The 144179-nt window shown below is 43.1% G+C and overlaps 2 protein-coding genes across 3 annotated transcripts; one reads left to right on the forward strand and one right to left on the reverse strand.

Moving 5' to 3' along the window:
* The first annotated feature begins 13891 nt into the window (after nucleotides 1-13891).
* Nucleotides 13892-74457, forward strand: LOC141749637 (amine oxidase [flavin-containing] B-like). 2 transcript variants are annotated; one of them, XR_012589432.1, is made up of 17 exons: nucleotides 13897-14025; nucleotides 34244-34338; nucleotides 35299-35436; nucleotides 52715-52819; nucleotides 53590-53681; nucleotides 56539-56680; nucleotides 57886-58035; nucleotides 58688-58847; nucleotides 60257-60353; nucleotides 61090-61143; nucleotides 65332-65389; nucleotides 66374-66471; nucleotides 67561-67672; nucleotides 69320-69382; nucleotides 69802-69962; nucleotides 72961-73111; nucleotides 73631-74457. XR_012589432.1 is itself a non-coding variant. In XM_074603459.1 (16 exons), the coding sequence occupies exons 1-15, from the start codon at nucleotides 13980-13982 to the stop codon at nucleotides 69955-69957; spliced, it is 1566 nt and encodes a 521-aa protein (XP_074459560.1). In that variant the 5' UTR covers nucleotides 13892-13979; the 3' UTR covers nucleotides 69958-69962; nucleotides 72961-74457. The 2 variants fall into 2 exon arrangements, 1 of the variants encoding a protein (XP_074459560.1); XM_074603459.1 differs by having other exon boundaries at nucleotides 13892-14025; nucleotides 72961-74457.
* An 8285-nt stretch (nucleotides 74458-82742) lies between these two features.
* LOC141749642 (amine oxidase [flavin-containing] A-like) lies at nucleotides 82743-123454 on the reverse strand. Its single transcript, XM_074603476.1, has 15 exons — nucleotides 123300-123454; nucleotides 110546-110640; nucleotides 107767-107904; nucleotides 100904-101008; nucleotides 99558-99649; nucleotides 96393-96534; nucleotides 94398-94547; nucleotides 92109-92268; nucleotides 90781-90877; nucleotides 89169-89222; nucleotides 88192-88249; nucleotides 87682-87779; nucleotides 86104-86215; nucleotides 84570-84632; nucleotides 82743-84107 (listed from the first exon to the last, which is right to left on the reverse strand). The coding sequence occupies exons 1-15, from the start codon at nucleotides 123376-123378 to the stop codon at nucleotides 83952-83954; spliced, it is 1599 nt and encodes a 532-aa protein (XP_074459577.1). The 5' UTR covers nucleotides 123379-123454; the 3' UTR covers nucleotides 82743-83951.
* Between the last annotated feature and the right edge of the window lie 20725 nt (nucleotides 123455-144179).

The following is a 144179-nucleotide window of genomic DNA, read 5'->3' on the forward strand; positions in this document are numbered from 1 at the left end:
TGTCATGATCATATTCCATATCCGGATCAACTAAATGTCACTACATTCACTCCTCTGGAGTACATGTGTGAATATTTGTGCTATCTTAACCTCCTGTCACCATAAAGGAGACGAATCTAAGCTTTACCTGCACTTCCCTGTGTACTGTTGATTGCCAAAGCCTTGTACATCTGCAACCTCTTTTCCAAGCACCGCAAAACAATGTGAAAGTAGGTATAGTGACACTGCCATACCACAACAAGATGAGAACTAGACACAAAATTTCACAACACAGTTTAGAAGGCACAAACACTGTTTACTTTACAAAGGCTTATGCAAAGGAAAACATGACATGGAAAATTCCAGGCATGCCCTTGGGAGAGATAAACTTTTATACAGAGCAGAATTCTCTGTAAGGAGTCTGTTGTGGTTTAAGGCATGACTGCCATCTTCCTTCCCATTCGGAGTGGCCGGATAGACTGTTCAAGTGAACAACAGCACTGCTTATTTTGCTGGGTTCCTCTACACCCTCTTATCCTCTACACCTTCTCAAAGTCTCACTATTTCCTCACACGGATTAGCAATGTGTTCAGTATCAGCAACACCTGAAGTCACATTTACTGTGAAGAAGAGAATGCCACCTCAGCTTCAGGAGGCCTCTCTGGCCCTCCATCAACACGGAGCTCATGTGAAACCTGCGAGTTTACCTCTGACCTGTTGATCAACCCGAGTAAATACAGACACGACTGCCCAGCCCAGCTCTGCAACACGGTTTGCAGTAGCACTGAACCTAGAAGACAGTTTTATGCATAGTGATCTCCCAGGGGCATGAAAATGGTGCTGGCTTTCCCCAGGAGACAGCTCAAGGGTGGAACAGGGGGTCTTAAGAGTTTGACTCCCAGCTATATAATTCAGTGGCTACTGGCCAGCTTCTGCAAGATCTCTCACCACTCGCCATGGGACAAAATCTACGGAGCTGTGCAGTGGAGTGTAATCCATGCTGTGCAACACCTTCTTCAGAGGAAAACCTATACCTGTTTCTCGAGGGAATGACACTTTATAATGCAGTAAAAATGCAGTGTTCATGGGGATATGGCTACTGAGTGCCAGCTTAAAAAGTAAAAGTACGTCAAAGAATCTCGCTTCAGAATACATTCCCTCATTAAGCAAGCCTCATGGTTATATAATGTTTACAATCCCAGAGTCTCCTATGCAAATGTCAGCATTTTTTTCAGAAATACCACATATATTTGCTAATTAATCATAGCGTGTTTACTTTGCTTATCTCTACTATTTTTATTGGTCATTCAATCCCAGACAAAATGCTGACTATTATAATGAACTCAGGGTATTTGAAATCACTAACCAATATTCAAAAGGCCATTTCTTTCTGGTATTGTCTATACATATTCTCCAAGTACAAAATTATGCAAATATACTTGGTTTATCAAAATCTTACATTGGTGCTAAGGCATTTATTACTGTGAATTTATAGGACCTGACTGACAGAATTGCTTCAATTGCTTCACTTGACTGACATAACTTAAAAGTCACATTTATTTGCCAGAAGAATTACCGGATGAAATACTTCTTGTACCTTTGTCTGGAGAGGTACCAGTTCCAGAAACCTGTGTGTCCAACTTCTCTGAACTCCTTGCACACGCTAATGTTCTTTTCATCTAAAATCATACATGAAAAGCGAATCAGTTTTTTCATACCTAGGAATTTTAGAATAGCAATAAAAACCATAAGACAGGCTCTCAGAAAACAGTCCCTGACATCAGTATGAATCTCTCCATCGACTCCAACAGTCACTGGAACAAGATCACAAAATACATTGGTATTTATTTGCCAAGCAAATAAATGTGGCAGAAGTTGCAGATGGCTATAAACTAACCCCTCACACCACAGTCTGCAATACTAAAAAAATCCAAACAATGAAACTTATTTTGTGACCTACCTCCAAACTGGCGGAGACACATAGCGGATGAACCAACCCACAGCTGAACTAGTCATATGCACAATATCAACCAGAGCAGTAAGCAGTGCTACTATATTCAGAAAGACGTCGTAATAGTTTCCCTGACCATTATGCTTATATTGCAGATACATGCAAGCACCAGGAATAAAGACTGAGGAAGTTCAGGCTCACTCAGCCACGGTAGAGAACGACAACAATGGGGAATCAGAAGAAAATAATGCAAATCAAGACAGACCAAAGGGATGTTAGGGAAGCAGGCAAGACTTCAAAAAGAGTACAGGCTCAAATCAGTGCATGGCCTGATCCCAGGGCATCATCTGGAGTTCTAAACAGAACATTCAAAATAAAAGGATGCCTATCTGAACAAGCAAAGCAAATGGAAATAGCGTTGCAGAATACTCTGCTGCAAGTGCCTGCCTACAATGAGTTACAAACATCTGACACATCACCATCAGGTATCAACCATCCCCCAGAAGGGTATTAGAGAAAGCAATGGCCAGTGCACACAGAAAGGAGGCAGTCAGCCAAATGCACGCGACGGCTCAGGACCAAAATTTTAATCCCAACAGAGAAAATGCAGAAGGCTCACCTTGGGGTTTTCTTCTGCCATCTGCTGTGAAATGATAAATGCCAGAATATGAAGGATCACTGCAGTGCTTCTCCCAGGCATGCAGACAGTGGAGTCAGATATTTGAAATAGCTTCTGTTTTCACACCACAACCTAGATGGGTTGATGATATTCTAGACTCTAGATGATATTCTGATTCAAGAATCTAGTTCATGAAGATAGAGCCAGGACCAGGTGAGGTATTTACGTAAAATAGTTCTCAGCCCTGACAACTCCATTCAATGCAGTCACCAGCAACAAGAAACTAGATTTCCTTGAGCTGAGGAATGGAACAAGAACCAAGGTCCCCTGGTGCTGTCTGGCTGGTTGCTCATCTCTATAAAAGTAACAGCATTTTAAAATAGCCTGTCTAGTACTGACCTCCTGTAAAATCTACCTTTTGTGAAATACAACCCACAGTAACACTAACTGCATGCTGGCTACCTCATAAAACCAAAATACTGACCACAAGAAATGTGAGAGGAGATCAAATGATATTTTTATATGAAAACTATTGTTCAGTGTCTGTATGTGACAGAAGTTAAAATTCTGATGTATCTAAACTCAATGTATTTTTATTTCATCAGAACTAGAAGATCGGCTTCCATAGATCTGTAAACATAAAGTGAATGCAGCAGGCTCATTTTGCAGAAAACAGAGAGACTTATGACTGATCCTAGCTGCACTGTAGAGGAGTGCTAATATAAATAAAATACCTCTGCCGGTTAGGCTTATTAAAATAACCAAGCGTTTCAGAAGAAGCAGGCTATAAAATGGAAGACAATAAGTGAAGACAGACCTAAATACTTAAAGAGACAAAAAATAGCATGAAGACAATATGAAAAGCCTTACTTATTGTTAGACCCAGATTGTACAGATTTTAAACTATGGTACATCTCGTAAGTGGATACATATGTATTTTTTTTTAATTCTCTGGAGGAGGTTTGTCTTTTATGGAAAAGAGTTAAAGGAAGCATACAAGGAAAAGTTGATGAGGAGCTAGGCTTGAGAATTTATAGGGAAATTAAAGATGTTAGAGAAAGTTTAGGCCTGAAAAGAATGAAAAATATGTATCCAATAGAAAGGAAAAATAACAACAGTATGGAAAATCTACCCCAAGCCTCAAAGAATAGCATCAAGTCCAGACCCCAGAGGATTTAGCACAGAAAGATTTGGATTAAACTCAGCACTTTGCAATGCCAAGATTTTGAATGTTTAGAAAACACAGAGTACAAAGGGCAATTATAAGATAAAAACTTGATTCTGGTCCAGCACACAGCTAATGCTGTTTGTGTCTGTGGGTGCTTAAAAGTCTGTGCTATGATATCAATAATTAGCAAGGCCCCACTCGTCTTATGTAAAGGGGTTCTCCATGCCCATTCAGGGAGCTTTGCTTCGGGGCACTAAAGGGCACTAAAGAAGGGCACAGAGGATGAGCAGGACAACATGGGCCTTTGCAGAGCAAGGAGCCAATTCATCTTGAAGTCACAACCTCCTGCTGCTTCTCAGAAGCAAAGACAAGATCCTATGGTCTGTACAAAATAACCCGACTGGTAAGTTTCCTCAGAAAATTTGTATTGATTTCTCCTTTTCTTCAAGGTTAGAAGTATTAGTTAGCACTTCTGCCACCTTCACCAAAGAACTCTATGAGTAGCTCTTTGCTCCCTAAGTCCATACCTGGAGTTTTAATCATCTGAAAGTTTATCTAGTCTAAGTCAATTAGTATCCTTGGAGAGAGCCAGGCACCTCAGGAGGAAACGTGTCCCACCTCTCTTCATTAACTATCCTAGTATAGTATAAGTCAGTCTCTAGACCTACTATCTCTTCAGTCTCTACACCTACTCTCTCACCAGAGAAGGGAGCTTGTTGGCCAGTGCAGATATTCAACATAAGATGAAATGAATCCCACTTAGAAAAACTATTACCTCTTAACCTTCTCCTCTTTAAAATTAGATTTTTTCACCAGCAAGTGTATCTCCCAATCTGGTAATTATTTTCAGGGCTCTTCACTGAAGCCACTTCAATTTATACAGGGCCATCTTGGACTATAGAAGTGTGCACGGAAGTGCAAACAACATCCCCCTAGTAGTCACAGCAGCATTACCACATACAGGCATAGTAATACATAATACATGCATAAAAGCCTCCTCAGTGCTAATAACCTCCATATCAGTACATGATAGCCTGTTGTTCATTATTTCAGTTCTTTCCTAAGTTTGTACTGTAGGAGCTTCCAGAGTATCTTCCTGTCTGCTTTTTCCTGCAGAAGAATATGAGGTTTGCTACCGGTGCTGATCTGTTTCACCACAGCTAACAATTAGGGGATGAGGCATTAGAAGAAACATGGGGGAAAAGTCATAATTAGAGAATAAGGAACCAGAGGAATGCAAACCTAGGAATTCCTTTTGACTCCAGTTCAGGTGAAATAGGTTAGCAGTGAATTAAGGAAGGCTGGCAGTGACCAGACTGAGAGGGAGCTATCTTTCAAGTGACAGATGGAAATGGTGTGCTGTGACTTCCGTAGATGAGAAGCAGCAGGACCAGCCTGATTAAGAAAAAGTAAAAGGTCACCTGCCATTATTCACTAAGAAAACATTTGTCATAAGTGAGAGGCATAACCTGTCTCTTCAGGAACTCTTCAGATTAGGTTACTAGCAAAGGACATGGCAGTCATTTTTGTTGAAAGGATAAAAGTGTTTAAGTTGCTCATGTGTTCTGAGGTATGCCAATGCATGTTATACAAGGCACTGTCTGTTTAGAGGTATAAGGAGGAACTTCACTGCTACCATCCGCTTTGCATCTTTAGCTTTTGCTCATCTACTTCAAGAAAAAAAAAGAAGAGCTCCAACAGACTCTAAACAAGAAAAAAACAGGCATTACATAGCGAAGTGTTGATTTTCAGTTCTGAACTTATGCCTTCTGGTCACTGCTTAGAAAACACTGATTATTTTTGGAGCAACACCCTCTGATTGCAAACTGGCTCTGTCTGAAGCAGGAAGATACTCATTCGGACTGGTCTTTGCCATTCCAGGTCCTGCCCTGCCCGGTGGTCTCTTTTGTGGCAGTTAGGCTATAGGTGAACTGGAGGGCTTAGGAGCACCTCATTCCTACATGGACAATGGGGGAACCAGTGCTCTGCCTTAGCGTGATGCACACATGGAGTTTGGTTTAGCTGCTGATGTTGAGATTTTTTTTTTCTTTTCCATTTTATTTTTACCTTCTAAGAGACTTTGATTCTTCTGACTCCTTTACATGTACTTAAAACAGTGCTTTCCATTCTGTCATTATCCTTGTCTATATGGGTCACCTGTGGATCTGTCTGCTAGGACTTCTGGATGGCGGGAACTGGCATTGCCTGTGAATGAATGCAAAGTGTCTTTTGAAATTGGTAGAAGTCCATGTCACAGATGCCAGATGATGTGCCACAGTACCAGGCACCTCTGCCAGATACCAATATTAATACCAATAGCGAACATCACGGCAAACCTGACAGTGGATTTTTTTTGGAGAAAAATTTTGCAAAAGAGAAAAGTAATAGGAAATTGGACACACCAGAACAGAACTGTAGCTAATGGTCAGGAGAAGATTAGCATAGTGCAAGGATGAGCTTGATGTTGGGAAAATAATTTATGCTAGTTTAAGTTTTTTCCCCTCATTTTTCTTTGTTGGTTATATTAGTAACTATGTATATACTTGTATTATTACCATAATTGTTACTAATCCTTGTATCAGAATGGTGGTTACATCAGTCACAGGTTTGTAAAAGCAGGCTCATTAGGACAAAGAGTGGGAAAGAAAACTAGAGACTATGGAGTAGGAGGAGCTGGAATGTTTGAGACATCACATCAACTTTCCTCCACTCCTTCTTGGGGTTTCATTACACAAGCAGTCTTGATGAATGGATTCTCCATGAGATCTAACGAGGGGACATGTGATTGACTCCTTGTTGTGTTAGAGCCTGCATGGCCTCCCTCCGCTGAATGGGAGGCTACCCCTATACCCACTGCAGATGCTTATGGCCAGGAGGATCCTTAAGTCTAAAAAGACAAAGAGCTAATAAGAAGAAAGCCAAAATTATTTGGTGTTATAATGCTGTGGTCTAGAAACTTGTGCGCTTGTATTTAATGATTATTGTATCAGTAGGGACCTAGCTTTGCTGGTCTTTCTGACTAATCTGATCGGCTTCAGGGTCCTGAGGGCACCACCAGCCCTGACTGCCCCATGTCAGTCCCCCAGAGCTCCCCCCACCTGCTTACGGCCCAGGACCCCATGTCAGCCCCCCGGGGCCATCAGCCCCTGCCCCAGCAACACCACATTAGGGCTGGTCTCCAGCTCCCCACAGCCCTGTCCTGACTGGCCATGGCCCCCCTGAGCTGGGCCCACCCGCAGGCCCATGGCCTTGCCTAGCCTCAGCCATCCCCATCCTCAGGGATGTGCCCTATGCCCAGGACTGGGGCTGACATGGTGCCCCTGGCTGCTCTGGGATGGGGGTGGGACAAGCCTGGGCTGCCAGGTCCTGCCCTGCCGCCGTCCCATGGGGGGATCCCAGAATCCTGGCCCCCAGCGCCAGGCATCTGCCGGCCTGGCTGCACCATGGCACTTGTTCTGTTCTTGCGCTATAGCTGTGTGTGCGCAGGAGTAACATGTTTACATTCACTCATCGCTTTTACTAATGGGCTTCATCTTGTAGGTTTTACATTTAATGATCAGTCCTACTTTGAATGGAATCTGACTGATAAAATATTCAATTTTTGCTTATTAGCTCTAGATTAATGTCAGACTGTTGCATGTTGGATTAAAAATCTTGGCTATTAACATTTAGCATCTGCAGTTAACATTCATTGCTAATCAAGATACGTATTGGTCATGGCTGATGCCGCCGTAGGGCGACGGGACAGACTAGCCAACCTCCTGAGACTCCTTGCAACATTTTCCTTTATTGGAAAGCCTGGCATGGAGCTTATGCACATTTAGTTGTACAGTATTTCAAAAGCACTGACATGTGCTTTCACAATTTCTGCACTGATTGCTTTAGAGAAATTTGAAATTATGTAAAATATATGTTCAAAAATGTATTTAAACCTGCCTGTCTTCTGTAACATCAGTATTCAGCAGACACAAAGGTACTAACGAGAAGAACAGCAGACCTGGTTGCAGACCAGAGAGGTAGCAAGCCATGTTCAAGGGATTCTCTACCACAAACCAGCGATGAAGTACAAGTACCAAATTCAGTAGGTGCCTGGAATCACCAAGTCTCAAATGTATATGCTCATGGCTGATGGAAAATGCAATCTTGCTCTTTACAACCAATCTCTTCGATATTTTTCTCCTCGCAGTTTCTCTGTATGTGACAGCAATGCCCTAAGGTTGTGTCTAGACTTACCTGTGCTCCTGAGCCTGAATCTCTGACCATCAAACAGCCTAAAACCTGCCAGGCCCTTGTGCCCTGACCCGAGTTACAAAAGTCTAGGACCCACTGTGGTGTGCCATGGTGTCCACCTAGCCTGTGTGTCCAGGCTTCCTACCTGTGTGGTAGGGGACGGTGGCAGTGGTGGGGCAGGGTGGGAGGCAGGATGAACACCCAGGGCTTGCTGACATGGACCTGGCGCAGTGGGAGTTTGCATCCAGACCCAGGAATTTAGAAGAATTCCTGGCTCTGATCATATCACTGTCGCTGAAGCACCCTAGCAATGCAGGTGCTAATATAGCTTGCAGGTAATGGAGGAATCCATTTTGATGCTTTGATTAAAGGTGATGTCAACGTGTATTACCTGCCGGTAGGAACTTTCAGCTGTGAAAACTGTCTTGTCCTGAAGCAGAGATTTTCCCACTGAATCTGATGAAGAGAGACTGTAACACATAACAAAGAGCAAAAAGCTGGCTTATTAAATACACTGCTATTTAAGGAGCAGAAGCTGAGAGGATGCATAATTTAAAATGCTGCACTGTGTTTTTATCAGCCTCTGATCAGACAGTCATGAATCATGTGCCTAAATTCTACCTCTTAGTCTTTGTAAATTTGGAGATCTTTCTCTTTGACCCCTACTCCATCAACTTTCCACTAATTTCTCCAAATTTAGTCCAGAGCTGTCGGTACATTTTCTACCAGACAGTATAGCTGTAGCATAGCATAGCATAGTATATTTAAGCTGTCTCATTGCGACAGTGTTTAAGTGCCTAACAAAATTTATGAAAACAATATACTTTCAGACAAGTTCTCTTCCAAGGTGAGAAAATGTGGATGCTCTCTGTTGCTGTTTTCTCAGAAAGTTTGCTTTGCTTTTAACTTTATGCATTCAAAGGATAATGCACCAAAATCAAGGCAGAAGTCTCTTTACTTGTTTCATTAGTTAGAACCACACGGGATGTGGGAAGTAATGGGACCATAAAAACCAAAACCAGAATCCTAATATGATTAGAAGAGAGGGTTCCAGACAAAAAAAAATAATCTTTATGCCATCAAAGAGGCTTTCTTAGGATTATGTATACCATTCTGGTCATACCTGTTGAAGACAGATACTTTTGGACTGAGACAGGTGTATAAAAGAGCTATTAGAATCAGCAAATGTGTATCCCAGTATGTGAGGACACCAAAGTGCTTGACAAGCATCAACACTGCAAACAGAAAAGGAGCAAGGGGAATATGATATCTGTTTAAATGCATCATGGTGCAAACATTTTTGAAGAAGAAACTACCGAGATGAAAAAAATGAACCTTTGAAACATATTTATTGTGGGAGAGAGAAGGGAAGAACTACCGGCTGAGCTTTGGGAGAGGTTTGGTCTGCAACGAATGTTAATTGGAGAGGCTAAATGTTAATAGCCAAGATTTTTAATCCAACATGCAACAGTCTGACATTAATCTAGAGCTAATAAGCAAAAACTGAATATTTTATCAGTCAGATTCCATTCAAAGTAGGACTGATCATTAAATGTAAAACCTACAAGATGAAGCCCATTAGTAAAAGTGATGAGTGAATGTAAATATGTTACTCATTAGGACTATATTATGTGTCCGTGATGACAGAAAACAAGACTTAATGACACAGATGTTTGCTCTGTTGTATCTCAATAGCAACACTTTGAGGGCTTTGTGCCCTCAAACACTCCCAGGGACCTTCATATGACTCTAGGGCATGCACCACATACCCTCAACTGCAGGCAATACAGCCCTCTGTTTCAAACACTCACATTAAAAAAAAATAAAATAAATTATTCCTTAGAGCCACAGGAGGAAGAGAGGGACCAGAGTAATCCCAGGAATAAGTGTTACCTATTGTAGACATTGGGAATCTGTGGCACTTGGCATTAAGTACATAGATGTAATCATAGCTACCCTTGCCAATAGCCCAAATAAAATTACCCACTTCTGCTATTGGAATAGCCTCCCCTACCTTTCCTGTTTTATATGGGGTTTGAAATAATATCTACAACTATTATTTCTGACAGCCATTTGATCATAGAATCATAGAATGGTTAGAGTTGGAAGGAACCTTAAAGATCATCTAGTTACAACCCCCCTGCCATGGGCAGGGACACCTCCCACTAAGGTTGCTCAAAGTCCCATCCAGCCTGGCTTGAACACTTCCAGGGATGGGGCATCCGCAGCTTCTCTGGGCAAACTGTTCCAGTGCCTCACCACCCTCACAGGAAAGAATTTCTTCCTAATATCTAATCTAAATCTACCCTCTTTCAGTTTAAAACTGTTACCCCTCGTCCTATCACTACACTCCCTGATAAAGAGTCCCTCTCCAGCTTTCCTGTAGGCCCCCTTTAAGTACTGGAAGGCTGCTATAAGGTCTCCCTGGAGCCTTCTCTTCTCCAGGCTGAACAACCCCAACTCTCTCAGCCTGTCTTCACAGGAGACATGCTCCAGCCCTCTCATCATCTTCATGACCCTCCTCTGGACTCACTCCAACAGGTCCATGTCTTTCTTATGTTGGTGGCCCCAGACCTGGACACAATACTCCAGGTGGAGTCTCACCAGAGCGGAGTAGAGGGGCAGAAACACCTCCCTTGACCTGCTGGACATACTTCTTTTGATGCAGCCCATGATGCGGTTGGCTTTCTGGGCTGCAGGTGTGCATTGCTGGCTCGTGTTGAGTTTCTCATTCACCAGCACCCCCAAGTCCTTCTCCTCAGGGCTGCTCTCAAGCCATTCTCTGCCCAGCCTGTATTTGTGCCTGGGATTGCCCTGACCCAGTTGCAGGACCTTGCACTTAGCCTTGTTGAATTTCATTAAGTTTGCAGGGGCCCACCTCTCAAGCCTCTCCAGGTCCCTCTGGATGGTATCCCTTCCCTCCAGTGTGTGACCACACCACACAGCTTGGTGTTGTCGGCAAACTTGCTGAGTGTGCACTCAATCCCACTGCCCACGTTGCTGACAAGGATGTTAAACAGCAGCGGTCCCAGTACCAGCCCCTGAGGAATGCCTCTCAGGGGCATCTCTCAGTATGAAGAGGTCTTGGAGTTTATTTAACCATCCTTGAATCAGACAGATCCTTTTAATCAGAGTAAGAATATGTATTTCTGAGCAGGAATTGAAAAATGGCATCTTCTATTAATTCAGCCCCACCAGTCTCCCAATAACTTTTTATTCAGGTTGTTTGGAGAGACCTCTTTTTCTCTTCTCCATTAACCACTTCTCTTAGAGATAAGGAATTTCTCCCTGTAAATGATCAATCATGTAGCATTGCTTCAGGCAGGGCAAGTATCAGTCAGAAAAACTGTTTTGAGAGGGAGATATTTATGACACTTTTAATAAGACAAAGGTTCTTGTCTTCCATATTTTCCAGGTAGAAATGCAATAATAAAAGTAAAAATGTAGATGGTCTCATTAGACCGCTTTCTTTTGTAAGAAGTTGATACGTGTATGGCCTTAATAAGGAAGAGATCATATCTAAAAGTACACAAAAAGGGTAAGCAAGCAGCTAGGCAAAGTTCTACTTCAAAGTTCATTCTTATCTCGGATAAGGAATGAGAGCAATAGGGAAAAATGGGGTGAGGAGCAATACATTTTTTTTCACAAATTTTCATAATTTTTTAAAGCAAAAGATGAGTTTGATCAAAGCAGACTTCACCAGCACAAAACAATCGAATGTCTAAAATCATCTGGAACTGCAGTTCCAGATACAGCACCTAACTGCAGTTACGATATTCCTTACTACAGTGATGAAATGAGACCCAAATCTCACATACAATAAAATATCCTAGACATTAAACACATTAGGTATGGCAATGCAGCTTTCTGCTGACCCCATTAAAGGGAATATATGTACCCACTAACTATTTCTTAGGACTAGCAACCTCAGAAAGAAATCCAGTTCGAGTTCTGAAGTATGCTGGTGGATTTCTCACATTCAGAAAATTAAAAGGGAATGAAAAAAAATGTGCACAGACAAGAGGCAAATAAATTATGGCCACTGCCCTCTCCTCTTCCTCTTTTACTCCTTTTTCTTCTCCTCTTATCTACCTTGATCTCTCCTCTTACCAGCAACCAGCCTGAACTCCAGAGATATAAATGTATCATTCTGCTAAGCATATAAAAAGAAATAGTACCACATGTCCCTTGTCTTTAAAGAATTTCCTTGTATATTCCAAGAGGTGACATGGCCCTCCAGATGACGGCTCAGTCCCTAGCACATCCCCTGTCCCTCCGGCATGCCTCTCCCAGCCCAAAGAGAAAATACTGGATCCTGGAGGACTCGCCTTCCCATGAAAGATAACCGCTGCATGTGTTCTCTCGGTATCACCGCTGCAATTATTAATCTAATGGTCACAAAGTAATAAAGATATCAGGTAAATCAAATGAAAATTTCCTACTTCAGATATTGAGAACTGTGATAAACTAGTTTCAGCTAGATATTGCTCTTTCTCTAGGTTTGGGTTTTTTTTTTTTTAATTTAATCTTTCCTTTAACGCAAACGTCCCCTTATGCTGAAATGGTGTTTAGTTCACTATTTCTTCAGATTTTGGGGGGCTTTCATCCTAAAGGCTGGACTTTGTCTGTCAATTGGCATGCAGCTCAGAGAAAGAGTGGGTAAGAGACAAGGAGAAGAGGCAACCAGGTGAAGCGGGATGGAAAAGGCATTAGAAAAAGGGCAGGAGAAGTATGGAGAGCACATCTTTAGGGTATGAGAGATGAAGCAGAAATGGGGAGGAAAGTGAGGTGGAAGCATATGGATTTATTTTTTTTTTATGGAAGAAATTTTTATGATGAGAGTAGTGAGACACTGGAACAGGTTGCCCAGAGAAGCTGTGGATGCCCCCATCCCTGGAAGTGTTCAAGGCCAGGCTGGATGGGGCTTTGAGCAACCTGATCTAGTGAAAGATGTCCCTGCCTACGGCAGGGGGGGTTGTACTCGATGATCTTCTTACAACCCAAACCATTCTATGATTCTGTGAAAAATATACGGGGACAGAGAATGCTTGTTAGACAGTATACTTGTAAGATGAAGGGTATTTCATCCAGGGGTGTCATGAAGACGCTAGAGCCTTAGCACTGGACATTAAACTTAGTGTCCACGAACGAAGTGTCATTCAGCGTGCATGAGACATGTTTGCATGCTTTGACCATTCACAAACCCAGTTCTCCTGGAGCCACCCTCGTGGTAAAGTAGAAACCCGAGTGATGGGAAACCCTGCTGGGTGTGTAGGGGACCAGCCTAAAGGCTCCAAGTGAATTTGATGCCACTGTTGTTTCTGGATGAGCCAGTCCTTTTCCCCGCGGGTGGGGAGTCTCTTGGGGGGTCTCCGCAGACGACTCTCAGTGTGGAGGCCGATCTGGAGGAGCACTGACCCATGCCACCATTGCACAGCACAAATTGCGGTTGGCTCATTTTGAGGTGTGCTCAAGAAAAGCACTAACTGGTCTTCCAGAGTCTGTACCACCAGCTGTGGCTGCCACGGGTCCCCTTTGGTGGCCCCAGTGACGCCGCAAAGGATGCAGAAGCAGACTCCAACATTTCCATAGCCTTCAGAGAGCGGAGGGCAGCAAGCTCGGGGGGGCTGCGCTCCTCAACCAGGGCCACGGGTGGCTCTCTCCCCAAACCCTCCGGGAGGTAGGAGAGAAAACAGCAATGGCTCTCGCCGTGGGTGAGCAGGGCCGGTGCCAGGGGTCGGCCATCATCTGGAGGGTCGGCGGCCCCTCAGCAGGAACCCTTTTCGCCCTTCCCCCGGGCGGGCCTGTCGCCCCCCGAGGGGGGGCTCCCTCACCGGCGGGCCCCGGCACAGCCCCGAGGACACGGCGGGGCCCGTCGTCGCCAGCCCTCGGCTTCGCACGGGGCGGCGGGAGGCGGCGCCCACCGGCGGGGCGGGGCGGGGCGGGGCGGGGCGGTGTCCGCCCGGGGAACGCCAGAGCCGGGCCGCAGCCGCCGTGGGGAGGGAGGGAGCGGTCGGTGCCGGGGCAGCGCTATGGCTGAGAGATACGACGTGGTGGTGGTCGGGGGCGGTATCTCAGGTGGGTCCGGCGGGCAGGGGCGGGGGGGTCCTGCCGGCCCTCCCGGGCGGCCGGAGGCAAGGAGGCGGCGGTCCCGGCGGGCGGACGGAGCATCGCGGTGGCGACAGGGGAGAGGCTGCGGTGGTGGTCGCCACCTCCTGGGCCTGAGCGGGTCTCCTCCGGCGAGCCCCAGGTGCCAGCGCATCCCGACCGGCTGGGGAAGGCTGGCTGAGCAGTGCCGCTGGCTCAGGCTGAACGCCACCGGGTGCAGGCTGTGTGTTGTTATTTTTTTATTCTACTATTTTGTTATTTTCATTTAATTGTTTTATTATTTGTGTTATGTTATATTTTTCATTCTATTCTTTTTTATTTTATTATTCTTTTTATTCTTTATTTTATTCTTTATTTTTTCATTATTTTATTCTTTATTTTTTATTTTATTATTCTTTATTTTATTATTCTTGTTATTCTTTATTTCATTCTTTATTTTTTTCATTTCATTATTTATTTTTTATTTTACTTTTCTGGTTCTTCCACTGTCCAGCCCCGCCGTCCCCCAAACCTGTGTAATTCTCGCCACAACCCCTGGAAGTTTCGGGCAGGCGAGGCCATAGGCGCTCGGCATCCTCTGCACCGAGTCTGGGGATGTTATGCAGAGGCGCTCGGTCGTGCATGATTAATTTAAATCTTGGGGTGCCTTCTGTTTAGAGCAGGTAGAAAGGGAGATAAGGGAGAAATCAGCTGGATCGCTCAGTAAGTTTGTAGTTCCTCATTCAGCACAGGTGCGGATTTGAGAGCACGGGTGGTCTGGCAGATATGGAACAGCAGGCATGGAAGCCTTCCTGCGCTGAGTAGCAATCTGCTGTTTTTAACCTAAGCCTGGCGAGAAGACCTCTGTGCTTGCCCAGAACGAATCTCTCTCGTGCATTTTGTTCTGAGATACACGTGCCAAATAAATTGTGTATGTGCAGTAGGTTATATTTTTTTTCTCTGCCTTTGATATATCAAACAGTTGCTTTTTGGCCTGTTAACGTTGGGAGGTAAGCGGTGTGGTAGCTCCTGTGCTGCATGTTAGTCTCCTCGGTGCATAATGAGTATGCAGACATCCACAGATCCAAGTAGTATCTCTTGCCAAATTGCAAACAAATTACTCAAGATGTGTTACAAAACATGATTTTATTCATCCTTTTTTTACATAGCTTTTAAATTCCACTATTTATTTATATGTAATTCTAGATGTCTGTTTAACTATTATATTAAGGTGTGCAGCGTGCAATTTGAATGATATAAAAAATGCAGTGAGCAAAAGCGTTGGCATTATTTCCTAAGGGTGATTCTCTGATAACAAACTGCCGAATAATTATCGAAAGTTTCAAGTATGATTTTGCAATTAGCAAAAACTAACCATCGCTTTTCTGTAAAGCACGATTGATTCCGAACACAGTGTTGTGGCTAATTTTTAACTTACACCGTGTTTCACAAAGTCAATTACAGGAAATTAACCAGCGGTAACTATCTCTTTATGCATTCTAAACAAAAATGTTTCCCGTGGCGTGTTTTTCTGCAGCGGTAGTGCTACAGGTTCCCAGTGTTGAATGAGTCGGAGTGAAAGAGTTAGTGTAACAGCTTTTAATATACCCTTGTTTTTCATGGTTGCCATGGGAATATTCTCATGGCAGGCCTGCACAGCCCACATACGTTTTTCTGAAAGTGCAGATGGAACAGAGCAGCAGTGCTATGCCATATTAAATCGTGTGCTTCGCTCTTGGCTATCTGCAGCCAGCATCAAGTGGCGGGGGGTTTGTGTAAGGAACCAGTTTTCTATTTACTCCCTTTTACACCAAATCTTCTCCAAAGCACTCTAGTTTCATGCTGTAGCAACTTTTCTCCTCACACAGAGGCTGGAAAAATACACATGCACAAAAATTACTAATGACTCAGTCACTTTCCTTTAGCTGCGATGTACAGCTCCTGATTCACCTCTGTCTTCTGCCCACTCGCTTCTCTGTAAATCATTGACCTTGTAGCTAGGTGATGAAACTATGGTTTTATGTCTCCTTGCTCTGATAGAAAACCCATGCTGACAGGGGTCAGCAAAAACGACACTGAGGCGCTGGAGCATGTCCGGAGAAGGGCAATGAAGCTGGTGAGGGCTCTGGAGCACAAGCCCTATGAGGAGTGGCTGAGGGAACTGGGGTTGTTTAGCCTGGAGAAAAGGAGGCTGAGGGGAGACCTTATCGCTCTCTACAGCTACCTGAAAGGAGGTTGTAGAGAGGTGGGGGTTGGTCTCTTCGCCCAAGCAACAAGTGATAGGACAAGAGGAAACGGCCTCAAGTTGCACCAGGGAAGGTTTAAATTGGATATTAGGAAAAAATTTCTACACCGAAAGGGTTATCAAAGCAGTGGAACAGGCTGCCCAGGGAAGTGGTTGAGGCACCATCCCTGGAGGCATTTAAAAGACGGGTAGACATAGTGCTTAGCAATGTGGTTTAGTGGTGGTTTTTGTCAGTGTTAGGTTGATGATTGCACTAGATGATCTGAAAGGTCCCTTCAAGCCTAGGAGATTCTGTGAATCTATGTGCCAAACCTCTGCAGAGATATCTTCTCCTGTCCACTGGAGAATGAAGTATATGATTTTTAAAATGGGTCGCTCCTTGGAGATCCGGTTTGTTTTTGCTCCGGATTTGATATGCGTTCCTTCAGAAAGTCACTGGTTTTGAGGTGCAGCCGATGGGGACTGTACTGTTCCTGCCTTTAGGTGAGGAACGCATGTGTCAGGGTACAGCTGTAAAACAGCAGAAAGCTCTTGTAACCTTCAGGTGTGCTTGAGTTAGCCGGTACAGCCGCAAGCAAAGCAGGTAATCACAGAAGAAACAGAGTTGCCGTGCCGATCTGAGGAGGATGTGAACAAACATGTTGCAGAGAGCTCTGACCCTCTTTGGCAGCAGTCCTTTTTATCCAGATTTAATCAGTAGGGTCTAAAATTTAAAGAGTAAAAAACCTGATGATGGAATAGCAGTGCAGAGACCTCCACAACACTTGACCATCACTGTTCTCCTTTGAAGGGGATGTTTTATCTGAAGATACCAGTTCTTTTGCTGAATGGTTTTCAGTGTCCTTTGCTACAGGCTTGTTGAAAAGCAGAGACTAAAACTAAAGAGATGGCTAATTTAAGTGTTATGTAATGAAAATCTACTCCAAATTACTCTTCATTAATTTCTTTCAAGTCTAAAAAAAATGGTTTGTTGCTTCTCTGAAGATTTCAGATCATCTCAATACAGTTGATGACAGCAAAGACCTTTAAGGAACAGGAGGGTTTACTAAGGAGTAGATTCTGTTTTATGGGTAAAACTTCTGCTGAAGTCCTTGAAATTTTTATGAAAGGTGTAGATTTTAAAGGAATATTTTAAAAGAAAAATTCCCAACTTAAAAATGCATATATGAAAACGCTTAGCCACACGCTGTATATAGTATGCCTGGTACTAAAGAATATTTAGATCAGAAAACTAAAGGGTCCTCATAAAGCTGGAAATTGCATCGTGACAGGTTCTTCTGTCTGCTCAGAGCCGTGCCTTTTCTGTTGAAGGGCTCCTCAAGCATGAGGATGGAAACGACTATGAGAAAACTATGAGGTTGTGTCATCAAACTTGCTTATCTTCTTAGTAGAGGCACCGATGACAGAAATTTTCTTAAATCAAATCTTGGAATCTGTTCAGAGGTTTCGTTTAAAAACTTCCTTCACATGTTTTCAAAAGTGCCTTCCTGTCCCTGGTTTTGCCATGGGAACCTCTTTCCTTTTTTTGTTTTCAAAGAAGTTATCAGATTTTATCCTAATGTTATGCCAGTCCTACTTAAGAAAATGCTTCTTTTAAATTTCTGGTGCACACATTTTACAATCAAAGTGAGGTTAACTGATTTTTATTTTTTTTTCCTGAAAGGTGAAGCCTTTTTTAAATTATGGTGAATGTTATTTGAAGTATGCTTAGTGTTTTCCCGTTCACAAGAAATCTGTCATGTTCCTGTAAGTTTAGAACCAAAACCTACTGTAAGATAAAATATTTCCATTGAAACATCAGGTTTTTAAAATATTTGGATACCTATTATTGTGTTATTGAGCTATGACTTTGCTCTATACTCATCTTCTTAGGTGTTGCTTTGTATGATGATCTAATAAGCTGTATAATTACAGTAGCTCTCACTACCATCTGTTGAGTCAGTTTCAAATTACTTAAAAGACCAAACCAAAACGCCCAAAACCATATCAGGTGTTTTGGGGGCTATTATCTGAAGATGTGCAGTCTGTTTCAAAATAGACCAAAGCAGAGGACAAAATTTTTTTTCAAAACAAAACTGGGTCATGTTGTAAGAAAAGTATACATGAGATGCATAACCTCCACTAGTTATTGCTTCTTTTTGTTCTCTGGTAGTAATTTACAGTGTCATAATACTCCTCCTCTGAAAAGATCGTTTGCCAAAGGAGATGCTATTTTTGGAGAACATCACTAGTCTAGCAGTCCTATACTAGATGCCCATTTGGAGAGGGGAAAAAAAAAAACAAACCAGACCAAACAAAAATGCAGGCAAACCAAAATGAAATAACTGTGCATGATCGAATTGAATGGGTCCATCCGTGGAAGGACTGTGACCCTCTCCAAGGAATACCACCCTCTCCGAGATGCACTCGGAAAAAGGGAATCCAGGACATTTTTCTGTCAGTTGACGTGATGAAACTCTTCGTTCACATTTTCAGTCGTCCGTCTCTGCATCTGCCATCAGGGGGTTCTTCCTTTTGTATTCAACTACTCTCATGGCTACTGCAAAGGAGTATGAGGCAGTTGGGTGGAGCCTGCCATTTAACTTCTAGATTCTTCGCAATAAAAACTTGGCAGTACACAGTAAACAGGACAGAAAGCAGCTGCGTAGTGTTGTGAAATAGTTTGGTAGCCTAGGCAGCAGGGACAACACTTGTAATTCACTGACCGATACCTCCTAATCAGTCTGAAAGTTGATTTGATAAGAAGCTTTCCAGCCTACCTGCAGGAGCCATCTCATCTCCCAAGGCTCAGAGCAATGCATCATTAAGGAAAGCTTTTCCATTAGCTTATTTAAGTGTTATGAAAGGGTGATATTAGGGAAAGTTCATTTGGTCTGTTCAGTAAAATGTGAAAACCATTCTGGAAGGGGCAAAAAAGGTAAGTTAGGCTGGCAAAGCTTTGGGCAAGGAATTCCTGGGTAGCTACTACGGAAATAACTGGTGGAGAACTCAATTTTGTGTGTAGCAGTTGATGTTAGAGTTACAAACTGTAGACCCCACAGGATGTTCTTATCTATACTGCTGAATTGCATGTTTTTTTTGGCAAACAAGATCAAACACAGGTGAGGCTGAAAGTTCTTTGTGAGAAGGTTCAGTGCATTGTTTACTTGGACGACCACCTGCACTGGTGCTTTTAGTTCGTTACATTTGTCGTAGTCTAGCCTAGTGCTCGACTGGAACTTAATCACACTGAAGGTGGTGGTAGTATTCATCTGCATTAGTGTATTGCTTCAGATCAAGTGTGTGCCTTGAACAAATCTCCTGATTGACCCTACTTATTGCTCTACAGTGTGCAGGCTCAGAACATATGCATTGGATTCCTTTTTGCATGAGACCAAATGGGAAGATGTGCTCTAGGAGCTCACCTTTTGAGCTGCAACCCCTAATGTTCAGCCTGTAGGACCACACAAGAGCCAGTCTGAAATAAAGCCCCTTTCACACATGTAGTATGAATACTGGGTATTCAGGATACAACTGTTTTACTCTGCAGATCTTCTGCGGTTCTGCACTATTTGCTAACATAGACACTGCAAACTTGCTGTCTTGGGATACTTCTAGTTTTGCAGATCAAAGATAGTAACATGGGAAGAGTAAGCACAAAATTTCCATTTTGTGCTGCTCTTACATGAAGACACAGTTAAAAATTTACTTGGTCATCCTGACCACAGATGTGCACCTGCATCCTCTGTCTCCATCCTCTATGTCTTCTCCTTGTCTATTTTTTTTCTTTCTTTAATTTTCTTAACATCTTTAATTTAATTAGCATCAAGAGACTGCCAAAAGATCACATTCTGTCCACTTGTGAATTTTGATTTGCTCATTTTACTCCTTGGCACCATCAAAGACAGGAGTAATTTTAAAGACATGTGATTCAGCATGCTTCCCCCCCTCTAGCAAGTGACCCTAGTGTCAATCTGCAGTGAATAGCAAGACATAAGTCACCACAGTGATATGAGTCTTGGTCAAAGGCTGGTGTCCACAGTACCTGAGGCTGTGAGGAGCAGCCCACTGCTCTGGCTCCATCCTGGGGGTGTTCAGGCTGTCTGACATGATCTCAGGAGTATGCGAGGACTTAAGGACAGCTAGTGAGTGGAGGTAGTCTTATCAAAAGGTGCAGAACTGTGGCAAAAAGCTAAGTAGGCATGTTTGTACTGCCTAAGTAGGCAGCCTGAGCAACGTGGGCTTACACAGCCCTGATAGTCCTAGAGGTGAACTTCCAGCGCTGCTTGTAGTATCATAAACCAGCAGAGAATTTGCTTTATATTTACGTATCTTACACAGCAGCTAATGACAATGAATTAGGTCTTATGCATAATTTAGTCAATTGAGAAGGCTTTTCTTCTTCAGAAGTTACTATTCTGTATGTAAACAATCTGGGTGATTTTGGCATATTTCCCACTGGCACAATTTCTTTCTCTATAGCACAACTGACAGCTGTAGTTAAGTAGTTCTGTTACTTAAAGATAAGAAGCCATATTGTCTCACTGCCCCTTCCCAGAAGAGGAGTCGCTTGCCTTTGTGTTTTTTCTTAGTTCTATAGCAGCTACTTCACAGAGTGCACTGATACAGTGGAGAAGTTTACCGTGGTTATAAAAGTTTGATGAACATTGGTATAGTGGATCGAAGACCTTCCTTTGGTTTTCCTTTACAGAGAATGTGTCTTGATGCACTTGCAAAGCTCTCAGTTACCTTTCTGAAATTAGGCATCGTTCATAGAATAGTTTGGGTTGGAAGGGACCTATAAAGGTCATTTAGTCCAACCCCCCTGCAGTGAGTAGGGGCATCTTCAACTAGATCAGGTGGCTCAGAGCCCCAGCCAGCCTGACCTTGAATGCGTCCCGGCATGGGGCCTCCACCACCTCTCTGGGCAACCTGTGCCAGTGTTTCACCACTCTCATTGTAAAAAGTTTCTTCCTTATAAGTAATCTAAATCTACTCTCTTTTAGTTTAAAGCCATTACCCCTTGTCCTATCTCAACAGGCCCTGCTAAAAAAGCAGTTCCCATCTCTCCTGTAGGCCCCCTTTAAGTACTGAAAGGCCATAATAAGGTCTCCCCCGGAGCCTTCTCTTCTCCAGGCTGAACAACCTCAACTCTCTCAGCCTGTCTTCATAGGAGAGGTGCTCCATCCCTTTGATCGTTTTTGTGGACCTCCTCTGGACTTGCTCCAACAGGTCCATGTCTTTCCTGTACTGAGAACTCCGGAGCTTCAGCTGTGCTTCAATTTCTTGAGCAATTCCATTCATCTCACTACAGTTTCAATCATTTAATTTTTATATAGCTATTTTTGAACTTAACATGATTGTCCTTCTGGGCTGATAACCTATTTTGTCCTTGTAAACTTACGTCAGATATTAAGGTTCTTGCTGCCTTCTGAGGTGGTTTGTCAAAATGTGATCGTACATCTAACTGACTAGCTTTATTTCCTTCTGGACTGATTTGTGTCTAAGGTTTATAATTTTGTAACGTTGTGTGATCCTTGTTTAAAGTTTTTTCTGCTGATTTCAGTGGTCAATGAGAGTGCACTACAGCACGTTGGTATTTAAACCATGCATGTCTAGTATTCTTTTTAATAACCCACCCATGCACCTGTATTTTGCATAGCCTTTTCTGTCCTGTCAGTTTTCTGTTCAAACAGTTTGCTTAAAAGTAATGTCAGTGTGAAGTCCCTTAGAAACTTTATTTGCTCCATAAACCATTATTATGACCAGTACTGGGGGCTGGAGTGGTGTAAGGGAACAGAAAGAGGAATGGGCATCAATAAGTCAGTTGTGGAGACCCTGAGTTCTGGATAAGTTAGAAAAAAAGGAGGTGCTGGAAAGTGCCTGTCAAGCCATAGAAGAGTTGCATTGACTTACTCAAGAAACAGTGATAATATTATTTATGGGAAGAAGAGGCTTCCAAGGAGAAAGAAAGTAAAATATTTTCAGGGACAAAGGTGTTCAAGGGAATTCAACCCATCTTTTTCTTCTCCCCCATCTCTTATTCTGTCCCCTCTCCTTCTTTCTGCTGCCCCCACTATCAGACAGGTGTTGCCACCACCCTAGCAAATATGTGGGTCTGATGTACCCATGTCACCCACAGCCCTACAAGGACTCTGCTGCCTGGACTTAGTGTTAGGACGAGTGGGCTTTTGATGGCATCAGGAGCATTAGCAGCTATGGATGGAGAGCAGGGAACTGCTTAGGAAATGATGGGCATTCAGGTTTTTTTGTAGGTGGTCTGTGTGTGTGTGTAGAAGAAGGAAGGGCAGGGGACAGGATGGGGGCACACAAAGTGCAGACCATCCCTGGAAGAAAAAGTAGTCCAGTCTAGGAAGTCTGCGACCTGGTGAGCTACTTCTGATAACTGGTGTATATGGCAAAATACATCATAGATGTGCTAGTAGTTTTTAAAACTAGCTTAACACTGAAGAGTCTGGCTGTGGTTCATTAGAGCCTCTGTCAGCTTGTAGCTACAAGGATTAGGTTACGGTGGTGACTGCTGTTTGGCACTTCATGTTTCAGGTGGTTAAAAGAGTTCCATGAAGTTTTAATTGATTCAAAACCTGTTCATCTTACAAACATTACTTTGTACTATACAACTTTTTCACTATTTTTCAGTTTCTACCATATAACTCAGCTGGCAGTGAGGGAGGTGGGGAGGAAAGATGCCTTTGTAGCCTCCTGCCCCCCAGCCGGCTGGTCTTTATGTAGATGGTATAATTCATATGTAAAACATTGAATGCAGTCTCTTTGGTTGACTACACACAGCAACAGCTGCTCAAACAGCCAGTTCATACTATGCATCATGATTACCTGGATAGCTTGCATATAAACTCACATCCTGTTTGCTGGAGTTGATAAATCTGTCTTTGAATGCATTAAATATTGGAGCGAGACACCTCTTTTGTTCCAATATGAGTCATTTTTTTATGAGGCTAACTTGGCCAGAGGCTGAATCAGTGAGTTATGCTAGATAGTGAGCACAAATGAGGAAAGGAAAGAGTGTAAATTCTTTTATTTTACACCTTAGACGCTTTTCTTTTCCTCTATGCTTCTTTCACCTTTTTCCCCCCTGGCATGCATTATTATCAGAATGGGACAAAACTAATGGTAGCATTTTTTTCTTTCATAATAGTGATGTTTTTCTGACCTGTTTGGCTCAAACTTTTTCCTGCCTGCCCTTAGAGATGGAGGGAAGAGAGTCACTTGAAAATCTTATTTGATGGTTCCTTTTTGGGTTTCTCTGGATAACATCCATGTTCTCAGCCTTTGGTATCTCAGCCTGGTTCATCCTGAGCTGGCCGTTAAGAAATGGAGTGGTCTTTTTGGCATATCAGCAAAGAGGTGGCTGGCATGTAAAGTGATTATACACGATGCTGGGAAGTGGTGGGGTTCGTCTGCATTTTTCAGTTATTCAAATAGATAAAATGTTCACAAATCCTTGTAAGCTTTACAGGTGAGTAGTATCTAGCCTGAGTGTTAATGTGTGTGCACACATTAACATATTATATGTGTGCTATAATGATGATAGGAATTTCCAGGGAGTCACTGGAGCATGACTTGGTGGATATTTAAAAATGACATTGAGATATGCTCAATATAAATCCATAATTATTAGGGGCAACTGGGTGAAAATAGTTGTGTGAAGACCAGGGAAAACATGAAACAAAAGGGATCACTGTGGAATGAGGGCATGGTGGCCCTGCTGGGGGCTTTGCTAACTGCCATGAGAAGTGACTTTTCTAGGTGGATGCCTGTGAGTCTAGATGGATGCCTATGATATTGAGAAATCTGGGAAATTACATGTTACTCTTTAATGTCAAGATATGAGAATGACAGTGTGTTTATTTTTTTAAGTTCAAATCTTCAAATCTTCTATTTGATCATGTATTTTAAGCACTTTTCTCGGGGAATTAAAAAAAATGAATTCTTTCTTTGAGAACATGCAAGATTTAGCAAAATGGATAAGCATTTCTCTTCAGAGGCAACTGCGGCATAATTTTGCAAAATTTTCCAGACGTAGCTTAGTCTTTTCTTCCCATGTTGCTGTGTACGGAAGGCAAAACTCTTCTTCAGAGTAAATCTGGCTGTCATTTTGTTTGCTTGTATGTCTCCCTCTAATAGTAATGCCTAAAAGGATGCTTTTAGAAAACTACCTGTGTAGCGCCTGAGCCGGTTCATTGTGCTAAGCTTTGTTTGTTCCAATGCTACGGTATGTTTGTTGTAGTGCTACCTTGTCTTTCAGTTCTCTGTATCTCCTCTACTTATTCCCTCTGTCTGTTGTGTTTTGAGGCAGCCTAGACTGTAAACTATCAGAAAGGGATGACCTAAGCCAAAGGAGGCCCTGAGATTGAAGGTGTGAGATAATATTGCAGTAAAGATGATAATAATAGTAATGCCGTTAACTTTAACTCTTCAGTATACCCTGGGGCCATAACAAAGGGCATGCAGAATGTGATTGGTTTTTTTTTTTTAACCTGACTGGAGCTTAGAAACAGAATTCTCACTCTTCCTTTTGAAGTGTGAGGTGGGCATTGAACGAGTGTACTGCTCCATGTGTAAGACGTGACAATGAAATGAACAGAATACTGAATAAATGATTGATACTAGAAATACTCATCCTTTGAAATGCTGGAGTGCCCAGTTTCATCAGTCTAAAGTTTCACTGGAGGCTTCAAATGTAAAAATTCAATGGAAACTAAAGGGAAGCCCTGGGCAAGGGCAGAACAGCTGTGGCTTCAGCACTTGAGCCTGGGCACCACAGGACTGAAGGCACTGGGTTTCCACCTGAACGCAACAAGTTTTCTTTGTGCTGTGCTGGCAGGGCTTGAGCTTAAGGTATCACCACTTTGCTCATCTCACTGGTAACCAGCCAGGCTCTATATCACTTAGCTGGGTGTGATGCCTGGGACAAATGGCAGTCCCAGGCACAAATACAGGTTGGGTGGAGAATGGCTTGAGAGCAGCACTGAGGAGAAGGACTTGGGGGTGCTGGTGAGTGAGAAACTCAACACGAGCCAGCAATGAATGTGTGCTTGCAGCCCAGAAAGCCAACCGCATCCTGAGCTGCATCAAAAGAAGTATGGCCGGCAGGTCGAGGGAGGTGATTGTCCCCCTCTACTTTGCTCTGGTGAGACCCCACCTGGACTATTGTGTCCGGGTCTGGGGCCACCAACATAAGAAGGACATGGACCTGTTGGAACGGGTCCAGCGGAGGGCCATGAAGATGATGAGAGGGCTGGAGCACCTCTGCTATGAGGACAGGCTGAGAGAGTTGGGGTTGTTCAGCCTGGAGAAGAGAAGACTCCAGGGAGACCTAGTAGTAGCCTTCCAGTACTTAAAGGGGGCCTACAGGAGAGATGGGGAGGGACTCTTTATCAGGGAGTGTTATGATAGGACGAGGGGTAACAGTTTTAAACTGAAAGAGGGTAGATTTAGATTAGATATTAGGAAGAAATTCTTTACTGTGAGGATGGTGAGACACTGGAACAGTTTGCCCAGGGAGGTTGTGGATGCCCCGTCCCTGGGAGTGTTCAAGGCCAGGCTGGATGGGGCTTTGAGCAGCCTGGTCTGGTGGGAGGTGTCCCTGCCCATGGCAAGGGGGTTGGAACTAGGTGACCTTTAAGGTCCCTTCTAACCTGAACCATTCTATGAAATGTGGACTGAATGTTTTTAATGTTGATTTTAAGAACTCTGCTTAATAAATGCTGTTCCCTGCGCACTGGATTAATCATCTAGGAGCACTTCCAGGGAGAAGAGATCACAGAAAGCTGGGACTAGAGTTTATGCTCACGTAAAGTCGCATTAACTCACAGGGATGCTCATACTGACCTCAGTGACAAGGTTACAGAACCAGCGCTCAGACAGAACAAAACTCATTGCCTCGGCTAGACAATGAAATGCTAACAGAAATAAATTTTATTTGTTCAGAGTGCCGTATCCTAGGCAGAAATGTTATGTCCTTTGTACAAATATTTTAAGTAAATGTACATTTTAAGCAGATACGCAGATTGATAATGTCTTTTTTTGCTCTTTGGGGTTTCTGAAACTGTAATTTTATTATTTTTTAAGTTCTTTGGTGTTGTGATATTCATTTTAATGGCATTCATTGCTGCACAGTGATACAGCTTAGGAAGAAAGTTTATCTCCCCCCCGGTGAAAATACTTGCATCAAAAAAGAGTTGCTTTGGTACCTTTCACTGTACTGTTCAGCATGTGAAGGTAAGGCATTGAGAATAACCAAGAGGAACAATTTACAGAGACCGAGCTCTACCATGTTTTTTCAGCTCTGAGCTACAATTTTTGTATCTTTCTTCCATGAGATTGAGTCAGATATCTAAAGTGCCTTTGTAATTAGAGAACTTAAAATGTTACCTTCACCCTGAAAGCATATGGGTGTAGGTGAGTGGCTAAGTTAATAAAAGGTATTGTCAGGGTGCAGTATCTTGTTGTCCTTGTAGCCCTTTGCTTTTCAGAAGTATTGTCACCTAGACAACTCTTGGAGCAATCTGGGTGCTGTGTACCTTGTCTTGAAGAGGACTAAGAAAGCAATGAAGTGGGAAAACTGACCATTGTTCACGCTCACCGTTTTTGATAGAGATGTGCCAGTCTGATGTGAACTGAGTTTCAGGCAGTGTGCTCTTAGCTGTCTCTGTTGTAGTGCTCCCATTATAAATTCAAGGGACATGCTCAAAATCATAAGAGGATGGTATTCTTCACAAGAGCAAAATCCCTTGACCTTTCCATAATGTGAGAAAAGTTACAAAAAATGCCTGTATCGCGTAAACTCACCCAGACCCTGGGCCAATATTGGCTTTGCTTTTTTTGCTGTTGTTGTTTTGGTTTTCATTTTGCTTACAATCCTTATCTATAATGCCTTTACAGGCATTATTGTCTCAAGCCATTATTTCAATTAAAACATTTTAGCTGGCTAATGATGAGTGACAGAGGTAAAGATGACCAGCGCCAGGTTCAATCTTTCAGTGGCAGAGCAGTAATCGGATTGTGTTCATTAAAGCAGTCAGCACAAACAAAACCAATGCTATTAAATTGCAGTTTCTAACACTGTAATGCAATAAAGAAACTGTGGAAGACTCAAAGGAGAAAACCCACTGGTGGAAAATGGCTGCTTAGCTGTGGATGAGAACATGCCTTTTCTCTGCTTCTGCCCTCCATCCCTTCAGTATGGCAGCGGTGTGCAAACTGTATTACGCTAACGGCACTGAACTAACAGCGTGTTTTTGAGTCATCTCTTAAAAGGAGGTCAGAGAACCCTGAGTATAAACAAGAAGGGGTTTTGTTTGAATTTTAGAGTAATTAGGCCTAAGCAACAGCAAACAGGATTCTTCCATTAACTGATCTAATTTTTCGATGCTAGGAACTTACCCAGCGGGGATTCCTGGTCAAAGGAGTGTTTTTTTGCTTCCTCCACAATTTACCTCAACTGCTTGGGGCATAGTCCTCTTTATTTCTTCCCATTGCCCTAGGTCAAACACTGCAACTGTGTTGACCACGGAGAAAGGGGTTCTGCTCAAAAGTTCTTCTGCAGTGTTAATACAGATGGATTTTGTTTCACTGAGTTCCGTGCAAGAGTTTCGGCCAAACTCATTTATTTGCTGTATGCGTTTTGTATGTTTTTCTGAGCATCAGAGATGTTAGGTAAGGGTTCCTGCGTGAAGACATCTAATAGTGAGGGAAGTTGTGTTTCCCATGTGATCCCACAGCAATACCAGCTTCTGTAACTTTTTGTAGGTTTTGACAGATTTGCTGATTTTACTTAACATTTCAGCTTCTTAAGGCTTCGTGATTTTTGTGAGACTCCTCACTTCCATTAAGAAAAGACATTAAATTCCTGGCCCCTCTGGTCAACATGAGACTTAGACTCAAAATCAAGAAGAAGCATACAAGTCTTGAGATTTCTAAAATAAGAGCTTCAAGATGTTAAATGTCCATGGTCAAAGGTGGTCTGACTAATATTTTTGAATACTTAAGAAATATTTGAATTCATTTACCTTAGTGACTATGAACTCCTTATTTGTTTATACATAATCAGTTATGGTATGTTTCCTTTTTTTGCTATCAGTCTTGTGAAACACTTTTACATCCTACAATTTCTCCATTATCCCCAGGGCAGAGGACTGTGCTCGTTATGCCATTTCCAAGGTGCGTTTTGAGACAGATCCTCACGTTGAGCCTCGTGCTATGTTTGTGTAATGCCCTGGACCCCATCAAAGTGCTCAGGCTCCGGTGCTGCTGGCTGCTCTGCCCACTGGCTCTGGCTAAAGGAGCAGCTGGCATCTGACGTCTTTGCAGACGGTGATTTAGATGTGGCAGAACAGGTTGAGGGCAGGGAAAAAGTCCTCAAGAAATTCGTCAGTTTTGCCTTTATGTACAAGGTACGTTACAGCAGCAGCTTCTCATGCAGATGTGCTTGAGCTTTCAGCTGGCTGCTCAGTGGATGACTTGCAGTGCAGCTGCTGCACCTCCAAATATACTGTGAAAACTGGTTGTTAGCCCCTGCTCGAACACATGATGTCAAGGCGGACGCTGCCAGCAGTTAACCGAGCTGCTTGTAGGCCTCCTTCAGACGTGTATGTCCAAGTTGTGGAGGCACAACAAAGGTAAAAATCAGCTCCTTGCCTCTTCGAAGTGTTGGATGTTTCTATTCTACTTATAGAGCCTGTGTTTGGATGCAGAGCCCCAGTGTCTAGCATCTGTTACAAAAGTTAAAACTCCCTTGGGCAGTACTTTGTAAACATATTGTTGATGTCAAAATAAATAAATAAAGAGGAGGAGAGGGAGAAATATCAGCCAATTTCATGAATCTGAGGAAATCCAGGTGTGAGACATGCAAGTTCTGCGGAAAGACCTGCAAGTAAGTGCAGTCCAAGTATGATGGCAGCCTTTCTTCCTGCTCAACCTACAATTTTAGTTGGAGAGGCACGTTTTTAAGATTATAAAGTAAACAGGTTTTTTTGACAGCCATCTTGGAAGCTATTAAACGAATGCCAGTGGCTTAGAGGCTCTTTCCTTGCTCCCTACATGAATTAAAATTTAGAATTTGTAGATGATATTTATAATTACATATATGAAAGAAGAGGTGGTTTTTTTCCTTCTTAGAAGGGAGATAATAAATACGGGACAACATGATAAATTGGTGAATAATAGAGAGAAAGTACATCAGGAACTGCAGGAATGCCTTCAGAAATAAACTTAGTCCATATAAGTAAAATATTATTTAATATAAATATATAAATAAAATATAAATATTAGTCCATAATACGTGGGAGTCAGATGAAAAACGTGACTCTTGTAGCATTTGTCAGTCCAAACGTGAGTTTGGATTCTGCCCTAGCACAGGAATTTAAATTTTTATCTTTAAAAAAAAAAAAAACAAACAAACAAAAAACCAACCAAACAAAAAACCCCAAGCAAAAACTGAATTAGATGTTATCTTAATATAAGAAAGGTGTTAATATTAGGAAGTGAGGTTATAATGAAGCTTGAAGCTGTGTAATCAAGTGGTGCAATTTAAGATGTTTAGCAGGTACACAGATATCAAACAGGAAAGAAATAAGTGTGAACTGAAGATGAAATAATTATTGTGATTATTACATTTGAGTAAGATCTGTGTGAATGCAGAGTGCTGCGTGATGGAGAAATGATTTTCGTGGCTTGAACTTGCATTATAAAATTCTGGGGGAGGCAATCTCTCACCAGTATCTCTGAGTGGCTGCGGTTGGGTACCAGGTTGCTATGGTAACGGATGAAGGCTTGGCTGGTTAAACATCCTCTAAGCACAGTGGTATTTTTCAGTCTAGGGCTTCAAATAAGACCTATCATCTTTGCTTCTTTGTTGTTTGCATTAATTATCTGCCTATCAGTTCTCTGAGCAGAACTGCAGGTGAGGCTGCTTAACTGTATGTTTTTCTGCCATATATATATGGCTCTTTGCCCTTTGAAGAAAGCTGACTTGCAGTGGAACCTGAACCCAATTACTGCCCTCTGCGAAGCGGGGGCAAAAGTGGTTGAGGCCTTATATTGCAATTCAGGTCTGATTCTTTTGAAATGCTCCTGGGGAGGAGGGAAAGGTGCCACTGGGTGATGAAACATTGCGCATGAAATAGGAATAATAGCAACATCAGTCAGGTTTTTGGATGAACTTTACATTTGGATATGGCTGTTTCACTTGCGAGGAGTGGGGGAAACATTAAAGATCTGCCTTTGGTTAGTGATGTGCAAAAGTGAGAGGTAAGCCAGAGGCAGTGCTGAAATGTGAAACTTGTGAAGGGTTAAACACTTCAAGAGGAGATCTTACATCATGTGTGATGGATTTTTCCAGGCTTTGCTTCACAGGCTCTGTGCATGCTTTTTTTGTGGCAATTGGAATATTAAGCACAAGAGAGGCCACTCTGACTCTTGCCCAGAGAAAAGATTGTGGTTTGTAGGAGTTTCCTGCAGCAATTTTTAGTTTCTGAAAAGCAAACCTCAACCTCGTGCCCCAATATTCCTGTGCTAGTATTCATTTCCATTTTAATATGTTTTTGTTGCTGTTCCTGGTGCCTTATCTGTCCTTGTATCACTTTGGCTCGGAGCTCTCCCTCTGCAGCATCCAGTCCTCTCGCTGTTATTGTAGTAGCAGCCCAAGAGCCCTTTTGGGGTCTTGTGTCCAGCTCCAGGGAACAGGTACAGGGTGGTGTGGCAGTACTGTGATTCCAAATGTGTGAGATACCAAAACCAGCAGCATTCCCAGCTGTCAATATTGCACTGTAATGTGGTATCTGCGACAGCAGTCTTGCCTTATCCTGTGCTGTGCTTGCTCTGAGACCTAATATGGTCCTTTGCTCTGGGCCTCTGCCTTCACGTCTTCCAACTCTTTCCCCAGTTACACATTTGTGATGAGGAAGAGGAAGAGCTAGAGGTTGGTTTTGTTCTCTGCCTTTGTCAGCAATTATCTGCATAATTTCTCTGGCAAACTTTGGGCCTGAATAGAGCTGTCACATAGGTCAGAGAAAAGTGCTTAGTTTGGGAACCCTGTAGACTGCAACTTCCATTATGGAGTCAAGCTCCAAGGACACATCCCTCCCTGTACAGAGATCTGATCTGCTGGAGGATGGTCATGGGGCAGTGAATACTAATGAGCCCAATCCTCTCTTCCACACTGGTTTGTTTATTTTTTGTATTTGCATCAGGAAAGAGTAAATCGCTATCCATTTCTAACAGATACATCTGTGGATGTATGGAGAAAAAGAAGGTGGCATTTGCCCCAAAATAAACAGTGGGGAGTAAATAGTAGGTAGGTGCAATAGGCTGGATGAAAGGTGCGTAAGGACCTTCTGGTGGCATCTGGGCTGACCACTGCAAATCGGATGCATTTCATCTGAATCTAGAGAGCTATCCTTTCACAAGCTTGTCTGTCTATTCATCTCTTGGAAATAAACTGCCTTTGTTCCTGGCTGTACTGAAATGTTTATGCATTAGATATTAATACAGAAAGTCAAATCTCATATTCCTTAATCAGTGTTGGTTACTGAATATTATTAATTGATTAGTCAACGCCTGTTACCATGATAAGCCAACAGAAACCTGCAGTGACAACAGCCTTCAGATTATGTATTATTTCTACAAATTATTAATAACTACTATTGATCCTCTCCCAACTGATGAAACATTTGTCTTTTTTGAAGAGCAATTTTTTTTTTCTTTAACTGGTAAGCTATATTTATTTAGGAGTTTTGTTGCCTATTTTTCCTTCAGGAGCCAATCTCTTTTTGCAAATTATTTGAAGGGGTGGTCTGTGTTTCCATACCATGACTGTTTTCTGTATTTTGTTCTTCCTTGGTATCGTTAAATATTTGTGAGTGTAGTCAAGGCCACTGATCCAGCCAGATGTTTTTGCAATATAATTTCCTCAATAAGGAAGTATGGAAAGACCTTTACCAGCGTCATTACTGGTTTTCTCACAAACACTTATGTGAAAACACAAGATAAATAAGCCCATGAAGCTAGAAATAAAAGCAGGACAGTATGATCTTTTAATGGAAACATCTGCTGCTTCTCTTCAGAAAATGTCAAATCCTTTAGATAGATAGGTCTGTACCATTGTCTTTTTTTTTTTTTTTTTTTTTTTTTTTCTTACAGATGGGGAAACAAAGGGCTTCAGTGATTTAACCAGCACAGTGCAGCAGGTTCACTGCAGTGCTGGGAACAGGACATGGTTCTCCTACTTGTAAGCCACTACTTGACAACGAGGATGTTCTGTCACACCTTTAGTAGCTCTTAGTAATATTCTTTCTCTATCCAGGGCTGCTATATTTTCTTAATTATAATTTCATTCAGTCCTTCCTTGCTAGCTTTGGCCATCTGTTCTTTCTGCCAGCTCTTTTGCCATTTCTTTCATGGCTGTCTTATGCCTAGAACAATCTGCCTGGACGACTCCTCCTCAAAAACTACATGTACTAGGATACAGAGAGGAAAGTGATTGCCTTCTGATGGTGACAAGACAGAGAGCCAGAAAGGTTAGCTAAATTGCAGTGTATGAGTGTGGCTTGTAGCCTGGCCTGTGCTGAACTTTATTCAACACATGCTATCAATTCAAGAGGATGGCGAACCCTCTAGAATATAACTCTTGTCATCCCACTAGAAGCTTGCTCACATGCGGCCAAAGTAAGAACATCAGTTTATACAAATCTCAGTTTGTGTGCTGAAGTAAAAGGCAGAGATGATCTTAAGCAGTTGAGAGGTTGCAGGCTGTATCTGCTCCATGTTGTGCACCCTTTCTAGTTCCCATCATGGCTTGACATGCTGCAGGGCCCGATGCTAATATTTTCCTCTGTAATTATGAGGATTTATGGCATCAGAGCTAAAATGAGATGTTCTCTCTTGTATTCCTGTCCAACCTGCCCTAGGTGACCCTGCTTTGGCAGGGGGATTGGACTAGATGATCTCCAAAGGTCCCTTCCAATCCCTACCATTCTGTGATTCCCATTGTTCCCTCTCTTGGTGTCTCAGCTTCAAGAATTGCAAGATGGAAGTAAAAATGTATGAAGAAAATGGATAAGGAATGAAGCAATTTTTTTGTGTACACTTACCCATATTTTTTCTTCTTGTCGCCACACAAAAGTGCACATTCTGTCTCTTCTGATTCAGAACATGTGTTCTTCAGGAGAAGAAACCTGTGACCTGATGGCGGGAACTTTGTAATGTACTTTAAAATTTTCAGAGCTGGAAAGCAGACACTTACACAAATAAGCTTCAGGAAAACTTTTGAAATTTAGGACAGTCCTAATAAAACTTCACTTCCTTTTTTTGTTGGGATTATAAAAAATGACATGCTGATGTTAGAAAACAGAAAGCTGTCCTCCCCTGTGGGTGTCTCTGCATGGCTGGATCACTGTCGTAACAAGTGCTGGCTTATGCAGCAGAAGAGCTGAGCATGTGATGCAAAAGGTGCTCAGCACATGAAATTTTGACCACAGTTTTAATATGTAGCTTCAGTTCCATTTCACGGTTATTGGTTTGGGGTTTTTTTTTTTCATAGAATCATAGAATCTTCATGGTTGGAAAGGACCTTTGAGATCATCGAGTCCAACCATACACACACAAAAAAACCCCCTACAATCTCTGTTACTAGAGCATGCAAATATTTAAAATTATCTAAAGGGTGTGGCTTCCAATGCCCCCCCGCCCGTGCGGCATCCCGCCGGCCCAACGAAGAGCATCTTTCCTTGACGTGGTGTATCAGGTGCTCAACTTCATTCACTTTATACGTCTCTATTCCTAATTTAGATAACCGCAGGACACGATTTTGTGTCCCTGGCGAAGTGTTTGAATGAAAAATTCAGGATTTGGATGGATAGCGATGTAAGTGTTTACATGTCAATTCACAAAAACCACGGGGTGCATATACAGAAATATTTTTTAATTGTTCTTTTTATCTTTTAGGTCTCTCGGCAGCCAAACTGCTGACTGAGTCAGGCTTGAATGTGGTGTTGCTGGAAGCCAATGACAGAGTTGGTGGAAGAACTTTCACCGTAAGGGTAATTATCTGCAAACCAGTTTATACTACATATACATACATACATACATACATGCAGTATATACTATACATCCATATAATTATACATGTGCAGGTGTTTGTATATGCATATTATATGAATACTGTACATAACTGTATTTATTTATCTTTCCTGCTAGAGGACCTACTTAAGGGAAAATTTCTAGAGCACTAGCAGGTGGGGAATTTCCTGATATCATACCAGCAAGAGTAGGGAAAGACTGGCACGATGGTGGGGACAGAATATTTCCATGTGATCTGCAGACTCTTGAGTCATCAGTCTATTCCTCTGGGAAGGAAAACATGATTAGCTAAGTTTCAAAATCATTTTGCAGGGAGAGACCCTGGAGAAGGCTCTGTGAAAAAACAACCATAACAAGCCCCATGAGGAGTCACATAGGCTAGAGGAATGGCAGGTGTGGCTGGGAACTAGAGCATGTCTAGAATTAGAACATGACTAGAACAGCATGTCTCCCTTCACTCCTTTACCTTCTGCCCTATCTTGACCTGGGAGACCCCATCCCACACTACTCATTAGAAAATCTTGCCTGTGCTACTTCCTAGTACGGTCTGTTTTGATCTAGTCATTGGCGAGATGCCTGACTGAGCAAGAACTGCACAGATGTCTCTGACTCTGTCGTCTTCTCTCTGCCTGTCAGGCTCTTTCCTCTCATGTTTGCTAAGGCTGTAATGTAGCAACGGGCCAGATCAGCTGATTATGAACTCCTTATCTGAGTTCCTCTGTAATCACCAAACCAGAACTCTACCAAAGAATGAAAGCTTTCCATGGGGAGAGGAATCTTAGCCAAAATGCGCTGGGAGCATTTCATTTAAAGAATTCCTCTGTATTGCTCTTTTAACTTGTATGCTATTTACAAAGGGCTTATCTTTTTTAAATGCTTTTTTTTTTCCCCCCTTTTGTGTGTTGTGTGTGATAAACTAGAATAAACAAGTTAAATATGTGGACCTTGGAGGAGCTTACGTGGGGCCAACACAAAATCGTGTCCTGCGGTTATCTAAAGAATTAGGAATAGAGACATATAAAGTGAATGAAGTTGAGCACCTGATACACCATGTCAAGGTAAGATGCTCTCACATGCTGCTGTAGACACGCAAGTTGTAGTGATCTCCTTCCTTACTGTTTTCCATCCGTGCTACAGTGGAGTATACCTGTTTAAGCATGCATCATCTGAGTTTCTTGGAGAAAAATAAGTATTTTGATAATGAGAAACTCATACAAATTGCTATATGCGTGCACATCTACATGTGCACCCTGTAGACGCATCCTGTTAGCTGTTGCCTTGGTTCGGGTCTGACTTCAGGTCAGCTCTTATATACGCTGCCCAAGGTGTCTGAAAGTTCCTTTGAGAAGCCCTAGAAGTATCTTCAATCAGGCTGAAAGTTTCTCAGGGTTCTCCTAAACCAGTGACAGTTATTATCCTGACTGAAAGAAATGTGAGAGGTTAAGTCTGGTTTTGCTGATGGGGAAACTAACATGTGGAGTAGTAAAAGGCATTGTAATAGTAATTGGAAAAGGCTCTGGGAGTCAAACGTTCTTGTGGAGGCAGATCTAAATGATCTGTTCATGATCTTAAACAAGACAGCTATGGCAAAGCTGTTAAAAAGCCCACGTATTCATACTATACTTTCTCCAAAAGAGCATCCTTTCTCCTTTCCTGATATAGAGCAGTGTTGCACTCCCACAGAAGGGAAACTTTCTATGTTAGTCCTGAGGAAATTAACATTGAGTTTCATTATGTGCTTATGAAAAGCCATTGTGCAATGACTGGTAAAATATTTGTCAGATAGTTGTTGATGTTTGATCAAAGGTTAAAGAAAACATTGACAGATTTAAAAACAGCAATAGAAAAAAGGTGTTCTGCCATATGTTTTCCAATGTTTTCCCCACTCAATTGTTATAAAAAAGGAGCGTGTTCTTAAAGTGATTTGCTATGGTGACTGTCAACAATTACTTCTGCTGTGGTATAACTCATGGGTACTTCCACACTGTTATGTTTCATCTGCCTCTGGAATCATCTTCAAAGCCAAATTTTCTGCTTGTTCACACTATTTAGCCTTCAGAGTCTCCTCAATAGTAATAGGAGATCATCCCATGAGGGGAAACCTTAATGGTAGAAGAAAATTGACGTGGCCACTCAGGATGACCAGCTCTTAAGACAGCTTTGCTGTCCTAGCACAGAGGCATTCCAAAATGCTGCCAGAAGTCACTGAAGCCAAAGCTGAAGATGACATGTGGGCCTGATTTATTGTCAGCAGCCAGTCAAGCATGGCTGCTTCTTTGGTAAGCCAGACCCTATTTTCTTTTAGGATCTCTAGGAACCAGCTTGTGGAGGAATATTGGTATTACTAAGCTGATTGAAATAGCCTTTTGTTTTCCAACAGGCTTTTAGAGTGAGGAAGACAGAATCACACAAAAGTAGATGTTTGGGCTCTTGCCAAGGACAATCTGTCCTTCCCTTGAAGACAAGTGTGTTATTGCATGAGTTACCAGAGGTTGTGCGTAGCCTTTTACCATCATCTGTAAATGCCTTTTAGCTCAGGGTGGTGAGTGCTGGTGTGAGTCAAGGCTCTCAGCTTTTCTCTTTACTCAGCACTGATAGAACTTGCTGGCATTCAGGGATGTATTCCAGGCTGGCAAAGAGGTGCATGCCTTGGCTTTGTCTGGATGTTGGGCATAGAAATGGCCTTGAATTGGGACACTAAAGCATTAGGACACAAGTCCAGGGAATGTATACAGTAGTATGGCTTGTATCCAGAAATCCAGAGGTGGGGGAAGCCACTCTGCTCCTGGAGCATTCAAGCCATCCACGCCTGGAGATATGGGGTCCTTGCTACTTTGGCTAATGCCTGCATCCATGCAAACAGATCCTGGGGAGCTGTGAGGAAGGCTGAAGGCCTGGCATTGCTCCAGCACTCGTGTGTCTGTGCTAAGACCTACTGAGATGCTCATAGATGACAGTTTACGCCCTTACATATGGCAGGACGATGGAACGTCCGTGGCAATTTGATGCAGGCAAGTGGCTCGGTCTGAACGCTGGCTGGCAAATGTGAGATTGGCACTATGCCTTACACAGAACCATGGAAAAAGCTGCCCTGGAAGGGAACCTTGGAGATTCCTACTCCACCCTGGGCTTGGAGCAGCACCTGCCTCATAATTAGGCCAGGTTGCTTGGGGCCATTCCCAGTCAAGTGTTGAAAGTCTCCAGGGAGAAAGATCCCACCTGCTGTCTGAGGTGCTCCCAAGGCATGCTAAGAGCCTGCAGGTTGGATTCAGACAGAGTTTGTAGGCTCAGGCTCACAATGTGCTGCCCGTAGAGGAGCTCCTGAAGAGAGGAGGGAGAGAAGTGTGTGCCAGGACTCCCTGTTAGCCAAGCAGGAAGTAAAGAGAAGGAGATATTCCACAGTCAGTAGCATCCGCTTTGAATCTCCTAATTTTGTTCATTTAAAATATTTTATTTCCCTTTTGCTTCTGTGTTTACACAACTGTGGAAAAGTGTTAACATAGTTCAAGAATTACTCTGAGTTAAATAATTGGAATGTGAGCACTATATAGTAGACATATGCATTGTTGCGTGGCCAAATCAGTGTAATAATCTTCAGCCTTATGCATTTCGTGTATCTGTAATATATTCCTTACAGGTGTCACACTTTCAGCCATGTGGCTTGCCCATGCTTTCCCTGCAAATGGTCAATGCTCTCGTGTGCTCCCTGAAATCTAAGCAGGACTTTCAAGTCATAGCTTGCAAACCAGATTCCGAAATATACAAAGGTCTGTTGCCGCTGTGTGAATTTGGATTCACATGCTCACCCAAGCTTGGTGACTGTGGCCAAAAACAATTAAATTCTGGACCACAAAATTCTCTGAACCCAGAGAGGCAATGAAACCTAAAGGTTTTAATTCTTCTCTCGCTACGCAATCAGGTATCACAGTGCATCTTGTAAAATCAGATGCTTTTTTTACATATACCCAAAGGCAAAATCAAGCCTTTCATAGTTAATTAAATTCATTTTAGGGGCTTTTTAATATAAGTAATATATGCAGCTTCTTTGTACTACAAAATGAAAAGAATGCATTTTGTTGATCTCTGGGTGGGTCTCCGCTAATTAGGCTTTACCGACTTGATTGAGTTGTGTGGTTTTTTTCCCCTTTAATCTTTTTTAATGTCAGGTTCTGTTGTGAGATTATTTTTTGGTCTTTCTTATATTGTGTGTGATATCTTCAGCGAAAGTAAAAATGATATTTCTTGCCCTACATTTTTTTTTCATTCCCTCTGCTTGTTAAGCAGCCTTTTTCACGGTCTTTGAAAAGAGATTAGTATGTTCTTTTCATTTGTGTAAATACTGGTTCATCAGCCTTAGTGAGAAAATTAGTATAGCTCTGCAAGTAGTATTCGGTAGGCAAATTGCTGCCTGAACACCACTGCTTTTCAATAGCCTAGCTGAAGTTAGGTTCATAAATCCAGATTTAAAAAGCTTAGCAGAACTATCTGAGAAGTCGTCATCTCCTAACAGTCCTCCCATTGGACTGGTAGGCAGATGTAAAACTTCTTAAAACAAGATAACTTTTCCTTAGCTGCCCAAGGGAGGATTCAGGGGCCTAACTTAGATAGGGAGATTTGCAGCTTTTGACTGGTGGCAGTCTTAGAAAAACAAACCAAACTACATATAGTCCAGGCAATTTTTACCTTTGCCATGTAACAGTCCCTGTAAAGAAGTATTGAAATATGAAAACATGTCAATTATTGTGAGGGTTTAATTTTCAACATATTTTTTTGTTAATTCAAATTGCACTTCACTTTTGTGCATTCCCAATAGCCATGCAAACTTCCTGCATTTTAAAACACAGATTTACCATTGTTATCAAATGTAACACAGGTTCCTTGGCTAAGTAAGATAGCTGTGGAACTGGTTTACTCTGCTACTGTAAATCTGTCTAAAGAAACATTTCTTTGTACGACTGGTTTGCCAAATTAATCATTCTAGATCTTGATTCCTTCATATTCATCTTGCTTGATTCCTCCAGCAGTGTGCCCAGGTAGCCAAGAAGGCCAACAGCATTCTGGCTTGTATCAGGAATAGTGTGGCCAGCAGGAGCAGGGAAGTGATCGTGCTTCTGTACTCGGCACTGGTGAAGCCTCACCTCGAGTACTGTGTTCAGTTCTGGGCCCCTCTGTACAAGAGGGACATTGAAGTGCTGGAGCGTGTCCAGAGCAGAGCTACCAGGCTGGTGAGGGGTCTGGAGACCACGTCATATGAGGAGAGGCTGAGGGAACTGGGCATGTTTAGTCTGGAGAAGAGGAGGCTGAGGGGAGACCTCATTGCCCTCTACAACTACCTGAAAGGAGGTTGTAGAGAGGTGGGTGTTGGCCTCTTCTCCCAGGTGAATAATGACAGGACCAGAGGAAATGGTCTGAAGTTGCGGCAGGGGAGGTTTAGATTAGATATTAGGGAGAATTACTTTACTGAAAGAGTGGTCAGGCGCTGGAACAGCCTGCCCAGGGAGGTGGTTGAGTCACCATCCCTAGAGGTATTTAAGAAATGTGTAGAGTTGGCACTTCAGGGCATGCTCTAGTGGCAGAGATTGTAGGGGTGGTTTTTTCTGTGTGTATGGCTGGACTCGATGATCTCAAAGGTCCTTTCCAACCATGAAGATTCTATGATTCTATATACAGAAAGGATGATCTACTCTTTGTCCTGCTGTGGTGCCAGCTGAACATCCTCTCATTTTCGCTGATGGAGAGCTGGCAACATAGACTAGCAACAAGATTCCTCTTATTGGCTACATTAGACCATCAAAGCTTGATGTTTCAAAATCTAGTTGTTAGCCTGTGGTAGATACTGCCACTGATGCTCATTGACATTTTTTTTCCAGCTATTTTTTCCACCAGAACTTTCTATGGGATAATGCCATGATCCTTCCTGGAATTTCACCAAATTACAGCATTTTCGCTAGAAAGGGTTAGTAACATTTATTCCTTTTAATCTCTGTGTTGTCTCTGACAGAGACAACAGACTGTGGATAGTGTTAACAGCTGGCTTAGTAGTTTTGACAGCCAGTTTCCTCCTGTGGTGTTAATTAAGTTCTGCTTGTTGTTTCCTTAGTGCCAAAAGGCAGACTTGGCATTGTGCACATCCAAGGGGGTCTTTCAGGTTAAAATGCTGGGTGAAACATGAAGCATCCCCTCCCTACTCACTGGACAGGTTCGTGACAGTGAGTTGCAGATTAACTCATTACCTCAGTTAAGTTCCCTGTAAAAGAATGGAGTTTCCTCATACCCATTCATCTGCCAGCAGCACTGGCTAGAGGTGTCCAAATGCATATCATGCCCTCTTCAAGTTTAGCACAACTTTGATACAAATAGAATCATAGAATGATTGAGGTTGGAAAGGACCTTTAAGATCATTGAGTCCAACCTTTATCCTAGCACTGCCAAGTCCACCACTAAACCACGTCCCTGAACCCCACATCTACACGGCTTTTAAATACCTCCAGGGATGGTCTGTCAACCACTTCCCTGGGCAGCCTGTTCCAGTGCTTAACAACCCTTTTGGTGGAGAATTTTTTCTTTTTTTTTCCTAATACCCAATCTAAACCTCACCTGGCACAATTTGAGGCCTTTTCCTCTCGTCTTATCACTTGCTACTTGGGAGAAGAGACTGTCACCCACCTCACTACAACCTCCGTTCACGTAGTTGTGGAGAGCGATCGGGTCTCCCCTCAGCCTTCTTTTCTCCAGGCTAAACAACCCCAGTTCCCTCAGCCGCTCCTCATAACATTTGTGCGCTAAACCCTTCACCAGCTTTGTTGCTCTTCTTTGGACTTGCTCCAGCACCTCAATGTCTTTCTTGTAGTGAGGGGCCCAAAACTGAACACAGTATTTGAGATGTGGTCTCACCAGTGCTGAGTACAGGGGGATGATCACTTCCCTGGTCCTGCTGGCCACGCTATTTCTGATACAAGCCAGGACGCTATTGGCCTTCTTGGCCACGTGAGCACACTGCTGGCTCGTATTTAGCCAGCTGTCGACCGACACCCCCAGGTCCTTTTCCACCAGGCAGCTTTCCAGCCACTCTTACCCAAGCCTGTAGCGTTGTTTGGGGTTGTTGTGACCCAAGTGCAGGACCCACCACTTGGCCTTGTTGAACTTCACCGAATTGGCCTCGGCCCATCGATCCAGCCTGTCCAGATCCCTCTGCAGAGCCTTCCTACCTTCAGGCAGATGCCCAGCTTGGTGCTATCTGCAAACTTACTGAGGGTGCGCTCGATCCCCTTGTCCATATCATTGATAAAGATATTAAAGAGAACTGGTCCCTATACTGAGCCCTGGGGAACACCACTGTGACAAGCTGCCAACTGGATTTAGCTCCATTCAGCACCACTCTTTGGGCTTGGCCATCCAGAAAGTTTTTTACCCAGTGAAGTGTGTGTCCATCCAAGCCGTGAGCAGCCAGTTTCTCCAGGAGAATGATGTGGGAAATGGTGTCAAAAGCTTTACTAAATCTAGGTAGATGACATCACAGCCTTTCCCTCGTCTGCTAAGCGGATCACCTTCTCATAGAAGATCAGATTTGTCAAGCAGGACCTGTCTTTCATAAACCTGTATTGACTGGGACTAATCACTTGGTTGTTCTGTATGTGCCACTTGATGACACTCAAGATGTTCTGCTTCATAACATTCCCCAGCACTGACGTGAGACTGACAGGCCTGTGGTTCCCCAGATCCTCCTTCTGGCCCTTCTTATAGATGGGCATCACATTCGCTAACCTCCAGTCAACTGGGACCACCTCAGTTAGCCAGGACTGCTGATAAATGATGGAAAGTGGCTTTGCGAGCACTTCCGCCAGCTCCCTCAGTACCCTTTGGTGGATCCCATCTGGCCCCATAGACTTGTGAGTGTCTAAGTGGTGTAGCAGGTCGCTAACCATTTCCCCTTAGATTATGGGGGCTTCACTTTGCTCCCCATCCCTATCTTCCAGCTTAGGGTGCTGGGTACCTCGAGAACAACTGGTCTTACTGTTAAAGACTGAGGCAAAGAACTTCTGTGTTTTCCTCATCCTTTGTCAGTATGTTTCCCCCCACATCCAATAAAGGATGAATATTCTCTTTAGCCCTCCTTTTCTTGCTACTGTATTTATAGAAACATTTTTTATTGTCTTTTACAGCAGTAGCCAGATTAAATTCTAGTTGGGCTTTGGCCTTTCTAATTTTCTCCCTGCATAACCTCACAACATCCTTGTAGTCCTCCTGAGTTGCCTGCCGCTTCTTTCAAAGGTCATAAAGTCTCTTTTTTTTCCCCCTGAGTTCCAGCCAAAGTTCTCTGTTTAGCCAGGTGTCTTCTCCCCTGCCAGCTTGTTTTTCAATGCATGGGAATGGCCTGCTCCTGCACCTTTAAGATATCCTTCTTGAAGAATGTCCAGTCTTCCTGGACTCTTTTGCCCTTCAGGAATGCCTCCCAAGGGATTCTGTCAGCCAGGCTCCTAAACAGGCCAAAGTCTGCCCTCTGAAAAACCAAGGTAGTAGTTTTGCTAACCCACCTCATTATTTCTCCAACGATCAAAAAATCGATTATTTTGTGATCATTATGCCCAAGACAGCCTCCAACCATTGCATCACCTACCAGTCCTTCTCTGTTCACAAACAACAGGTCTAGCAGGGCACCTTCCCTAGTCGGCTCCCTCACCAGCTGTGTCAGGAAGCTATCCTCGACACACTCCAGGAACCTCATAGAATGTTTTCTCTACACTGTATTGTATTTCTAGCAGGTGTCTGGTAAGTTAAAGTCTCCCATGTAAACAAGGTCTAGCGATTGTAAGTCTTCTCCCAACTGCTTATAGAGTGTTTCATCTGCCTCTTCATCCTGGCTGGGTGGTCTATAACAGACTCCCTGCTATGATATCTGCCTTGGTGGCCTTCTCCCTGATTCTTACCCATAAACACTGAACTCTGTTGTCACCATCAAGCTCTGGGCAGTCAAAACACTCTCTAACATACAGGGCTACCCCACCGCCTCTCCCTCCTTGCCTATTCCTTCTGAAGAGTTTACAGCCTGCCATTGCAGCACTCCAGTTGTGTGAGTCATCCCGTCATGTTTCCGTGATGGCAACTATGTCATAGTTTTCCTGCTGCCCAATGGCTTCCAGCTCCTCCTGTTGCCCATGCTGCTTGCATTGGCATAGATGGACTTCAGCTGGGTTATTGATCCTGCCACCTTTCTGGGGGGAGAAGCCCTAATTCCTACGTGACCCATTCTCAGACACTTCTGTGGTTTCTAACACATCAATAACCCTTGTGTCTTTGCTGTTGCCTGGCTCTCCATCCCCTACCTCCACTGAGACGGCAGACTGAAGGACCTCTCTAGGACACCATTCCTCAAACATTGGTGTGCTGACCCTAGGCTTATCTCTAGCGAGCCTGGTTTTATCCCTTCCCCCCTTCAACTCTAGTTTAAAGCTCTTTCAATGAGCCAGGCTCGTTGAAATATTGTATATACAATCAACATCTCTGGGGAGAATGATAAGGTGAACCCAGTCTGCAGCTCATCACAGAAGGTGAATATTTAGTCTTATATGTGCAATATTTTTAACTAGGACCACAAATCTGCACTAATGCTAGTGGGTTACATACTGATCTACAATAGATCTGCAGAAAAAAAATTTTATAGCCCTCTTGGGTGTCATTCATTTTCAGTACTATTGTGCTTATTAAAATGCAGTTTGCTGTGGTCTTGTTCATGAATAAAAAATGCAATGGTCCTGTTGTATTGGGATTTAATTAGCAGCTGGGTAAGTGACTGCTGTATCTAAAATTATAGAGTTTAGTGGTGTTTCTTCTGTGATATCAGTGACATATGCACTGAAGCTAAGCAATATGATTTATTTAAGCTTTTGACCTGCTTCTCTACAAATCTAAGGGCAGTATCTCCTGGCATAGTCTGTAGTATAGAGCGTAACAGCTTAAATGGATTTTTGAATGACTAGATAAAAGTGCTTTCATTTTTCTTTGTATATCTTAATTAGAGTGCAGTCAGAGAATGAAAAGTCTGTGAGACTCTCAGTTGCCATCAATTTAAGCGTGACAGAATGGCATAGCATCTTTTGGGTTTTTTTCCCCTTTTTGCCGACAATTTGTAAGCAAGAACTCAGGGAACTGAGAAGAATACATCTGCATCTTTAAGGAGCTGGGCATCTGGTGTCTTGAAAAGGAAGCCGAGTAAATTCAAAGATGCTTGAATTACTACTCGGCCTTGGTAGTTTCACATGTCATTATTGGAATGCAGATCTAGGTTATTTTAACTCTTCACTAGATAGGAGGATGCGGGCTTTCCTGTCACAAGATGCTGTCATTAATCACACTCACTGGTAACGTCAAAAACGAGGTTAACCTCAAAATCATCAGCCTCTGAGAACTGAATAGGCTGAGGTTGGTGAAACCATCTCCCGGACTCCCACAAGGGATATCCTCCACGCTGTGAAAGAAGATCAGTATTTGGCAGGAGTATAGGAAAGGCTGGTCGTGTTTCAATCTCATTGGACCTGTAAAGGAAGTGGCCTTTTTTGGTGCCAGCCACCTGGGCAGTAATTGCAAGCAGGAAGTTCATAATTAGGCCTTTTAAATTAAAAAATAGATAATATTTTTGTATTACGGCAGCCTAAAAGAAGGAAGAGTGTGTACGGCAAATCTGCAAAGTGATCTCTGTCAGAGGGGACTGTAGAGCAAGGTCTCGCAAGGGATGTTTATTGATCAGGAAGATTGACTGGAAGACTGGCAGCTGTGACCTAATCGTAGCATGAGGATGAAAGTAGTAAGAAAAATGAACTGGAAATCAAGCATGCATTTCTTAATTAAATCCGAATGGAAAGAAACTTCCTCGGTCTTAGCTCTCACAGACCCCAGGGTCTGTTCCCTAGGAGATAAGGAAAAGGAGCTGTGCTCCCACCTAGCTTATTTAATTCAGGCTGCTGGGAGAAAGGCTTCAGTTGCATCTGATTGTAAGAACCGATTTTTTTTTTTTTTTTTTTTTTTTTCCCTTGAGGAGCTGACTGAGGTCTGCAGAAAAACAGAGAACTGTGTATTTCATAGAGGAACAGCTGGCTGAGCATACCGAGTTTGACACATTTGTAAAATTTTATGTAAGGTTTCTTTTTTTTTTTTGGTATGAAATTTAGTAACTTGGAGTGTCTCAGAAACAAAACTAGTGAGCTTAACATTAGCTTCTACTTTAAAGACAGTTTCAGTTGTGAGAGAGCGTGTGTGCCCTGCATGCTTGGTTATGTTATCTGTGGGCAGAGTTCATTTGATGGCTTTCTTCAAAATGAAACTCTTCTTTTCTCCTGTTTTCGTTTGGTTTTGCCCATTTATCTGCTTTTGGGAGGGGAGGGAGGGTTTTTTAAAGACTGATTCTAGCAATATGGAGAAGGTTTCTATCGATTTTTATCCACTTTGTTGGCGGGTTTAATTCAGGTGTTGAAAGTCACACGTAGGCCCTGTTTCAAAGACTATTAGGACCACACTCCCTGTAGATCTGTGCTTCATAAGACACCTGAATGCTTTCTGTAAAGGTTTTTTTAGTGTCTGAAAACAAAAAATTCCATTCTAGTAGGAAGGAGGCTTAGTTAACTCTCCTCTTAGCTGATTAGAACAGTAAGTTGTATTTGCTTTTAAATTCAGAGCAGAACCTCAATTTCCCTTTCTAAATCACTTCAGTGTTGTTTTTCTTATTCTGCCTTTTTGCAGATAAGACAAGTATTCCAGCAATTGTATGACGGATGTGGTGGCAGAATGAAGATGGACTTTATTTCTATGATATGGCAGAAACAAATTGTTCCCAATTAGCTTGTTTCTTTTTCAGGATGCATGTTTCAAGCCAATGTGTCTGGCTATGCCACACTCAAAATAGAATTACTTTTGCTGACCAAGTTTCACAAAACACTGGCATCCACAGCTGATGATCTCAAATTAGATATTGAAAGATATTTGGAGGATATTTTGGTGTGCCTTAGCCAATGGTACAAAGCTACAATAGTATCCAGATTTTCTTGTGCTGCATTTCTATTTTCTAACCTTTATATCTCTTTAGCTTTAGGAGATCTGTCAGTATAGTAACCAGCTGAGTGTATGAGCTCCTGAACAGTTTTTCAAAGAAGGGAACTTCAGTGAAGGTCAACACTGTAGCAGGCTTCTAAGTAGGCCTGTATACTTCTCTCGACTTGGTCCACCTAGTTGACATGTTCTGTTGTGAATTATAATCACACAAGAGTCTTAGTCACAAAGACACACATTGTTAGATGTTATGGATTAAAAAAAACACCAAAGAACACCCCCCACAAACCAAACCCAAAGGACAGTTTTCCACAGGGCGGTAGATGAGAAACTGAGTATCTGAGACAGGTAGAGAGTTACAGCCTGAAGTGACGCTGTGCTTTTTCTCGTTTTCCTTCTCACAACTTTGCATGTTTCTGTGCTTTATATGAATGACGTTAACTAGGATTTTAAGTTGAGAGAACAAGGTGTGTGTGATGTACCAGTGCTGTGAATCAGCAGAGGGCACTACGTGCCTATAAACCTGTGCAACTGCGAATTAACATGCAGAGTGACATCTTGGTGAAGTTAGCAACAGTTACTCCAAGGTTTAGACAATTTAGCTGAGGGAATATCTGTGCTCAGTCAGTGATCCAGAGAATGCACCGCACCATCTCGTTTCTTCCAATGAAAGCTGACTATATTTATAAGATGTTTATACTGTGCTGTAAAAAACACATGGATCATTGGCACCAGGGGCTTTAATTCACGATACTGCATCCTACTCGGGCGCCACGTGGGTACATAACATTTAGGAGAGCATGAAGTTGTCTTGTGACTGCAAAAGCAGACTTCCTCCTGAGATCCCACTCTGCGTTGAGATGCTGATGTTTCCTGGCAGAGCGCATTCCTTCTCAGCCAACCATTCACTCAGTCTCACCCTCCCAGGAGAAAGTGTGTGGGATCCTGTCCCTGTGCCCTCCCAGCTGCTGGGGCTGATATTAAAGGGGTTGCTGATACTCAGTTGCCATGCTGTGGTTTTCTCCCCCTGTAATAACCCACTTCTTGTGTCAGCTATTTGACCTGAAACAGAGTTGATGTATGCAGAAAGTTTATTTCTGTGCTAATTATATTACATGGGTCCAGTATAACTAAGCCAAATGTTGGTTGACGTGAAACAGATGGATGAGAAAATCTGTTGGGAATTGTAATATTTGTGACAAACACTGGATTTCTCGTTTCCCTGTTTGTTTATTCCTGAGACAGATGCGTTGCATGAATTTCCTCCCTATAGTTTCAGCTTCTTCAGTATGCTTTAGCCCATCCTGCAGGAAAAGTTTTTGTAAGCGGCAAGTGACCCATGCAATAGCAGGTAGACCTCCAACTGCTGATGCTGGTGTTCTGCTTTTGAAAGCATTGCAAGCGGCATCATGAAATAGTTTCTAAAAATATATATATGCCTGTATTAAATGCTACTAAGCTCTAAAAAAAAAAAAAGGTAAGAAATACTTCTGAGCATTATAGTACTGGTGTTGAAATATGTCAAATGATCAGAAGGGGTGGTTATTATTGCTGGTTTTATACTGCTCTGATTTAGGTATAAAAATATTTGAAAAGGAAATGTTCTGTGCATCTTGGGGCATATTTTTCATCTTGCCTTGTTTTTCTTTAAAGATTATGCAGCACCAGGAGGTATGGTGAATGCTATTCCCAGCAATATGCTAGACATAATTTCCCTAAATATCAATAAGGTTGTTTTCGCAAAAGTGCAAATTCATTAGAAATAGAGATGAAATATTTCAGTTTTTCGGAAACTACTCAGAGCTATGTGTAGTCTTTCTTTGGTGCTGCTATTTTTGTTTTTGTGTAGAGCCTAGTCTTGCAGTTTCTTCTCAAACAAAATTCTGATTGACAGCTCCTGGAGTTTTGCCTTTGTAGGAAATAAGGATCAGGCCTTAGGTAACGTCTTACAAGCTCTTGAAAGTAACTTTCGCAGGAGACTCCATCGCTTTTATGATTGTTTTTATTTTTCCAGGTTGAAGTTTGGTCTTGTGCTTTATGAGACTCGTCACACCAAATTTCTGCACAAGAGACATACCCAAGATTGCCCTTTAAGCAGTTCAAATGCAGTGAAATAGAATACTAAAACAAAGATACCTTTTGTGTGTCTCTTAGCTGTGCGCTCATGAGGAAGCCCCACAGGGAATTCGTAAGACTCGAGTTAACTCAGAGGGGATAATTCAGTTAGGATTGCCTCTGGCAGAGAAGAAAGCTCAGAACAAAACCAATAATTGGAATAGTCCATTCTGATGCTACCCTGGTTTTCTTTAGCACAGCAGTATACGTGTTTCATAAATGTAAATCTGGGAAATGCTAGGTACTTAAAACTAAAGTGATATGCTCTGTCTTTGAAATACCTACAGGATGTTTACACTAGTGAAGGGTGGCTTCAGTGTTTGGAAGAAGGCATGGTAAAACTGACTTCTTGCCGTCATAGCAGTTAGTTATGGAATTTTAATATGCCCAAAATGGCTAAAAGGTAATTACCAACATGGTTCAGATGTTACTAGCTGGGACAGGAAGGTACTCCATCTGAGAGCTTTTGCTGCTCTTTCACAGCCCGTTGGCAGCAGAATATGAAGGTGTGCCCCAATTCAAATTAATTTCATGTTAAGAGATTCCATAATAGTACACAGATGCCCATGTCAGTACCAAATGCTTCTGATGAAACAAACTCAGGATATGTTTTCCTGATTCCAATTAAACGTATTTTCATATGATTGAGAACAAGAGCTGTAGAAGTGCGCTTTTTGTTCCATGTTGAATGAAAAAAAAACCAAACAAAACAACTCAGTTTTCTGCAGTACTTGTAAATGTGCTGTAACATCCATTCTCAAATTGGAAACACTGAGTTTTCAACCTTGGTACCTCTGGCTCATGAAGTGACTGGAGATCTACTCTGGCTATGACAAAACTTCTGATTGAAAACTTTTTAGAATTTGATGGTTTGGCATTTTATAAACCATAATCTTTCCTCAAAAGCACTGCAAAATGAAATTGTTGTTTTGCACCTACTTCTTTGTGTGTCCATGTACCAAAGAATTAATTCCTTTCCTCCCACACTTTGCTTTCTTCCTAACTTTTGTTACCTTCGTGTTTCTGACAAGGATTCCGTTAGTCCTGCATCTGTATAAAGACTAGGTGAAAAAAGTTTCTTCTTTTACTTTCTCTAACCTGTTGGGGTTTTTTTTTTGTAAACTAATTTTCTCTTATTCTTACCCTTAGGTTTGATTTTTGGCCTTACTGCTTTCTAACTGTCTCTTGCTTTGAATTAGAAGTCCTCAAAGTTGTTAGCCAGCATTTTTCAAGGTTACATCTCATTTTTTATTTCTGGACCAAGTTTTGAGTCTTAGTGACCAAGGATGAGGAAAAGGCTGAGGTACTTAATGAAGTCTTTGCCTCAGTCTTCAGCAGTAGGACCAGTTGTTCCCTGAGCACCCAGACCCCTGAACTAGAAGACAGGGATGGGGAGCAGAATGAAGCCCCTCTAATCCAAAGGGAAATGGTGAGGGACCTGCTTCAGCACCTGGAGGTGCACAAATCTATGGGGCCGGATGGGATCCACCCAAGGGTATTGAAAGAGCTGGCGGAGGTTCTCGCCAGGCCACTTGGTATCATTTATGAGCAGTCCTGGACAACCGGGGAGGTCCCAGCTGACTGGAGGTTAGCAAATGTGACACCCATCCACAAGAAGGGCCGGAAGGAGGATCCGGGGAACTACAGGTCAGTCAGTCTGACCTCAGTGCCTGGGAAGGTCATGGAACAGATCCTCCTCAGTGCCATTACACGGCACATGCAGGAGAACAGGGTGATCAGGCCCAGTCAGCATGGGTTTGTGAAGGGCAGGTCATGCCTATCAAACCTAATATCCTTCTATGATAAGGTGACCCACCTAGTGGATGAGGGAAAAGCTGTGGATGTTATCTACTTGGATTTTTGCAAAGCTTTTGACACTGTTTCCCACAGCATTCTCCTGGAGAAACTGGCTGCTCATGGCCTAGACAGGTGTACTCTTCGCTGGGTAAAAAACTGGCTGGATGGCCGTGCCCAGAGAGTGGTGGTAAATGGAGTTAAATCCAGTTGGTGTCCAGTCACAAGTGGTGTCCCCCAGGGTTCGGTGCTGGGGCCGGTTCTCTTTAATATCTTTATCAATGATCTGGATGAAGGGATTGAATGCACCCTCAGTAAGTTCGCAGATGACACTAAGCTGGGCGGGCGTGTTGATCTGCTTGAGGGTAGGTTGGCTCTGCAGAGGGATCTGGACAGGCTGGACCGATGGGCTGAGACCAATGGAATGAGGTTCAACAAGGCCAAGTGCCGGGTCCTGCACTTGGGTCACAACAACCCCATGCAGCGCTACAGGATTGGGGCAGAATGGCTTGAAAGCAGCTCGACAGAAAAGGACTTGGGAGTGTTGGTTGACAGCCGGCTGAATATGAGCCAGCAGTGTGCCCAGGTGGCCAAGAAGGCCAACAGCATCCTAGCCTGTATCAGGAATAGTGTGGTGAGCCGGACTAGGGAAGTGATCATCCCCCTGTACTCGGCACTGGTGAGGCCCCACCTCGAGTACTGCGTTCAGTTTTGGGCCCCTCGCTACAAGAGGGACATGGAGGTGTTGGAGCGTGTCCAGAGAAGGGCTACAAAGCTGGTGAGGGGCCTGGAGGACAAACCTTATGAAGAACGACTGAGGGAGCTGGGGTTGTTTAGCCTGGAAAAGAGGAGGCTGAGGGGAGACCTTATCACCCTCTACAACTACCTGAAAGGAGGTTGTAGAGAGATGGGGGCTGACCTCTTCTCCCTGGTGACAAGTGATAGGACGAGGGGAAACGGGTTCAAGTTACGTCAGGGGAGGTTTAGATTAGATATTAGGAGACATTTTTTCACTGAAAGGGTTATTAAACATTGGAATAGGCTGCCCAGGGAGGTGGTGGATTCACCATCCCTGGAGGTGTTTAAAAAAAGGGTAGATGGGGCACTTAGGGACATGGTTTAGAAGTGGCTCTTGTCAGGGTAGGCTAAAGGTTGGACTCGATGATCTTAAAGGTCCCTTCCAACCTCAACAATTCTATGATTCTATGATTCTTTTGGGGTCCCTTTGTGCCCTTTTACTGTCTCCTCTGGTGCTTGCAAACACCTGCAGGTTTGAATAATGTGCCCCCTGTCCCTTCTTTCACATTATTAATAAAGAGGCTAAATCACATCAAGCTTGACACTTCTTCGAGTAAGTGGTCTTTGGATACTTCTCATCAACAAGACCCAGTGGTGGTGGTGTTACTTGGTTCTAAATATTAAATCTTGATGCAGTATTTCTTTTGAAGCCAGTGGAAAAGTTTGGTTTTTTTTTTTTAGTGATGGGTTGGTGTGGCGCTGCATCAAATCACTATTAAAAGTTAGCACTTCTACCAGTTGACATTCAAGCTAATGCAGTGCCCACTTAAATACGTAATTTAATATAAGGTTTGAAAAATCAGCTGTGTCACACAATATGGCCTTTATTGTTTATCTATATTATGGAGTCCAGAATGCATTGTGAAAAAATGAGTAACCACATAATGCTAATGAGCATTTCTTTGTGAATTTTTAAAGCCATTATGCTACCATCCATATAGTTAGTCAGGGAAATCTCATGTAAATAAAATAGCTGTACAAATTACCTGTCTTCTTCCACTCTCAGTTCAGATAAACTTTCTGACTATCTGGTAGTGGAGAGGTAGATATATAAAATCTACCTATTAAATAGATAATGAAGTAATTAGAACATTCTTATTGGCCACACTGTCACTCTCTGGAATTTATGGCCAGAGGTGTTGGATTGGAAGAATGAATCATTATTAGTAAATGCTACATTTTTTGTAGGGCTTGGGATTTTTAGGTTAGCTGAAACTGGTTTTTTTCAAGGAAGGTATCTGAGCTCTGATTTTAGTGTATAATAAAGCTCTTCACAGCTGCTTTTTTCTGATTTTGAAAGAAAAAAACCTCCACTAAATACAATTAACAGTTCGGTCTTTGCATGAGCATTTAGGAGAAAAAAATGTATTTTTCTCTTTTCCAGTAGCAAATAGCCAATTTTTCACCTCACTTGAGCAATGCTGATCCATCTCGGTTTTTTTGGTCTGGTCTTAGTGACTCTGCTGCAAGGTATTAAATTTGTGCTTTATTCCGGTGAACACTTAACCATTTGGTGCAGCTTCCCACACCTAGAAGCCATGATTATGTGTTTAGTTTTTATGGTGTTTTTGTTTGCTTTTCATCTTGTAGGGTAAGTCTTACCCCTTTAAAGGTCCATTCCCTCCTATGTGGAATCCATTGGCCTACCTGGACTACAACAACCTATGGAGGACCATGGATGAAATGGGAAAGGAGGTATGGCATGAGGAATTGCAGCTGAACGTCTCAGCTCAGCTTTGTCTCCAGGAGGGGCAGAGTGAAGGTGGGACTAGGATGCAGATAGGCCAAGCTGCTCGAGCTTCAACAAACCTGGTGCTGGCAAGAGCAGCATCGTGCCATGCATTTTGGTACACATTGATGGTCAGAGCACATGTTATAAGTGGCATCCTAGCAAGCTTTTCTGAAGGCCATGCTGCTGAGGCTGTCTGCAGGCATACCTTCATTTCTCTGTGTTTATGAACATTAGGGCTTATGCATGTGAGTTTTAGCACTTTGCCTGACGATTGGGTAAGTAATATTTTAAGAGGCTTGTAGACCTCAAATGTCCTTCTCCACCCTCAAATTCAACGCAACCATTTTAGTTTGTTACCAGTAACGTATGTTTTCCATTGACTGATCTATAAGGCTTTGAGAAGAATCACAGAGAACATCTATGTTTTTACTTGCACAGATGAATGAGAGAGATATGGAATAACTCAGAGACATTCCCCAGCACTGAACTTTGCCTTTCTAGGCAAAGTTTTTAACGTTATTCACTATTCTTAAATCTGAAAAATAAAATCTTAAAACAAACAAACAACAAAAACCTAAAGGTATCCTCTGTTAAGTTCACTGTATTACCTGGCAGGAATTTGCTGGCTGAATTACCATGTAAAGATGAGATTGTTTGTGATTTTATGTGTTTGTTGTCTCTTTCTTATGCCACTCGTTCATTTGCTGATGAATGCTCTTCTATGTCTCCTTAGATTCCCAGTGAAGCCCCATGGAAGGCTCCACATGCAGAAGAATGGGATAAAATGACTATGCAAGATTTCATAGATAAAATATGCTGGACAAAGTAAGAAACTCTTTAATACGAAATATAATAGCTTATATTTATATACCTTAAGGCCTCCAAACAGGTGTTACTGCTTTGCAGACAGATACAGCTACCACTAGAATAGAGCCTTTTTAAAGAAATGCGGTGAGAAAATCTTGTAACAATGGACCAACGCACCTGTTAGCACACACAGTAGATCATGTTATATTTCTATAAGTTTTTAGCCTAAAATAAAGATAAAAGGAAAATGTATTTGGGGAGAGTTACTTCTGAAGACATAGGTAGTGCCTCCATCTGTTATATGCCCATGCCCTCTCTTTACTGTGTTTTTAACTTTTAAGAGAAAAATGGTCTGGCTACAGCAGGTTTTTGAATCAAACTTTTGATGGAACAACAACATTCAGCTGATTTTACCAAAGTGCTATAAAAATAACATTTGTCTTGAAATAGCACTAAATCACTTTAACACCCGTCATTCTGTTGTTTAACTGCTGCACTATATACCACCCAGGAAAACTGAAAATGCTTCCTGTTTTTATGTATACATCAAAGCAATTTCTCTTTACTTGCAACAATAGTTTGATTGATTTTTCTTCACACTGAAGCAAAAAAAAAAAAAAAGTTAATTCCGCCTTGCTGTAAAGCAGATTGATTTCTACGGCAACCTCTTCAGAATTGCTAAGCACCCAACGCGCGGCTGCAGTGAGCCTGCAGGAGCGTGGTGCAGAAGCCTTCTAGCACCCACTCAAGCTGACACTGTCGTCGAACGGGGGCATTTCTACAGCTTTGGCCAACCTCTGGAGAGCAATGTGATCATTCTTAGCGGGCAGGAGGCTCTTATCCAAAAACTTTTAATCTTCTGGTTGGTTTGCTTTAACAAGAGTGACAATTGCTCAAAAGCATATAGAAAGCCTTTCTAGTTTGTGTCACCATCTATATTTAGTAGAACGAAGTAGAGACGTACACTGGCAGTTCTGCTGGCCATCTGAACCTCTGATTTGGTAAGGAACTATACAAGTAAGCAAAACGCCATGCACCGGTAGTCAGTCGCTCAATGTCCAATATCTCAGGTGATTACAGTCATATTTTTTCAAACTGTGATGGAATGAGACTTGACATTTTACCTGAATATTGGCGTAACTGTCAGGCTCCTTTAATTCCAAGATGCTTTTCAGATTTTATATGTGCATCTCAGTTTGATTTGCCCAGTTTGTTCAAGATTTAGGTAACATGCTGTAGAAACTTCCTGCCCTGGAAGCTAATGATCCAGAATGGTAATCTTCTACTATTTTCTCTCATCTGTCAGCCTGTACAGATTTGCTTTTGGCTAGAGTTGCATGCTGGAAATACCCTGAGTGCTCTTGATTGAAATCATACTGCCATTTCTAGGTAAAACACTAGAAGAAACTGGGGAGCTGAAATGATGAAAAGCAATGGAAGAAGGCAGCAGAAACTAGGAGACTTTAACCACCATGAAATAGCTTCTGCTTAACAAATATTAATAAATACATATACTAATTCTTCCATATATTTCAGAGTTGATCATAGTTTACAGTATATGTTGATACAGACAAAAATGGATAAATTTTTTCTTTATCATTTTTGGCTGTCAAGAATGAAGCCAGAATGCACCCGTATTTCAGAAAATGCATCAGCTTTTTACCTTACTGGCACTCTGCATATTTAGAAAGGGCAGAAGATGCCTTTTTTTCCTCTGTAGATCTACAGCTCTTTGTAATAGTATGGTTGAGTTACGCTTATCACTTTTTTTTTTTTTGAAAGTTCGAACACTGAAAAAAGAAAGAGGCAAATAAAAGTGGATTCTATACTGGCTTTGGAAGTTATTGATTGCCTGATGCCTGGCATATGAAATACCTGAATCTCAGTCCCTGTCAATCACAATGCAGTTAAGTTGAGCATCTCCCGGTCCTCTCCATGTCCCTTTAAACTCCTCCTGAGAGCGAGGGCAGAGGAAGTATTTTCTTCTAACAGGAGGAATGTTTCCCTGAGCCTTAATTAACTCTGTCTTAGTGCACCCCAAAATCTTATATGGGTTTATACAGTAGTTTTCAGTAGAGCTGTTATGAAAGCACCAGCTGGAGGACATAAAGTAGTGATCCTTTTTCAGACACAAGTCGCTTTTCCACTTCTGTGTTCATCAGCACTGACTACCAGACCACTGTTTAAAATACTTGAGTTGAGCAACCAAAAGTATCCTTTCCCTTTTCTTGCCAGACTTTTGCATGAATACTCTGTCTTTTCACTTACGGCTTCCTACTTACACTTCTTTCCTTGTTGTGTTCCAGCTGCAGCACCCTTCCTGAGCACAGCAGAGGAGTGGGCAGTGAGGGGTTGCTGGCTAATCCAGAGAGCTGAGATAATTAGCTTAGACGAGATCCTTAACTTTTTTTGTGACGAGTGTTGAATAATCTCTATGCTGTATGCGCGAGTGACTGCATTCAGCAGGTGCAAACAGAGCTGCAGGTCTTCTGTGTAACCCAGGAACCACGGGAGGACATGGTGTGTTTTTAGAATCCAGTGAAGACAGGAGGGCTTCCCTTAATCCTTAGTCTAGGTTGACAAGCTAACTTTGCCTTAGTGGCATAAAGTGACATAAGCTTTCATGGGCTCCTGTGTTTCCTGGTGCCCTGATTTGGCTGGAATACAGCAGTGTTTGATTAACATGTTTTTGCAGGGTTGCTTGAAAAATGTCGCATAAAAGGAATTGGTAGTTTCTTACTTCAACTGAAATTAAGGAATCCTTTATCCGCAGTGAAAGAAGAGGTTGCCAAAGTCAGTCTCTCCCCTACTAAAGAACGATCTTGTCACCCTTCTCCAGTTTTTGAATTAATTCACTTTCTTGTCTTTGTTGCAGAGCTGCCAAGAGTTTCGCAACTCTGTTTGTGAATGTTGATGTCACTTCTGAACCCCACGAGGTCTCTGCCCTTTGGTTTTTGTGGTACGTGAAGCAGTGTGGGGGGACAACAAGGATATTCTCAACGAGCAATGGAGGACAGGTATTGTCAGCCATCACCTTCTGTTGCTTGTTACGGGCTCTATTTTAAGTTCATTCTTTTGCTTGTTTATTTTAGTTGAGAGGGCCAAGTGGGCTGTCCATGATTTTGAGACAGTAGCACGTTGATAACTGTTGCTCTTCATTTACACATTAATCCGGATCTTGCAAAACTAGTGTTGAAGGCTGTTCCTGTGCTGAAGGCATTGGCCCAGGGATCAGTAGATTTCTATCTGTTCCTGGCTCTGGTTCTTACGTGTACTTTGCTTATCCATATTGAAAAAAAGAAGTTTCACTTACGTGTATTTCTATCATGAGGCTGAAGCAAACCTTACCACTTCAGAAGCACTTAATGGAAGTGGCAATGCTACCTGCGTGAGCGTGTAGAGCGCTCCAAATTAATACTGAAAGTGTTGCCCGGAGCTGGGTTCCTAAAGATGCAAGCTTCCAAGGATTAAAACTATTAACATTTTAAAATCAGTCTGAAGAAAATGAACACTCCTCCTTAAATATGCTATTGTTCTGAAATACTTGAAATATGGTACATTATTGGTGCTTCTGCATTTCAAGAAAGGACTCTGTTAATGATCTTCTACTTGAGAAAAGCAAATTTTACGAATAGTATTAGAAATAATTATATTTTTAGAAATGCAAATTATTTAATCATAAATAAATAACTAAAAATACAGATACATTAAAACATATTAAAATGCATAAATATGCATAGATATACAATAACTATAGATAATTTAAATGTCAATGCATTGAGTAAAATACTTGAATTCTGTATGATGTTAGAAGTGATTTGAGTTTAAGTTAGGTTAGATTATATACTGCAGGAGATATTTTTGGTGTGAGCTATGTCACTTCTTATAATTTGTTATTTATTATGAGTATCAGGGTTCCTACTTCTGATACACAGACCTCTGCAGGGATAAGAATGAACTCGAAGAAAGGTTTAAAAGTTACTTATACTTCTGGCTTTGGCTGGTGGTCAAATATGGGAAGTATTTGAGGAGTTCACTGAAAGAGAAAGTAACATGGATGCATTTTCCGGGTGAGACTGACAAACTTCCCAAAAATGTTTTGATAACAACAGAAGAAAGGGGTGTGTTTTGAATGCCAAGCAAAATGTTTGCCGTGATACATACTTCACAAGCACCGCTCTGCTGAGTCCTCTTTGCCGAGTTGTTGTTTTCTGTGTTTCAGGAGAGGAAGTTTGTTGGAGGCTCTGGCCAGATCAGTGAGAAAATAATGGAGCGCCTGGGAGGCCGGGTGAAGCTGAGGAAGCCGGTTGTCCGCATCGACCAGTCGGGTGAAAATGTCATAGTGGAAACCTTAGATCATGAATTATATGAGGTAATGAAACCTCTAACAGTTAAGCAACCATTTGTGCTGGGATGGCTAGAAAACCTTCTGCTTTTCCTTTTTGACTTCTCCAAGATCCTCTACAAAAATGTAGCAGAGATTTAAGTGACTACGACAGAATGTCACACTCTCTGATTATCCCGAAGTAATAGCAATGATAGAGCTTTAAAGTGATGCCTGAAAAGCAAAGTGTATATTCGAACTCTTCCTTTGCTAGCATCTCTTCTTTGTGTTCAGTTACCTTCCGAATTAAAGGATAATTGTAAGGTGAACACAAAACCGTAGCTTAGTAATAAACTTTCTGTAGAAAACATTGCAGGCTTTGCTTCCAAGTTGCAACAGAGGAGTCCAGGTGGAAGGGAGACCAACGGACTCTTATAACACAGCGCGTTTTTTTTTAAGCACTGGAGAAAGAGCAGCTGCCCATCATTCAAACAGATGGCTGTTTATATAATGCTTGTTTGTTGTTTAACAAGCAGGATTTTGCAAGGGTTCAGTTTTGCAATTCTTATGCTAAATGCCAAAATTGCTTCAGAAGAAACACCCTGCAGCCTCCCCAGATGCCTGCCAAGATCATTAGAGCAATATACTTAGGATGGAGTAGTGGAGAATGTATTTGGCTTATGTATAATTTCTTTTCCAGTGCAAATATGTGATCAGTGCCATTCCCCCAGCTCTCGGCTTGAAGATTCATTTCAACCCGCCTTTGCCCCCAATGAGAAACCAGCTCATCAACCGAATCCCCATGGGCTCAGTCATCAAGTGCATCGTGTACTATAAGGAAACCTTCTGGAGGAAGAAGGGTATTGTGTTTTAATTGAATAGTAGTGACAGAGAGAGGTACATGGTAATGGAGTAGACTTTGTGTTTAGAGGATGCAGGACCTTAGAAGGAGACTCATACACTTCTATGCCATTTTTACCTTCCCCTGTTTGAAAAACTTGAGAGATCTGTTGGGAAGAGAGGGTGGACGGGGAATAAAAAGGAGGTAGGCATGAAAGGAGAACTCATGCCTGTTGTTTATTGCCTTGGTTGTTCTTTGTTGTCCTCTCCTTCAGTGGCTCCTAAGTATGAGATGAGTCTCTCCCACTTGTACAGTAATGTAAAGGTACAAGTAATGTGTGATGGAAAGAGGTTTTATCCTATCAATTATCAGCCTGCAAAAATTCTGCCTTCTGGATGTACTGGGCGTGATTTATTTAAAGTGTCCTCACATAGACATCCCCAGCTGGGCTAGTCATCCTGGACTCCCTTTACATGTTGAATACTTCCATCATGATTCTTCAGCTCTCATTTAGAACTTACTGAATCTAAGACAAACTGCAATGGAATAGCACCCGTTTCTCATGACTGATTATAATGAGTCCACATTTGTGTTTGTCTACAATTGTCATTTGCCCTTCATCTTTGTGAATGATTTTAAGAGTTATGGATCCTGGCATATTCTGGCTATTAGGTTTGGAATGGATTGGCAAGAGGTGACTCCCATTTCCTGATAGAACCCATAGTTTGCATACTGTATTTTGCTAGCACCATTGTTCTTCTAAGAACAACTTATTTTTCTTCAAACCTTCCTTTTAAGAACAATTGTATTTTCAAAACAATGTAGGAATATCTCCTACGTCTGACATAAATGTGATATATGGAACAACTGTGGCAGAGGCACTTGACTATCTTCAGTATCTGAGAGCAATCTGTTTCTCTGCAATTAATAATTACGTTGCTAACCAGGTTGCAGAATAATTTATTTTTCTATCATAAATTCAACACTAGGAGATTCCTGTATTGACTTTCTGTTTTTAAGATGCTTGAAAAGGATTGTTAATTGTCAGCACATCTAAGATCTAAACTTTTCTAGAGAGGATCTAGCACTTCTGACTGAAGGCAACACTACACTGCTTTGCAGATCATCAAGGGAGCTGTGTGCTAATCTTTGTCACTTAATGGGGGTCTCTTTACTTTTTTTTTTATTCTCTTTTCCTTTGTTTTCATATCTCCCTGTATCAGAATCATAGAATCAGAGGATGATAGAGATTGGGAGGGACATCTGGATGTCATCTAGTCCCATGCCTTGCTCAAAACAGGATGAATTTAGATCTGGTTGTTTAGGGCTTTTTCCAGTCAAGTTCTGAGTATTTCACAACTTCTTGGAAGCTTGTTCGTGCATTTGGGTACATAGATCCTAACTTCTTTTCCACCTTGTGCTTAACAGGGTATTGTGGTACCATGATCATTGAAGATGAGGATGCTGCAATTGGTTTAACACTTGACGATACTAAGCCTGATGGCAGCTTTCCTGCCATAATCGGGTAAGAGACAAAGAAAGTGTCTAGTTAATGCATTTTTGTTTTGTCTTGGCAATAACTGAAGCAGAAAACCTGCTACTCTTGAAGGGAAGTACTTTAAAATAGTAAAAGGATTGAGTTTCTCAGTGTGTGGTGAATATGTTCTATGATTTTTTTATTTCATAAGAAATTCTCTAAGACTTAATAGCTAATTTAAAAAAAATGAAGTTCTGTTTTTCCTTTTTTTTCCTCACCGTCATCTTTTGCCTTTTTGTGTGGCAAAGTACAAAACTGGGGAAGAGGAAAGGAAGGAGAAGAAAAAAGGTTCCAGATATTTAAATGAAAATTTGTTTTCTAGAATTATACTTTGGTTTGTTCTATTTGTTTGTTGTTTTTTTTTAACAGACAGAGTATGATCAATCTTAGCAAGTTTATTAAACAATAATTTCCAGTTCAGTCCTAGGCTTCACCTCTTGTTGCTATATGCCTGCACCCACTGCCATATAAAGTTAAGGTCATTGGGAAACACCTCTTACAAATATTCTAGCCCAAACTTCAGAGTGGTTCCTTCCACAGTGAATCCTGGAAGCGGCAGGCAGGGCATGTAACACTATGCAGAGAGGTGAAATGGATATTTTGGATAGAGACCCAAAAGCTATTACTCTGAATCACAGCATCCCATCATAAAGTATTGACATTTTAAATAATGCAGGAAATGAAGTAACATAATGGAAGTAAATTGTTTGTGGTCTTTTTGCAGTTTCATTCTTGCTCGGAAGTGTAGAAGACTGACAGGTCTCACTAAAGAAGAAAGGTAAGTACAAACACTGGAGATCTGCGTGGAATCTGAGTCAATTTTTTTTTATAAATGACCAGAGCAGGAAAAAAATGCCCCCAGTTTGAAGGAAGTTGTCTGTAACCTTGTGACAGTAGGCGGACGTCACTTGAAGGAAGAAGATATTTTACTTGGTTTTGGGTGAAGGCCCCACAGAATTCCTACAAACTGGCAGCAAATGAGGTAGCTAGCTCCTGCCCTTTGGAAACTCTCTGGTCCTGGTTCTCATTTTCCATCAGGGCTGCTCTGCTTATGTGACTCTAACAAAAGAACTGCTTTAAGCTGCTGAATATGAAAGTAGTGTAGATATTCTGCTGCTCTCACTGGAAAGGGTTGAGGGCCAGCTTCATTGCCCCACACTGCTACCTCTCTGGATCCCTGCAAGTGTGCTGAGCTTTTTGAAAGCTTGTCAGAAGGGGCAGGTTGGGCCACTGTGCTTGATTTTTTTTTTTTTTTTTTTTTTTCTAATCACCCTGGAGGGTGCTTTCAGTGTCTGTAACTTGGTGCAACCTTGAGGCTGCCGTAGCTGCCATGAACAATACCTCAGCATCATGAAAGGGTCAGAAAGCTGCCTCCAGCTCTCCACCCTCAGTTATGGGGGGAAAAAATGCCCTTTAGGCACAGATGAAGGTGTGTGTTTGGTTTGTTTTTTTTTTTTACTGTCGTCTTGAAACAAATCTCTGCATTCGGTAGTGCTCTTTCGTTTATTACTGAAATAGAATTTACAAAGTAATGAGGTTTTTCCATCACACTGATTCTCGGTATCTGATCAAATTAAAGCTACAAGTAGAGAGTTTGGATATGAGGGAAGCCTTATTTTGGCATGGAGAAAATACATTTGTTTTTCAAGCATGCCACAAGGAATACCGTGTCCAAGTAAACATTTTTACAGTAATAGTTAGTCTAACTAGAGAAGATGTAGTAATCTCAGATTAGCTTCGGAGGTAGTCTAGCCGTCTGTAGATAAAGGGTCTAAATGGGGCTGTTAAGGTCCCAGTCTTTTCAAATGGCAGCCTGGTACCACAGAGCACTTTTAATTTTGGCAGGATTGGACAAGGCAGCCTTTTCCTCAGCACTCAGGCTTTGAGATAGACCCCCAGCAGGTGTGTGATGATAAAAGTAGTGTAGGTATTCTGAAATACAGCATGCCCAGCATTTAAGCCATCATAAACACCAAATGGTGTCTTACGCTGCGTGTCAATAAACTAGATACAGCTGAGCATTTGCAGTATTTGAGAACAGCTTCTCTTTCTGTGAAGTGAAGGGTTGTCCTGGCTGTTTGCAAGGCACCATTAAGGAAAGGTTGCTTTCCCCTGGGCGTTGAAAGCATTAGCAAATTATCTCACTCTGCTGCTGCCTACCGCCAAGTTTTAAACAAAAGGATTTTGAATTCTTGTCTTTTGGGGAATAAACCTCGAGACGGGGAAGGACTTTGCTTTGGTAAAGAATGGTTGTGAAATATGCTTGGGTTGGTACCGGATAGATGTACCCTGGTGCAGGGGTACCCTTCTGGCTCCTGCAGTCCTGGCCACAGCCAGCCGAGGCAGGAACCCGCTGGGCTGCACTGCACTGCAGCTCCTCTCCTGCACAGGAGCACGAGTCTCCTTCCAGTGGAAATCAGGGTCCAGGAGAAGGCAGAGTGTGAACCTGGACCTTCTTGCAGTGTACAGTCAGGGTACAACCAGTTTGTGATGTTTAGATGGGACTATGGGGTGTCTACGGTGTCTGTCTCTTCTGAGGACAGGCTTCTTGTGGCACCCTACAGAGGATGCATCTTGCTGAGATGCTGTGCTCGCCTGTCAACACAAGCTGGGCTCTCCATTTATCATGTTGATGACAGGGTAAGGTTTTTGGTAATCCTTGGATATGAAGAGTAGGATGTAGAGTCCGTGGCAGCCATCCTAAAGCATGGCTGGGAACAGCAGTTGTGGGAGGAGATGGAAACCATTTTACAGCCTAAGCCAGACTGTAGGGAGTAAAACTCACCGCTGCCTTCCAGCTGGTCTTCCCAGGCCTGGTGCCAATGAGTAATTACAGTGGTTAGATTGTGCCCTACCTCTCACTGCTGCGTCACCGGGCTCGGTGTAACTCTCAACAGGACGCTACCTGGCTAGCTCCAGGCATAAGAGTCCTCTTATTTAGTGCTGGTGGCAATTTCACAGCTGAGTCCAAAGCCAAGAAATAAGGATTTTACTCACTGCACATCCTATATGTTCCATGTTAGCATTAACCATAAATCCCTAAATAAGTATTTATTTAAACTGTTCTAGGACAAAAAGTGCAGATGTTGCAGAGAGACCAGCGCATCTGCAAAGATTGCTCTTATTAAGGGGAATGTCCTCAGTGATAGATTACTGCTGGTACAATTCACTCCTTTAGAAACTGCTTTTCTATGTGGTTTTTTTTTCCCTGTAAAATAATACCTTATTATTGATGAATAATTCCTTCCAAGGTCGAAATTTCTTAAGAATCTCAAGATGCCCTTGATCTGAAGCTCAATATTTTATTTTGCATGTCTATCTTAAACTAATTTTTATCTGTATTTGCAATGCAGTTAGCAAACAACAGTGAGCTTGGGCCTTCTTGGAGCCCTGCGGTTGGCTGTACATGAGAATCCCTGCCAGCTTCTGATGGGCCATTTCCAGGCTCCCTGGAGGGTCTGCAAGTCACATGGGGAAAAAGGGCAAGGCACAGACAGATCGAGAGGTGTCCTTCTCATCCCAGTCACGGTGCTGGGAGGAACAGAAGCAGATGGGTCACAAGGTGATAACTTGCTTTCCTGTGGAGCCTCGTGGTGTTACTGACCTGCCCTGAAAGCAGGAGCTGGCAGGCATTTGTGAGAAGTGGCAGGCAGACCTCAGCAGAGGCTTCACTGGATCGTGCTGTTAAAATGGCTTTATTCTGTTCAGACACCGGGTGGGTGCCGGTGGTCTGCAGGGCACGATGGTCACCTCACTTAGGGAAAGATGAAGAGAGATGGAGGAAATGATCCCTTTTGTTATGGCTCTTGCTGGATTCATGTCACCCCCTGACTGCAGAGGGATGTTCATATATCGATGCTGCAGCTCTTCGGAGCCCTCCTGGCCAGTCACTGTGTCACCATGCATTTCTGCTACTGGAGCAGGATGACCCTTGTCCTCTGCCCCGGGACACAAGGAAGAGGCTGCTTCCTTCCCCTCTGCCAGCAGCAAAACCACCCCAGGGCCACCGCTCTTCCTGAACTGTAGTAGCCCTCACTTTCCTGCTCCAAGCCCCATCCGGCACAGGAGGACACCTTCTTCAAAGGCTTTCTGGGTTGTTTTTTTTTTTTTTTCCTCCTCATCTGCTTTCTGTAGCGTTCTTTGAGTTCAGCTGCTCCTGGGTATAGTTGGTCTCCTGTATAACTGGGTTGCTTCGTACAACACTATATAGTTTCCTCATATGCTTATATAGCTGCAAGTGTAGCCCATACTGTTACAGAGCTGGGACTGCTGTATTTCTGTGCCTGGCACGTCTGTCTATGAAGCACAGGATTTGCTTCCAGAAGTAAATGTCTTTCCTGTATTGTGTTTGTGTGTTCGTTTTTCATAATTGCTAACTATTATTTCATCTTGATCTTCTTGTGTTTGGGAGTTGGTGCAGTGCAGCTAGCAGTAAAGATTAAGACCCAAAAGCTTATAGGAACAAACTTAATTGCACCTGGGGTTTGCTACAGAACGAAGCATATTCATGGATTTATAGACTCATAAACTAAAACAGGAGGAGATTTTATAGACAGAGAAATAAAGTACTGATTCCCTGAGAGCCTCAGGCTATCAATACCTGCATCTTTGTAGGAACAAACCATAAGTTAGACTACATGCCAAGACAAAAAAGTGCAATGCCTTACTACTTTCTTTTCCTGACAGCCTTGAGAACCTTTGGATAATGTATGGATTTGGGCTGCTAGAGGTATCTTAAGGGAACAGCTTGCATAACTGCTGGTGAAACCGGCCCTTATGCAGCACAGGAGTTTGAGTGAGTTATTTCTAGTGATCCAGAGGCTGAGCGGCTAAGGTAAATCCCCAAAAGCTGGAACCTCAAGTTCAAGCAAATATTAATTCTTGTTCTCTTGAAACTAGGACATAGTAGAGGTGCTTTGTTTCCACTTTCCTTACACAGAAATCTTCTGTTGCTTCTCTCTTGCAGGAAGACGAGGCTGTGTGAGCTCTATGCAAAGGTTCTGGGATCAGAGGAGGCTTTACACGTAAGCGCACAATCTCAACCACGGCATCTCTTGTCAGACTTGTTGAGCTGGGGAAGGGCAGAATGAAACCGGCAGGCAGCAGTACTCTGGCACAGCCTTGCGTAGCGTTGAGGAAAAGGTACCTCCTATGGGAGCACTTGCTGCCCTCTGTAGAGGAGTGGAGAGAAGGTTATGGCAAGTCTTGGGTTGTGCATGACACTGAGGATAAGAATGAGCTTATGAAACAGTTAAAAGGTAGGTAAGTTCTTGTCCAGCTTCATGGGTGGCATTCACAGTGCTTACCACAGTACTGTTTTCAGATGTGGCAGATTTGCCCTTACCTCCCAGCCTATGCCGGGCATAATGTTTCTTCGCTCTTACTAGGTGCTAATATCTGTTGCTGCATATGGGTTTTTTTTGCCTTTCTCTTGTCTTCTCTTCCCTGTAATGGTAAATAACTGATAGGATATGTGTGATCTCACACTTCGTTTATGTGATCAACGCCGTTTATCCTTTAAGGGCAGTTTTACATGAGTAAAGTGTTATAGACACCAATCTCGAGATGGCATCATTTTAAACACATTGATATTGTCCGCAGAACGATGCAAGTGCCATACTTTGCATTTTTAATGGTATATATTTGTATCCAATGTACAAATTATAAGTAGTATATCTGTGTACACCAGAGGTTAATTTTGCTTTACATGGCTCAAAGCATAAATTTGTGCTCAAAGCATAAATTTACATTGACAGGTTGAGAGGATTACGTTCTACAGTGGCCAGATCAGCTAGTTTTAAAAAAAAAAAATAGCTAGCAGTGTCTAAAATTAAGGCTTATTGTGTCGGATCCACATTGCATTAAGAGACTTGTTAAATGTGCTTGTCTTGTCAGACATTGACATGCAACAAATCATAAGCTATTCTTCTCTGCTGTCTCCTCAGTTCTTTTATTAGCTTCCTCGGGATTTTGTCCTTTCCTTGAGTGAATTAATCTCTGTTTTACAGCCAGTGCATTATGAAGAGAAGAACTGGTGTGAAGAGCAGTATTCTGGGGGCTGCTACACAGCCTACTTCCCACCAGGCATAATGACTCAGTATGGAAGGTACAGTGTCTATTTATAGTGGGCTTCGGAGTAGAAGATAAGACCAAGTTAATAAATATCCTCAGAAAGGGTCATAAATCCTCTGTCACTGTTCACTTCATACCTTTGAGATCACTGGTGAATATTTTAAACAGATATTATAACCTTCCGCTTGTCTCAGTTGGGCTTTATGATGGATGAGTACAGTATCATTAGGGGTTTTATTCACTTCTGTTATTTGGTGAATACAGCTGACTACATTGTTGGAAGGGAGTTGGGAAGTTTTCACAATCTTTTTAGAAAACTGGCACTGTGTATTTGAGATCGGTGTTACCATTTCCAGCACATCTTTAGCTGGTTTTTCATAAATACTGGCAGACAGTTAATCGCTACTAACACTGACAGCAATGAGTGATTTCTTTGGACTGTTCATTTCGTTTTAGCAGTCAAGACTTAATATAGTCATCAGTGTGTCATTGTATACAGTCTTCTCCAACATAAGTTTTTGCATGAAAATAAGATTTACCAAAACCAAAAAGGCTTACTGGTCAGACTTGTGATTGGATTCAGATACATAGTCTTCAATGTGGTGGCATAGCCTTACTTTTGAAGTATAAGTTTTCACAATTTAAAAAGAACTTAGAGCAATAAAGCAGTTGTAATGAATAGCAGATGGAGGCCTTAGTATTTAAAGTATTTTAATGATAATTATTGCAAATTCTGTGAAAAATAGAGTAAAAAAAAAATCCTTTTTGCTTGTTACTTTAGATATCATGGTGATGTATTTCAGGATGCTACAGTGTGCCAGTAATGCCTAGCATTTGTAGTTATGACACTGGCTAAAATCGTGAGATAGAATAAATCTCATGTCAGACTAATTGTCCTTTACTCCTAGGACCAGTGTAAACATTTAGAAAATACGAACACTGGGGTGTTTACTGTAAGAAATTAAATGTGGTGCAGATCCACCCCCTCCAGCTCAACGCACCCAAAGTTACTACCTTTAAGTGCTCGCTGTTATTTAAAACACTTTTATTTGGATATTAACCTGAGGATTTCAATTATCTTTCCTCATATGGCTGATGTGACGTACTGCTTGTCCCCCTCCAGGATTATTCGGCAGCCCGTTGGCAGGATCTATTTTGCTGGCACAGAGACAGCCACAGAGTGGAGCGGATACATGGAGGGGGCTGTACAGGCTGGGGAAAGAGCAGCCAGAGAGGTACAGACGCAAGACTGTCAAATATCCTATGGAAAATGTGGAAGATCTTTTGGTTGGAGTCAAAATGGGAACTGAGTGTTGACAGCTTTCAAGCATTTTGAAATCTTGATGCAAATCCCTGAGAAGGGGATAGACTTCAAAAAGGATGAAGGTTTTGCACTTAGATTTGGAATGCTTAGGACAGACTCTGGCTATTTCATCAAACCCTTCTCTGTTTCCAGGGTTGAAATCCTTTCTTCTTTAACAGAAGCCACACGTTCTCACCCAGTCATTTTTCCCCCACAAATGCACACTTTGTTTAGTCATTGTACTGCGAGATGATGGCTGTTTGGCCTCCCTAGGAACAGCTCAGTTCTGCAGCTCTGCAGACCAAGCCAGTCCCTTCCTCAAGTGTTTCCAACAATACCATTGACACACTGTTGTAACATTGAGACAGCCTTACATAACGTCATTAAACAACGACTTAAATATTTTGTTTCTGAGAAAATGCCAATTTCTCAAATCTTTTCATGAGTATTACGGTTCATGGAGCAGCAAAAGAAATTTCGTCTTTGTTTTATGAGGTGAAACGAACCTTGCGGCTGAAAACTGCAGTCGTAGAACAGAAATTGGCCTGGAAGGGATCTGGAGAGTTCATCTAGCCCTTACCCCTGCCCCAAAAGACAGGGATCAACTGTCACTAAACTGTCCCGTTTGTGAAGGTTATACCTAATCTCTTCCTGAAAGCCTCCAGAAGTAGTGCTTCATGACCCCTCTAATGTAAGAACGTTACAGCAGAACCTCCACAGGCCTCAACAGAGAAGTTGGCAAGTGAGCATGACTGGTAAAAATTTTGTTGTTTTCCTTTCATCATGTACTTGTGAAAGGAAAATACGTTTAAAATCCAATGCAAGGTTGTTTCTTACTCTCCTGTATCAAAAAGTTGATGGGGTCCATGAATCTTCTCTAGAGTAGAAGCTGGCAAATCTTGTTAAATCTACAAGTGCTTGGAATAGGAAAAGCATTAATATCACCACCTCCATTTTATTTTACTGTGGAAGAAGTTCATCTTGCTGTCTTACGTGACTGTCATTTCTGATGATCTTTGCTATCCTGCACATTTCTAGTATCTTTGACACTTTGAATGGTTACTTTTCCTTTGTGAAGGTTTTCTTTTTAGTCTTGCTTTTCTCTGGCTGAACGTGGTGGTCTGTCACCACTCACATGATTCTGTTTCTCTTCCTACGTCACGGCAAAATTTGCAAATCATGCTACTCCTGGGTATATAGCTTGCCCATGCAGTAGCTGGTTTATGCACACCTCACTTTGCCATGAGTGTACGCTTAACTCTTAGTCATATTCACATTACCCTGTTCCCACAGGACTAGTCAAGTTCTGATTTCTCGCATAGATTAACTAAGCATAGAGTGTTGGGTTTTTTTCTATTACTGTTTCTGTTTTCCACTAGGAGGAGTATCTTATTAAATATCAGGGACCCCAGAAATGAGTTGTACAAAGGTTGAGTTTTCTTTTAAAATTTGAATGCACAGAGATTTATGTGGTGAATTGTTAGCTTCATCATGGCATTTTAAAACAAAAATTGAAGGCAGCTCTTTTTCCCTTTCAAAGAATGAATGGTACTTACTGGAGAATGTTTTTTATTTTCAGATACTGTTTGCTATGAGGAAAATCCCAGACAGTGAAATTTGGAAGCCAGAGCCTGAATCAATTGTAAGTCTTTCTATAGTTTAAAAGGATTTATTTTTTTTTTTTTGCTGTTTGGCTGATGAGATATAATTTGTTGGCTGTTTTTATTTAAGTTCATTAAACCAAAGCCACAATAAACTTTCTCTTAGTCACCAAAACTGCCCTTCCCTAAACCGGAATATGATAGAAATTCGCAAAAGGCACCCATCTGACAACGCAGTAACATAGGATTGGAAAGAACTGCACTTTTTAACTCGGCTATGAATCCTTTCTGTGTGTCTCTCCCTCTTCCCTTTAACTGAGCAGAAAATTTTAATACACTGTACTTCTTCACAACGTGAACTGCTTCAACCCAGATTTATTTCTGCTGCAAGAATCTCTTGATGTACATCCTGCCTCTCACAGTGGAGGTGTCATGTTGATAATGGATGCTCTCCCCACAGGATGTTCCAGCTTTGCCCATCACTACAACCTTCTGGGAGAGGAATTTGCCGTCTGTGCCGGGACTGCTAAAGCTGATTGGATTTTCCACTTTCTTCACTTCTGTGGCTGCAGCAGGATTATTTGCCTACAGAAAGGGACTTCTGGTTCGAAACTGAAAAAGGTGCCAAAGCAAAGCCTCACACTTGAGCGTTTTTCCTTTTTTTCAGAGTTTTTTTTTTTTTGGCATGTACTTCCCTATCTCCAAAATCAGACAGGACTGGGGAAGAGGAGAAAACAGTAGAGAGACGAGGCTGGAGGGGAGGGATAAAGGAAGGAGATCCATGTTGAAAAAGAACACCTTGAATCTGGGCCTGCTTCTAGCAGTAATCTTTTTGTTGTTGAATTTCTAGGATACCTTGCCAAGCTTTATCACCTCGAGGTTTTTATCCAGATCTCAGAACAGAAATGACAAAATACCTCTATGAAGCCTGTTCTGATGAGATTTCAAGTTGTTTTTACACTTACATCTGAACCAGACCCTGAACTCCAAGTCTTCACAAGCACTTCCATCTCTAGTTGTAAACAAAAGATTTCTGCCTTCCTGGGTGGTAGACTGACAAAAGAAATCCAAGAATAATTAACTAGCTCATGCAAATTGCTGGTGAGGGTCTTTTTAGTGTTTTTATTTTTCACCCAGATGTCCAGAGCCCAGGCAGCACCTAAGGGACAAGTCAGCCAGCCTTTTGAAGTGGGGCGTCTAAATTTATCCATCTGAACTATGCAAGTGTGGCCAATAGGTTGTTAGCATTTCCAGCAGCATATTTGTCCTACAGTGAGTTAAAGGACAATGCTTTTACTGCCTTTGGTAATGTGGTTGAATTCAGGCTCCCCAGCTGCGTTCACACTGCCTGGACCAGCAGAGCCCGTGTGCCCCAGTCGAGTCTGTCCCTGCGCGGGATCAGATCTCCTCTGCCTAGGAAACTGGCGGGCTGCAGACTATAGCCGATGTGTGCAGCAGTATGGCTGATCAAGCTGTTGGACCTGAGGGTGGATGGAGAACCTTGAGCTAATGTACAGACACAGCCTTTCAAACCTTTTTCACCCTGTCTGACATCTCTTTGACTCCAGGGTCCTCTTTTAGCTCCCTAAGTTGCTGCAAGATAGCAAGAGAACAAATTAACCTCTGTCTATGCCAGGAAGTTGTGAAGCCATCCATAAAAAACTCTTTTGCATATTTTTTTTTCTTATCTCCTTGCTTTTTTTCATTTACTCAAATTTATACTTTGAATACCTTGAGGCTGTCTCTTGCCTGGTAGGGCACAATGGGCTTGAAGATGTAGCATTAGCATTAAAAAAAAAAAACAACATCAAAAAACCCAACCAAAAACAAACAAACAAACAAAAAAAACCCCCCAACTTAACTGCCACCCAACACTTGCTTCATGCTGAACACAGCTTAACTGGTTCAGAGCTTCAGTTTTTCCTAACCATATTGATGGGATTAGCCCTTCCACTTCTGCCTGCTGTGCTGTGTTGGACTGACTGTGCACCTTTGGTAACTAATCAAGGATCTAAAGGATAGAGAAATCCAAGGGAATCGTGAATAGAATCGTCACATGGAAGTGCTTCTGCCCTCCCTAGCTTGGTACCTTTCAAACAATGTAAAAAAAAACAAAACAAAACAACCCCAATGCAGCTACCAAAACCTTAGGTGCCTACCTGTCATTATCACGGTACCTTTTTCTAGGTATATCTGCTGCTTTACATCTGCCTGACAGAAAACAGGAACTCACAGGTATAACTGAGAACATGATTTGGTGCCCATGAAGCTTGAGAAAAGTTGTACGTCTGGAATTTTCCTAAGCCCCTTTGCTGCACTTCTCCCTTCAACCTGTGATGGTTTGCATGTAAAAAAATTACATTGCAGTAAAAAGCCATGGAGGGAAGTGTAATAAGGATATATTCAGCAACTGGTGTGAGCAGACGGTGGAAGAACTGTATCACCAGTCTCAGGCAGACTTTTTGGGATAGCATCTGATCTTGCTTGTGCAGAGTAGTGCTTCATTCTCCAAATAGTCCCATGGAACTACTTATAAAGCTGTAATATTTGTTAGCAGTGCATAAGTTTCTGGCCCGTAGGTTTCATTCTTTTTAACTTGATGTGCCAGTTAAAGATCTTCTTGTAGCGGCAGCTTGGATTTTATCACAAATGAATATCCTCATAACAGCCTCTTAAAATGCATACGGGAACTTTTCAGCCATAAAGATCTTTAAGTCGGAAGAACAGTGCAGCAGTGTACATATGGCCTTTCTCATTGTATCCCATAGAGCACTAATTGGCTGGGACATTTGCCTGCCACAGAGTGCTTCTACGTGGCTTTGTCTCTGTGTGATTTATTTACTAAATGAATTAGGAACAGAAAGCTGAATGGGAACTGTGCAAGTTCAGAGCTTTTGCAACTCAGACAATTCTCAGGCCAGAAATAAACACAGGGACCTAAATTTGGGAGGACATTTTTAAAGTCTTGGCCCAATATTTGTAAGTGCTAGATGGTGAATACATACTTAATATATTAAGAACTGCTGCATTTGCAGATGATTTCTCTGCCAAAACTGTTTGGAATTCAAGTCCTGCTTCTGCCCTCGAGGTGTTCTGCAGGTCTCCAAAGGGGAGCAGATCCATGAGACTAATGAGGATAAATTTGTTTCATTCATTTCCAAAATGCATCTCTCTCTTCTTTGCTCCTGAATCTGGCAGAGGTTTTTCCCAAAGTAATAAGAAAATGTTGTCTGCCACAGGGGCAGAAAATCAGGAAGGAAAACAGAAGTTCGGTATAGTTAGAACCGAACTGAACCATAACTGAAGCTTTTCATGGGATCGGTAAATTTAAAACAAAAGTGTATATAGTTATAAATCTTTCTTATTCTTAGTTTCAAAGTGAAACAAAAATGGAAAAAAAACCAAACCAACCACAAAGCATTCCTCGTTTTATTCTGCCACAACTAAAAGGTAGGTGCGACTTGAAATTTCAAACTAAATTTGGATCCCCTGGGATTTCTGGCTGAGTCTGGTAGAACTGGGATGTCTGAATTGCAACATCTGTATTAGCACTTGAAAATCTCTGTCGTCTTCCTTCCAGACTGCCAAAGCATTAGGAATGCGCTCTTTGTCTTTACAGCTGTGTCTTGCTGCGATTATGCTGTGGAGTTTATCACCACCATGGGATTAAAAAGAAGGATTTGCTGCTGGTTTCTCAACATCTTCCACATAAAAGGAATATGTGGCACTTTGTGTATGTGGATGCCAGTGGGATGAGAAAACTGACAAATGTAGGTAGAGAATCAAGTTGTTTCCCCACGGGTAGAGGGAGCTGTTAGCACCGGTTTACGTTTTTAAATTTCCTTCATGCCAACCCTTCAAAGAGAGGAATGAAGTCTGGTTTAGCGGGTAACCAGTTGTGCTATATTCTTAATTTATTAACATGTTTGATGAGAAATCTGATACCATGGAAGTTCCAGCAGTTTACCAGCTTCGTAAAATGTATTATAGGAACAACCATGGAAATAATTGTATTTGTCTCTTATGAACTGATTTGTGTTATCATGCGTATTTTGTAAGGCTCTTAAGAGTTTTCAAAAAAAAAAAAAAAAAGAGGTTTATTTGCTTGTACACTGTTCTGATAGCAACTGTATATTGCAGAGGATGTTGGGTCATGGCATGAAAATCCATGTTAACCAAAGTACTTGAAAGCTAATTGTATACACTACTCAACAATAACAATGAAGTGAGCAATCTGAGACAGCCCCTTGTCTTTCCTTTAACTAGTGCATTTTTTTTTCTCAATGCAGATCTTGATTCCAAATAGTACATCTGCTGTCAATACAACAAAGACATTAATGACAATTAAGACTATGTCTGAGCATGTCCATCACTGAAACCCAAGGGCTGGAGGAGAAGCTAGGGACTTGTACTAAAATAATCTTCTTGTGACCTTAGTGGGACTATTGTTTCACTGAGGTAGACTTTACAGAAGTGCAGAAAATGTAAATTTTTTTTTTTTTTTTTGAGACATAAAAGAAAAATATTTTTGAGGAGGAAGGAATTGTATTCCCTCCGAAACTATTTGGATGCAAAAGGGAGCCAGTATTAAATGGCAACAGATCTGCCACTGCTCTCAGACAAGAAGCAAAACCACTTAAATCACAGATTACAAATGCTCCCAAATAAACCTGACCTGTGTTTAAATGGACTAGCATTCCCTCTCCCATCTCCACCACCTTAATCTTGCAATCTGTTCTTCGATAGAGATAAAAACGAGATGGCCAAAGCACTCTTGCTTTCAAAATATCTCTACAGTCAAGTCGTTTAGGCGTTGTCATAGACTGCTGCTTATAGCGTGTCCTCTCTGGTCATGTACAGGTCAGTGTTCAGTGGTGCCTGCCTCTGTGTTTTGGAAAAAAAAGAGTGACTTCACTTTGCAGGAATATATATGCTGTGTGTGTGATGAATTTGTGCCTTTTATAACTGTAGCATTTTCTCAAGTGCCTCTGTGGTGACTGTCTCCCTTGGTTTCCTTCTTAAGTTCCATTTTCAATAGGCTCTGCAGATATTTTTATCTGACAGCTGTGAACTTTTTTTAACCTTAATTAGAATCAATAAATATTGTCATGTCACATTTACTGTTTGAGGCTTTTCTTTTGTGGAAGCCCCTTTTGACTTGGTTGTGATGGTGCATATCACTTAGTAACACAACATTTTGCATTTCATACTGAAGCCAGTGAGGTATATTCAGCTTTTCTCAGTAAAGAAAGCTCTGTAAAGAGGGAGAGGATAAAAAGAAAAACCAAACCAACAAACTCTGAAAAAGCCAAAAAGAACCCACACCCAAAAAACAAACACCAAAAAAATCAAACTACATTTGGTAATAATTCATCCTAACATATAGGCGGCCTACTGTCTTACACTTAAGAAGTAATTTTTATTGCTGTAGGTGGATTTGGAGTGTCGCCGTCATGAACCTACCTCTCTCACCTTTTTTACCAGAACACATATGGGCAGGGACACTCCTTATAGCTGCTCATAAGAGTCAAGGGTGGCTGAACATGGGAAGAAACAGACCTTGTACCAAGTACTGTATGGTGTAAACATAAAAAACCTAGAAGGAGAGACAGAAATCACTGGTTTAATTTAATCCAGCAGCTCAGTGTCAGTGCTAGAGAGATAATGTATCTGAAGAACAAATTCAGCCTTGGGTAGGGATCTGTGTTTCACAAAAACGTAGTCTGTCAATACTGGAAAAAGCGTAACCATCCATGTGAAAAACACGTCAAAAGCATACGGTGCTATTTGTACAGGCTTAACTTTCAGGATTACTTACAAGTTATAAAGAGGCATAAATACCATGAAAGCAAATATCCTCAACTAATCCTTTGCATGCTCTATAAAGCATCCGTCCCCCAAGAAACATATCAGAACCAGCAATGCATTTCACAGGCCCTCAAAGCAGCTCTCAAATGGTTATGACTCTTAAATGTTGCTGCCTTGAGTCAGATGTGAACTACCTCTTTAACCCTGTGTTCAGACATATCCTGTGGCATCCCAGAAGAGGTACTGAGATGGTAGTAGTAGTATTTATTAATTTATTTTAAAAGCTTTCCGTGTGCCTGTCAAAGACACTAAGTCAGCCAGGGGGCACTTCGGTATTTCCAGCAGTCCAGTGTACGGAAAATTAATTTAGACAGATTAACACAGGAAGAATATGTTTTGTGTAACATCTATAGAAGATGTTAACATGATTTCCTGAGAAACCAATTAGAAATCCCACTCATTGTTTAGGAGAGGATAGGACGTATTTGCAAATGATTTGGCTAAATCATACCAAACTCACTTCTAGCAGGAGAACTGAAGATCATTTTCCCCTCTCCCCTGGATAATTATACCAGTCTACTTATCTGAAGCAAATCCCAAAATGTTTGAGGGACTGACGAGTTTTGCCTGCTGGCTCATGGCAGCATAAATTCCCCTTGGGCCTGTAGAGTAGCCTCAGAAAAAAAACATCCAAGAACGAAAGGCAAAACAGGCCTTGGGTTGTACAGAACCAAGACACAGTTTGGTATCTACTGTAAATGGGTGGAGGCTTTCTGTTTAATTTAGACCAATGCATTAATGTCCAAGTTTTTGCCACCTTGTTGGACGTGCTTCCATCAACAGGGCTCCCAAGACACAGTTGTTGTCTGGCTGGTCCTCCTCCGTGCGGGGAGAGAGGGGCTCTTCGCCTGGTGGTTCAGCCCATGCAGGACTGGAGGAGTCCTACGGACATCTCCTTCTCTCTCACTCTCCATGTAGGAGGATACCTAAATAGATGGGGTTTCTAACTTTGGTATCTCAGTTATGTGCTTCAAATCCATGGGATGAACTCAGGTTAGGAGAAGAGATTTTGTATGTAATGCATGTGTTTCGCTTGCTCTGCAAAGATATTAATTACAAGGTTAGATGTTTTTGAAGAACACAGGATATTTACCGACCAAGAGAGCAATTCATGAACCAAAACACAGTTGCCTTGTGCCTTTCGAACATCTGAGGGCACCTTGTCCAGCCTCCAGCTGCTGCTCTGAAAGGCAGCATGTTCTTCCAGAGGCCATGAGTCCTAAACAAGCCCTGTGCAGGTGGCACAGGTGTTCTTTGGATACCAAACTACGCAGCTTCTACCTCCCACCAACTGCTGATGGCAATTAGGTACTTAAATGCTTCCTTGGGATATTTAGCTTTGGAGAAATGCAAACAGGGATAATGCAGGCCCTGTGAATCTAATGTGACGCAAATTAATAAATTGAATGTTAATAGGCAGCTGCACATGTGGTGTGCTAGTACATAGCTGTCCTTTACACAGGCAGGCTACACAATGATTTTGTTGGTCATTGGAAATAAAAACAAAGGCATGATACTCTAGTCAGTTAGAATATTAGTGTTATTTAGTGGTGGTTACTAGAAAACCCTTCGGTTAGCAGCTGAGTGCCAAGTTAAGCTGTAAAAAAATACACCTGAGTAAGAGGGTTTGTAAGTTGATTTTAGTTTGCATGATTAGGACAGTCAGTAGCAATAAGCTATTCTGAAGCTAGGCTAGAAAAAGCTCAAAAATTAATTTTAAATAGCTGTGATAAGCTGTGAAACACACATTAAGAGTCTTGTCTGCTGGGTCTTTACCTAGGGCCGTGCTGGCTCATCCCAGTTTTCCATTCTTCCTGGCCTTGCTGAAAGAGGCAAACCAAGTTGTTCTGAGGTTTCATGTCCATTGTAGGTCAAAGACAGTCTCCCTTTGTGTTTTGACAGAGCGTGAGGGATACCTTTTCTAGTTTAGAAGTAAAGGGTTATTAGCTTTCACCCAGGGCTGGTTTTTGCTATGTGCACAGGGCGTTTTCTGTTAGCAATTTTTACAATCCCTCCTTAGCGGAACAGCCCTAACAAAATAATCAGTATCTATCCAGCTCCATTTACTCTGGCTTCTACAGGCTCTGTAGACTCCCTCCCTGCATTCCCACAACTTTGAGGGGGGGAGAAAAGCCCAGCAATCCGTTCGTCTGACCTGCAGCAGAAAGGCTCTGAGCACATACAGACCAGCCTCATCTACCCTAGGGCATAAAGTCGTTGAACGCCAGTAGTAACTTTGAGGGGCGTCTCATCGAGTGCCGTTTCCCTGCAGCAGCAGAGACTTGTTGAAGAAGCGCTCGAGGAAGCGGTACCCAGCAGAAACACCAGCCTTTGGCTGATTGGGTTTGTCAAATGGCTGGGTTCCCGCCTGCACCGCTGTCTAATGGGAGTCAACGCTGCACTCGAATACGCTGTAACGCTTGCATGGGAAGGAGGGGACAAAAGGAAGTGTATTAATAATGCACCGAGGCATCCTTGTCAGCTCTCAGGCTGTTCGCTCCCAATTTGCATATGCTCCAAGTTGTAAGAAAACACTTTGCACAGCAGTGTTGCATTTAGCAGAAATTACATTATAATTTCAGATGTGGAAACTTCTATTCCAGGTCTGAGGCAGTGAGATGTCCCATTGGGCTGTGCAGTCATTATCTTAAACAATTGAAATGCATGCTTTCACTTAATCAAAATCAAGGGGAGATGTTATTCCAGCCCCCACTTGCCAATTCAGGCCAAAGTGGAATGAGAATATTAAACTAAATTAGAAACTATGTTATTTCCCAATCATTTTTTTTATGAGCCGGAGCTTGGCCGGAGTGCTTTTTCAGAGGCTGCGTATTTGAGTCAACACCTCTGTCTATACCCTTAAAGCAAACTGTCCCCAAAGAAAACCCCTTGCCAGAGGAGGGGAGCGTTCAGGTGCGTTTAGGGTCTGTGCTCACACTTTTCTCCCAGCTCCTTCATGCTGCCAAGCAGCAGAAAAGACTTCAGCCGCCCTTCAGAGGAAGTCTTGCCGTGGCGGCAGAGTGGTGGTGCCGCAGCCATGTCGTTGCCCTGATTTTTGCCAGGGACCGGCTAATGCCAGGAAGGAGAGGCTGCAGGGATGGCACCTGCCTTTCTTTGCTTCCTCCAATGTGGCGTATCGGAGCTTGGAGACGGTGAGAACTGGGGCTTGATGCCAGGGACTTGCATCCCTTCCCTTCAGTGTGTTTCCACTCCAGAGTTTGATATTTTGGGTACCCGACAGGAAGAGTAAGCACCGGTGCAGAAATACCCACGGAGACCTTTCTGTGAATCAAAGTGTTGAGCTTTTGTCACATTTTTGTTTGCGAGGTGATAAAATACTGCTATTGTGTAGCCAGAAGATGGCAGCCTTTATTTCAGCCGTGAGCCCCGCTGTGCCATGCTGCTCTGCAGCAGCTGGGCGGCTGGCCACGCTTCAGCACAGCTGTCTGCAGCTGGGGTCTACTCACAGTAGAGTGTGTGGGTTCCCATGTCCCTGTCCCACCCCCCCCCAGTGCTAGGCTCTGCCTTTTGGAATTCAGCCGGACATCCTGGATTTAACCATCGTCTTAATGAAAATGATGGTGCTCAGGCTATAATCCAAGGAGTTTTCAAGCGGACGGTCTGGCCGTGAAAGTCCAAATGCCAACACAAGCAGTAATTACATCCTTTGCTTCATTTTCTACACCATCTCGAGTGGAAGCTGTCTTCTTGTACTGTAAGTGGCAGCAGAGCTCACGGTTATATTTCATAGAGAAAGAGTAACTGTGGGCAGGTAGAGATGGCAAAGGACCTCTGCCTTACACCGTCATGTGCTTGGCAAGGTCACAGGCACTGCAAACTCCCACCCCTGTCTGAGCGGTTCATGGGTGTAGGCTGGGGTACATCACGTCTCCTGGGATCCCTGGAAGAGGAGAGGGGCAGCTCGGAGGCGCTGCTGACTCCTCTGGCACCCAGCAAGTGACCAGCACCGCTCTGCTAAAGCTTCCCTCTCATAAGGAATGCACGCTCACTTGCGAAACTTTTTCTCCCTGCTCCTCCTTTGTGTCCTGGGTTATTCTCTCTGCTACGTAAGATGAGTCAAAAAAACCCCAAAAAACAAACAAACAAAAAAGCAACACCAAAGAGAGCAAGAAATAGAGAACAGAAACTGGTAAGCCAAGCACTACAAATAAAGAGCAGAACAGGAATTGCAACCAGAGCCTGAAACACTGATTGCCAAGCACAGGAGCTGAGTGAGAAAAGTTACAGTTCACTAACAAAGAGCACATTTAATTTCCCCTTCTGGATTTTCACCAAGATGAAATTTGCTTTCTCGCTGTGTGTGTGGAAAGCAACTGTTGCAGGGACCATTTACATAACAAAATTGTTTGTTTCCAACTGCTCCCTGGAAGAGAAACAACCCAAAAGGAAAAGAACCAACTAAAATAATGTTTCCAGAGAAGACTACTCTCTGGATTTGTCCATTTTTCTGTGTCCTGATGCTGCTGTCAGGAACTGGGAGCTGAGCTCTGTGCAGAGAACATCAGACCAGGCCCCAGCTTGTTCCCGGCGTGGTTTCTGGCCAGGGAAAGCTCCTGCTGTCAGGCAGCAGAACTTGGTCAATGGGATGTGGGAACCGACTGGTGGGAAACCTGCACGTTCTGGCCCATCAGACTGTGCTACCTTGGCACATCCCCCTGGGTGGTATTTTCATTCAAATATATAATGGTAATTTGTGCCAGTGGCTGGCGGTATGTTTGATCCTGGGCAAAAAGATCAAGCATGAAGCTGGGGGCTGGATCAAACATGGACTGGAAAGTATTGCTGGTGAATGACTATTGAAGAGACCAAGCACAGGCTGGAACCACTTCCTTGCCCAGGGTGGATTTGAGTCTGGATGGACCTTTGTCACCCAGGTGAGTCTGGCCATACCTCCCCTTTGCCCCAGCTGAGGGGCATGGCTGGAGGGACGCTGCCTGACCTGGGGGAGGTTCACGTTCACTGCTCCAAAGCATGCAGCCCCTGCCACCGGGCGCTTCATCCTCGTGATGGTGGCCCCTTCCCAGACCTCTCATACAGTAGGTCTGCAGCCAGAGGGGTTCAGGTTGTCAGTTCCCACACTGGGCATTTTGGAGGTTGCATGATGGGTGGATGATGAAGGAAGGAAAGCCTTGCTGGACCAATGACGCAAAAAAAGCCAGACAGCGGCTCCCCTCCTGCACCTCCTGCCCACCCAGCTCCTGGTGGCCCAGCAGCCTGCCCTGTTTCAAGGTCTCCTTCCCCACGGGGCTGGTTGATGGCAGCGGGGAGGGGGCAGCCGTGCCGCCCTGCACAGGCAGGAGCGGCAGCCAAGGGGAGCAGGGCAGGAGGGAGGTGGGAAGCACAAGAGTCTCCCAGGAGTATTTTTCTGTGCCAATTTCTGGTGGCTCTCAGAGGTGTTGAAAGGCTAATTATGTGACACGCTGTCAGGGGCTGGGGCACATCTGCTGTGGTATCTGTAAGCAAAACCTGCAATTTAATTAAAAAACAGGCAGGTTCTCTCACATGTACCGTCTCCACTTGCTTATTTCGCACCGCCTGAACTATCTGCTCTGTGGCACTTCTTATTTCACTGCTAGTACAGAGGATTAGTGTACTTTTTAAATTATTTTTCTCTCTTTCCCCTCTGCTGCTCCTTCTGCCAGTGCTCGCTCTGGTCTTGGCTTTATTCCCAAGCACCAAACAGCAGCCTTTTCACCTGAGGCTTTCCCGTTTTCCCAGGCCATTCAGTTCCCACCCTGGTGCTCATGGACTTGGCGCGGACCTTGGCCTCTCCCGTTTCACCCCTTACTTTAGGAGGACAGAGCATCTCCCTCCTTCCGCCAAGGAGGTTCTTCCTCCAAAAACTGGGACGCTGAGCGCCCCTGGTTAGGGAAGGTCACCAAAGGCTTTCCCACCCCACGGCCTGCGTGAGGACTCCGCTCGGTCCCCAGAAGAAAGAGGCGTTTCCACAGTGCTTCAGCCTCATGGTTTTAATAACAGCAGCAGCTCGCTTGGAGAGTTGTCAGTGGTGATAAACTCAGTCCCATTCCGTTTCAAAATTGGTTTAAGAAAGATGCCTGGCTGTTTAATATTTAAGCTAAATGTTTAATGTTTAAACAGGGAAATTGTTCTGATTGTCAGAAAGGGCATTAAAGCAGGATGGAAACTGGTCTATAATCTCTGACAAATGCTGCCCTTTCGCTGCAGCAGCGTGGTGCCTGGGAGCTGCAGGAGTTTCACAAATGCCAATTTTAATCAACCTCTCTCATTTCATTTTGCCGCTTACCACTCCCACAGCAGCGAGACGTGCTTTTTCCCTGCGAAGCGGGGAACGTTGTAGTACCTGGCCCTGCTTAACAGTTTGAAACTCGCTCAGCCAAATCGAGTGATCCACCTTATCGTGGATAAGGTGAAAAGCCAAGCTGGATGGTGTCGGCTCATGGGTGTATTCCAGATGATTTGGGGTCCCTTTTGCACGCACAAACAAAAGCTGTGAAATTCAGATGTCAAGCTTAAAGTCGGGAAAGTAATGAATGGCTCTAATTGCCGCAAATACGCGTATGGATGAATATTTTTGAACAGATACAGATAGTGCTTTTCAGGTGGTGGAAATATCCCCCTGGGGGGAAGCGTGTAACGGTGCAGAACCTTTGCACACCACAAAAGGCTTGTCAGGAGCGAGCCTGCGCTCCCTCCCCGAGCCCTGGGGCGGGCACTGGGGCTGTGCCAGGCTGCATGCAGGGGTAGTCCTGGAGCACAGGAATCCTTGTCAGTAACGGCTGGAGCCGGGGAGAACAGTAATTCACGTTAGTCATTTTTCCGCCCTTTAAAATGTTCCTACAGTGGATGCAAAACCAACCTGTCAAACGACCTGTCAAAAATCCTTTAAACAAGCATTTAATATTACAGTTTAGTGTGTTCAAAATTCAACATTGCTGCTTCCTACTGAGACTATTCTCTCTAGCATGTGTAGCCCGAAGTGCATGTGTAAGTTCAAGCTAGACGGGAAAGCCGAAGCTGGAAATGTAGATAGTCTTATAAATAATCTGTTCATGCTTTTTTTACCCCCAGAGAAACCGGTAGCGGCTGGCTGATCCTCGCACAGAATGCCTGCAAACAATGAACAAAGTAGCTCAGGGGACATGTACTGTCTGCACAACCTTTTCTGTGCGGTGCTTAACACCGGCACCGTGGGCACCTGCTCGCATCCGATGACAAGGGGCCACCTGAAGCATCCCTTCCCTCTGGAAACAGCTTCTGGGTTGGAACCCACCAGCACCTCAGCTGAGATTGGTCTGCACTCACGGTGTCTACAAGGCTTTTGTAGAAAAAAACAAGAGGACACATGAATGTGGTTGAAGCAGAGGCCAGGAGCGAAGTCATCTTAGGTAGGCAGATATTTCTGTTGGCATATAGACCTGGATCATATTGAGCAGGGGAAGGATTTGGTGGCTGCTGCATGTGATGTGCCGAGTGATTTAATGCACTAGAGGAACACCACCTTCCAAAAACTCAGAAAAAAACAACACGAGAAAGAATCTGAAGAAAAGTTTATAGAAGAGCTCCTCTTACCAAGGTTGCAGGGCTACTGCAAGGCACATTTTACCCATGTTGAATGACAGTTGAGTTCATGGACACATACAACGCTCACATTTCATGGCAAAAAGACCGCATAATGATGGTACGTTGTGAAACATATATTCCAGACTTCAGTTAAACACTAAAGTGATTATTTTAAGTGTATCATGTACATAATAACAGCGGAACAGGCAGATGCATCCAATTACTGTAATTTACAAGGCAGTAATTCAAGCCCCAAATATATTTCTCCTTATTGGAGGAAGGCGGTACAGATTACGAGCAAAACGAGGAATTGACAGGGAGCCAGGAAGCTGCTGCCATTCGGAAAATAACAGCCAGCACCTGCTGCAAGTTGGAGGGGCTTTAACTTTGCTAATTCCTTTCACTCCGCTTTAACAGCGAACGGCTCGGTTGGATTGGATGCTCTCGGGCCAGGAAGGAACCGAGAGCCGCGCCGTGGCTGTGGCCGTGCCGCAGCGATGTGGGTACCCTGCAGAACAGATAAGCGCAGATGTTTGCTGGGTAGCGGGCAGAATAAAGTCCACTCGGGCTTCCTCTCTCACCGTTTAGCGAGCTGCTTCATGCTAATTACCGCTTTTCAACCAGCTCGCGGTTCAGTTTCATGTTGCGATGATTAATAATTAATCAAATGCATTTGAAAATTAATTTGGCAATTCTATGTCTGATTGGCATGCTAATCTCTTCTGTGCAGCGGGGATGTTACGGGAATAGTCTCAGATATTCTGAGCCGCTAACCGAGGTGAATACATAAGGGTATTTATTATCTCATCTGGTAAAAAATAAAGCAGCAAGTGGAAATGAATGCATTCTTCAAGGTCTCTCTGCCTTTCAGGAAAGGTGTGACTGCATTTTGCCTTGCCTGTGTTAGGAATATAACATCGATATTATCATGTCCCATCAAAACAAATGGACAGGAAAAGGCAAATTTGAAAAACACCCCCACAATTGATTTATTTCTCTTTAGCTGGTAGCAACTGCAGTAGATTTGATGCATTAATTATGGTACTAAAAAGAAAAATCACAAGGAGAACAACTTTTGCCCTTTCCAGCTGTCCATGCCACTTCTCTCCAAAAATAACACTCATCTGGTAAAAGGGAAGAGGAGGGAGTACACGGCTTCCACAAGACGTGTGGTCCCCACTAGTTTCTAATTAGTAGTCCCTTTTTATAGGCAAACAGCCCCACAGCAGCCACAGAGGTGAAACACACGGTGGAGCTAAGCAGGCAGAGCAGTCCCGGCACGGACGGCAGGTTCCTCTCCCAGAAGCTGGTGGTGAACGGTCGGGCTGGGACATCCTGCGGGAGAGAGGAGATGGTACCACAGCAGGGTCTCCCTCACCGCGGGAGCAGGGACGTGGCAAACGTCCCCTGCTAGGCTGGGCAGATCACAGGTTTTTCCCAAGGACCAGGTCGCGGGGCGGGGAAGGAGGGTCAGGGCTGCCAAATGCATATTTTCTGTCATCCGTGGGACAGCAAAGCTGGAGTGACTTGTGACTGGAAGGAGGTTATATTTGGCTTAAAACCATGGCCTAGGACTGAGCAGAACTAGGCTGATTTCCCGCATTTTGCGGTCCCCCGGGCTCTGAGATCCTTGTCCCTGGGTCTTGGCCATCCACCCCTCAGACAGGGGTAACAACAGTCCTTGGATGAGTCAAAAAAAGGATGATGCATGTGAGGTAACCGAAACCTCGATGAAGCAGGGACCGCAGCCTGAGGGGTGCACACCTGACTGGGTGACAACGAGAAAGTCTGGCTTACCTTTGACTCTGGCTCTGGCATCCAAATTTCATTCTCTGAGATCCTCCCCATACTATGCAATATCTAGAAGAAAAAAAATATTTGTACCACGCGAGAAGAAATGAAAACCCACACTACTTTCAGTTTTGGAAAAGCAGAGCAAATCAGAGCAAAGTGACGTTGATAAAAGGCATAACTATGACTAGCTGAAAGTGCTTTGAACCAGAAATTGTATAGTGGTTTCTCTGTTTATATCAGCAAAGAGAGAAGAAGGAAGCAGTTTTGGTTGTTTGTGTAACTATATGATAGCTGGTCATCAAACCATTGTGGGCCTAATCAGTGTTTTAAGGATAAAAGGACAGTTTCACAGTGTCATTTGTAAAAAGCAGGACTTCACTCAGAAATCCACACGAACTACAGCTTCTCCAGATGTTTACTTAAAATTTTTTCCTGAGTACAAGTAAAAATGCTTTTTCACGACTGTTTGAGAAATAGCAAGGTGAGGTTACTGCCACACGCTTGGGACTCAAAGCCTGTTAGAAGTGATGCTGCTTGGATCACCAACTAGAAAGAGGAGAGATACAACTCTGGGGCTTTCCAAGTACACAATTATGAAGTTATCTCTTGGCTATGCAGGCAGTACAAAGCTCTTAGAGGATTTTTCTTGAGAATAAACTGATGTTAATAATCATGGACGTTCTCAGTGGCAAATGAATGTCTCCAGAAGAGACAGCGAACCGTCTCTGTAACTACTGCTCACGGTCATGGAGAAAAGAGAAATTAGGTGACTTGAAACAGCAAGTGATGAGGATTATAAGGTGAATATGACTTTCTATCAAATGGAAGCAAAGGGCTGATTTTCCCTTAAATAACAGCTCCATGGCTCTGTCATACAGCAGTTGTAACTGTAACGTACGCCCTTTAATGTTTTTTTTCCCTCCCTCCAGACTGTTGTAAAGGGATCTCACTGTGACTGGGAACCCAGCCCAATGCGTGTCATTCTGAGGAGATTTAGACATTATCAGAGCTGCCCATTGTGAATTCATAAAGCTGAGCTAATGGTACTCTCTCATAAAAGGAGAAGCAGAAGGGATAGATGAAAAATGAGAACAATGCTCAGATTTCCAGATTGCTACACAGGAAATGGCTGTGAGCATTTGTAATGACTTAAATTACTTTTAAAACATACAGTGATTAATTTGTTAGAAATTGAGGTAGTATATCTAAGGGCAGCATCAGGTTGGAGGGTTTTTTCCTCTAGACATGAGGCATCTAGACATGAGCTTCGTTTTAAGTCTCCAGTGCAGCAACACACTGTGTAATGTTCTGATTTGGGTAAGATTCTCGGCTTCATGTTATTCAATAACAAACTTAGTAAAGTTAAAAAAAAAAAAAAAGGCTTTGGTTCACATCCTTTTCTGGGATTCTTTCCCATCAATTCTAGGAGGCTCTGCACAACTACAGAGTGTGATGCACAAAATCAGAGCCTCCAAGCTGTACTTAATCCTTTTTAACCTTCCGCTAGAGATGCTGAAAGCAAACCAACAGTCTGTACCTCTCTGGCTGCTCTCTCTCCTGCCTGTACGGCCCCCTCCATGTATCCACTCCATTGGGTAGCTGTCTCTGTGCCAGCAAAGTAGATTCTGTCAACAGGCTGGCGAATGATCCTTCAAAACAAATGGAGAATGTCAGATGACAAGTAGCAGCAAGGTGATGATCCTTCTAAAAGCAATTTATGGGCTTTGATGGAGTGCTCAACTTCAGTTCTTCAGAATTCCTGCAGACCTGGGCTGGAGAGCGTGGTGCACTAAGCTGTCTCTGCATGACCACCTACTTGCTTCTGTACACAAAACTCGAGATCTGGGAAAGAAAAAAATCTAAGGCATAAATCAGTGTGCCCAGTTTCTGTGCAAAGTAATAGGAGCCTTATTTTAGCGCTGGGATAAGGGATAATCCTAACAGCCTCCAGAAATGCGTGGCAGCTGACAGATTTATGTCTTCTGCATGGCAGCTTTGTTGTTATCCTGCCGTTACAATGGGACGTGAATGATGTTTTTGCAGTGATGGGTCACTAATACCAGCTTCTGTTTGGAGGCTGGACTTGCCTGGCTGCAAGTCCTGCCAAAAGAGGACAGCAGCTGAAGGCCTCAGCATTCAGAGAGTTGTATTCGCCCCGTAAGGTCATATAAGCCAGCCCTTCAGCCGTGCCAAGCTGCACAAACATCCCGGTCAACCCATCCATAGGTAATAAGCTCCCTTTCCCATAGAGAGATTTGCTTCCTCTAAGGGCTCCCATCTAACCCCAATTAGGTTTTCCCTGTCTGCCTGACACGAGCTTCCCCAGGTCAGAGGCCTCACCCATCACTACCAAGTGTTCAGATAAATTACAACTGCTGAGGCTGGGCACAGGATGGCTTCTTCCCACTCGCATCTTGGCACAGAGGCAGGGTGTAACTCCGTGATGGACACGCTAAGGAGCTCACGCTGCAATGTGCCACACGGTTTGTCTGGTCTTTGGCTATGGATACAAGATTTGTCTGGTTGTTCCTATTATGTGCTGAACCGTGCCTTCCACACGCTTTTCAGTGATATACCAAGTATTAATCAGTATTATCTAATACTTGCCTTTAGGAATGTAGCAATTCTGCGTGGGGAGGATATGGGAGGTTTTGCTGAGTGGGAGGAGCGAATGAGGTTTCATGTAAGGGTTTTGTGTCTTCCCCTTGTGATGTGACTCAATGGGCTTCACCAGAACCCGGCGCTCCTCCTAAGCAGTCAGTGGAGACTCTTCATCTGTTCAAGATATGCGCCCTCAAGGTCTTAGAAAGCCTTAAAGGGATCTACTGCAAATACTGCGTAGCAACGAATACTGTAAGTAACCTCGTGGGGAAAGGTTTCCTGGCTCTAGCAGGTCCCTTTGTGACTATGCATTTATTTTGTTGAAAGTCACAAAAGAAACTCCGCTCTTACTAAAGTCAATAGCAAGATCCTTGTTAGCTGGGGAGCAAGGGAACAGAAAGAGGGTTGGAGTTCCCCCAGTATGCTACATATGCCGTAAGTTTGTTGCATAAGGTATATCACTGTACACGAGCTAAGAAATGTAAATTAGAAAGTAAAGCATTCTCTGTTTTACCTTCCGTAAGAATACATTATGCCTGGTGGGAAGTAGGCTGTGTAACAACCCCCTGAATATTGCTCCATGCTCCAGTTCTTTTCTTCATAATGCACAGGCTGCAAGAATTAGCAAATATTAGAGAGTGAAACAGTGGCAGAGAAACTGGAAATAAAAAACCGATTTCCTTTGAAGAAGGGGAAAAACAGGCTAAGGATATGTGTCAAAGGAATGCCGTGTCACCTGGCTAATGTCATTCATCCGCACAAAACACATCTTTGCAGTTTTACAGAAGCACTAGCCTCCCATGGGGAAATGACAGGACAAATAAAAGCACACACTGCCTTCTCTTTTCTTGTAAAGAGTGAGACTGGCAGCTCTTTTCTTCCTATACTAGATGCTGCTGTCCTTCCCTTGAGAGTACAGATTGTATGGCACAACATGCAATTTTAGGTAGCAGGAATTTTGGCTTCCTCCTCCAGATGTACAACATCTGTACAACAGAGGTGAAAACAGGCACTAATTTCTTACATGTAAAGCCTCTTCCATCCCCATTGCCTTGGCATATGCCTCACAGATCTTCTTCTTCCTAGATGAAAATAAAATCAGAGTCAGAAAAAAAAAAATGTTAGAAAAAATCCTCTTGGTTATTGCTCTTAAAAAAAATAATCACATTTATTGGAATACATTGGAAAGAAAGTTGTGTTTGGCTTTGTTTTTGCATCTGATTTCAAGTTCTTATCCTAACATACATATTTCAAATGCTGATGCCTAAATGTGACATCCAAAATGGACCCAGGGAATGGGAAATGTAGGTTGATTTTGGCAATGATCCCTAAAAAAATAAATCTTTGTACAGTTATTTTAGGATGCAGAACCAATTCATTCTCACATTCACTGGTGTAAGACCAGAAGAGAAGCAATATAAATCAATGAAATCCCTACAGATTTACTATAGCTAAGAACAAAATATCAGCTGGAGAATACTACTCACGTTCCTAAGTAGAACTCCTCGCATGTGTACCAAAAATCGCATTTAGAAAGTACCGTTTGTTCATTTCACAGACTAATGAAGGAACCATACTGTTGTAAACACGGAGGTTTAAAAATTTTATCACTCAGTCTGAACGTGAAGGACACCCAAAACTACGTATGTCAGCTCCCTGTATCCCTGGGGTGGAGCATCATTCAGTGAGGATGCAGTCAGGAAACGTCTTTGGAAAAAATCTTCTCAGTTCACACAGAGATACAGAGCTGATAAGTCATAACATGGAAGAGTGGGCAGGACTTGGAAACTGAGAAATATCCATAACTGGATGGATATTATTATTAGTGTCTTGGCTTGTTTGTGCCAAAAGCTCAATTTTTGCCCCAGTTTCTAGTACTGGTAGTTGCACTGAGCATGTGTATACGTGCAGATGCACACACGTTTTCACACACATTTCTGTGGGGAAGCATCCCAGAGAACTGACTGACTTCTGAAACATTTACGGTTTCTGAACTCTTACCTCTCTTCCTTACTGAGATGGGCCAGTTTAACAGCCTTTCTGGTAAGGATGAAACTGAAAAGAAAAATATGGCATATAAATATCATGCAGTGTCAGCACCCCGGCTGATTCGCAAGCTCTTGCTTGAAATTACTCTAAAAAAAAGACAAGCAAAGCACTTTACCGGTACGTAATGGGCTTGACATTTTATCATCATACCTCATCACTTAATAATTACAAGTCACACGGGTGAGAAGGCCTGTGCAGGGCACCCTGTGGAGTTAATTGAAAGGGAGAGCAGGCATTCCCAGGGGCAGGCGCAGAGGACTGCCTGGCAGCTACCAGATGAGAAAGTTGCAGATTGCAAGTGTGTTTTCAAAGCTGCCAGCACAGGCCTCATTTTGCTCTGTGGGAATGAACTCTCCATCCCCACTGACAAGGGAAAGCAAAGTAATACCCAAAGTGGGCAGAGAGACAACAGTGTCCAGCAAATTAGCCTGCACTGCCAACCCTTTTATACCTAAGTCTTATCCAAAAGGACTGAGACCCTAAGTTTTCTTGAGCCTTTGAAGTCTCGAAGACAGCTGGCCGTACCACTGCCTGTGTCATTAGGTGGTAATAAGCGACGGGAGCCTGCTGCCCCGACAAGCACCACACAGTGTCACGGACCAGTCCTGTAAGAACTGGCATTAATATTTATTTAGCTTGAAGGAAACAGATTTGGTGATTAGGTCATCTGACCTTAGTGGAGATACCTGGGGGATGAAGTATGTTCCTGTGCTGTTTTAGAAAGTTGCATAAATCCACAAGGAGAAAGCAGGAAACTGTTTGCCATATGGCGTTTGGAGGCAGCTTATTGCTCTCAGGTCACGGAAGTTTTTAAGCCTTGGACATGCCCATAAACATGTGTAGCTCAGTAGAAGTGGCAAGCTTTCCTTGCCAGATACTTAAGGAGTAGTTGCTTGACATTTATATTGGCCTTTTTTTGTCAGTCTCACCTCAGATTACAGTGGAAACATTTGTAGATATTGTTTTTTCATATTGGCTTAACCCATTTTAAAAGCCAGTCAATGCTTTTACATATTTTCCCATCTGTTTGTCCAACTATAACTTTTTTACTTGGCAGTTTCTTCAGAATCCTGATTTCTTCACTGCACAGCTGCTGCCCTGCTCAACCACCAGCTGATGCTTGTTGTCCCGCCTCAGATCAATGGGAAGAGGAGGCAAACGAGGATTTCTTGGACAACTGGATTTTCATTTTGGCCCAGGAGCTAAATGCAAGGCCCAACATAAGCCGAACACGGGTTCACAAAGCTAGGTAAGAAAGGGATTTATTTCTAAATCTACTCCACAGCAAAAAAACATTAACTGAATGCTTAAAATAAACTACAGCTGAATTCAGCAACTCCTTCCCAGCCATCTCCTTTGTATCAGGCTATTTGTAGCAGAAGCTTCTCCTAAAAGCTTATACGAACTAGAGAAGCACAAGAGACTTGTCAGAAGTGCTCTCCTCCATCTACGAGGACTGTGGGAGCGGGCACCCCTGATGTAACCTGGCCATTTCCCCTCTCCCTCCTACTCCTTCATACAAAAAGAAATACACATCTGTAAGTATGGGCTAGAAGCTCCTAACCCCATAATGGCAGGGAAAGATCCATCAGGTTTCGTGTCATCTATGGTTATTCCAATTGGAGACTCTTCATCCTCAATGACGAGGGAACCACAATAACCTAAGAGGGGAAAAGAAACCGAAATGTTTGTCAGAGAAACTTGTTGATGGTCATTGTTTCTGATAGTAACGAGCAAGGGAAATTATCCATAAAAGGAATTGTACAATAATACCTACTTGTCTGAAGTGTTTTTGTAACTCACTCTCTTTGCTTCCCTATGACTCTAGGAAATTTTGTACACAGACTTATAAAAGTCACATTTAAATTCCATTATTACTTAGCAAGGAATTTCTGTGGATTGTTGCAAGTCCCTTTGCCTTTCTATATTGGGGGGCAATAAACATTAAAAATAATCTAGCAAGAGCTATGATGATTCATTCTATGAATAACTTTGGCCAAAACAACAACAGCAGCAAGAAAACCCAGTGGAATTACATCTGGTCACTGATTTTGCTGACGATAAGGCTGTCAGAAATGGTGTCCCATAACCGTAATGCAGCAGAAACATGGGCCATCTAATCTAGTATCACATCAGTACATGTTTCAGACGAACACACAAAACTCCCCATATAGACAAGGATGTATAAATCTGCCTACATTTCTTTCTAATCCCAGTTTTTGCCCTGAAACGTGAAAATTATATTCTTACGGTGAAAAAATAGTCTCACCCAGTGCAACTCTCAGTATCATTACATAGGAGGTGGAAACTAATCTGGTCCTACAAGTAGCTCTGGAAACAGTATCAATTAAAGCTGCAGAACACATGATGTTGCAGTAATGGAAAAAATATCCTGATTTAAACAAAAAGCTAACCTACTTTTTCCAGTTTTTCAAGTCTGTAGAACAGAAGATTAAGAACAGGGAAAAGTCTTGCTTACACCTTAAGCTTTCCTTGTCATCTCCTGTAAATTCTCTTTGGCTACCCTTACTCTGCCCCTGGCAGGGAGAAGCATGGACTTACTGCGGTAGGGTCACCCCTTCCGTGCATTGCGGATTTCAGCAACGCTTCCTGTGGAAACCTTGCTTGTTCTTTCAGTCGTTCCTCCTCACTAGCAACAGTGAGATTCGGGATCATATTCAGGTCTGAACTCATTGCGGGAAAAGGTGTGCACTCAGGCTTGGAGGAAGAGCTCTCCTTTCTTTCTAAGGAGCTTTACCTTTCTCTTATCTGTGTGTTTGGTTTGGGGGTTTTGCACATGTAACCCCGCCTCGGGTTTATTCCCTGAGAGACAGCAGAGCTTCAAAACTAGTGTAGCATGGGGCTCCCCAGCCCTTCGCTTTCCCCACATACCCTTCCTCTCCCAGAAGGCTTCCCTGTAGTACATCATGCATTTTATGACACACCCCATAGGCAAACGATGAATTAACTGGTTTCTCTTCGACGGCAGTTCTGGTTTGTAATGAATCTTCGTTGTCAGGATGGGAGGGATAGCACTGATCACATACTTGCCCTGAAACGTAAAACACAGTCAGTACAGACAAGGCACTGCCTGCCTGTCGTTGAGCTCAGCCCACAGGACACCTTTCGAAGATGCTCTTATCAGTTGTTAACAACTTTCCCACACCTGACTTTGCTGCTTAGCTGTCCCACACCGATATTTCTAGGTGACCCAAATAATTCTGCCATTTCAGATTAAAAAGCTGGGAAAAAAAAATGTTGTTTTGTGGTTAGATGATTCTTGACAGCTTTCCAGACACTACAGGACTAGAGATGAAACTTGTCTGGAGACAGGTGGGGAATGGGACAAGATAGATAGATCTCATGGCACAGGTAAGAGTGCCTTTCACCACCCCCAGGAAAAGGTGAAACACATTTGTCGAAATTATAAGCTGTCAAAAAAACCCCCCAAAAAACTTTTGTGCATGTTCACAGAATACTAATTCAGAAAAAGCGACACTGATGGTGATTTCAGCTTTCCTGAACGCACTCCATCCCTCTTGCAGGTCCTGTGTCTGACTGGAACAATGGACGCTCTGCTTCGGGACTCAGGGTGACACTATATCACAACAGACACTGCTGCTCTCAGGCACTCTGACACTGGTGGGGCCACTGAGTGCATGAAGCCTGTCTCCTCTGACTTGGCTGCTGCTCAGCCAGCACAGAGGGAGAAGCATGGGCTTTAACTCCAGGGTTTAGACACGCCTGGAGGAGGGAGGGAGTCCCTCCTCCAGAACATCCTTAGACCGGCTTCTCTGCCAAACAGCCCTTTCCCTTTCTCCTCCAAACACTGCCGCTGGTGAGACTGGTGAGACCATCACTGGGTCTGCCACTCGCAAACACTGTGCAAACCCCCGTGGCAGGCTGGGCCCTGTGTGCAGAAGGGAGCTGCCGCCCCGTGGGTGCCACTGTGGGTAATCACATACTGACGGAGCATTTCACATCTTACTAAAGGTGTTTGAAATGTCTTTTTTTTTTTTTTTTCTTCTCCAAACCACAAACTTAGATATGAACAGGAACGTTATTTTTCCTTTCTTTGAAATGGTCTCAATGCAGAACTAAAATGGCTCTGCAGAGGGATCTGGACAGGCTGGACCGATGGGCTGAGACCAATGGAATGAGGTTCAACAAGGCCAAGTGCCGGGTCCTGCACTTGGGTCACAACAACCCCATGCAGCGCTACAGGATTGGGGCAGAGTGGCTTGAAAGCAGCCCATCAGAAAAGGACCTGAGGGTGTTGGTTGACAGCCGGCTGAATATGAGCCAGCAGTGTGCCCAGGTGGCCAAGAAGGCCAACAGCATCCTAGCCTGTATCAGGAATAGTGTGGTGAGCCGGACTAGGGAAGTGATCATCCCCCTGTACTCGGCACTGGTGAGGCCCCACCTCGAGTACTGCGTTCAGTTTTGGGCCCCTCGCTACAAGAGGGACATTGAGGTGTTGGAGCGTGTCCAGAGAAGGGCTACAAAGCTGGTGAGGGGTCTGGAGGACAAACCTTGTGAAGAACGACTGAGGGAGCTGGGGTTGTTTAGCTTGGAGAAGAGGAGGCTGAGGGGAGACCTTATCACCCTCTACAACTACCTGAAAGGAGGTTGTAGAGAGATGGGGGCTGACCTCTTCTCCCTGGTGACAAGTGATAGGACGAGAGGAAACAGGTTCAAGTTATGTCAGGGGAGGTTTAGATTGGATATTAGGAAACATTTTTTCACTGAAAGGGTTATTAAACATTGGAATAGGCTGCCCAGGGAGGTGGTGGATTCACCATCCCTGGAGGTGTTTAAAAAAAGGGTAGATGGGGCACTTAGGGACACGGTTTAGAAGTGGCTTTTGTCAGGGTAGGCTAAAGGTTGGACTCGATGATCTTAAAGGTCCCTTCCAGCCTCAACAATTCTATGATTCTATGTAAAAATATATAATCACAGAAAAAGGCAGAAAAGGCACAGTAATGACAGAAACTAACTAGCAGAACACCAAGAAGAGACCCAGTCATAAATAAATCTGCAAAGCAGGTTTCACAGAGTGTCAGTGTAGTCTGGGAAATAGACGAACACAAATGGATACTTCCTGATTACATCTGGCTAAGAGCTACAGCAGATGTATTCCTCCACTAAATGCATACTCTACTTTTATTCTGATCAAATTACCTCATATATCTCATGGTTTAGAGTCTCCACAATGACATTATCACCTGTCTGATCAATACGGACCACAGGTCTCTCCAGTTTAACTCTGCCTTTGAGGCGTTCCATTATTTTCTCTGATATCTGACCAGAACCCCCTTTAAACTTCCTCTCCTAAAAAAACAAACAGAAAAGAAACACAAACAAAAGATCACCAGCATTAATCACAATGACATTGAATATGACATGCTCATAATAAAGAAACTCCAGGCCAAATCTGCAAGTCTTAAGGGTGCATAAAGAGGCCCAGACTTTCAGAAGAGCAAAGGCATAAACCCGAGCCTCAATGGAGATTGCTGCCTAAACCACTTTTGCAATGGCTTCTTCAATTTAGCTGGCTTAAAGACTCTTGAAGCTTAGAGAACAAACACATATAATGCAGGTATTCTAGCTAGGCTAAGCATATCACTTCATTAAAAAGAGGTTTTGAGTATTTTACCCATCACCGTGCTACAAAAACCGTGATGTGTGACACAGGCAGCAACTTGCATCTGTACAGCGAAAGCCTGCACCAGAAGCAAGACAGATCTCTAACTGGGTTTGGCCTCGACTGCAGCAGGCAATGAGCTTTATCTGTCCCTGGGAAGACACAAAGACATTGCTGTCTGGAAAAAAGCACAGTCTGTGACATATATTTCCTTGTGATGTCTGTGCAGAGGCTCAGGGGAAGCATTAACCCTCTTTTATCTACCAGCCACCAGCGTTATATCAAGCAGCTCACTTTTACATATAAGATGCTGGTACTGGCAGGGAGGAAAGGATCCACAAAGCCTTGTGCTGCAAGACTGAAATGGCTGTCTGAAGAAGTTTTATAAGACTCATCGTGGCCGCTACGTCAGAAACGCTTAGCGTTTTTGCTCAACTGATACTGATTGGGGTGAGGGGAGAGGGAAGGATGGTAGAAACCAAGACAGCTTGCCCTACCCAAGCACAAAGAAAAAGAAGTGCTCTTCCCAGTCTAGCTTTCCCCTCTCCATGTGTCTTGTTTAGCTATGAGCATCTTGGGATTAATTTTACTTTTAATTCTAGCTGCGATGTCTAGCAGCTGCTGATGTGGGACAGCAAATGCAGCTGAGGGGCTCCTGAGGTGGAAGGCTCTTAGGTCTTGCTCCTACCTCAGAGCAGCATTAGCTCTACTTACATCTTTCTTGACACATCGTTGTCTAGTCTTACCCCAGCAGACATCTCTCCAGGCAACTTCTTGTAATGTCTCCCTTCCCGGCACACTTGGAAGGGTGTGGTGCTATTTCCACTTTTGCTGTTGGTAGCTTAAGTCTGAAATACTGTGTGTGCTTTCTGAGGCCGCGTTAACTGAGATAAGAGGCTAGTAAAGGGTGCTGACATACCACATCCAAATTACTTTGACAGCTCCCTCTCCCCATTTCTGAAGCTTCATCCAGAATGATCACATGAAAACCATGATGTTCTGCAGGCAACCAGGCACCTGCCATGGCCAAGGCGAGAAACAGTCTGAAGTAGCTCATAAAACATGCTGCCACGTGAGCTCTCCCAGGAAGGAAGGGCCTTTTACTATCTACTTCCAACTCTTGCCATAAGAGGCTTCAATGCCAAAAAACCACATTTCACCCTGAAGTACCCTTGCTTTGAACTCCTGAAAACATTCAGATGTGCTAAGTAACCCATAGAAAACAAATTGGCAAAAAAGCAACAAAACAAAAGGACTGTGCTGAAGTGAATGCAGGAAAAAACAATTGACTAAATTGTCCCCATTTATCCCAAAGCCTAGCTAATAAAAGTCCCCAGGTACAACAAGAAAGTCCTCAGTACAAAGTTAGCCGAGAGGGCTGTTCCATCCCGTGAGAACACAGTTGTCTCCCATGCCACATGAACTTGGTGTTTCAACCTCTTTTCATTAATTGCAGGGCCTTTGATGGGTACGACACTCCACTTGCTCTTTCTGGTTTCAAGAGAGGAGGAAGAATATGAGATGTTTTGTACCTGGCCCCCATTGGTGATAGAGAAAATCCTGGCTGTGCCCCCACACTGCCTCACGTACCACAGGAACCAGAGAGCGGAGACCTCATGAGGCTCAGACGTGACGTTGACATTCACAAAGAAGGTGGCAAATTCTTTAGCAGCTCTGCATGAGACAGGAGCAGAAACAGGCAGTGAGTAAATGCGACTCCCTGACTGCGGTCAGGATTGTCTTTTTTATTCTCAATAAGGGCTGCCTTCCCAATGTCAGAAAAGCCAAGATGATTTATATCCGTCTCATTTTTTAGCCTGTAGCAAGACTGTTTCTATCCATACGTCCCTCCCTCCAACAGCATTTACCCATTCAGTTTGAAATCCCACTGATTTCACCTTAGTTATTGCTTTAAATGGTTTCCCAGCTTCTATTCCTTTCGTCACAGCTAATATTTTTCTCAACAGGAGAATGCATTTGGTAACCAGTTAGTGAAACTCTTCTGCGTTTCTCCTCCATGGGGAGTTCATCGGGCACATCATTTCCAAGGTCTGATGGGTCCCGCGGGACTCAACTAGCCATGCGGACAAGACATTCCCCATCGCCCATGTAACACTGCTGCACAGACCTTTTGTGAAACCAAGAATCAGACACAGCAAATAACCCAGAGGAGCCAAATTGGCAATCGTTGCCATAAATATCAGGAAAGGGTCAGCTGTCTACTACAATAAGTCCTCTGAACATAAACAGAGTTATAGCAGCAGGAAACGAGGACCTGGCTATTCACATTTCTTTTATTTGTGGCTACAGATTGCTAAGAGAATTGAGATCATTTTGCAAAGAAGGTGAAAGGTCTTTGACTTGGATGAACTTTCATAAAACAACATGAATTTATAATCATCTGCTAAAGGAAGGAACTTTGCAAGTTATCTGGGCTAAAATATGTAACACATAAACTTTCATAACCTCATTTCCCTGAGTATGAAGTCCAGCCACCTCTATTTCATTAGCCAGGATATGAAAACATCCTGCAAGCAAGAACCCTCTGCCACAATTCTGAACGCACCAAGACGCTAAACAGTTGTAGTAGGTTCAGACCTGAGAAATGTGAAGAGAGTCTCCAGAATCATTAGATGCTGATCTATGACACATGACAAACAAATCTTCTTTTATAATCTTGACCCAAGTCACATAGAAAATGCTGCAGAAGAGCTTTTCTGTTTAGGGCACTACAGTTTTTAACTATGTGTAGAAAAATTGGGCTCGCCTTGAAGATCTGAAAGGGCTTTTTACTGAGTTTTTGAATGTATTTCAGCTGAGCAGATCCATTAAAACTGGAATGCCACAAAGCCATCGGCAGTAGAAGCAGTCTTGCAGAGAAGCATGTTACAGGAGAGATCACTATAAACCCAGTTCTGCTTATACTCCACCAGCTCCCTGACTAAGAGGAACAGTAAAAACTGGAAGAGGAAGAGACAGTGCACTTGCAGCAGAAAGAGTAGTTCAAAATAACTGAGTTTGCAGGCAAATGGCTCATGAAACTAATTGTAAAGAAAACTACAATGCCACAGAGAGCAAGAGAAAGTCCAAATGGCCGTACCTCGTATCACATGGAGCTGGAACAAAGTTTAAGCCAGCAAAATAAATTTCAAATGGAAAGTTGTGGTCAGGAAGCTGCAGGCACAGTGCTAAACCACAGTCAAAATGAAAGGGCAAGCAGAGCGCAGCCGCACAAATAAAAGATGGTGAATACAAGTGAGGAGAGCGTTAGAGAATAGCACAGGGGCTGGCACAGCAAGCGGGGACACAAGTGCTCATATGAGCACACTTCTCTTTGCCTCATAAAGAGAATTAATTGAAAAAGGAAAGGCAGAGAAGAGTATTTCCAGTTGTCGTCACCTCACATTGAGCATCGTTCCTTTTTTTCATTCATACAGTGTGGTCCCTCATAGACATATAAAACACAATGGCCATTTGCTAGGCGATACATCACCTTGGGCCCTCTTCCTACCAACTAAGGTTGATGCTCTGTTGGGCCTGCTACTCACAAACAAGGAAGACCTGTCAGATGATGCAAAGGTAAAGGGCAGCCTTTGGCTGCAGTGGCCATAACACTGTGGAGTTTAAAATCCCGACAGGAGTAAGAAAACCAGCAGAATTGCAACCCTGGATTTTGGAAAAGCAGATTTTATCCTCCTCAAGGATCTGCTTGGCAGCATCTCATGAGAAACTACCCTGCTGGGCAAAGAGGCCCAGGAGAGCTGGCTGGCTTTCAAGGGCTTTCAAGGCTTCCCCGGAGCAGAGGGAGGGTGCACTGCAATGGGCAGAGCTGAGCAAACACAGCACCAGGCTTGCTGGGACGAACACGGACCTCCCGAGCGGGCACAAACCAGCCAGGGAGGTGAAAGGCAACAAGAAAGGCTGCCTCCGCTGCCTTGTTTCTCTCCAAGGGTTTTGGAGGCCCAGCAGGCACTACTGCTGAAACAAGGAGCAGCATTTGAACTTTCTCCAGAGTTTCCAGAGTCGACAGCTGCTCACTTCCCCCTTCCTCAGGTCTCACGCTGCCCCATCCATCAAGTGACCACTGGAAAGCAGCTGCCCTCTGTCACGGCGTGCTGCCCTCCGATGTGCCAGCTGCACTTGCCTGCTCCGTGGTACATGCCACACAGCTCACTCCGTAAAAGCAGACACGTATGATAACTGCACAGAAGAGGACATCACTCCACAGCTCCTAGCCTGCCATGGGGCTGGGGAAGCCCCCTCACCCCCTTCTGCCTCCATTTCTGTGCCTGTGCCTGCAACTGACCTTTATTCATGCCTGCCAAGCGGAGCTTTATTTGCATGTTGCTTTTCCTAAAGACAAAGGTACATGTTCTCCAACTGAGTGAAGTGAAAGCGTGGTGGGAAGAGCGCATGTTGTCACTCCTGTGTGCATGGGCCTGCTGAAGCTTACCCAAGGTTTCCCCAGCACCTTTAATCCCACCTGCCAGCCAGCCCAAGCTCTGCGTACTGCCTTATCCTCCACAGGCCCTCATCCATCGCCTGACAACAGCCCATCACAAAGACCAGCCTCATTTCAAACACCTCCTGTGTTCTCACCGCCTGTACCCCAGCTGTCCTCAGCTGTACCCCAGAATTTGCCAGGGAGCCACTATCATTCTGTGGCTGGATTTCAAAATGAATAGAGTGTCACGTACTTGGTCCAGCAAATCTTATTTATCAGCTCTTTCATGGTCATTTTGTCCCATTCTTCAGCATGCGGAGCGTCCCATGGTGCTTCAAGAGGAATCTGGAGACAGAGGGAAAATATTCAAGAAATTATTCAGTACTATGTCATTGCCTGGTCATAGCTAGTTAGTAGCACAGAGTTGATTGATATGTTGGCCAGGAGTTGCTCTTGTCCCCTGCAAATAGCTTTAAATTTGGAATAAATTCACTAAACGGAATACTTTTCACTCACACCTTTGGGCAAGAATTGTACCATGACCACCAAATCTGGCTTTGTCTGACCGGTGAGTCCCAGCGTATGGGTATAGTTCACCTCGCCTTTAGTCGTCCAGAATTGAGGTGTCTATTCTAATTAAGTTGTCTTGGTGTCCTCTAACAACTGAGGGAAAAAATTCTTTCTCCAGTCAGGGATTCAGTCAATTACCAGATGGGTATCTAAAGGCTTATATGTCTCTCTGTTAACTACAGAGGGAGGAAAAATGTCTCAATACCATTAAATTATTTTAAACAGTTAAATACTCAATTATAATCCATTGCATGTAAGTACCGTGACATGTGAGGACACTATCATATATTTGAACCTTAAAAAAAAATATTATTTGACAAAAAAAATGTGTAGTATCATATACAAATTGGATTCTGCAAAACCACACAAACGCCATGAACTTTGCAGGAATACAGTTAGTTATGCTTGAAATTTATTGTAAGGTAGGACTTCTTCCTACTTACAGCCAGATTATAAGGCAACTGATAAATATTTGAAAGACAGCATGATGCTTCAGGAGCTACTTTTTGCTCACAGGAAGATCTGCCGTTGTGCTCCTTGAATTTTGAAGGCATTTATGGTTTCAGAATTTTAGAAATAAAATTTTAGAAACAAAATTACTATGAAGCCAAATTGGAGCCCAGCTTAGGCAGCTACAGAAAAGAATCATCCTTACTCAAAAACGCTGCCACTGGCGAAGGGGTAAAACCCTTCTTGTGGAATGGTTTTCCCTGGCATGAGAAAGTACATACACTGAGGTTCGACCTCATTTATTCAGATATCTCAGACACCTCCAGATCTTTTTGTATCCTGCCATAGAATCATAGAACGGTTTGGGTTGGAAGGGACCTTCAAAGGTCATCTAGTCCAACCCCCTCTCAGTGAGGAAGTCCTGTTATTCCTGGGCAACAGAGATATCTTTCCTGATCAAAGTTTCTTTTTTCTTACGTTAAAGAAGCCATAAAAAAGACTGCCAAAACCAAACCAAACCCAAATTTACTCACGGTGACATGAGCACTGTATGAAACAGATGCAATTTACACAGCCTACCTCTTTTCCCAGCTTGTCCATGGTCCTCCAGAAGTTATTGTAATCCAGATAAACCAAGGGATTCCATGTTGAAGGGGAAATACCCGTGAAATAGCGTGACTTTCCCTAAAATACGCATAAGAATATAAGTAACTGAAACACCACAAAGCATATCTTCATTACTCAAGAACACAAAATTCTCAAAGTCGTCACATGGTTGATCTTTTGCCACAAAAGACCTATTATTTTTCCCTTCCACCCCACCCCACCATCCCGGCATATGCATGTAAGCAATGGAATGCATGAAGCTAAGTATGAGGGGAAAAGGCAGTTAGGCTGACATTAAAAAGGACAATAACACTTTTTTTTCAGTCGACAGGGATGGTGAGGGGTACATAGGTTCTAAGCAGCTTGTCAAATTCTGGGCTAAGGAGACTCAGGCAATGGCAAAGCGGATAATATTCCTTGTTTCTAAGCATTCTTTGTTACTACATATGAATGAATCTAATATTTGCCTGCTTGCTAAAATGTGCATCCCAAAATTTGCATGGGTCTAAAATTGCATGCATTTTAAAGTGTCTGAACACCTTTATGGTACACCTCACCTATAAAAACCAAACGTACCTCTTTATTATGTCAGGTACCTTGGGACAAAGCTAGGCTAAAAAACAAAAAAAAATTGCCAAAAAGAAAGCTTTTGGCTGCAGGAAAAAAAAAAATTGTACACTTGCAAAAACGGTATCAGTACTTACAATGTGCACGACACATAGCTGCAACAGGAATAAAGACCGTTTCAGATAATCCTGTGATATAACGATAAGCGAACAATCTAACAGCAGCTGGTTCTTTGTGATAACTTTAATCTGAAAGAGGACTGTATGAGCAGGCAATATTTTCTCTTATTAAATCGCTTTGAACCTTCCCCCGTGTAAGTCAATGGCAAAGTTCTCATCAGGCCTCTTAAATGTTTGCCCTTCCAGGTGTGTTAAAAGTTTGCATCCCCACTTCATTCTGCTTTAGAGAGCTACATTGGAGGAGGGTGGGTAAGGGATGCTGCTCCAGCCTTCTCCAGGTGCATGCGTGTATGCAAAACACACTGCTGCCATGGCAAGAGCAGAGAAAATGCTTCTGTGAACTACCAGCAAAGGACTGCTCTGCAGGACGCTGCCTCTTCCTTTTCCTTGAGCATGATTTCTCGCTGCCAGTTTGGAGCACTGTGTGTTCAACCACAGAAAAGAGGACCAAAAACCACATGCAAAGCGATACACTGCATGGCTAGAGCTTTTACTGCCATAAACTGATGCTGTATCACACAAGGAAATCCTGATACAAAGCACTAATAAATTGCTAATAATTTTCTTCTTATTGCATAACATTTTGTTTTTCAAAAAGATCATAAAATACTGCTCCTTCAACGTTCATTTATTGCTAGACTTTTTATTCCGGTGAGGAATGCAGGTGCCATCAATGTGTGTTCCTTGACAAGCTTTAACACCAATAATCCTGCCCTTATAGGCAGAGATGAGGTGCAGTACTGTCAGGCCACCCAACAACAGGTGAAGATAAGTTATTACTGAAGTTCTGTCATGTCAATATTCCAAGGGGACAAAGGGAAAACATAAGCCTGCTATTCAGGAGTAGCAGGGAAAACTTCCCAGAGTTTTTCCCCCTGTTCCAGTAACATCTCTTTTCACGCAGCTTTTTGACAAGTGACCGTGCTTGTACTGAGTGGTGTAACTTGCAAATACCTATCCTTGGCTAACTTCACTCAAAAAAAAAAGAAGGACTTTCTTTTTAAATAAAAAAGAAAGCCAAAAAAGCAGCTTCTTCTAAGGGTCTTCTCCTCCTCTTGTTTTCAGCCAAATCTAATACTTATATTGCTGGAAAAAACAGCCCCAGAAAAATCTCCCCCAGTAACTCCATGCCGAGCTTTGCATCAAAACAGCTTTTCCAGCTCCCAGTATTAACTCTACCGTGTTCAACAGCTACAGGTACAGGAGCTCCCAAACTATCCTGTTTGCTGTAGACAGGGCAATTTATGAGAGAACTTGCCCACTGCCTGGCTACCTAATATTTTCCTCCAAATTTTCCACCTCTATACTAGCTTTAGACCACCATAATCACAATCTGCTGAGAACGGATCAAGAAATCTTACGACCTCAGCCACCGGAATGACACGTATCACATTAGTATTCATTTATCTGCTATTTGAAAAAAAGAACTATCCTTTCATTACTGATCTGAAAATATTATCCCCACATCTTTGGTCAATGGCATAGCCCAGGAAGATCAATGGGAAAACATTTTATCCTCTGAGAACTATGAAATGCCAACTGCTAACTAACAGCCTAAAGTTGCATTACCTGTTGCACTCTTCTGCGTTCAAAACCCCATGATTTCAGTAAGACTGAAGACCAAGGTGAGGAAAAGCTGGAAAAATACAACAGTGCTAGCAGACCTGGAAGAGGCCGAGACTGAATTCAGAGAGCCTGAAATAGTTTACAGACGGACTAACTCCTTGTGCAGGGGGGCCGGACCTATAAGAGGTGGGAGCTGACCGGAGTGAAGCCCAATTCTAACAAATTCCAGGAGACAAATTCCCATTGCCCACCAGAGAGCATGACCCAAACAGCCTTAGCCACATCCGTTTTTCAACTCCATCTTCTGCACAAATATCTCCACAGCAGGGAATAAATCTAGCCCAAATGACCTGGGGCTGGTGAGTTATTCATTTGTTTTTAATATTGTCTCCCTACTAGGCAGAGGAGCTCTGGCAGCATGTTTCACAGAGGAGCTCACTGCAAGCAGGCAAGGTCTTGAAATATTCCATTTTTAAACAAGTTTATAGAGTTCTGGGTGTATTATTGTGAGAACTACTGTTTCCTTAACTGAAAGGAAAATAACCTACTGGCTTTGTTCCCATGCTAACACAAGGCTGCTTGACTGACCCACAGAGTTTATCTAACTTTTTTTTCATTTCCTGGTGGGTCGAATGCTTTCTCGCAGACCTCAGATTTGAGTCCTGCTGCCTGCCTGGATTAGTTACCCCACACCAGTCCAAAGGAAACAATGTCCCCAAGCACCGTAATTCGGTGGTTAGAAAGAAGGCAGCAGAGAGATGTGCTCTGCGAGGTCTGTCTTTACCCAGGGCTACGCTGTGGCTTATAGCCATAACTACAGGAACTAAGCCCAAGCTGCCCCAGCTGTGACACCGCTCCAAGTTTCAGTTTGTGCCAGAGGAGCAGACAATCTTGCCAGTGTTGAGAAAGGCAAGTGTGGCTCTTGCTCGCTGTGCTGAGGACGAGCTGCGCATCAGGACTGACAGGAGGCACATTCCTTGCTCCCCAGGGCAGGCGTTGCTCCTGCCCTCGGACCATGCACAGCACACATAGCCAGAGCAGTAGCTCCCGACGGTGTGAGCATCTCTGTGGTGTGAACATCCTTCCCTGCTCAGCCTCTGCAGCAGGTCTAGCCTCGCGAGCATTGCAGTGCCTTGGACTGCCTGCGATTCCCGTGTCCAAACTGCAGATACACAGCGCTTTGCACAGATTTAGTCACAGACTTACTTGCTGCACCCTAATCTCTTAATCTTAAAGCTAGATGAAGGAAACGAAAGACTCAATGACCAGTGTGAAGCATGGCATACGAATGTTCATCTTTTGTCAAGTGTTACCTTGTTCTGAAATTCATAAGCAAACAAATAAGCAAAACCAGTCCTTATTTACTAATGTTACGTATACCCGAGCTGGGTGTTGCAGCCAGATATTGGAGGACTACAGTTATATGAGAAGGTTAATAACACACCAAGGCCCCAACGCCTTTACTTTCTGAGGTCTTCTACTAAAGAGAAGGTGAAAAAGGAGCAGAGCGTGACCTTAAAGGACCTGTGTAAGAATAAAGAGCTATCTGCCCCTTCTGGGAAGGGAGAACTCCAGCACATCTGCCTTTTCTCAGTCCTAAAGCATTCTTGATAAATTACGGGATAGTAGCCACAGACAAATTTGGCTGTAAAGAAAGTCTGGGGCTTGTAACAAAATCTACAGCTTGAAGTTACAGATTTACGATGACAGGATACAAATAAATTCCTGGCTGATATCAAAGCAGTCCATGTTACCATGCTAACTGATGGGAAAGAATGAACAAATAAAACAAAAGGTAAACAATAGTTACACATTTGGATTTTTCAAATAAACTGTAACTACAAAGGAAACCTGCCCACAAGACGCAACATGGTTTTTAAAGCTTGCGGTACATGGAATTTTTCCACACACATATGGGAAAAATTCCTTTCAGAGCAAAGAAGCTAATAAATCCCTCTGGGGTTTTCCACTTTCCCTTGGCTGCTTCCGCTTTCCCCTAACTCAATCCAAGCAGTATCCTGGAAACCTTCAGAATGAGCCAAACTTAACTGATAAGTATGGCAAACAAAAGTCAAAAAATCTCTTAATCTGAAGATGCTGGGGATTATATACAGTTGAATGACTGTCACAAGAAAATCTAAAACCACGTTTAGTCATTCCTCCAACAACTCTCCCTCTCGCCTCTGACAAAAACCGCACGGCATTGCAGGCTTTGGAGAAATGCCCTTGGGAAGAGACCTTCCTGTCTGGCCCCAGCTACACGCTCCCCGGCAGCCATCAGCTGATAGAAATAGCAGATGAGATGCAAGGAGAAAAGTTTTAGTCATACTTTTCAAACCTGAAAGGCAGCAGCTGGCCCAAGGCTGACAGCGTATTAACCCAAGAAGCCGAACACATCCATCTTTCAGATTAATATTCAATTTCTGGGGCAATGATCCTTTAATATCAAATCATCCCTTTGCGAACACATTTTCTATCATCTAGGAAATCCCACAGATGCTCGGGCTCCTGCAGCATCTTTAATGAATATGAGGAACGCGTCTATAGCCAGGAGAGCACAAATCCCTACCCAGCCAACTCACCATCCCAGCACGGTAACGGTGTGTAGCAGGTAGGTAAAACGTACAAGCCCTAAGGTCTCTGAGTGCTCACCAACCCACCCAATAGCCAGGACTGCACAGCTTGTTTTCAAGAGAGTTCTTGTAGAAGTGGGGTGTAAGAGAGGGTTCAACAACAGATCCCTAAATCACAGGACACGGTGACAACACAGTGTCTCAAGGAAAGAGTAAGGAGAAAAAGCAGTGGAAAACCTCAGGGAAAGAAAACAAAAGGCCTGCAGTTCATGGGAAGAGGACGTGGGAGGGATGATACCTACTGGAAGAAAAGCATCGTTGTCATTAATTCAGTGCCTAAGTCTATCCACACTGGGAGACCTTAAAGCCCCTTTGCTCTCACCCTGTTCCAACAACTACAATTTCCTGGGGACCCTGTTAGCTCAGCAAATCTAGAATTGAACCACAGCCTGTGATCCAGCTGAATAGCTGGTAATGCTGCCTCTTGCTTAGGAACATGCTTCCACTTCAAAGAAAACTTACAAAATTACGTGGTCATTAGGAAGGACATGCATAATGTAACGTGGGACAAAAAAAAAGCTGCAGCTTCAGTGTCAAAATGGATTAAAGGCTCAAATTCATGTAACCCATTAGAGCCTTTTATTTAACACAAGGAAGAAAAGTGCCTTTTAGGATGCTAAGAGATACATGTCTGAGCTTAAATTAAATAGAGTGGGACAAACATTCAGCTGGTACAAATCAGTGCAGCCCAGCTGCTGTAGAATTACACCAGTTTTACATCAGGTGGTATAAAATAATTTTTTTGAGTATCATGGAGTGACTATTTTATGAGCATGACATGAATCTGCCCAATCAGGAGAGGTTACAGAACCAGATGGTAAAACTTTGCAGTATGAACGCATTGCTCTAATCCTAGGAAGAAAAAGTGAGAAGATAATAAAAATGAAACCAGTTAAGGATCCATCACACTGTGTTCCTTTTATCAAATATGTCAACTCTGATGCACATAGGTTTCAAGCCTTGTTCTGTGGATGTCTGGGAAGTACCAAAACTAAAAGATATTAAAAAAAATACAAAACTGATGGTCTTGTCTTGGGAAAGTAAAGCAGTTTGTGAGTTAGGGAGATAGACGCTTGTACCTCATACCTATGGATCTTAGGCCTCTCTTCATCCCTCTCCCAACAGTTCTCCCTCTGCATTGGTTTGGGCAGTAGGTCCTGACTAGGACCTCTGCAAAAATTCAGTGAGCTAAAGGACTAAGACCAGGGCTCCTCTGAAGACAAGTTTCATTCCAGATCACTTTAGTGACACCAGCATCTGCTCAAGAGGAATCCCCGCTGCCTCATGTCTCAGACATGAAATTTATGGCAAGCCTTGGGAAGGGCCTGTTTCCTACTGTTAGCTAGAGAGGAAACCTCAATGAGTCTCAGATTAGACGCCCAACTTCCAGACGCCCATTTGTAAGTAAGGTGAATCCCACACTACCAGACTGGGAGAGATATCATGTGAATCTAGTGACATAGGTGGGGCAAATAAGTTATACTGCTCCCAGACTAGTCCCTTAGTACTGTTGTCTAGTATTGTCATTCAACAGTATCCAACAGTTTTATTATTATTTTTTCTTATTTAAATTTGGCTTTCATTTCAGAACAAGTATTTCCTGAATTTCAGGCAAAAACTCTTTAGAGGATATGTTAAAAAATAATCAGGTGTCAAATGTATCCCAAATTTTTTAACTGCTGTCAGTCTCATTTTCTGAACACTTTTCAAAAGAAAACAAGAACGATTGATCCCATTCCCAGTAAGTTAAAATAGAATAACAACACTTCAAACACGTGCTTACTGGATTATTAAAAGCAAGCTTTAAATGAAACCTCCTTAATGACTGTCAGTAATTTCCAAAGCTCAATGGTACCTTTAGGTATCTCAACATGAAAGATACGATACTTACCCCCTTATAATGGATCATATGGCCCTCAACATTCACTTTATAGGTCTCAACACCCAGCTCTTTTGCCAATCGGAGAATCCGGTTTTGAGTAGGTCCCACATACGATCCACCAACATCTACGTAATTAACTTTATTGTTCTGTCAAAATAAAGAATACAGGAATCAGAAGCCAAGCAGGAAGCTCCTCAACACAAACCTCTAGAAGTAGAAATAATTATTCCATACTATCACTGCAACAATACGCACAGGAGAAAACTTGTACTGACTGAGTTAAAAGTAGGCAGTGCTGAGCTGTGTAATGACAGACACACATAGCACAGTGCCTTTACTCTGTAGCACCCATGTGTGCCATTGGGTTTAACTCTTGTTTAAATTTCACCATAGCTTTCAATATTGGTTTTTCAGTCTCACAAAAGATAATGAAGAAACATCCAACCAAATCAATGCTTTGGTTAAGTCTAACCCCACTTTTTCAGAATTCATGTAACTTTTCTTGTCATTGCAAAACATTTCTCAAGTTGAAACCATCTCCAGCACCAAAGGCTTGTTTTCTCACCGTAGATATCTGCTTAGACTTAATGCTGTAGATGCTGACCCCTGCACTGCATTATTCAGAGAGTAATCTTTCCAGCATGGCACACCTTGGCTCTAACCCAGCGCATCCTGACACTGAAGGCCAGGCTGGATGGGGCTTCGAGCAATCTGGTCTAGTGAGAGGTGTCCCTGCCCATGGCAGGGGGTTGGAACTAGATGATCTCGAAGGTCTCTTCCAACCCAAACCATTCTATCATTCTACGAGTCTATGAAGGTGCTCCACACACCTCTCAGACCAGCATCAAGAGCACTTGGGAGGAAGGAAGAAAGCAAAAAAGTTTCAGGGACGCATACTATTACAAGAAGGCTGATTTCCCAAGATAGTAACTCTTTTTAACACTGTTTATAGTGAGTATTTTAAGCTAGGCATTCTCAGTGTCACAGAAGGATGGTGTTTATGCTTCATGTACAATGTTTTCTGGTGAAACACCACTGTTTATCTCTGGTTCCCCAGCAATGGCATCTGAGATAATTTAAACCTCCTTTACTTCCAGGGTGGGAAGCAGAGGTAGTATCTGTATTATATTACCCCTTGACACAGGTGACTCGTCATTTCTTTCATTTTCTCTTTAATGGCAATCAAGACATGGTCCATTTTTAGAAGCAGGAGTGCTATTTCAGATAATTTTAAGCCGTGTTAAAATGCACATCTGAGCTGTAATGACGTCTGGCCCTGCTCAAGCTACTTCTTATAGGACTTTCAGTTACCATGCCCGTTACAGTATGCAAAGTGAGATGGGAACGAGAGGAGAAATGCTTTGGCACTCACAGTCTCAGATGATAGTTTCCCTCTGTAATGTTAAAGGCAGAGCAGATCCTGCCGTGGACAAAGGGTGCGAACTATGTGGGTGGAATTTAATTACCTTAATACAGATGTTTAACACCAATTTAGACAGCCCAGGGTATCCAAGACTTCTGTGCAAGGCTGACAAATTTGACTCATGAAATATGGAAGAACTGCAGCTGGAGGCCAGGCAAGGTGTCCTAGGGCAGCTAAAATGGCACTGCACGCTTCTGGTTAGGCACCCAAATCCCATTTGGTGTTCTCAGAGTTGCTTCCAGACCAATTTTAAAGAACCTCCTGTCAAGAGGTGCCCACTGGCATGCATTGCAATGCAACCTGTCCAAACAGAACTCTATTACTTGACAAAAGTGATGGCAATTTGAAACACCTGTCTTCTTTGGGAACTCTACTCCCTGTCTTCCCCCTAGCTAATGATGTCAAACCCAACAGAATCACAGAATGGTTGAGGTTGGAAGGGACCTCTGGAGGTCATCTGGTCCAACCCCTCCTGCTCTAGGAAGGTCACCTAGAGCCAGTTGCCCAGGACCACGTCCAGACAGCTTTTGAATATCTCCAAGAAGGGAGATGCCTGGGCAGCCTGTGCCAGTGCTCAATCACCCTCACACTAAAAAAGTGTTTCCTAATGTTCAGATGCTTCAAACCTCCTGTGTTTCAGGTTTTGCCCACTGCCTCTTTTCCTGCCACTGGGCACCACTGAAAAGATCCTGCCTCCATCCTCTTTGCACCCTTCCTTACCTCCATTCTATACACTGATGAGATTCCCCCGAGCCTTCTCTTCTCCAGGCTAAACAGTCCCAGCTCTCTCAGCCTTTCCTCACAGGAGAGATGCTCCAGTCCCTCCATCATCCAGATCATTTATGAAGATGTTGAACAGGATTTGACCCAGTATTGACCCCTGGGGCACACCACAAGTTACTGGCCTCCAACTAGACTTTGTACCACTGATCACCATTCTCTGGACCAGGCTGTTCAGCCAGTTTTTAGTCCATCTCCCTGTCTGTTCAACCAGCCCACACTACACCAGCTTGTTTATGAGGATCTTATGGGAGACAGTGTTGAATTATTGAAGTCTAGGTAGACAATATCCACTGTTCTTCCATCATCTACCAAGTCTCATTTCATCATAGAAGGTTATCAAGTTGGTCAAGCACGACTTCACCTCTTGGTGAATTCATGCTGACTGATGACTTTCTTGTCCTTCATGTGCCCGGAAATGGTGTCCAGGATTAGTTCTTCTACCACCTTCCCAGGGACTGAGTTGAGGCTGACCTGCCTGTAGCTCCCTGGGTCCTTCTTCTTGTCCTTCTTGAAGATAGGGGTGACATTTGCCATGTTGTAGAGCAGCACAAGTGAGAGTCCAGCATCTCACAAAGCACTTACCCTGATAGTGAACGTCCGTCCTCCAACTCTGTTCCGGGCCTCAAGAACTACCACGCTGACCCCAGACTCAGACAGCAATTTGGCAGCCGACAAACCTATCAGAATAAGAGAAAGTGTTTTAAAGCAAATGGCAGCAACCAGCCACATTAATGGTCAACAACTGAACCAAAGCTTCAAGGTCAGAGATTTGTTTTCAAATCCCTTTCAGACGTTGTTTTCAAAAATTCCTGATACTTTTCATGGTATCTTACCACAGAAATTATGTGGCTGCAGCTTAGCTGCATGTTATAACCATCTCCATAAGCAGCATTCACAGACTGAAGTTTCCTCCTTCAGATTAGCATTTTGGCATTTTAAAATCAGTAAAATCTCAATAATTAAGGGACACTAATCTTACTCTTCCTTTGTGCAGTGCATAGAAAGGCAGAACCCAGCTTGTGGGTCTTGCAATGCTAAACTGATAGAAATAATAATATATTAAGTAGGCATGTTCCAGAGAGGTAGGCTTCCAACTTCTTATCTCACTCATGACCTCTCCAATCTATTGCTATCTGCTATCCCCATTGACATGCAGAAAGTCTGCTTCACTGTCAAGATTCATTTTAAGCAATGGAGTTTGACCATGGCAATCAAACAGGCTGTATGTAGATACTTTATAAAAGGAATTATGGTCTCAGCAAAAATCATCTAATTATCGGACTTTGTGATGGAGGCACTAGAGACAACTGGAAATTCAATAGGACACAAGTCCTCTTTGCTTTTGACAAATGCAAGCTGAAATTGTAAAAAGCAATTATGAGTTTGTGAAATCAGATTATCCTATTGCCCTGCGGGCCAATTTGGCACTGAAGCATTGTTTCTTTGGAGTTGTTTCCCCTCCTTAAGTATAAGAAAGCCAGCCTTATTGATCAGAACTTCCAAGATACCCTGCAGTAAGGCATAATAATATTATGCCCATGTTTATTACACTACCCTGAAATGTGATTAAAAGCTACTGTTCGTGATCCCACAAAGAATGCACATCTGAAAAGACCAGAGGAGAGGAATCATTCTGGGCAGCATTAAGTGTACTCATTTATTGTGAGGACAATACAGAATAGCCCATAAGCTTCTGCCACATAATCTTTTAATGGGGAAGCGGAACACCATTCACTGGAAACCAGAACTGAGGAAGTTCAAATGTCTTACATTGACAAAAATTATATGTAAGATTTCCATACTCATCTAAGAATAACTTCACAGCCTTGTGCCACACAATATTCTTTAGATCGGTGCTGGAACAGGAATATACTTAATTCTTCCACCTATTTAATATTCTAATTTTTAAAAATGCTAGCCATTTGACAGTAAACATCTTATAAATTGATCTGATTTCTTTCGATAGTTTTTGATTACTTTTTCCTGTGTGAAAGACTACAGGGAACATCTTACTTTTTTTATATATATAGTTAATTCTTTAACGCTTTTGGTGGTGATGTTCTCTTCTTCCTCAACACAAAGAGAAGATACAAGTCTATAATGTTGGAAACACAAAATGCAGCATTTTCTTATAAATACTTTTATTTTTTATGAAGAAAAATGATTTTTCAAAATATACAGTGTTTTTTGTCACAAAAAAAGTGGATTTCCTACATATATAAAAATAAAAAGTTGAATTTCTCTATTCTGCACAAATACCACTGGACATTCAGGCATGAGCGCGTAATTCTTTTATAAGAAAGTTTACTGTAGATATACAAGTCTTGAAAATACACATAGTGTGTTCACGTGTTGCACTATGGAACATGCAGCAGTGAAAAATCTTGTCCAGGTATAAAAAAAAATTGTATGCAAATCCCCTGCGCCTAAGACCATAATGTCCTGCTGTATTCCATAGCTATATTCACGTCATAGCTATTTAGGAAGAATAATGTTTGCACTGTACTGGGTTGGGCATTAAGCTTAAAGCTTAATTATATGATATATCCAAATAAAGAAGGACTGCTAAAGGGTGAAGAACATGCAGTAATATGACTGAGGTTCTCTAATCTGTTTTCTTGTTAAACTGTACTTCTCGCACTCCAGCCTTACAGATTTTTAATTTTATTATTGTTAACCCAAGTGTTACTGTAGACACTAATAAAAAAAAAAAAAAAGGCTTCAGAGCTACACAGCTTGGGAAAAGGCAAGAGATATATCAGGACAGCAGTGGCTTACTGGCTTCTGGGAGAGGGCCTGACGCAGAAATAAAACCAATGCAAAATATGTTGATTAAAGATTGTTACTACACGTTTATTTGTTTAAAGCATGGAAATATTTTCCTTTTCAAATGGAGGACTAGCAACAACACCGACGCACGGGATCTCTCTATGTAGCTGTCTACTGTACCAAATTCTTTAGCTCCATTCTGGTGTGACTGAAGTGCACCAGATACAGGGGCTTCCACAGGTATGTCTTAAGCATCCCACAGGACATGAAGCCTACATGCCTTTGATACACAATTAATCTCAAAACAGATTGCACATTTTCCCTTTATCTTCTCCATAACTTGAATTTTCAATGCTTTTGTTGCTGTTCCAGTACCCTCCGCAGGACTGGACACCAGAGAGTGACCATTTATTTCTGTTTCATCAATGGGGTGAGAATGAGAGAGAGGAAGGAATGAGACCTTCTCCTTTCCAGTTCCTTACCCTCTCTCTGCCTGCTCAGCTCCCCTCAGGCCACATGGAGCTGGCCTCCCGCCTCCTCTCCAACATCTCCACTCCTTCCCCAGAGGACTACCCATCCCTGGAAGTGTTCAAGGCCAGGCTGGATGGGGCTTTGAGCAGCCTGGTCTAGTGGGAGGTGTCCCTACCCGTGGCAGGGGGGTTGGAGCTAGATGATCTTGAAGGTCCCTTCCAACTCAAACCATTCTACGATTCTGTGACAGCTGTCACGGGGGAGGGCAGGACCTTCATACCACAAGGGCCTCCCGCAACGTGAGCACTACTCTAGAGCCATAGCCCTCCGCCATGCCTGGGTTTTGGCACCAGCCACAATGTCCTGGGATATTGTGGATATCCACAGTGCCCTGCGAGCACGCCACACCGGAACAAACCGGGCACTGGGCTGTGACCCCCTAGGCCGCAGCCAAGATGCAGGCGAGGTATTTTAAAAGACACCTGTGGATGCCGGCATGGCTGTGTCACAGACATGCCTGTCGCAGCTGAGGCCGCTGCTGTGCCCCATTGCCACCTCCACCTCCTGCAAGAGTGGCCTAGAGATAAAGCTGCAAACCATCCCAAATCACCGGCCGCACTCCTTACAGACACCACTCTAATTCTAGGAATGAGAAATATACCACTTGCGTCAGGAAGATGAAAGGAGCCTGCCAAAACCATGCCCCATTTGAAGTATCTGGCTGTAGAAATTCACTTGTTATTAGATGAGAATAAACAAGGCAAGATGACTTATACATCCTCCACAAGGGTTTCTATGGCAATCTCACACCAAGCTCCCCCCGTCTGAAGACACCATGCAGGAAAGCTCTGTTCCTATCGATTCTGCAGCGCTATTAAGGACTCAGAATTGCTGCTGTTACAGATCATACTGCCTCTGCTTTCATTTCAGAAAACTGCCACAATCCTATCAAGCAAAGCAGTTTCAAGTGCATCACAACACTGGATACACTGTTTAAAAAAAAAAAAAAAAAAAGAAGAAAGTAAGATGAATTTATGTCAATCTGCAGGCTACCAGACTTACACTATGGCTGAAGCACAGAGATGCTGAACAATACTGAATTTTGTATGTAGCATGATGGAAAATACAGAGAAAGCATGTCTCTACTTGACAGGAGAGAAAGGTTCAACTCTACTGGTAGTGCACAAGACTGGGATTTAAGAGACCCGAGCTTACTCCCAACAAAGCCCTGTCACGTGGGAAATGTTTCCCTGTTTCACAGGGAAGCATTTATAAGGGTGGCATTTATATGAAGAATTCCAAGTTGCCTCAGTACTGGGCTTGATACAGGGTGTATGAGCAAACACGAGTTCTGCAGCACAAATGGTGGCAGTTTTTAAAAAGTTACTTTATCAGAAACGTGACAGTAACTCTACTTTTCAAAATCCAGGCTCTGTAAATCCACAGCATCAAGCAGATTCACTGATACACCATGATCGGAAGCAAAAATCACCAGCATCTTTCCCAGAGACAGAACTTTTCACATGAGGTATGCTGAACACCTCCAGAACATATAAGGGCAGTGCCCATACAGGGTAACAAAGGGCAGTGGAGTGATGACAGTCTGATACCATTAACTCTTTAACCCTTCAAACCAAGGCCACTATGTATGTGCCATATTGAGCACACCAAAACAAAGGCAGAGAAAGTTACCTGTTACTATTGAAAAGCTAACTGTCTGATGGTTACCTAGATGCATTATTTGCCCACTTGCTAGCTTCTTTGACAAAGTGCATTTGCCTTTTATGCATCCGCCACCAGGCTGAAAAGTTATCAAAACCAACCTAATAAAACATTCCTTCCCAAAATCCTTCCTAATCCACCTTTCTCTACATGGAGTGGGATGATTACATTGTGTGAAAGACGACTACCCCATTACTGTAGTGTTCTAGCAGGCTTTAATTGAATAACACACAGAAAAAAATCTTTCCGGAAAATCTCTACATTTATCTGATCTTAAGAAGGGGAATAGTTTTAAAACTTTTTTGCTCATTATTCTAATATCCATCAGTAAAGACAATTGGCAATATATCCTCATTAAAGTTCCACTGTAATGGCATGCTAATGCTGTGTTTATTTTTACTGTTTCACCGATGGAAAACCTAACTTTTTCCGAACACAATTGAGTAATTAAATCTGGCAATGGCCATCTTAGAATCAACTCTCATTATTCAGCTAGAAGTCTCTTTGCCAAGTAAACACGAACCTGTCAATAAGAGGCACAAAACATTTCCACCATGACTGTAGGGTAAAATCTCCCATCCTCACCTTTTTTCTCCTTCTACTCCCCCAGGAGTTTCTTTTCATTTGAATTTTTGTGCATACCATGGTATTTAAAGAAGTTTTAAAATACAGTTAAAATGTACTCGGTTACATTAGACTAACTCCAGAGAATTCACTAAAGGACAACAACATATATAAGGTCAAGAATGAAAGAACTGTTCTCCTTCACAGAGCAAGGTTTTCAAGATTTAAAATTGCCACTGTAAACGAAAAAAGAACTTACTAATTCAATTACAACCCCTTAAATTTGCGCAAAACAGCATGAATATGCAGTGCTGATTGCAAGTCTACATTCATTTCTTCTTTCAATGTTGCCTAATAACATAACATCACTAACTTTCTGTTTGTCAGAAACTGTATTTTATCTTCCCTTACTTTCTTTCACAACACTTGTTGTAGTATACTTGATACTGGGGATGAGGTTGTGTTTATTTATTTTGTCATTTTCGGGTAAATGTTTTTCATCTACATCAATTCTTTTTTTTCCCCTCTAGCAAAAATAATCCAGTTGATTCAGCAAAGATTTCAACCATCAGAGAATAAATATTTTCTATTACAGAGTACATTGTCCAACTGAGACCAAGCCACTCTAACTGGTTTCAATGGTGCTACTGTCTAAATGCTTTCAACAGATGCAAGCCTTGTTCTGAAGGGGACAAAGACGGTTTCTCATGGACAGTGTTAACAGAAACGCAGTGGGCAGGAAGAAGGAATTGTATCACGAGGATGAATCCACTCCTCTGTACACACCCACTGGGAATTTCAAGTCCAAAGCCCATTGCAGTAAACATCTCTTCCCCAGAATAATGCCCACCCCCCAAAACAAAGGCGGAAAGAAGTTAACTAGTATAATCATGGAGTTAGAAATGTAGCATCCTCCTTCCCTTTACATATTAAAATGAGTAGCCCCAGCTAAGATGACGATGGTTTGATACCATCTAGTTAATGGAAACATCTAAGGTAATTATGCACATTTTCTAACTATTGATAATTGTTTTGGTCAGTATGCAGAATAAATTCCTGTTAGCTAAATGGTGATCTTCAATGAAATAAGTATGTGAAAAAATGTTGCTGCTAAACTACGGTCAATGTCATTGTGTCGTGGTTTAGCCTCAGATGGCAACAAAGAACCACGTGCCGCTCGCACGTCCCTTCCTAATACAGGAAGGATCGTAAGAAAAGGCAAGACTCTTGGGTTGGGACAAAGGCAGTTTAACAGGACAGTAAAGGGAACAGGCAAACAACAACAACAACACGGATGGGGGAATATACAAACGCGATTACGGAACCGCCGCTCCCCGCCGCTCACCGACCGGCCGGACCCGGGACGCCCCAGCCCGCTTTTAAGCAGCAACCTCCTGCCCCCTCCCCCGGCAGCTCAGGGTGGGCGTGGCTCACATGGCATGGAATACCAGGAAAAGTTAACCCTATCCCCACCGGAACCAGGACACATTGCCACAAATATCAAGAACGTCAGCATTGGTATTCCCAGGAAGGACATAATGCCTGCCCCATGCCCGTTTTTGTTATGCTAGCATAGAGATCTGTCCTAACTACTTAGCGATTTCTTTTGCTCCCTGGAGTAAATAACACTCTTAAGACTTCAGACCTACCTACTACCAGGAATACTCTTTCCTACCTTTCAACACCTTTCACCTCAGCATGGTGCAAAATCTATTCCTCAAGGACAAACCATAGGTTTACAGCACTCTCCTAGAAGTTTTGAATTTGCTAACTTATGAATCACGCTGGTGTACATTTTGGTTTTTGCCAGAAACAAGCATGACACATTCTTCATTCCAGAGCAGAATGAGCTGTGATTACTGAGGTCACCCTCTGGGTTAGACAATGTTTATAAATGATGCATTTATCATAGAAAACCACATGAAGAATACAATGGAAGATGAAGAAAATAATACTATTTCTACATCTGGTTACATAATGATCACATCACAACCATATTTTGTCCAAAACTAAATATCTGGCACTGAGCATAACACAAAGGAGCCTGTTAACCAAAACCCATGCCCCACATCATAAGGTTTTGCATCTTTAGTAGCAAAACTTTAGAACACATTATGAAGGAGATAAATGGAAACTGGTATTTCTGCTTATTTGCAAGTATTGTATAAAACATCTATTACACTTTATATGGGGGTCTGATAGTTTTGTTCCAGCTGTAAATTTTTGTCATAATGACAATCAGCTTGCTAGCAATACATGGGGAACTGACAGTCCTATGAAACATTGCTATTTAATTCTGCATCGCAAAAAATGGCCTTTAGGAAATTCTGGTACCAAGGGACAATATTATCACCTTTTATCAGAAGGCTGCCCAGGGAAGTGATTGAGTCACCATCCCTGGAGGTATTTAAAAGACGGGTAGACAGAGTGCTTAGAGATATGGTTTAGTGATGATTTTTGAAAGAGTTAGGTTGATGGTTCGGCTCGATGATCTCAAAGGTCTCCTCCCACCTAGGCGATTCTACGACTCTATGATAAAGCGTGAAGGAAACAGGTAGCCAGAGCCCAGAGCAGGGCAGATGTAAAGAGATAAACGCAGGGTACATTTTATGAACCAGCTATTGCATTCCTACAGGTCAAATTCTGGGTAAATTTAGAAGTAACACTCGAAAAAAAATCTACTGAAAACTGCTCCAGATTTACACAGGTGGGACTGATAATATCTTCCACCAGTAACTGTGTATTTGACAGTTTATCTGACACTACCACCCACCAGCAGCTTGGCACGCTGTCAAAACAAACAGAGCAGTATACAACATAAGTTGTGCTGCCGTTAATACCAAGTAAGGAAAATCTGCATTTCCTCGTTATTCAGTCTTTCACTCGGAGAGCACAGCCAATGCGTAGGTAGCTCAAGTGGTAAGGTTGTCGATCACGCACCGCGGAGCAGGAGATGCCAACGCATAGCGCTCTTCCATGAAGAGGGGAAAAAAAAAAGCGTTAATAGTGTATCATATGTTTTATTTCAATATAAAGACTAATTACTACTATTTTTACATGCCAGCTTCTCCTACAATTTGTGGCCCTTGGCCTCCTCCGTAAGTGCAATAGAAAACACTGCTGTTTCCTGCACACTGCTGGCAAACCTAAGCATCTGTTTTACTGAGCCATGAGATCTCCTTGTTTCGAGCTAAGAACAAATGTGGGTTTATTTGGAAATAAGAACTATCCATGTCAAGGAATGCTAATCTTCAGTGCAAGTTTCAATTATAGCTGTGTTTCCCTTGTGCTTTGTCCTTGTAACATGATGTGCTGAAATTTCTTCCAAAAGATGTTTGCGTACAAGTTCTCTTGGACTTGCCTGCTTCTGGACATAGTTCTCCGTATCTGTTATGTCTCTGGCTTGCATTATGTAGACAAACAGTCTTAATCCTCCATGCCTTCTTCTGATAAACTGGGCCTTCTGGTGTCCAAAATTCATGTCTAAGGCCAGGCCGGCATACAAACGTACCCCAAACTTCCCACTGGAAAAGTTGAGGTGTTTTGTTTACACTCTTTTTTGCCAAATTTTGAACTATTTAAGCTTGAATTTTCAGAGCGTGTTTTTCAGGCTGATTATTTTTTGCTGGAAAATCTTGGTCAAAATTGGCTGGCTGTTTCCAAACCTTCAGGAAACATTCTTCTTCGATTTCGAAAACTGATGGCTTTTTTTTTTTTTTCCTTTCCTATTTTGGAAGTTTTAGCAGCCACTTGAAATTTGGCAAGGAAGTAGCCTTTGAGTCAACATAGTGCATTTTGTTATCCATGTGAAAATATGCCCCAATAAGGTCAGTTAGAAAGTTCTGAGGAATTACAGGTCACATGTAGGCAGCAGCCATTTTCTAGATCTGAAAAGCTGAAATAGCTGAGGTTTCTGTCAAAACTCTCTGAGGACTTCATGCTGTCCAGTCATTAACAAGCAGTCCCTAAGGAGTGACAGGAGACACCCTGGACCTCCTTACAACCCATTTCGTATCTCAGAGCACCAGTGCACATTGCATCCTAGGGCTATGGAACCAGAACTGTGTCCAGTTCTGGGCTCCCCGGTTCAACAAGGACAGGGAAGTGCTGGAGATGGTGAGGGCTACCAAGATGATGAGGGGACTGGAACACCTCTCTTATGAAGAAAGGCTGAGGGATTTGGGTCTCTTCAGCCTGGAAAAAAGATGGCTGAGGGGGGATCATATCAACACTTATAAATGCTTAGAGGGTGGGTGTCAGGAGGATGGGGCCAGGCTCTTTTCAGTGGTGCCCAGTGACAGGACAAGAGGTAATGGACACAAACTTGAACATAGGAAGTTCCATCTAAATATGGGGAGGAACTTCTTTACTTTGAGGGTAGCAGAGCACTGGCACAGGCTGCCCAGAGAGGTGGCAGAGTCTCCATCTCTGGAGACATTCCAAACCCGCCTGGATGCGTTCCTGTGCAACCTGCTGTAGGTGACCCTGCTGTGGCAGGGGGGTTGGACTAGATGATCCCCAGAGGTCCCTTCCAACCCCTGTCAGTCTGTGAAAACCTGAATTTCCCTGTAATTGTGGGCTTAGCTTGCAGAGCAGCTAATGGAGCTGAGATGGGGACAACGTGTCAAAAGAAGTATGGCAGCAACTTGGTGCATAAAAGAGACAACTTCTGGAAGCCATCAATACAGTAGTTTGTCCACGGAGAGGATAACAATCTCCTAGTCCTCAACTAGTGTAGCCGCTTAACTCAAGTGTCAGAAGACCCTCTGACAGGATGTCAGGGTTACGATCCTGCCGATTAATCAGACATGCATCCATGGCACGTCACGTGCTGTCAGCTTGCTGTGTTTAACAAATGAGGAGATTACATAGCCTAAACCAAAACGCACAGGCAAAAGATCAATATCAATCCAAACCAGAACACCCGCTTCAGTCCAGTAGAAAAACCCTATAAATAGAAAATGGGAGCAATATTCAAGGCATAAAAACAAGGACTTCCTGTGGGTATGGGGAAAGTCTTTAACTTCAGGCATCCATTTGTTTAATATGCTTGAGTATAAAATATTATAATTAATATTAACTGTATTACGAGGGACACTATTTATTAAGAATGATACAAACATGTGCCTGGGGCCTTTCCTGGCCACCATCCACATTTTTAACATGTATGCCCATGTGAAAAGAGGAATCTAGCTCAAGATCTGCAGCTCCCTCTCCGTAGGGTGTCCAATCACACTTGCGGATGCAATCTGAACAGTTCGAACACGATTCCACAGGGTACAGCAGGAAAGTCTCAGCGGTGGAGGCCACCAGGGCTGAGTTCGTCTTCCAAGAGCTTCCCCACCGTGAAGCACCCTTTGCAGAAGCTCCCTGGATTCCAGCTTCCTACCAGGCAGAGTCGATTCTGTGTCCCTGTGAATGACCACGTACAGACGTGTGTGTGCACACAGAGGCCAGGAGCACGGACGAGAAGAGTCTGTCAGGTTGTACAGAAGCTGGCTCTCAAGACCATGCTTCACTTTGAGGAACAGATAGCTCCAGAGGTGCCAGACAGGATTTGAGCTTCATTTTGCAAATATTGTACAAATAATTGAAAAAGCCACAATCTCACTGCTGGGAAGCTCAAACCTAATATAATAAGCAGCTTGCTTACACCTGATATACATTTAATATATTTCTAGTAAAGAACGAGTTCACCCGAGAGTTTCCCATCCTTTCTTGCAAGCATCAGATAACTAGTATCTAAAATACAGCAGAAGGAGAGAAGACAGTAATCTCACCAGATGAGGCAACTGCAAATACATCTTCAGAGAAATAAGCAGCAGCAAGTCAAAACTGGAGTCAGAAAGACGTGGAGGGGAAACCCTGTCTGAATGGAGCGTGTTTTACTGTTTTTCTCACCAGAATCAAAATTCCAGATACAGATTACTTATTTTAAGACCAGAACGCAGCCCCGTCTAAACTCTTACAGAACTGAGGTGTAGGTCTATTGGTACAGGAACAGCAGCGACAGAGAAGCTGTGTGAAAAGCAAAACAAACCAGGAGCTGATAGGAATTATAGTGCCCAGGTATGAAAGGTATTGTATATTCAAGATGGATTGATTATGAAATAAGGCATTTATTGTCCATTTTTCTAAGGCTGCTTTCTTAAAATGATGCCTGCTCTAATTCATAACAGGCTAACACCCATTTCTATGCCACTGGCATGACATAAGCGTTGCCACTGGCAAGAACAATATTCCTGCACCCCAAGAGTGCTGTGACATGTTTATTTGTCTTCCTAATGCCACTGACAAATTTTCAGGGGCTGTAACACCTTGAAATTTCCTGCTTGGCTCCATTTCAGACTCCACAACAGGCTTTAATCCAAGGCATAAGCGTTCTGAAGTAACTTACTGATTCTTGCACTAGTGAGGCAAGATACCACTTGGAAATGCTCGATGTGTTTTCCAAAACACTGCTACAGTTTGGAAAGCCGGAGAAGCAAGGGACCCGCAATAAGAGGAGCTTCTCAGAATCCTAAAAGCCACGTTAAGATCACATCGCCATCACCTGCACATGGTACGGGTGGTTAATTCCCTAAGGGCACTCTGTGCATTGCAGGAACTTTAAGGATGAAGACCAAATGACCTGTGCTAGCGGGAAAATACACAGGTATCTGGTAAAATTTAAAATCCAAACAAAACTAAGTCCAAACTCTTTCCTTCTGTTCAGTGATACTATGGATTATTTATATAATTACGTTGTCACAAAAAATACTTAAACAATTACTGTTATTTTAGGAAATGAAACAATGTAATGAAGTAAATGATTTGTTGTTTTGTGCATTAATTCATTGCAGATTAAAGAAAGGAAAGCCTCTGACTCCTTCTCAATTCTAATAAAAAATAATTTTAAATGGTTGGAGTATCACTGAAGTCACTCAGTCACATAATTCACCTTTTCTGAACCATTAGTAAAGTAAAGACTCCCTGAAAACTGAAACCTGGCCAAAGCTGCTAACACAGTATTTATCTGATGGACAAACCAAAGACAGATTTTCTCCAATGTAGCAACATTATCATCTTAGGTACCATCAGGTGCCATAAGAAAAATGTCTTCTGTTTTTCAAGAAGGTGGATCAGGGGCCACAGTGCACTTGCTAGCATTAAAGTAGATCTGAATCTGAACAGTATTTTGGGAAGTACTTTTCCTAGTCCATTACATCAGGAGAACTTGGCTGTCTACGGAGTTCAACTCTTCTCGCAGTAACAAAACCCAAACTGTTTTTATAGATATTCTCAGATGTCTTTCTAAAGCATTTATCAAAATAATACAACTGTTATCCCTGCAAGACCCGCCTAAAACCCCACAACTTCAAAATACCATCTTTCTCGGGATGCAAAAATCCCAGCCCGTATCCCTGCATCCTCCTGCACCTGTGGACGTTATAAAGTCAGTTTTTCTACAGACTCTCTTCCGATGAGCACGAAGTACAAAACAACGCAAGAAGCAGCAACTACCTCCTAAAAAAGCGACCTGGATTATTTTTTCCTGTTTTTTTTTTTCCCCCCCAAAGTGTACCCGAAACCCCTGAGGACCCGACACCTCTCTAACCATCGCCCAAGCCTTCAAGCCAGCCATGGGGACCAGCCACCCCCGGGCCCCGCCGGCCCCAGGCCCTCCCGCCCTGCCCAGCCGGGAGCACCCCGGCCCCGAGCGCCGGTGCCCCCCGGGGCAGGGCGGGCTCTGGGACCGCTCCCGGTGGCTGGGATGCCACGGGGGAGGCCGGCGGATGCGCGGTAGCCGCACCCTCCGCTCCGGACCCACCTGAGATGCCGCCCCCGACCACCACCACGTCGTATTTCTCGGTCATGGCGCTGCCCCCCGTCCTGGCCGCTGTCTCCATCCCGCCCTCCCGCGGCGGCGGCGGCGGCGGCGGCTCCGATCCGGCTGTGGCGGTCGGGCGGGCAGCGCCGCGCCGTCCCGCCCGCCCCGGACACGCCCCCTGGGCGGGGCTCCAAGCTGCCTCCACCAATGGGCATCACTTAGGGGCGGGGTCTAACGTAGTCACGCCCCCTCCCCGGGTGCTCGCCCTCCGCCCGGCCCGACGGGGCGGTGCGGGGTCCCGGAGGAGCGGGAGTGCGACGGTGCCAGCTCGGAGAAGACCGGCGCCAAACGCTGCCTGCCGGTGTAGGTTTTGCCTGGGAAAGTCTCGGTGCCGGCTGGGTTTCCCGCCAGCCCCTCCTGGGTCCACCAGAAAGGATGGGAGGCTGATAGGCTACAGCATCACTGCTGCGGGATGCAACAGCTCTGGCTCCTTGCACCCACCAAGCCCTTTTTATTTACTAAAATTTATAAAGTATGCCAGCAGTGAGTGTGGGAGAAGGTGAGGAGATCCACGGAGCTACAGTGTCACAGGTTACAGCAGTATACAAGCCTCACCGTGTCCCGGAATCGAACAGCACTCCATCCACGAGCCAGGGAATGACGGGTTAACCTTTGCATGAAAGTAGCTTCCCAAAGACAATGCCTGAAATAATAACGGGTTGCCAAAATACCAGTTTTGTTTGTACTTCTACTGTTACGGCTCTGAAATACATGATGGTTGTAATTTTTTTTTTTTTTTGTGCGTTTTACAGCTCGTACAATTTTTATTGCCAAAGTGTAAATGTCATTTCTGTGAAACTAAGTAGAAAAAATAGAGAGTCTGTCCATCCCTTTACAAGTAAGCACAGAAGACCTTTACAATTCATAGAATTACAGAAAATCCTAATGCCACTTTATGTTAAATATTGAGATAAGTTCTGAGAGTTGCCCAGTTCTGCAATCATATGCCATATCTGAGTATGACCAAAGTGAATAAAAGTGCAACACTACACAGTTGGTGTCCTCAGAAATGCCTTGGCTTTCTTACAGTGGGGAAAAAATAGGACTTTTGGGTTGTGCTAATCGTGCCGAATGAGCAAGATGTGGACCTGTTGGAGCAGGTCCAGAGGAGGGACACAAAAGATGATGAGGGGGCTGGAGAACCTATGCTATGAGGCCAGGCTGGGGAGCTGGGGTTGTTCAGCCTGGAGAAGAGAAGGCTCCAGGGAGAACTTACTGCGGCCTTTCAGTACTTAAAGGGGTCTTATAAGAAAAATGGAGAAAGACTTTTTAATAGGGCCTGTAGTGATAGGACATGGGGTAATGGTTTTAAACTAAAGGAGGTCAGATTCAGACTAGATACGAGGTAGAATTGTTTTACAATGAAGGTGGTGAAACACCAGCACAGGTTGCCCAGAGAGGTGTCCCATCCCTGGGGACGGGGCTCTGGGCAATTTGATCTAGTTGAAGATGTCCCTGCTTATTGCAGGGGGGTTGGACTAGGTGATATATAAAGGTCCCTTCAACCCAAACCATTCTATGATTCTATGACAACAGTGACTGAAGGCAGAAACATCTCTGAAATCATCAGGATCCACGTGGATTGACAATACAAGAGACAGAATAATGAATCTTCATTCAAAGTAAAATCAGGTACTTAAAAAAGTAAAGTAGACTTGCAGTGCTAATTAAGTGTGCGGACTGGCTGCACACACAAAAGTACCAGGTGCTATAGCAAATAAGAGGAACAGGAGGATCCCTACTGCTCTGAGGGATTGTCTGCTGACACAGAAGCTCATTATCACCAGGATTGCTGCTGCTTGCGTACCAGAGTAAAGTGAGCAAAAAGGAGACAGTCTGAGACTGTGAGAGTGATATGTATTCCGAAATGGAAAAATGCAATGTGCTAACAGCCATCTGCGCTTATTGGGGAAAAAAGTCTTTGCTTCTTGACGGTGATAGGGGTACCCGCTCTCACAGCTCTGCTGGCCCCAGTGAGCAGGTCACAGGGAATCCGACCAATAAGAAGCAGCACCTCCCTCATAATACAGAAGCCAAGTTTGGACGAAAACAACAAAAACATCCTCTGTGATAAGAACAGGAAACTTGTGTGTATCTAGATAACTTGCTGATAGACAAGCTTGCCAAAAGTTCTCTAGTGCTAAAAAGGAGCTGCATCAGGCTTGTGAAGGGGCAACGGAGATGGAAGTGGTTGTACCTTGGAGCAGCTCTAACAATGAGAGATGACATCAAAGTGTGAACTGTACGCATTGTGATTGCCTCAACCCCTGCATTAAAGACTGAAAAAATATCTAAGGGGGCTACCAAGGATTACCTCGGGCATTCGCAACCTCCAGGGGTAGCAACGGCTGCCATAACTGTGTAGCTGCTAAGCCCTTAGCATCTCTGTGATGCAAATAAGAGACCTCAGAATAATTCTACTTTAACTCATATAGATCTGAAGACATGCAGGATTTGGGAAAAGAAACACCAACAAGCAGATGCTGAAGCCTTGCTAGAGAGCAACAGGATGAACCCAATGGGAGATGATCAAGGAGACCTTGTCATCCTCACAGCTGGGTCCATCAGAGTTTGCTGAGGACTTGCAGAAAATGCAAGAAGTGGGCAAGGAAGCAGGTGATGCGTCATATTGAGAGTGATCCTCCTTTCAGAAGTGTTATGACCACAATTTCAAAGAGAAATTTGGAATCTGCTCAGAAATCAGCAGAAAATAAAAGGATTGCAAACTTTACAGTAAAGGAAATTTTATTCCAAACAGATAAAATTTTATTTGAAAATAAGTTACTTGTTGCTCAGAACAGAGAATTGTATAATAAAGAAATGCTTGCCAATGCACTCTATTCCTTATAGACTATAAAAAAGCAGAGAGCAACGCTGCAGGGTGAGCATAGGAAGCTGCTGTTGCTGAAACCATTTCCTAGCAATCTACCTGGTTGATTTACATCTGCTTCAGTGAATGACTGTAATTATTTGCTGAGCTTGCAGAACGTGCGTGATCATTAATGTGAAGGTATAGAAAGTCACAGGACTGATACAGACTTTCACATTTACCAGGAAAAAACCCTGAAAGCTGCTGAGAAATACAGTGGACCATCCAAAGCAAGGCTTTCACTCGAGATCACAGCTGTGTCAGCAGCAATAAAAATTGTCACGCAGACATGGGAATGCGCAAAAATGCATCAGTTTCTTTAGCAAAGAACACGAAGACAAATGTCCAAAGATAAGTGCCATCACTAAGTTCTTTGTTGTACTACAAGTATTTTGCTTTCAGTTTTGACAACTACTGATGTGAGAAAGTCAAACTTCTCAGGTCACGTCATCTGTAGTCACAGTTACATGTTATTTTTCGTGTGCTCAGTACCACAAATGATGAGTAAAATCAGTCATCATCGTTGTGGAAGACACAGATGTTTTGCATTCTTTCCTGGTTTCACTGTTATTTTATTTTGCCAATGCATCTGAAAATTGGAATACAAACACAGGGAAAATCCCTGACATTAAAATAAAATGGTTTTGTCAACATAAAAATCATTATCTATTGTGCATTCACGTATGCAGCATAATCTTTTAGCTCTTTATTTGGTTTATGAATGTCTTTTGACAGGTAAATAGAGAGAACCTAAGTTCTGTAAGGCAAGAATGCATTATCACTAGAAGACTGATTGTCATTATTAAGATCATAATTACCACCATTTAGCCAACTCTAAAGTGACATAATTCTAGTATCTTAACAACATCAACAGAGCTTATCTGAAATATCCTAGAACATGCAATCTCAAGTGTTACCGCCAGCTGAAATTTCTGCCATTAACTCATCATCTGTGTTGATTAGCACTCTACTTTGCAGGCACAAAGATGAGCTTTCCAGAGAGTAGTGGAGCCTTTTGGAAAGCTTGATTCACATAAATTTACATTCACAAACATTTTAATTCTGGTAATTATATGGTTAGTACTCTGGGTTACTTCAAGCTGAAATATGAAAAACGGCAAAAAATAACCTGAACTCTTCCAAACATCAGACTCGTTCTGTTGGGAGTCCATTTGTTGGGCCACAGCACGCACAATATGAACTAACTTCAAGCCTCAGCTGTAGGTGCTACTGTATTTTCTAAGGACAGTTTTCTATTTTGGAACAGTATCTGAGACTGCCTTATGCTCAATTTGGGGTCATCGATTAATTTACAGTACTAATGATGTTTACAGAGTTGTTGATTTTTTTTTGCAAGGACTTTATCAGTAAGAGAAATGATAAAAGGCAATGTAGCACATGTAAATACACAATGTTGTACACCATAAGTAGAAAAAGAAATAAAATATTGTTCAATAAAATATTTCAAGCTTTAGAGCACTTTCCTTTGAAACAAACAAAATCCAAACAAGCAACCCCAGACCAAAGTCTCTCCAAGGGTTTTATGAAAGTGGAAAGAAAGAAAATGTGTATTCTCCAATAGCAACAAACGGGCAGTCCAGCCTTCTGCCCAAAGCAGATCCAGCAGATCCATCCTAGGAAAAGTTCATACAATCTCTCTGCCTCCCTCTGGTCCATCAAAAAGGTAGTTTTTTAGACCAACTGGAATGGCCCCAGGAGGGGATTTGTGAAGAGATTTTCTGACAGATTGGTAAAAATTGGTAAGAATCAACTTGGTAAGCTGTGAATGGTATTGTAGAGTATTAATGGGCATTTTTATTGACAAGGATGTGTATTCTTAGATTTTCGAGTCCACTTTTTTACGTAGGTGTGTATTCGAAATGACCAGAAACAATCGCCATTCTGATATTGTAAAACAGTCTTCACTGGTATGAAAAATGCTTTTGTAGACAAAGATGGCTGTGACATGTTTATTCATCACTGTTAATTTTTACTGGCATGTTTTCAACAACTATAGTGACTTCATGCTTCCTGGCTAGCACTATTTCAGGCATCGCACTAAACTCCAATCCATGAATAAGCAACTTGAAGTAAGTTATTGTCACCCTTGGCTATTAGCATTTGATTAGTTCATTTTACCTTCTAATCGCAACCAGGAATCTTCTGAAATATAAACACAGGCAATAAAAATTCAGGGTTCACTCTCTCCTTGACCCGTGTTTCCCTCTCCCTCAATTAATGAGCATCCGACCGACCTTCTGGTGCGGTGACCATCCTGAGTGCAAGGAGGTGGCAGTGGGACACAGAGAGGTATGTGGGAGTGGGGTGCTCCGAGCCAGCCCCCACAACTGGCAGAGTTTCTGCTCTTCAGCAACCAGTTGGCGCTAGACCTGCTTACTTGCTTTCCGGCTCCTGCACCAGTCCAGAGACCTTGGTCCCCTCCACAGTGCTGGATGCAGAAGGCATCATTCATGTGATTGCACTGCATTTGGGGGCCTGGAAACTTTCAGTAGGGATGAGGAAAATAGGCAACTGCATGGAAAGAGTTTTCCTAAAGCCACGAGGAAAAGGTCAACTACTATGACTTTAACGTCCCTGGGTAAATCTACTAGAATATATTTAAAACATTCATCCAAATTTCAAAGTGCTCCTCTACACCGGGGAACAGAAAAACTAAATACAAGCTGAGACTTATACCCTAAAGGAGAATGCCCTCAGCTACACAAAATGAAGTTTTCTATTCCCTCAGAGAAATATACTCACTGGGTACAGTCTTACTAGCCCAGGCCAGAAAAAGATACTTTGACTTCACAGAAATGTGGAATAAAATTTTAAGTATTGTTAGCCACTAAAGAGTTAGGTAGATATTTTCTTTCTGTGTTAGGATACCATCAATAATTTCACTTCGTAAAATATTTCCAACTCTTTATTTCACTTTATAATACAAAACACCTAGGCATGTGGGGTAAAAAAAAAAAAATCAGAAGATAGTTTGGGAAGGAAATGGAATTACCTCATTAAAAATTTTCAAAGTAGCTTCCCTCCACGGTTGTGCAGTCTGACTAAAATTTTTATTGATTTTTTTAACAGCATAAAACTCCCCTCTTTGTATAAGTCTCAAAATTGTCAAATATTTTTAGACGAAGTAGATCTTGAAAATTTGAGCATCATGCTAATGAGCGTTGGGCAGGCTTCATCAGTGGGTGAAATAAAGCCCAAATCCTGTGTACCACAAGAAGTCAGGAATGCCCAGGCAGCTGTTGCGCAAAGAAGTGGTTGTTTGGTATGGCTGCAGGCAGAGAGAGGAGAGTTTGCTTCCTAGTATTAAAAGACACGTACACAGTGTCTTCTTCTTCAGGAAGAAGTAGGTGAAGTGAGATAAACCCATTTTTTCCCAGGACTCAGCCTTTTCCTGTACACAGCTTTTCTGAAAGAAAGCAATGATTTTTAGGTATCTTTATAATTTCATAGCTAGTTAAGTTCCACTGCAGTGGCACCAGCAGATTCCAGACAACCTCTTGATAAACATCTTTCAGGGGCTGTACTAGGCTATCACAAAATATTATTGTTGCCTTTAAAAATTTACAATCCCCATGTGTATGGGGGTTGTTTTTTTTTTTAACATAAGATGTGAAAGCAGCATAGTTTCAGATATATGACTCATGCTAACAAAACAAATAGAGGCAATTCAAGTTAAAGTTAGTATGTGTGACTAAAAAGATCATGCTGGTAACTCATTTTTAACCTCTAGCTCACTAGTCTTTGTTTTTAATTATGTGTGTTAGTTCAACACCAGCGTTAAGGCAGACATGAAGTCTTTCCCTTTCTCTCTAATTTATCTTCATGATTCATTTGCCTATAAAGGGAATTTATTTTAATAACTATGAGATAGAATATATTCACTGACCATAGTAATAAAGATTTCAAAAAATGCGTATATGTCTTTGTTTGCTTTCAAATAAAACAAGCCCTGAAATGACTTCAACAAGCTTAGATTGAATAAATCCTTCTGTATGCTTAGTTTTACTAAAACTTTCAGCTCCAATATAAGCGCCAATATGAAGTCAGTAGGTGGGAGAGACTGCAAGGAAGATCTAGAAGAAGTGCTCCAGGTACTGCTCAGACCTCTGGAGCTCCTTCCTCCCATCTTCATGGGGGAAGACTTTGCTTGGCAGCACATGTGGTGCTTTCATTTCATTGCACAACGGAAGGAGCAAGCTGGAGGCAAAACAGCTACGCAAGCAGTTCAGAGCGTGGGGTCACCTTTGAAAAGAGCTGCCCAAACTGCTGCTAGTGGGAGATTTCTGCAAGAGTTTTGGCCAAAAGGCATGCAAAGACCTCAAGCAGCTGTGTAAGGTGATGGCAAGGAGCAGCTGTGGCAGCGCAGGCTTTGCCTCCGGACAGGAGGGGAGTTTTTTGAGTCTTCCCTCCCAGACACAGCTCCTCAGCAGGCACAGGTTTAACATTCAACCTGTATGTTTCAGGTCTCTGACTCCATCGCTGTGTACCAGATTTACACTACTATATTTCTGAGGGCTTATTACTTTGACTTAATTCCATTCTTAGCTTAGGAGCTCCTGCTGATTTGGCCAGACTAATTTTTCAGGCTGTAGATACCATATGAGTGCAAGTTCCTCTGACCTTTGGAGCGGAGAGTGTTGGTATTGCACAACGTACACTCCAGCTAGTCAATAGGGCTTTTTGTGAAGAACTGACCTTTGCTCATGTTCTTTAAAAGACACGAAATAGATTTATACCTTGCCGAGTCATTGCTGCTATCGTTTTCTATGTGTCCTTCACCGCCAACCCGACTATCAGATAATTTCCGTGCATCAGGTTTTACAATGCACTTTCAGTGATATTAACAAAATGTTCCTTTAATTACCAGCTCCATAGAAAAGTGGTTTGTATATAGTTCATGGATTGCTGGTATCATCTGAGATTAGATCAAAGTTTCTGTAAGGGATAACAACAATGCAAACATGATAGTACATTTGGAGAAGAAGAATTGGTTATAGATCACAAACCCTGGCTGTAGTTTGAACAGGATTTTAGAAGAAGAGCAGTCATTGTAGGAACATGGGGAGATCAGTGGAGATCATTAGTGGATGCAGTTAAATACCAAAGGAGTACAATAAGATTTGATCTGAGAATAAGAAAGAGGCCGGTGGAAACGCCAGCCGAAATAAAGAATCCAGTAACAGCCATTGAACTCCAGCCTTTGATACAACAACAAAAAACATCAAAAACATTTGCTAAAAGTAGGTCAGAGAAGTTTGTCATGCCCTCTCCCCGTCTATCAGGTAAAACAACGTTGGAAACCTACAGAAAGCATGCAAAAAGAAATAAAGTCTGTTCTCCTCTGCAAATCCTGTACGGGATGCGGTCAGCTGAAGCCACGTGGACAGCTTCATATCTCTTCTAGATTAACAACCACTTCACCGAATACCTAAAATCCTCAGCACCCCTCCCAAGAAGCAAATTTGCTGCAGGGGTTTGGGAGCTTAACAACTCTCTCTGCCAGCCCTTCTCTCCCTGTGTGGTGACCCCAGGCACTTTGCAATTGGACCCAGCCCTAAGTACCACCAGGTAGAAATCAGTCACGCAGGCACCTTTCCCCACCTCTGTCAGGCAGCTGAACGGTGAAGGACAGAAAAGCTCATTGCCAAGATGCCATTTCTTCTTTCCTTGAGAGTCCTTGACTGGAAGTCACCCTGTAGATGCAGCACTCTTTCTAGTGTGACTCAAAAAAAATCGCATTTTTCTATGGAGTAAATTACATTAATTGCGTGTTTTCCTTTTTGCAAACCCAAATAGAGAATCTCAGATCCTAAAATGGTTTTAAGCTTCTAAGCATTGATTTTGGATGTTAAAACAGACCTTGGAAATAACATCATGCTCGTTCCTAAGACTGACTTAGAGAGAAGCCCATCCTTTTCTCTTGCACAATTGCTCAAATTCAGATAATAAATTATTAGAAATTGGCCAAAGCATCGAATGAGCAGCTTTTGTAGTTAAGAACTGTGAATAAATTGGTTAAAGTTAAAATCATGAGAATTGTTAGCAATTTTTATTGACCTCTGGCGTAACTATATGATCTCAGCAGTATTTATGATAGTCACTATCGCTTATCTGGTGATATCGGAACATGTTAATAGAATACTATCGGTTACTTCTGCTTCATGCAACTTTGTAACATATTGAATTCTTTGACTGCTTCAAAGAAAAAATGTCTTAATCTGGCTCTAGATTTACAAAAAAAAAAACCCCACCCTGAAATTAATCTCCGATCAAGGTAAGTCTCACAATGTGCTTCCAGTAAAAGGAGAAAAACTGGCTGTACCCTGTGATGATATCCATCAACACCACCTTCATTGTTTCTCAGAGCTCTGTTTAGCAGTAATCACTGCCAACTTCAAAAAGACAGTCCCAGAAAGCAAATAGAAGTGCCTGGCTATGTGTCCCTTCTTGATTAACAAATAGGCGTGCAGCCCTGCGGTATTCAACTGTGCACGGCAACCAACACGTGTATGCAGGGCCTCACAAGGTTATTATACACGATACAGGCAGAGCAAAGCATTCAAAGTTCAATTTGGAGTGTCGGGGCAACAGAGAGGAAGGACAGGAAAACTGTTCTCAGATGGGAGCTGCTCGCTGCTTGCCTCGGTGGCACCGATTTACCTAGAGCCAAAATGCCGAGAACAGATATAAGTATAATTTACAGCAGCAGGAGGTAGATGTATTAATATTCTGCTTACGCCTTTGGCACATGCTGCACGTACGGTGTAGTACTTGGCATGCCAGCCCAGGTGCCTGGCTGTGGTGGCAAAGTCCTTGCTGTCGCCATACGACCAGACTGTGAAGCTGCGCGTCCTCCCGTAGGGTTGGCAATGAGGGGTGCAGCAGCAGGCAGCTCTGTGGGTACCTTGTGCTCCTGAGAAAAATGCATGGCCAGTTGTCTCTTTTCTTAATGAGCTGTTTAATAGATAGTGCAATCAGTGCAATTTTCTAAATATTTTGAGGTATTTCTTAAGGAAGCGTTGTGTGAGCCAATGCGGGCAGGACTCAGGAACAACCACAAAACCTCGGATGAAAGGCAAAGAACAAATTTAATCTTGATACCTCATGGATCGGGGAATCTCTGAAGCAGCACCTGGGCAGAGGCACACAAACAAGGGACGTGGGCACCACGGAGCGAGAGAGAGTCCTTATTAGCAAGAGAGGCCTTGTTAGCAAGAGAGAGAGAGAGAGAGAGCGAGAGCACACAGACTCCCTGTTCTTGACGATATTTGAAGGGTTCAAGCAGGCATAGTTTTCCCACTGTGCTTTGATCTTCTTCAACAACAGGGCAGGATTCTCAAAAGTGGCTAGGTAAGGTCCCTGAGTCCATCACAGACTTACATTACCTAACTGTAGATGTTCTACTAGCAAGCACGTAAGACTGAACAACAATTAGTGTGATATATGTGTTTCCCAGCACCCCAGGTGCAAGTCTCTTGAGCGTATTTACAGTCCTCCTTGCCGATCTTCTGATACTTTCCCACAGCCATAAAAGTGGTTTTCATTCTTCTGAGTAGTGTTATGAAATACAGGCATCATTACGAGTTCAATCTTCATCTTATGCATGTGAAAAGAGGACTGAGATAAAACCACACATGGAGTGTATGTTTACTTCTTGGTCACAGCGGGAGAGAAAAAAATCGCCCAGTGCTAGTCTGGACAGGCACAGGCACGACTCCATCAGCAGTGTCCACTGGGGCTACCTTTCATGGTGAAACCCTCTGCCCGCCACTCTGGGTAGCCAGTGCCAGGGGAGGCAGCAGGGACAAGGGATGGCACCATTGGCCCAGGGCAGTATGATGTTTGTAAGTATCCTTATAAATATGCTTATAAATACTTAAAGGGTGGGTGTCAGGAGGACGGGGCCAGGCTCTTTTCGGTGGTGCCCAGCGACAGGACAAGAGGTAACGGGCACAAACTTGAGCATAAGAAGTTCCACCTAAACATGAGGAGGAACTTCTTTACTCCAGCGGCAGAGCACTGGACCAGGCTGCCCAGAGAGGTGGCAGAATCTCCGTCTCTGGAGACATTTCAAACCCGCCTGGATGTGTTCCTGTGCAACCTGCTGTAGGTGACCCTGCTGTGGCAGGGGGGTTGGACTAGATGATCTCCAGAGGTCCCTTCCAACCCCTACCGTTCTGTGACTCTCTGATTCTGTGATGCCTACGCCAGGGTTTGGAAGCAGATGCATCTGGCCAGGAGGAGTGATTCGCAGCACCTTTGCTCGTGCATTTGCAATGCATTAAAAAGGCACTGGAAGAAAGATGGGGCCTCCAAAGGCTGATTTCTGCCCTTTCTGAGGAAGCTTGTCACTTCTCCACAGGTTGCAGAGTCTGTCTGAGAGTGACAGCACAGACTGAAGGTGCCAGCCAAGCCAGAAGGTGCCAGCACCATTAGCGAGCAGTCTGACTGTGCCTCTCATTTCCTATTTTTCTGTACCATCATTTCTCTTTCTGGACTTGTCTATGTGACAGAGACACCTGAGGTCACTTCCTGCAGCTCCGCCAGCCTCTAGTGCACGCACTGGAGCTGCTTGCCTTACCTAATGCAATGCCTCAGCATAAAGACTGTTCCTGTGGGTCAACTGTACAATGCTTAATTAAGCATGTATCTTATTTGGTGCCCTTTGGATTTTGACTTCTGGCAGGTTTTAGTTTTACTATCTTGAATGTCGTAGAGCTATTAAAAGGAGCCTACAGCAATAAACAATTCATTGTGTTTGCTCTTCAGTGTGAAAGTACTCTTTCTGAACTGTGGAAACCTCCTGTATGGGAGGTTTTATATCTGCCTGAACTTTTTACCCGCGGGGCGTTGTGTGTGTGCAGGTGTTGAAGGTTACACAGTGATGAATCACCAACTCTTTTGAAAAAAGAATTTTATCTTTTCTGCAATTTGACTGGCTTTCAAATATATTTCTAAAGAGATAATACTCAGTTATAATTTTTTTTTCCTGAGAAAGCATTAATGTCATGAAAGAGTGCCTATCAACAGGAGATTCCTGGGAAGAGAAGGAACAAACAAAATTAAAATTAAATATTAGGTCTACAATTCCTCTGTAATTGTGGGCTAGAACATGGGCATTAGTGTGAGCCGCTCCCAGAACTCTTTGTTATAATTTTTTCTGTGCCTGTGAACCACAACTTTGTGAAAGAGTCAAGCCTGTTTTCATTTCAATTGATACTCTTTTCTAGTTCATGCTTGCCATCTCCTCAGACTCCTTGTTTGTCTGAGGTGTGCTGATCACATTCAGATCCCTTAGTGACTAATCTGATTGGAAATAATCCCATTTATTAAATATTCTTCTATCAGGACTATGCTAGATCTTTTCGTCTTATTTTCCACAGAAGAAAAATATCTGTTCATGTATTATTCCATGTCATTCGTATACTTATGGAATAAAACATGTTGATTATATACATGTGGAGGGTTTTTTTAACTTACTGTTCAGTGGTACGCAATAAAGTAGAAAATCCTTCTTGATACAAAAGCTTTGGTTATCCTGCCTGCTGCATTCAGTGGTCAGTGCAGATGCGGAGCTGAGAGGTTAATATTGTCGGAGAACAAATGGCCATTTGGGTGGAGCAGCTCTGACTTGGTGATTTGGGAGACAGGTTGCAGTGGTCATCCACAGACAGGGAATAGCGGGGGGCATTTTGGCCATGCACAACAGCTGCACAGGGGCAGGCTGCACTGGGAAACTCAAGCAGAGGAGAAAGTTGCAGATGCAAGGACTGATGCCCTCTTCCTTGTCATCCGTCACCCTGCCAGCACACGATGCTTCTGGTCCTGCTGGCTGCACGGCTGGGCAGCCTAGCCACCTGCTCCCAGTCAACTCCCTGCAGACCTGGACCACTTCAGTGACAAACCCCGCGGAGCTGCCGCAGTGTGGGGGTGATAATCTGGTGTCTCCAGCCCCTTGCAGCAGCTGTGTTCCCTGTCAGCACCCCACTGACCCCCCACAGGGAGGTCCCAGGCCTTCAACCCGTGCTTAGCATGGGGCTTTCCCTCCAACTGTGAAAAAAGCCATGGTCTGGTAGCTCAGGGCAAGCAAAACGGGCTGCAGGCAAGCGCGATGGACTCATTGGAGACCAGCAGACAAGCTGCCAACCTACAGGGCATGCCGGGTGCGGGGCTTCTCCTCCCCAAGCCTGGAGAAGAAGCTGTATCTCCTGCCTGCATGGCTTCTGTTTAAGCACCCAGGTGAACTAAACAGTTTCAAGCCTGCCATATGTGAAAAGACATTACCAGTTTATTTCTACAATACCCATAAGCAAAAGTATCCCTTTTTGTCAGGCCAAATTATGAGAGGGTGACTCTGAGTGCAATTCATCTGTCTTGATTTCATCTAAGAAGAAGACAACTAGGTTGTCCGTACAGTTCATAGGGAGAGGGGTGTATTTCACAGGCACAATTTATCCTGCGTAAATTGTATTTACAGGTAAATGTGTGACAGTGGTAGGCAATATAAACACATGCTTGCAAAGAAAATAGAGATCCTTCAGCAAAATAAAAATAAAAACTTTCCTTCCAGCACCAACTAGAACTGGAAAGGAAATTACATGGACCAGGTGTGTCCCTGCACAGCACGTAGGGATGCCGCCTCCAGATTCACTGTCACTTTGGGCATGTAGACTGATGAGATGCACGAGCTCAAGAGACAGGATCAGGGCTCCTACTTATATTTTTGCACACTTCAGTGCTTCTTTGTCATGGCTGAGACTGGAAAGGGAAGTGCTGAGATCCCAAGAGAAAAGTTTCCTGTTTTATCATCCCCAAGGCAGATGTGCTGACTTTATTCTGCTCCCTCGGGGAAATTTCTTATTGAGCCCATCACCAACTCTATCTAAATAAATAAACATAAACTGATTTTTAGTTAGAGATATTTGGACAGCTCAGGTAATTATCCAGCTTTCATGCTTTTAGTTTTGCCTGCATTTTGATAGTTGCCAGCCATCAACCCGCTAATATTGCAGCACAAAAATCTGTCAGACAAGAGTATGGCCAGCAAACATTTGGCAGTGATGTCTGCAGCCAAAATCTCATCCTTGTTCTCAGATCCTTGTAACAGTGGAGCTGTGTGTGTGTAAAATTTTTTATTCATATATACATGTGTACACACACAAGCACGCAAAATCCTCTAAGGTTCAAGCACACATTAGCCTCCACTCGGCACTAGTCTGAAGGAATTTAGAATAAAGAAAGTCCACGTGCTAAGATTACTTCCACAATCCGTTAGACCAGAAGCTGACAAAGCCTTTAACAATGAAAATGCTCATTCAGAAAAGGAAAAGCCCATTATAAATAAACCAACGCATTAAAAACCAGAATATTCAGGTAGTTAACAAATGTGTTTTCTGGCTATCTAGCAGAAATCCATTCCAGAAGGCAGCAGGTATTTTTCAGCACCTGTAAAAGAAAAGAAAAAAAAAGGAGTGAGGATGCTTTTCTCTTGCCTAGGATTGCAGCTCTGGTGGCACGAATGTAGAAAACATAAACATCCTGGAGTACCCATTAAACATTGTATTAACTGATAATTTCATATCCTTAAAGCAATTGATTTCTGAATTTTTGCTAGCAGCTACTGAGGTTTTTTTAGTACAGGCAACGTAGTAGTCAGCTGAACTTTTCTCTCATTTCCATGAATAGCAGGTAGGTGCCTGCAACACCCACTGCAAAAGTAGGTAAGCAAGAAAAAATTATTTTTCTTAACTCTTGCTTATTTCTGCAGATTGCATAGGCACAGGCAGGGCTAAAATCTAATCATCAAATTGGTCATGCAAAGCTGTAATTCAAATGATGCAGTGCCATAAGGCAGCACTTTTTCTTGTGCAATTTGGCTTACGCAATTCATGGCACAGGCTTTTATCTACTGTCAGAAGAACAGCCCTGGCTGGGAGGCAGCCTGTGGCCACTGCTGTGACCGCACACCACCACGCTCGCAGCACCTCTTGCGGGAGCAAGTGTGCAGCACCCATGCACACGTGGGTGAAACACTGCTGAGGAATCCGTTCAAACTTCCACAAAGTCAGACTTCACGGTAATTTCAACCTTTGAGGCTGATAAGAGCCACAGTTCTCCCCGATTATTTTGCATTTACTTGCATCTCTGGCCACACTCCATCTGATTAAGAGGGGATATAAAAGCTGAGATACTACAGAGATGGCTCTTCTCACAGGACCCAGCATCTGTTTTTCCTTCCAGAGGCTTAGGAGCTCCAAGCAGTGGGTTTGGTCCCACTGTGTGCTGGGGAGGAGGAGAAGGCGACCATCAGAGAGACCTCACACCTCAGAGGCACTCTCCATCCTCTCATTCCTCTTTCTTTTCATGATCTGAAAGTGTTGTTGGGAGCCTTTTTGAAGCCCAGCAGCCCATGGATGTGATGTTCTTCTTGCCCAACTACTCCAGCTCTTCTGACAATTTGTAAGCTGTGAGAAATGACTTCTCTGTGGCCAAGCAGTCACTCTCCAGCTAGCCATGAAGGCAAGACTGAAGCCATCAGTTGATCTATAAAGCCTGATGACTAGGTACATAGGCAGGTGACAGAAGGGAACCACATGGGCAGTGGTTGCCCCCAGATCATGGGGTACACATGGTCTTATTCTCACAAAGTTTCCAGGATTGTGGGTGGCATATACCCAAGCACCATCAGACAGGCCCTGCTAAATCAAAAATGGGCTTAAAACTCTTTGAGATTTAGAAAAAGAGAAAAACCCAGAAAGAAAAGAGGTATTTCTACTATTTCTTTTGCATTGTTAGCTTATACCAAAGTTATAGCTGCAGCTTCTTCTCTGCAGCTGTGGACAGCAGCAGCTCGCTTCTTTAAAAACAGCACAGTGAACCTGGAATCCAAAGACAAAGTCTCATAACCACTACATTTTTGGCGGAGTCAGAAATATTGGCAGTACTTGCTTTGCATCTCAGTTGTATGGAGAATCCAACAGTTGCAGTAACTTTGAGAAAACACCCCAAATTTTTGGCATGGGTCTTAGAAGAGAAATGCTGAGCTTTCAAGGGTTGATTTCTTTATTCTTGTTTCTCTACAGCCAGGCCTGAGGCAGCTGGTACAAAAATACACCATTTCCAGTAGTGCAATTATGATTTCTGTCCAAGCATAATGATTTATATAAAAATGTATGGCACCCTCAGGAGCAAGCCTCTGGAGACAAGATGTTCTGTGACAATTAGAAATACAGATCTCCTTCCACACTTATCTACAGTGCTTGTACTAATACTCAGCTGCCATAAATGCTTGCTTTCTTTCCTTCCAGACCAAAACACAGGCTGAATGACATATGAAATATTGATACAATATTTGCAAACATGTTATGCAAAATCCACTTAATGCACGGTGTTGGCACTATAAGATAGGTACTATAAACCAGGTGCTGCTTTCCAAGCAGGGACAGACACAGCTGCCACAACAAATGGCAGGTTATCTGCCAGGGACCACAGCAAGAACAGGCTCTCAACCTGCCTGGACACTGAATACGTCCCTGTGTTCGCTTATCTTTTTGTCCCTTATCTGCTCCTCGCAGACCGCCTGCCCGTGCCACCCCTGCCAGGTCCCACACCCCTCTCCCGTGATGGAGGCCAAGACATGACGCATTCCTGTTCAGAGGCCATGGGGCTGGGACAGAGGAAATGCCCACCTACACTGATATTCCCCACTGAAGTGCTGTCACCACGGGTTGGACCCCACTCTGTCTCAGGACTCCCCTTCCCAAGCCTCATGAGCTCTGCGTAGACCTGAAGAGGAAAGTCCCACACCCATCTGGGTCCCTTCCTCAGGTGCTCCAGAGTTCAGGATAGGAGCGGTGGCCCAGGCGTAGGAGAAGTGCTGCTGGGGAAAGTGAGACAGAGGTGGAGCTTCACCTCTGTTTCTGTTTAAATTCACTGAATGCTAAGAGCCACAGAAATGGAACAAGCTTTCTGAGGCTGCTGATCTCACCAGTGTCAGAGCACGTTGCTGGTCTTTCACATAACTTAATTGAAATAATGATGCTCACCTCCTTCGCTTCAGCGACATTTAACTGAGACATTTTAAAAACATGGCAATAAGCAAGAATGTGACAGACTTCATATTCTTAAACATGTTAGAAAGGGTTGTCTTTACAAAGATTTAGATAGCATCATGACATTTCCCAAGGGAGTTTACAGCCTGAGTTGTATCTGGCGAGAGAAAGACAACATATTATGTGCTTGTGTGTCAGCCACCATTACAATTGAGGCACTAGTGGCTTATATGTAGATATTCAGAGATAAAACCATAAGCTGGCTAAGCTTAACCTAAAGATTTAACATCAGGGGCTATAGGTGTTCCTTGTAACGGACCTTGAATAGTGGATTACAGATATCTCACAGGCCAAAAATAGTATCATTCCTGTGGTCCGACATAGCTGGCTTGAATCACTTCTCCTGCTCCCAGAACATGAATAAGAATATCGATGGTAAACCCTAGCAACTAATTAACAGCAAGGAAGATATCTAAGCCAAAACAGTGACAATAAAGAGTTATGCAGTCATAGGATGTCACTCCATTGCCTCTTTCTCTCTAGCTCCTGGGACTTGACCCCCACATCAGCCTGGACTGTGTGACTTGCCATCTTGGTGGGTAATCAGTCACATCCTGGGATTGCCCCGCTTGCCTGTGGGCAGGCACGCAAGATAGATGTCAGCTCTGTTAATGCTGGATGCCTCTGGAGAAGTAAAAGATACCCGCTATTTTTCAGAGTCGGGTGATTTCTTTTTAAAAGCAGTAAAGAAAAAAAAAAATGTGCTCCGAGAAGGCAAAGGATCAAGTTTTTTCGTGGCAACTTAATTTCGGTTGAGTATTTCACTGTCTGGGGGAGGGCTCTGGGGTACAAGATGGAAAGGCAATGTTTTAGATTGTTTTCCCAGCCTTGGAGCTTCTCTGACCCTACCTTCCCATTTACCAGAGCTTCCTTCTAGCTTACATAGCCTATCTGCCATTCGAAGCGGACTTACCCCGCTTCAGCAGGGGTCAGCACTGCACCTCAGCAGCCTCCCCTTCCTACCCTGCCACTTGCTGTTCCTGGAGACACCTACACACAATCACTGTGACTCCTCTGGTACCAGTGCCTGTGGATATCTCCTCTTTCCTCTTCCCTCTTCCCTTCCCTTCCTCACACACCTTTTGTCAGACTGATCTTCGGGGCTTTTTCTGATCGGTGGTTTTTGGTAATGTGTGTCTTCACAAACTAGATCAAGGATGGATTAGACCATCCCCGCTCCTGCTGAGCAGACTCCCTGAATTGCCTCAGGGATGAAATTTGTCGAGGGGTGAGTAAGCTGTGAGCAAGGAGGGCACTGTCCCAAATGGGAGGGCATCCCATGGGATGCTCTGGGTGCTCTTCCTCCAAACCATGTGGGAAAGCCTCTCCAAGGAAAGCAGCTGAGTTGGGTTTGGGGGAGCCACCTCCTGCGGTACCCAGCTGCTGAGGAGGCTGCAGCTGGTCCCCATGCTGCCTCTGATGGGCTGGCTGGAAAAGCCGAGGAATTTGCTTTCCCAATGGGTCACTTCGCAGCCGTGAAAGACATGCTCCGGCAAAGGAGCACATGGCCCCTCGGCTGATAGATAAGGAATGGGGCTTTATAATGAGTCTTTTAAAAAGCCTGCCAGTCTCTGCTGCTGCAATACCCTTTGCTACCTGACATCTTGTATTTCAGGTTTTCAGGAGATAAAGTGTGATTCTCTGAAAGCTTCAGAAATAGTTCAGTAAAGGCATCAGCACGCCTTCATGCCTGGCTGCCAGCCAGAAAAGCAAAACTCCAGAGTTGTACTGGATATTTAACAAGATCCCTGGTCTTTAAACTCAAATTAAGATTTTGGACATTAATGGATGTGATTTTTTGTTTTTGCCTTTTTTTTTTTCCCCAGTTATACTGTTAACATACTCAAACTCCCTTCCAACATAAGCTCTTGCACAGAATCAAATCAGATAAACAATAATGAAACACAAAATGTCATCACTTCTTTCAAAAGATACTGTAACTTCTGATGCCACAAGAACTTTGGAAGTGCTTACCTTTTTTGAAAGATCTGATGATCTTTTCTGCCTTGGACAGTCTCTGGGAACCTGAATTTTTGAGGCTCCTACTGGGCAACTCTCCTTAGAAACAGCAGAAGCCACTCTGGTGGCATTTCTTAGTCCTGCGTCCCACCTAGACCATAGCCTGCATCACCCTGAAACAGAATATTCTCTTGAAGGCTGGGCCTGACCAGCCTCCAATGGCATTGACTCAGCCCCACTCTATCTTAATTGAATATTTAATTCCTGTAGATAAAAAAATGTTGTTTCTGCATTGGACATTATTTTACCACTTTGATGTGCTCTAAGAAAACCCCTGCGCAGTATGTTTAATGTTGATAGAGAATGTCTGGGGATATTTTAGGCCGATGCTGTGAGATTTGTACACTCCTGATAATTGATACTCCAGGACTGTGAATGCTGCAGACAAGAAGTCCTCAGCTGAGTTTGGCTGGAGCTGGGCTCTGGCCCTGAGCTGCAGGACTCCCGCTTGCCCCGCGAAACGCGTGGGTCTGGGCAGGGGGACCAGGCATGGCCAAGCTCCGGCAGCTGCAGCGCTGCAGAGCCCGGGGCAGGGTGTAAGAAGCGAGTGGAGAGAAATGAGGGGAAGGAGAGGGGTCTGGAGAAAGAGTTGTGGGCAAGCACTGGGAACTGCCTGGTCATTTCTGCCTGTTTGGCTTCCAGTGCTGAGAGAAATCAGTGGCTCCCCCAAGGAGACAACAAAGAACTACTTTCCACGCTGCGTCCCCCCCCCCCCCCATTTCTGTATTTCATGCACGGTATTATCTTACGCAGTCTAATCTCATGTTTTAAGGTTCTTGGTAATACTTGTTTTGTGTGAAGAGCTCTATTTGGGATTATCAGGTGTAAACATTAAAAACGGGCATTTTTCTAACATATACTTCGTGGGTTTACTTGCATACCAGTGCAGAGGGGCCAGTTAAGTATGCTAGGCTATGCTAAATCAAGCTACTAGCTAAGTGCGAATAAGTATCCTGTGAAATAAAATTCAGTTCTACTTTTCCAACCGAACAAGTTGTTCATGCAAGAGGACAGCAAGATGATAGGGCCTGGTTAAAGAAAACGAGCTGCTTGGGAAGAGTTTAGAAAAAGCATTGGCACATTAGCTGCTGTGCACATCTCAAATGCTTCAGCACTGTTGAAACAGTTTGGCAAATAGTTGCTCTCATGCCTGTTGAACTGAAGAAAAGCTGAGTCTTCTCGTCTTCTTAGCTTCGGCACTAGGCAAGAAAATTGGGCTGTGCTGACCTGTGAGCCTGGGGGGACACCTCTGCTGAAGATCACGGCACAGATGGGCATCTGCACTGATCCCCTCACAGTAAACCTCGGGATGTCCGTGGGGTTACTTACTAGCTCATGAGACCCCAAAGTAAAGAAGAACAGGACAAGGAAAGACATGCTCGGGATGACCTGGATTAGACACAGTCCTCATCAATGAGTAACGTGACGGTTGCGTAGCAATGGTCTCATTAATGAAGGATCAGGTTCTTGTGCATGCACTTCTCCTCCACAGTTCTTCTGGTTTCGGCTCACACATGGACCAGTCCCCACCTGTGCTGTCACAGCTACACCCTGAGATGACTTGCTTGGCAGGCTGCACAGAAAGTTAACTGATTGCTGTACCAAAGAACACCTGATGTCCCACATGCTGTATGCTAATTGTTGCTAATGAATTGCTGAACTAAAAAGGCTTAAACTCCATAATTTGGATCAATGTCCACTACTAATTCATCAGTGGACACCACTGGTAATTTCAAGCTTCATTAGGCACGAAATTACACTGCTAACCCCTATTTCTCATGCATGACTTGGTTTACCCAT

Source organism: Larus michahellis, chromosome 1, assembly GCF_964199755.1.
Source record: "Larus michahellis chromosome 1, bLarMic1.1, whole genome shotgun sequence".
Classification (NCBI taxonomy): Eukaryota; Metazoa; Chordata; class Aves; order Charadriiformes; family Laridae; genus Larus; species Larus michahellis.

Excerpts from the sequence above, each read along its gene's own strand:
- LOC141749637 (XM_074603459.1), top strand. The coding sequence starts at position 13,980 with ATGGCTGAGAGATACGACGTGGTGGTGGTCGGGGGCGGTATCTCAG. Across the intron at positions 35,437-52,714 it reads ACCTGATACACCATGTCAAG|GGTAAGTCTTACCCCTTTAA; the intron begins GTAAGATGCTCT and ends TTCATCTTGTAG. Across the intron at positions 61,144-65,331 it reads GGTCTCACTAAAGAAGAAAG|GAAGACGAGGCTGTGTGAGC; the intron begins GTAAGTACAAAC and ends TCTCTCTTGCAG.
- LOC141749642 (XM_074603476.1), bottom strand. The coding sequence starts at position 123,378 with ATGGAGACAGCGGCCAGGACGGGGGGCAGCGCCATGACCGAGAAATAC. Across the intron at positions 99,650-100,903 it reads TGGACAAGCTGGGAAAAGAG|ATTCCTCTTGAAGCACCATG; the intron begins GTAGGCTGTGTA and ends CTCTGTCTCCAG. Across the intron at positions 89,223-90,780 it reads TCTTTCCCTGCCATTATGGG|TTTCATCCTTACCAGAAAGG; the intron begins GTTAGGAGCTTC and ends TTTTCTTTTCAG.